We start from the raw sequence: 144,179 nt of genomic DNA on the forward strand, positions 1-144,179 counted from the left end.
CGAGTAGCTGGGACTACAGGCGCCCGCCACCACGCCCGGCTAATTGTTTTGTATTTTTAGTAGAGACAGGGTTTCACCGTGTTAGCCAGGATGGTCTCGATTTCCTGACCTCGTGATCTGCCCGCCTCGGCCTCCCAAAGTGCTGGGATTACAGGCGTGAGCCACCACGCCCGACCGCTAATAAATATTTGTTAAAAAGAAAAGAGTGTCCAGGGGGTTCCAAGAGAGCCACCTCGGATCCAGTGTGAATGGATTCTGTGATTCATTGCTCTCCACAGCAGTGGGATTAGCATGTGAAGGCTCTGAGTCCCAGTGTCTGGAGTGCCTATTTTTAAGCATTAATGTGGCCATCCTGATATTGCAGGTATAAAAAGATGCTGAGACTTGAATTAGGGTTGAGGACAAAGATAGAGGGAAGATGTACAAAGCTAGATCAGCTCCAGGGCAGGGCCAACAGCTACTTACTGAGACGCTGACAAGAGTTTGGAGCCTATTTAATGTTGTGTGTTCAAAGATTAGAGGGGAGGGAAATAAGACATTTGGATCAGAATTCTGAGAAATTGAATAGAAATTGTGTCAGGCAATTTCTAACAGACCTATGTGCAAATTAGGAGCAGGTGAGGAAGTACCAAAGCCAGCTTTGCTAGCGCATTAATATGGTTTCATTGAGGACTAAGCCAATCCAGCCTGGCTAGCTGGTTTCCTTAAGTTAAGCAGTATCACGAAGAGAAAAGCATATATGTAAATCATGCCAGCAGGTTCTGCGGGAAAGGGTACATACATCGTTTTCATTCTAATATGGTGTATTAGTCCAACTTTCACTGCTATAAAGGAATACCTGAAACTGGGTCATTTATGAAGAAACAGATTTATTTGGCTTACAGTTCCACAGAGTGTACGAGAAGAACAGGGCTGGCATCTGCTTCTGGTAAGGGCCCCAGGAAACTTTTACTCATGGCTGACGGTGAAGGGGAAGCAGGTATATCATAAAACACGAGAGGGAGCAAGAGAGCAATACTGTGCTCTTTATTAATTTATTTTTGAGATGGGGTTTTCCTCTGTCACCCAAGCCGGAGTACAGTGGCATAATCATAGCCCACTGCAGCCTCAAACCTCTGGGCTCAAGTGGTCCTCCTGCCTCAGCCTGCAGACTATAAGCATGTGTACCACCTCTCCAGCTAATGCTTTATGCTTATTTTATTTTATTTCATTTTATTTTATTTTTTAGAGGTGAGATCTCACTATGTTGCCAGGGCTGGTAACATTCCTGGGCTCAAGAGATCCTCCTACCTCAGCTTCCCAAACTGCTGGGAATTCTCTTCTCAATGCCTTATCAAACCATATGATATGGGTAGGTTTTCAAGTGCTTTCACATCTATTATCTCATGTGAAGCTCAGACTAACCCCGTTAAATAGCTGGAACACTTATTTCTGTTACAATTTCTTCGATGAGAAAACTGATACTTAAATAGGTAAAATGGCACATGCATGTTCACTTAACTAGAAGTAGGTTGTGCAAGGATCAAATAGAATTCTCATTCCTGCTCTGACTGGGTCATTAATTTGTTCATTTATCACTCATTATTGAGTGTCTAATAAGTCAGGAACTAGGCATCCAACTATTATAAGAAGCAATTTCTCCCCTGGAGCAGCTCACCATACCATGAAGGCCTCTTTCTGCTAATGTTGTATCCAAAAGGAATTCTCTTCTCCATGCCTTCTGCTATGCCACTGGCAAGAAGAAACATGCAATAAAGGTATGAAATTCATCTCCAAAGGTCTTCAAGATCTCCGTGGGAGGTCAGAAAGCCTATTTACTAAGGCTCTAATTATCTAGTTTTATGGTTTGATAGGATTCCCCACCCACCACACCGATACAGTCCTTAGGATATTAGGAGCACATCAAGGAGAGAATAGGGAAATTTTAAAAGGTGGAATTCAAATGCATCAATTTTTTATGCAATTTATGATTATTTTTATAGATTCGGGGGGTACAAGTGCGAGGTTTTGTTACATTGGATATATTACATGGTAGCAAAGTCTGGGTTTTTAGTGAACCCATTACTCGAACAGTGAACATCATGTCACTAGCCTTTGAATGTGAATGATGAGGAGGCAGTTGGGAAACTCACACAGTGAGGTACTTGGATTATTTCAAGATATAAATTACTCATCCGATGCCCTGCCCCCACTGCACCATGGATAGGAAAATTAAAGCTTTCTCACGGGCATACTGCAGTTTGCCCTGTTATCTTCTATATTTTTTCTTTTAAGTTAAAAACTATCAAAGGCCTTCCCAAATATATTGAATTATTTTCACTTTAAGAATCATTATTTGTTTGCTTGTTTGCTTGCTTTGCTTTAAGATGATGCGGGCAGTGAATAGTACAGATAAAGTAGAGGTCCTGGAAATGATAGAGGTGAAGCCAATTTGAGGACTGAGGTCTACTGACATATTTTTGCTTTAAAAATGACGGGAAAAAACACAGAAAATGTAATCAAGATTAAATGAGCAGTTTTTTTAAACCATAAATGAAGGAATCAAACAAAAATGATTTCAAGTACACACTGCTCATAACTGGCTTCCAATGGAACAGTGTAAGTTCATTCTCGGCCATAACTTTTATAATGAATTTGTTGCTAAAATAATTAATTCCCAGGGAGACCTACTAGGGGTGGAACAAATTTGTGGAATAGTATGTTTTTCTAGACCTGTTTGGGAATATCTGACACAAAGAATAGAAAATTGAATTTAGAGATGTCCATAGAAGCTATGTGAAAAATATTTCAGGTAGTACTTTTTTTGTCTCTGGCAACCAGACAATTGTCTGGAACCTACCATCAATACTCCACTAACAGTGATTTCAATGACAGTCATAAGCAATTACTGTTTTCAGAACCATTGGTTGATTTCAGACCAATTATTTCAGAATTATTGGTTTCTTTAAAAGAAGGCAACTGTTTGATAATGTTGAAAAGAAAATGTGGTTCTCTAGTATTCTTCTAACAGAAGTTTGTGCTGGCCAGGGAGAAAACTGTGGCAAGGTGTTTTAGAAGTAATTCCCTCATATAATTTTGATTGTCAGCTTCTATCTTTTTTCCAGCTCGCTCAGTTTTTCCTCTTCTCAACTCAATGTACTCAAAGACTAAAGGAATAAAGGAACAATGGAATGAAAACGGAAGCATCTCTCCTCTTTCACTTTTTTCCCCTCTCAAGTACAATCTTGGTTGAGCAAAATGTCATTACGTTTTCATGTAGTGGGCAAACATGACCGACCCATTAGAGTGGGGTGAACTAAGATAACCCATTAACCACAGACAGAAAGTTGAATATAGATGTGCACATAGTTAATACTCGAGTTCTATGAAGTATGTCACCCTGAAATATTAGGCAAATACTTAGAAGGAAGCTGCAGGTTAGAGAGAGATTTGAGGAAACAATAAAATTAAAGACTATTTAACAAATTAATCCAGAAGTAACCATATGTATGATAGAATTAGATTTCTTTCATTAATCTGATATAATAAAGTCCTGATCCAAGGAAATTGAAATGAAAGGTACTAGAATAAGAGAGAAATTAAAAACCTATAATAGCAACCCAAATGGTTTGCATCTCACCAAATGAGTTCTGCTTGACTTGAAATAGTTTTCATTCCTGATATGGGCCAATACAGGTTTGATATATAAAATATTTTGAATAGACTTAACTTAACATGTACATATGTTAGGATAAAGTATCTTTGCTTTTTTTTCCCCTCTCTTTTTCCTATCCTATTATTTCCATCATCATCACTCTACTTTTGCCAGTAAATTCTAAAATACAACCTTAGAATAAATGTCATTAGCCCTTAACATGTGGTTAGGGATACATGTTATTAGGATGTTTCTCAAAAATGTTCATTTCAGGCTCAGAAATTGATGTTGGTGTCTTCACCCCTAAGTGAAGACAACTGCCTTATTTTTATTTTTGATTCTAATAAAAGTAGATCGATGTTGACAAAATATTAACTAATGAGTCCTTTTGACTTCAGGACTCTGGAATATTGTTTCATAGTCACTCTCATATTTATTGGCTAGGTACTACCTACCAGGATATTTATTATAGGTATTTACTAACTACTTTTCGATTTCTGTAATTCCCAAATTAGCACATTTTAAATTTTGATTTTTTTATTTTTGATGAATAGCGACATTTTAATTTCACTCACATGGTTGAAGACTTATTTTCTGTCTATGTAATTCCCCCTTCCCTTCACTCCAACTCTCCATTTCCTTCCTTTCCTTTTTTCTCCTTCATATGCTCATTTCTCTATCTCTTCTCTTCTTTCTCTCCTTGCCAACTCCTACATCCTCCTATCTTTTTGGTTGTTTCTTTCTATAGATACTTGATGAGTTTCTACCATGTGCCCACCACTATGCTTCGTTCCAGTGATACAGGAAGAATTTCTGCCATTGAGCAGATCAAACTAAAACAGCATTAACATAAGGCAACAATAAAATATTTACAAGGTACTGTGGGGGAAAACTAGAGGAAGAAAGGGGTAGTTACTTGGAGGGTTAAGGGTAGAACGGAAGCATTGGAAACATTCTGATTGTTCATTTTTTAGGAGTCTACCAGAGAAATGAGGACATTTTAAGCAAAGGGAAAAATAAAACAAGTGAACAGAGACATGAAAATGCAAAGGGTTTTGGTGGAGGTGAGTAGCCAGCTCCAGCTCATTGATATGATTTGGCTGTGTCCATACCCAAATCTCACCTTGAATTGTAATAATCCCCATGTGCCAATGGCTGGCCCAGGCGGAGAGAATTGAATCACGGGGGCGGTTTCCCCCATGCTTTTCTCACGGTAGTGAATACCTCTCATGAGATCTGATGGTTTTATAAATGGGCAGTCCCGTGAACAAGCCCTTGCCAGCAGCCATGTAAGAGCCCGCCTTTACTCTTACTTTATCTTCTGCTGTGATTGTGAGGCTTCTCCAGCCATGTGAAACTGTGAGGCCATTAAATATCTTTCTTTTAAAAATTACCCGGTGTTGGATACGTCTTTATTAAAGCATGAGAATGACTAATACACTCATGCAGGAGCAAAAGCAGCACAGTTTGAGGCAGCAGAAGCATTAGGTATCAGGAAAGATTTGAAAGGGGTTTCCATTCTGTAGTAGGTATCATGTATTTTATCTCGTAGGCAACGCTCCCCTTCAAGGGTTTTCAAAATAGTAAATAGAGTGACCTGTTCTGCTTTAAAAATTGTTTCTAATATAAGTTGATTAGGGACTTTCTAAGGCAATGTATAAACAAATAAGAGAAAACTTTTTTATTTATGATCCCTTCCCAAATAATTTTATAAGCAAACAGCCTGACACTGTCTTCTCAGGAGCATCTCCTGCTTGGGAAGTGCTGAACCCATTATTTGCTTCAAACCTTACCAGTGAGGCTTTGTGTGGCCAGCACTGTTTAAAGAGGAGATGCAAGGTGTATGCAGATTCACTCACAGCTGTTCATGAGCCTCTGTCAATGAGTTTCTGGAAGCTCAAGCCTATTCCCTTCACTGTGTATTTTGAGTGCATCCAAGCTGTACTATAGCAATCTGAAAGACTGGTGGAGAAAGGACCCCAAATAATATCAGAATAAAGGCGTTTATTCAGTGCATTCTTCCTTTCACCCCAAATGCCTAATGGCAGCATATTATTTCTTGAGAAAGATTTCAGCTGCTTGTTGTGATTATGATCCATTATCAGGTAGATGTGGGGGCAGCACAAAATATTTGCCATTGAGTTTTAATCAGTGCCATGGAAAAATTATGGAACATCTCACTCAAAATTGCAGTGATCTTCCTTGATAGCTTCAGCAGAAAAAGTGGAAAACTGAAGCACATTTTTAAAAAAAGAAAGCAGTTAAAATGGTTTCCAGTTACTGACAACCTCTCCCTCAAGCCCTGCTATTTTATCATTTATTTAATGCAATCTATGATTTAGCTACAGCCTTAAATGTCACTTTCAGTTTTCTTTCTTATGTTAAGACTGTCTGGCCTTCTCCATCTGGCATCCCAGGAGCAAGCATTTATTCATTCTTGATTACCAAACACCTGGCCAGTTGCATATTGAGGTCTACAGCTCTAAGTGGTGATGAATGCTTATTAAAGACTGCCATTTCATGCACATATTTTGTGATTACTCCTGTCTTTAATTAAATTGCAAACATTTCAAACTTTCTGTGGCAGACATTTGAAATTCCGTTTCTTTTAAAAAAGAGATTTAGTTTTAATTGATAAAAATTTATATGTGTATTGCATAAAACATCATGTTTATAAATATGTATACATTATGAAATGGCTAAATCAAGCTAAATATATATACATTATGAAATGGCTAAATCAAGAGTATACGAAGTAATGATATGTTACCTCATATACTCATCATATTTTTGTGGTGAAAACACTTAAAATCTATTCTCCTAGCAATTCACAAGAATACAGTGTATTGTTATTAACTGTGATATACAATAAACCTCTTGAACTTTTTCCTTGTGCTTTCATATCCTTTGACCAACATCAGTGCAACCCACCCTCCCACACCCACTCCTGGTAAACACTGTTCTACTCTCTGCTTCTGTGAGTTCAACTTTAAAAAAAATCTACATAAAAGTGAGATCATGTCTCCCATTTCAAGCTCAAAGCTAATGCTTTCAAATGATAATAAAATGGATTACCCCTAGCCAGACTAAATCTGCCTTTTTAATTAACTAAGGATGTTTGGGTTTTTAATAATCAACAAGTTATTGGTTTCAAAAATCATATACAAAAAGTATAGAAAAATGTGCATTATTATTTAATAGAAATACATGTTAAAATAATAATACAATAGTATCAAGGCACTGATCTAAGTCACAAACTTCTTTCTCCTCTGATTTTAGAGATGTGATAGTTTGTTCCATTTATTCACCACTTAATCAACAGTGACCTTGTATTACCCCTTATTTTCTTGTACAACTATTTGTGTTGCAGGTTTTCTCACCATAAGTAAACTAAACTCCCAGAAGGCAGGAAGTGCACACCATTCTTTTCTAGTACCTAAAACCTCACCTCCAGAACCATACCTGCTACCTGGGATATCTGTATTAAAAAATATTCCCTTGGAATTAAATATTTTGATGAGAAACTTGCTTCTACTTCTTCAATATGTTTAACATACAAATCAGGAAAGTAGATTTGCCTAACATTTCTTATACTCTTATTTGTTCATTTCATTTTTTTCTTTCTCTTAAAGTTCACTTTATCACTTGCTACTAGCTTTTCTTCTCTCATTATTCCAAATTGTCACTTATCTGTACTCACATGTGTGGATCCCCAGAATTCTTAAATTCAGACTGTTGCCACCTTGTAAACTTTCCAACTTTGTGTGGTAGGGAAGGAGCCAAAGTACTTTCTCCAACAATGGAGAAGTGGGTTTGGAGATAAACTATATTTTCAAGTACATAAAAGGTGATGACCTGGCCCAGAGAGATGTCTACAACGTATATTTTAAATAATCACTGTAATGCAATATGGGAAGGTAGGCAGAGACATAGAGAAATGAGAAAAGGTAGGAATGATAGCATCAAAAACAGAGGAGAAGAGCCTAAAATGAAACAGGAGTCAGAAAAGAAAACAATTCATTCTGGCAAGAAATGTGAAAGAGTTCAAAAATTGACTTTTATAGGAAAGACTGAGGTTAGAAAAAATTACAGGAAATATAAAAGTGAGCTGTGATCATAGAAAAGGTAGACGACACTAAAAATGTTCTTTGTAAAGGAACTCATCATAGTAAGAAAAAATCACCTCCTTAACCCTAGAACTGAAAAACTACAATTTGTAAGTTAAAAATAAAACCTTATAAATCAAAGACACTAGAGAAATAAGAAAAGCATACTTAACACTCTAGAAAATAAACAGGTTAAAAAGTATATATATATTGGAAAGAAGCTGAAGTAACTCCTGAGATAAAATTCTTTTAAAAGACAAGATAATTCAAAATAATGGCAATATTTTTCAATTGTCTGAGTAAAGAAAACACATTTTCCAATATGAGAAGGAGGAAAGTGATTCAATACCATTGAAACCTGTCAGATGAACAACTCTTTCAATAGCCACTTTGGAGAAGAAGGTCATATTCTCAAACTTCACAGAATTTGCAGAATGTGGTTCAATGCTCTGGAATTTATTCCCAGCTAAAATAATAGCACACGTACAGGAAAGGAAAATGAAGTTTTTCAAGATTAAAATAGAGTTTAGGGAAGTAATAGGCTTTGAAAGTTTAAGAAACTGTCAGCAAAGTAAAGATACTCTGTTCCTAGACACCAATATATACTCACATAAATTGACGTTGTGTTAAAAATTGATTTCCAGAAATAATTCACATGCATGTTTTCTAATTTAATCGCAAAACATGTATCGAGTCCATCCTATGCACAAACCAATGTGCTAAGTAGACAAAGAGCTTTATAAGTTGGTAAGGCTGCCTAGAAATCAAATATTAGATGCCACCATTTTTTTTTTTTTTTTGCAGCTGGAGCACCAGCCACTAATTTCACTAATTTACTTAGATATCAAGGGACTGGGGCAATATAATGCTTTAAAAAGATGTCATTGAAACTGTGACTGTGACGTTTAATGTTATTCCCATGTAATGGGTAAGTATTGTTTTCTTGTAGTTAGAGATATTCACATAGAACCTGGTTAGCCCTGAGCTGTCAGGTGTGAGGACATGATAGGATCTTTGATATATTGTTGTTCTCAAGGAATTATTTGGCCAAAAATAATCTCTGATTATCATTATGGGATGGTACATGTGTGTGGGATGCCTATGTTATGCTAGACTTTTTTTTCTTTCATCAAATTTACAGAGAGTAATAATGGGTCAAATCAATGTAGTATAGGACAGCCAATTTCCACCCCCCTTTCCTAGTTTACACCTAATTATATCCTCTTTTATTAATATAGTTTTTTTGTACCATTATGAGTCCAAACTAATATTTCTTTTAATAGTCAATTTGCATAAGTTCATAGGAACCAAAAGTTCCCCATGCAGTGTTAGTGAGGAATATGCCTACACATTTTTCTCATTAAAAAGCCATGCCTGACCCCACTTTTTGCTTTTGGCCGAAGCTTGAGATGTGAGGCTGCTTCCCGATAACCAGAACTGTTAGGAGCATCTTCATCTAATGTAGGGGTTTGGAGTCAAACACTTTGGTGCTATGTGGAAAATGATTTGAGTATAAATCAATCAGTCAAGAATTCTGGCCAGTACTCATTTTAAATCAATAGGAAAACAGATGGGAAGGAAACGGTCTTCCTTATTATGAACTCTGGAAACGTGATACAGATTCTTTTAGGCTGTTTTCTCATAATTTTGAATGTTTGTACATTCACAAGATGTACCTCCGTATCCATTGTTGTCAGTAACCCAGGGCTTTTCTTGTCAAAGATGAAATAGCTGACATCATTGTGAATACTATTACAAAAATCTGATAAAAATATCAACAAGTGCTGAAATATCTTTAAAAACAATGCTTGCAAACAGAAGGATGATTAAAGTTATCCCAGCAGAGCAAGGGTGGAAATGAGCAATTAATTGATGAGAGCTCAGGGTAAAAGATATAATTTTGAAATTATACGTATGCTTTCGAATATTTCAACATGTGGGAAGAATCTTTTAATGGTACTCCTTCTTATAATTGGATACATTTGTACTCAGCTCTGCACTGCAATGAAATGAGAAGGACTATGATTTTTGTAGCATCTAAATTTCACAAAACATTTAAAAGTGCCATAAATAGGAACAAATTATCCTGGTCTTGCAAAAAATGTTTATAGAATAAAGGTACTCTGAAAGGAGGCAAAAAACAATATTTTTGTAAACATCGTAGCTGAAGTATTTATGCATTTTAATACAGAAAATAGAATTGAAAATGTATTCTATCTAGCAGATTTTGCACATGCAGAGAGAATAATTTCTCAATTAAAATATAATCTATAGAAAAGATTCAACTGAAAGCACTAATAATTTTAAAGTTTTTAACCATAACTTGCATCTTCGAAGAAAATTGCAAACATGGCAGCTTCAAATAGCTATTCTTTCTATACTGTCTATTAAGCAGGAGTAGTTCCTTCTCTCCAGCCTGGAGCACAGCTCTCTTAGTCATTTAGCAGGTACTTCCTTTTCCACTCTACCAACCAGAGTCAGTAATGTTTACAGTTCTCGAGTAGTCATTCCAGCAGAAACCAGGCCACTCAGCTTTCTTACTGAGGCTTGTGAGCACCTGGGAAGCAACTTAAGGGATTTATCACGTGTCCACCCATGAGACAGAGTCTGCAGAGAAGGCCCCTTCTCTGCCATGCTTTATACTTCCACATTTTTACAAAGCATAGTCTAGGCTTTGTACTGTATTTTTTTTTTTTTTTGAAACGGAGTCTCGCTCTGTCGCTGTCGCCCAGGCTGGAGTACAGTGGCCTGATCTAGGCTCACTGCAAGCTCCGCCTCCTGGGTTCACGCCATTCTCCTGCCTCAGCCTCCCGAGTAGCTGGGACTACAGGCACCCGCCACCGCACCGAGCTAATTTTTTGTATTTTAGTAGAGACGGGGTTTCACCATGTTAGCCAGAATGGTCTCCATCTCCTGACCTCGTGATCCGCCCGCCTCAGCCTCCCAAAGAGCTGGGATTACAGGCGTGAGCCACCGTGCCCGGCCTTTGTACTGTATTAAAAAGAAAAAAAAAATCCAATTCTGGAACTCAAAATCCTTCTTGTCCTACATTTGATTTTTGAATCACCTATTAAATTTTCTGTCAAATAGATAATTTTGTGCTAACATTTTCTTAGGAGTGACTCTAAAACAAAGACAGAAGCCTTCTACAAAGATATCATTCTTTCTCCTTTATCCTCCTACAAATTTTGACCTAGAGAAGAAACAGGTAACAGAAAAGCGTGGAGGAAGAGGGAAAGGAAGGCTTTCCGATTGCTCTTGGTTAACAGAAGATGAGTCCCTTTTTGGATTGCAGGCTGGAGCCAGCCGTTTTCTGATTTATGGGTAGATGAATGTTATCATGAGGCCTACTCAGGAAATACTGAGATAGAAGTGATCTGAGAGGCTGCTTTATCTTGGGTGGCCTGATTAAAGTTCTGTCCATTTATTAAAAGTAGCTATAGCAAATGAAATGACTGGTAGACACCTGGCCTATCAGTCCTGGTTATCAAAATATCCTTGCTTCCAAATCTCTTAGAGGAGTATTCCTACTCATCATCTCAGTACTATGAGCCCCACACCATGACAAATGGTTCTAACATAGTATTAAATATAAATTTGTCTCCTGTCACTGCTTCTGCCCTGATCTTATCTGTTACCATTTTATTTTATTCCTTTCCTTATCATCACCTTAGACATTTTACAGAGAGGAAATTATTCTATATATGTATATGGATCTATATATGTTTAACTTTTTACTTTATAATTTTCATTGGCAAAACTCTACACAGATACTTCAAGACTTAGAATGAGGTTATGTCCCAATAAACCCATCACACACTGAAAATATCATAAATTGAGAATGCATTTAATACTCCTAAAGTATCAAGCACCATAGCTTAGCCTAGCCTACCTTAAATGTGCTAAGAACACTTCCATTAGCCTACAGTTGGGCAGAATCATGTCACACAAAGGGTATTTTATAATAAAGTATCGAATATCTCATGTAATTTATTGAATACTTTATATTACGTCAAAATTGTGACAATTTAGTACCATTGTAAAGTCAAAAAACTAAGTCAAACCATCCTAAGTCAGGACTACCTGTACTTAAGAGTTTTATAGATCTTCTTAACTAGAGGGGAATGCGTTATGAATGGAATGCACAGAAAAAGGATGTGGAGGAAGATTTGGGAGTAAAATTCTTATAGAGCATGAGGGTCTTCTCTGGTTTGGACAAATGGAGTAAGAGAGAGGTCCTTGGAAAGAGATACATGGAAAAAACAGAATACATGTAAGCCAAGAGAAGAAAATGGCATTTCAATCATAGTTTAAGACAGCAGAAAGTGACAGAGAAGGACTGTGATTCTACTCAGGGAAGAAGACAGCCTGGGAGTGGGGACCTCTCTAGGCATCAGAATCATGTCAACAGGGGTAGGACAGGAACAATTGAGAGACATAGTTAATGGGATTTCTTCTCCTTTATTTTGGATCTGGATAACTTAAAGTTGATTTTAACTGATTACTCATGTGGGAACATCATCATAAAAACCAACAGAAACATTAATAAGCTAATTTCTAAAACTTTGTAGTATCTTAATCCTAATCTAGTTCTGAGGGGGCACCACTGTCATTAGCAACTTGTTTCACCATAAATGGGAATGAGAAAATGTGTCAAAACCAGTCAAGTAGTAAGATAATCAATAGGAAGATAAAGATGGATCAAAGACCTAGACAAGAAGTTAAGATAAAATACACTAGGCAACCACAACAACAAACAGAGACCAGGTCAGCTTCCTACCATGACCAGTCCCCAACAGGGTATGGGTCATGAAATCCTGAACTCAGTGAGGTGACTCTGCAACAATCAACCCTCTCAATTCGTAGACATGGATATAACTCATATCATGAACTGGGCCAGTGAAGCAATTATGCTTTTCTGATACCAATGCTTTCCCTGAAACTGTAGCATCAAGGAAAATTCTCTACAAGTAAGGCAGCTGGAAGTACCTGAATTCAGAGAGAAAGGAATCATGAGATCTATTAGAGGTAAGTTCAACACAAGCTCTGCATAAAATTGTACTTATCTTTAGGTCTGTGGATATAAGAAAAATCTATTTTCTTTAACAGCAGTGGGGGCCGGGCACGGTGGCTCACGTCTGTAACTCTAGCACTTTGGGAGGCCAAGGCGGGTGGATCACCTGAGGTCAGGAGTTCGAGACCCCAGCCTGGCCAAAATGGCACCCTGTCTCTACTAACAATACAAAAATTAGCCAGGCGTGGTGGTGGGCGCCTGTAATCATAGCTGCTCAGGAGGCTGAGGCAGGAGAATCACTTGAATCCAGGAGGTGGAGGGTGCAGTGAATTGAGATCATGCCACTGCACTCTAGCCTCAGTGACAAGAGCGAAACTCCATTCAGAACAAAACAAAACAACAATAAAAAATAGCAGTGGGATATAAGAAAACTTCATTTTTTCAAAATAGCAGTGTTAAATGGTATAACAGTTTAAAAAGCAGTGTGGTATTACACAGCAGCATAAAACTTGAACTGTGTTCAAGTTTTAGTTCTTCTGTATTCTATATGACTTAAACCCTTAGTTTTAATATTTTTATCTATAAAATTGGGATTATAACATTGGCTTTTACCCAATTGCGGGATTGAATGTCTCAGTTGTAATGTTTCAAAGTGTCTATTAATTAATATTTGTCATTTAAAATAATAAAAATTAATATAATTATGATTTCTCCCAACTATGAGAAAAAACAACATTCCCGAAACAAACAGAAGAACCTGCTAGATTAGAAAGGGCAAAGATTTCCCCCAAAGTTTATATTGTATAGTTGTCTCTCCTCTCCTCTCTCTACCAATATATTTTTTAAAAAATTATAAACTAATATGTTTCTTAAATTTATAATATATGTGCTGTCTAAAGAGATGATTCTTTAAAAATTTTTTCATTTGTTATTTTTGTTTCAAATTTATTGGCTTGTTATTACCTAGAATTTTGACTTTAGCTTCTCAGTAGCATGCAACGTATTTTCAGAATTTAGAAATCAGACAGAACAGGATTGCTTTTTTTCTTTCTTTCTGGTAGTTTTGCATGTGAGAAGATTATCCTGGTCTTTCCTGTTTGGTTCCTAAATCTAATGACATTTGCATGTCAGAGAGGTTTCACACAGAATGAAGAAGGAGGAGGCAATGCGACCTTGGAGGAAGAGATTGCAGTGATGCAGCTACAAGTCAAGAAGCTGCCTGAAGCTGGAAGAGTAAGAAATTAGGACAAATTTAGTGGTTTAACACAACACAAATACAGTCAGAAGTCTGGCGTAGATATTAACGGGCAAAAATCAAGATCTCAGCAGTTTGCTTTTTTCTTTTTGAAAGCTCTAGAGGAAAATCCATTTTCTTACCTTTTCCAGCTTCTAGGTGCTCCTGCATTGCTTGGTCCAAGGTTTTCTTCATCCATCTTCAGAGCCAGCAACGGTGGAGAGAGTCCTCCTCACATTTCTTCACCTCCTCTTCTGCCTCCCTCTTCTAGTTTTAAAACATTACATGGGGCTCACAAAGATAGTTTTTCTATTTTAAAGTCAGCTGATAAGCACCTTAATTCTATCTGTAACTTTAATCTTCCTTTGCCATACAGCAAAATATAATACTCATGGCTTCTGGGAATAAGGACGTGGGCATCTTTGACCATCTTTACTTCTATAATTCTACCTGTAAACTTAATTTTCTTTGTCATATAACATATTTATGGATTCAGGGAAGAAGGAAGTGAGTATCTTTGACCATCTTTACTCCTGTATAAACATTCCAAAATTCCTCTAAATTATCTTTAGGTTCTTAATCACTGAAGCAGGTGCAAACACTTCCTTCAGGAAGTCTCTCCTACTCCCTTGTTTCCATGGGTAGGTATTCATCTTGCATCCTCCTATAACAAACTTCAGTGCCCTCGACCCTTGCACATATTGTACTGAATTTAAGCCACCCTCTGTACTTTTCTATTACCTGTAAAATACTTCCTTCCAAAATTCCTAGCTGTTAAACTCCTTGAAATCTGTTCCAGGGTGCTTCCATTTCCTATTTTTACTTCAATAACTTCACTACCTCAAATAAATATTTCTATCTTTCTAGTTTTCCGTGATATTCAGCTATTGTGTAACTATAAATACAGATATATTAATTTAGTATTCTTGATGTCTGAGTTCATGTATGCCTATTTCTCTGGACCCTGACTTGCCTGTTAATTTTTAAGCTTCTTTGGGAACAGTGAAATTCTCAGTCGTTACACCCATAGTAGTTTATCATACATACTCATGACTTGTTAGCATCAAATGCAGGGTGGCCATGTCATCTTCTTACAAAATACAATGGTGAGATAGAGGTGGGATAAATACTCCCATCCAAAAAGGGAAAAATAAGAAAAGAAGGGAGTCTGGGCCCCAGGCAAGCCCAAAACCTGGCAGGGCAAACTCTATGAGAACTTAAGTCTTGTTAATAATCTTCTTTCGCTTGATGAGCTAACTTCTGGACCTACTAGGGTGACAACATCGACCCCATGACTCAGCAAGGCCCTGCCCAAATCACTGGTCCTTCGGGTTGAGATACTGCCCCAAAGGCTCTGCTGTGCATCCCCCTGCCCACAACTCCAGGTGGCCCATTCCCACGACTTCTGTTGGAGGCCATCTGCCATGCTGAAACCTAAGCAGTGGCGCAGATAGTCTTCAAATCACCTTTGGGGTTCTTCTTCCCCTTTCTTGAAGGACAGCGCACATTCACAGTCTTTCCTCATTCTGTCTCACTTTGTGTTTCCATTAGTCCCAGTTGTCAGGGTATCTGCTGGTAAGAGCTCATCTCTAGTCCTGGCTTCTGTTGAGATGGGTGATTGAATCTGTGGTTCTTATCCACCCTAATCTCTTTATCAAATGGCAAGTGTGTCATACCCTTTGTGTTCTCTTTCCAATGTACTTTCATATTTCTTCTAATGTGGACAGGCTGAGAATTTGCCAGATCTTTAGTTCTGATTCCTTTTGCTTAACAATTCCATTTTCAACTCATTTTTTTTTCTTCTCTTCTCACATTTTACCATAAGCAGTCAGGAAGAACGAAGCAGCTGCTCCAACACTTTGTTTAGAATTTTCCTCAGCTGAACATCCAACTTCCATCCTCTCAAGGTTGATTTGTCATAAAATATGAGAACACAAACACAATTCAGCCAAGCTCTTTGCCGCTTTGTGATCAGGATCTCCTTTTCTCCATTGCCCAATAACATGTTCCTCATTGCTGTCTGAGACTGCATCAGAGTCACCATTCACATTCATATTTCTACCCACATTCTATAGCTGATTCTTTGTGTATTCTCTAAGAATTTTCAGCTCTCCCCTTTTCTTTCTGAGCCCTCACCAGAATCACCTCTATAAGTCACTTAATGATAATAGCAGCCTTTTCTAGCATGCAGCTCAAAACCCTTCCAGCCTCTCTACTCATTACCTAGTAACAAAGCTCCTTCCACATCGTTAGGTATTTGTTGCACCAGCACACCACTTCTCAGTACCAGTTTCTGTTTTAGTCAGTGGGGACCGCTATAACTGAGTACCATAGACTGGGTGGCTTGAATAATATTTACTTCTCACAATTCTGAAGGCTGGAACTGGGTTCCAGATTAGGCTGCCACAATGGTCAATTCTTGGTGAAGTCTCTCTTCGTGGTTTACAGGTGGTCGTGTTTTTGTTGTATCCTCACATGGTCAAGAGAGAAATCATCCATCTTGTGTTTCTTCATAGAAGGGCACTAACCCCATTCATGAGGGCTCTGCACTATGATCTAGTTGTCTCTCAAAGGCTCCCCCTCCCACCTCCTAATGCCATTACACTGGGGATTAGGATTTCAGCACATGAATTTGGGGAGACACAAATATTCAGTTCATAATACTGGAAGAGATTCTGATTTCTATGATTTGGCTTCTTCGTTGATACATTTCAGGCTGAAAATGGAGGAAGAATGAGAGAGGGACAGAAAGATTCAGTGGGAAATGTTATGGATGATGCCTGTGAGTAGTTTATATTATTTGTTCCTACACTTCTTTAGTTAGAACTCAGTAGCATAGTCATACCTATCTGTACCTGCAAGAGAAAGGCAAGCAGATTTGGTGGTAGCTTTTTTGTTTTTGTTTTTTTTGGCCACAAAAGCAAAGAGATCCGATCTGAGATTCAAAGTTGAGTTCTAAATAATGCATCATATAAATGCTAACAGAGGTAGGAGTTTGCAAGAGAGTAGTTCTGAAGATCTAAGTTTTATAGATCCAGGGAGGTGACATGCCACTAAGAAAATTTCTTTCTCCATCCTCCTCTTATACATGTTATGAGAGCCAACATAAAGATATCAAGTAGCTGGGACAGGGGAAGAGGATGGCAAGATGAAAAATATGACTGGAAAAAGGCATAGGAAGGTTTCCTGACAACATTCTTTCTACTTTGCTATGTATTCACCTTTTTGTAGGGAAGGTGTAAGGAATCCTAAATGATAGTGAATGTCCATATAATAAGTGCTAATGCTTCCTAAATGGAAAAAAGAGTCAGATGTAAGATTCCCCACTGATAAGTGGTACCATGAACACTCAGAATCATCCGGGCATTAAAAGTGTTTTGCTTGCATTAGTATTTTTAACTTTCACAGTAGCCTTACAAAGCAGTTCTAATTAGATCAGTTTTACAAAAATAAAAATTGAGATACAGAGTTTAAGTGGCTTATACAATATCACACAGCAGAATTGACTGGAGCTAGGGCTAAGTCCCACGTTAGTTTGTACTTCTTTGGTGATATTGGGAATATACATCAATATAATAAATAATATGGCTGTACACTTTATTTGGAAAAGAATCAAATGTTATTTATCGTTAAAAAGCTATTTACCTTAAGAAGAACGCTTTAAAATGTTAATAGGTTACATTTAGCGAGAATCAAATTACAAATGTTTATTTCACGTCGATAATCTCAAGGGAAATAAAGATACAGATTTGAATACAACTGCAAAGCATGGAAAGTTTTTGTAAAATCCAATGTATTTTAACATCTTTTTCATATAACAAAGTAAAACTTAATGCATTTAAAATTTACTAAGAGAAATGCATTGCTCTTGGAATAAATCATTTTAATCCATTTTTATATTTGTATTTGGAGAGAGTATTAAGCAATGAAATCTACCTTAGGTTTGGAGGATTGATTTCCCTAAATGAATATCTTGACTCTCTTTTACTGCACAAAGAAGGGGGTTGATGGAAATCGGTATAGAGTTCCACGTGAGCCACATTTGCAAAAGTAATCCTTAATAACAGTCAGCCATGTCTATTTCCCAGAGTAGATTTCAGAATTCTTTTTTCAATGTTTTAAAAATTACTTGTTTCTGTGTTGGACGGAAAACTATTCATGACACTCATTAAAAACAGTAAGGAAGACTTCATTTGAGAGAGGCTACCATAATAAGGTTTTGTAATAGAGGAGAGAGATGGGGCTCAATTCTGAATATAATGAGGAAATGTGAAAATTTGTAGCTAAGTAGCAGGATCAGGGTAAAGGTGGGGAGCCAGTGGGGGAAAATGCAGGAGTGTGGGTGGATTCTGGCTAAGCTGACCTACCAGGATTCTTGCTGAAGGCCAGCCAGGATGATTAGACCTCACCCCTGGGATGGTAGAGGAGGAGAAACCTGATTAGATATCAAGGGTGACCAGAAATTGTGGATGGGGGATTATTGCTAAACTGACTTAGATTTCTTGCTAAAATTGGACAATGTACAGACAAACACGAAAGTTCAAATGTCAGGGCCTAATTGAGAAGACATTTAGGAGGAGCCTGACTAGAGTTCAGTCAAGGAGAGAATCTTTGTCATTTGTCAACATGATGCTAGCATTTCTTGCATCTGTATCAAAATGCATGGTAGTATAACCAAAGCGTTTTTCAACTGAGTTTACTGAAAAGCCAAAATTCAGAGATATAAAATTTAGAACTAGGTCTTCTGAACAAAATTAATTTTAAGGGGAAGTAGAATACTTATGAACTCTATTACCAGAATATGTCAAAGTGTGACTAGATAATTGAGAAAAGGTTCTAAGTAAAGCAATTAGTCTAAAACATAAGATCTCAGAGAACGGAAACTTCATTCTATTTGTTACTACTCTGAAAGATATACAATATTAAAAAAGGGAATATGACAGAAAAATTGAAAATGAAATTGAGTAAGAAACAGAAAGAAGGTTACTGTTTAACTCTGAAGATCAGTGAGAGCACCTGCAAAATCGAACTGTCAGGTAAAATATAGAGCACTCAGTTAAAACTCAGGTTCATATAAACAGCAAATTAAGGTTTTCAATGTAAGTCTGTTCTACATATTGCATGGAACATAATTATACTGTATAAATTATTTGTCATTTATTTTAAAATAAAATTTAACTGGTCATCCTGTCATCGTTGCTAAATCTGGCAACCCTATTAAGAACAGATCATTGACTATCTTTTATTTTGATTACTACTATTAAATTCTAATCTTCCACTTTTACATTTTAGAATGGTGTTCTGACTTAACCTCCATTTGCAACCATTTATTTCTGACTTTACTTGGTATACTAAATCTTCTGGTAGTTGTTGCCACAGGATTAACATTTTTGTAAGCATTTAGTTAAATACCTCAGCTTGGCTGCTTCAAGAAGAGAGCACATAGTTTTACAATGTGTTATACACAGATAATTCATTTTTAACTGTGAATTAATTTATTGAAGGCAAAGGAAGTATTAAACGTACTCTCAGGGGTCAAGAATTGCAAATTGAGGAAGGATTTTCCTAATCCTCATTTCTCATACTATTTTATTTCTCCTAGTCTCATTTGTCTCTTCCTGATTCTTGGATCTATTCCTCTCCATCTTTCATTTTCCTCCTAACTCCTTAAACTGAGTCAACAATTGGAAACTCCCCTTCCACCTCTAGTTCACTCCTACTTAAGGTAAATCTGCCGCAAATGTACCCATCCTGTTGAACTTTTATTGGATGCTTGTCATTTATATATAGTGGCCTAACGTCAAAGCAATCAAGGTCTCTAAAAATGCATATTGCATGACTATAAGCACTTGCTGCATCTTTACTGCTTCTCAGCAGAGAAACTGCTTACAATGTGTGTTGGTTTAAAGTGCAATGGGAATACACACAGAGAAAAACACATGTGATAAACCTCTTCAAGCTAGGTCTATTTTTGAACTGTGTCCAGGCCATCTTACAACAGAATTCTGTTGGAATAAATGTATCTTTCATATATGTTGTTGCTATTCCTTGTCTTTACCTCACAATTTCCTATCTCTTCTCAACCTCCATTCCTACTGCACCACTCAACTGCTAAGTCAACAAGAATATACTAGGTCCTTCAATCCAAAGGACTCTTGTTACTTCTTGCATTTGAACTCTCTGCAGCATTTGATACTGCCACCATTCCCTCTCTCTGCAAACAATCACCTTCAAATATACCCCTGTCAGAGGTGTTTGAACCAGAGTGGTTCTATCTTGAATAGGGACTGGGCAAAATAAGGCTGAGACCTACTGGGCTGCATTCCCAGGAGGTTAAGGCATTCTTAGTCACAGGATGAGAAGGGAGGTTGGCACAAGATACAGGTCACAAAGACCTTGCTGATAAAACAGGATGCAGTAAAGAAGCTGGACAAAATCCTATGACAACGAAGACGGTGAAGAGAGTGACCTCTGACCATCCTCACTGCTCATTATATGCTAATTATAACGCATTAGCATGCTAGAAGACACTCCCACCAGTGCCATGACAGTTTACAAATTCCATGCCAATGTCAAGAAGTTACCCCATATGATCTAAAAGGGGAGGAACTCTTACTTCCGGGAATGGTCCACCATTGCGGAAAACTCATGAATAATCCACCCCTTATTTAACATATAATTAAAAAGTAACAATAAGTATAAGCAGCTGAGTAGTCCATGCTGCTGCTCCTTCTGTTGAGTAGTCTTTCTTTTATTTCTTTACTTTCTTAATAAACTTGCTTTCACTTTACTCTATGGACTTGCCCCAAATTCATTCTTGCACAAGATCTAAGAAACCTCTCTTGGAGTCTGGATCGGGACCCCTTTCTAGTAACACCACAACAATACCTTTTCCTTTAAACATTGTAAGGAAATAATTAAAATTACAAAAAAGTTTGAATAATAATAGAATGAACACCTATGAGGCCACCATCTATCTTGAGAATTAAAACATTATAAATATTTAAAACTTCCTGTACATCTTGTTAAAAGAAAAACTTTAGAACAAATAGATTTAACAGAGTTTAATTGAGCAAAGAATAACTCACGAATAGGCAGCCCAATGAACTGCAATAGGTTCAGAGAGACTCTATACTACCTCATGGCTGCAGAGGATTTATGGACAGAAAAAGGAAAGTGACACACAGAAAATGGAATTGAGGTTCTGAAACAGCCAAATTCGTTACAATGTTTCCCTGACTGGAGCACAGTTTGAACAGCTGGCCACAACTCATGATTGGTACAGGAGTAAGTTACAGTCTGTTTACACATCCAATTAAGTTACAGTTCACTATGTATGGAGAAACCTCTAGCCGGAACTTAAAATACGTAAGGCGGCACAGTCCATCAAGTTAGAACTATTTTAAACCAGAAAGCAAGAAGATGGCTCACTGACTCAAGAATTTTAAAGTATGAAGCTATCCTATTAGGAAGAGATGACTTAACACTAACCACTGATAATTCACTGAACCCAGTAGGTTTTCTAACAGGGAATCCAAATCTAAAAGGACCTAAGCATCAGTGTTTATATTTAATTGATTATCACACAAAAGTCAGGCCTGATTTAACAGAGATCCCTTTCAAAATAGGGCAGCACTTATTGATAGATGGCTTTTCCCAGGTAGATGAAGGAAAAAGACAATGGGTATTCAGTAGTTGATGGGGAAGCTCTCGCAGGAATAGAGTCAGGAAGATTGCCTAATAATTGGTCTGCCCAAACTTGTGAATTTTTTGCATCAAATCAGGCTTCAAATCACTTGCAAAACCAGGAAGGGATTATTTATACTGATTACTTATTAGTGATAGTAGATCGCCTTACTCACTGGGTGGAAGCTATTCCCTTTTCAAGCGCAACTACGAATAATGTAGTTAAAGCATTGACTGAAAATATTATACCCAGGTTTGGCAGATAATGGGACTCAGTTCACTGCACATGTCATTAAGAAATTAACCCAAGCACTAGATATAACATGGGAATACCATACTCCCTGGCACCCACCTTCATCAGGAAGACTGGAGAAAATGAACCAAACTTTGAAGAGTCACTTAACCAAATTAGTCTTAGAGACTCGGTTGCCATGGTCTAAATGCCTTCCCATTGCCTTATTAAGAATCCAAACTGCCCCTCAGAAAGATGCTGGTTTATCTCCTTGTGAGATGCTATATGGGTTGCCCTTTTGACACTCCACTGCTGACATTCCTATGTTTGAAACAAAAGATCAGATCTTCCACTTGCTCTTCCCTCAAAACTAAAGGTCTTTTAGCACAGGCGCCACCCCTAGAGTTCCTAGCACACCAGCATTTAGCCTGGGGATTACATCCTCATCAAAAGTTGGAAGGAAAGGAAACTTGAACCTGCTTGGGAACGACCATTCCTAGCGTTTCTAACCACCAAGACCGCAGTCTGAACAGCAGAAAGAGGATGGACTCATCATACCCAAGTCAAGAAGGCATCACCACCTCGAGTCACGGGCCATTGTTCTGGGGGAGAGTCCTACCAAACTAAAGCTAAGATACCTCCTTTATTCATTCCAGCTGACAGGACATGAGCTCTATGGTAGCTCTCTTCCAAGACCCCACAACCTGGGGTAATGAATTCTGCCAAGCTCTCCCTCTCTCTATCTGCTATTCCCTGAAGTCCAACAACCCTGTGGGTCAGCCCCTGAGGGCCATCCAGCCTCCATCTCCCAATGCCAATTTTACCTTGTGTCTCTCACAACAGGGGGAAAATTTAGCATTCCTTGGAGACCTAATGGGATGCCGTGAGCTTAAGCCCTTCCAAGAGCTTAACAACCAGTCTGTCCTTATTCCATCCCTAATAACACAGCCCCCGATAGAACAATTACAAAACTATTTACAAGGCCTTACCTCTTACAGTTCTTATAGATGTACTTATTCCTCTAGGTAGTTTCTAAAAAGTTTGAAGAGGAAAAATTATGAAAATCAAGAGGGAGAAGTTGTTGGAAACAGTGAGTTCCTCTTCAGAGGTTACACTTGTCCTCTGTTTTCAAAGCCTAACTTCCTTGCCTCCTTGCCCCTAGTTAGGGTAAACAACTTCCAGCCATTTCCATTCTGTAACCCACATCCATTAACCCACATCTGTTCCCAATCTGTAACCCACATCCATTCCCAGTCTGTAACAACTCACATCTGTTCCTTATTTGGTACCCTTAGTTCCGAAATTGCTCTGTAGCCCCCACCCCTGCTCCATTTGAAGTAGTCAATCAGGAACAGCTTAGATTGTGTCGTCCGACCCCAACCTACAGAGACTGGACACAGCGGCAGGGACTGACTATGTTAGAGACGAAAATCCTTCCCTTCTTTGTTCTGTGTGCTCTCGCCCTTGCTCCCTCCATGAGGCCCACCCTTCTTTTTTTTTTTTTTTTTTTTTGAAATGGAGTCTCACTCTGTCGCCCAGGCTGGAGTGGAGTGCAGTGGCACTATCTCAGCTCACTGCAAGCTCTGCCTCCCGGGTTCATGCCATTCTCCTGCCTCAGACTCCCGAGTAGCTGGGACTACAGGCAACCCCCCACCACGCCCAGCTAATTTTTTGTATTTTTAGTAGAGACAGGGTTTCACCGTGTTAGCCAGGATGGTCTCGATCTCCTGACCTTGTAATCCTCCCGCCTCGGCGTCCCAAAGTGCTGGGATTACAGGCGTGAGCCACCGCGCCCGGCCGATTCTCTTTATTGTATTTTTATTCTCTATTTTATCATATTTTATCATATCTGCTCTAATTGCTATTATTTCTTTCCTTCTGCTAGCTTTAGGCTTACCTTCCTCTTCTTTTACTAGTTCCTCGTGTGTAAAGTTAGGTTTTTGATTTGAGATCTACGTAGGGAAGACTCTCTTTAACTGCATTTTTCCTCTGCTGTCACACCAAAACAATGATCATTGACACAGAAGAATTATGTGACCAAATATGTGGGGAGTTTTTCCTCATGCATTAACCAGCAGACACCAGCTGAGTGCCTTCTACTTCAGTTCTGACACTATCTACCAGGTTGGAGGCTCAGTCACTAAGATTGTCCCCCATACCCTCAAACACTAGTTGCAAGTTTCTGAACAAATGGCTTCAAGTTGGGGTTCCCACATCTCCTTCTTATAATTGGGTTCATTTAATTTTCTGGAGTAGCTCACAGAACTCAGGGAAACACGTGCATTTACGAGTTTAGTATGAAGAATATTGCGAAGGATACAGATAAAAAGATGCACACAATTAAGTATGGGGGAAGGGGTGCAGAGTGTCCATGCTCTCCCTGGGCATGCCACCCTCCAGGAACCTCCGAATGTTCAGCTATTTGGAAGCCCTTCAAACTCAGTCCTTTTTGGTTTTTATTGAAGCTTCATGATGTCAGCATTCCTTCCCCCAAAATATAGGTCATGACTCTTTCTGTTGGAAGGCCTGAAGACCCACAATAAGAAACCTGAGGGAAGGCTAGAGTCCTGCCAGGCGGCAGGTGAAAAGAAGGTAGGAAAAGGTCAGCAGCCTCCCGCTGTGGCATAACACACCCAACATTATAACAGAAGACTGTAACAAGGCCTATGGAAGTTATAAGCCAGCAGCCTTGGGTGAAAATTAACATATATATCATAACACCAAAAGATCATTCTTCTTTTTAATGTATGTATTTACAGCTATAAAATTTCCTTTGAGTACAACTTATGCTGCATTCCCTAAGTGTTGGTGTATCATGTTTTAATTTTCATTCATCTCCTCCAAGTATTTCTAATTTCCCATGTGAGTTATTTTTTAACCCATTGGTTAAGAGTGTGTTAATTTCCACAAATTTATACATTTTCCAGTTTTCCTTGTATAATAATGCAACAATTACGATAATTTCTAGCTTTATTCTACTGTAGCTAGAAAAGATACTTGTACAATTTCAGTCTTTTAAGATTTATTGAGATTTTATGGTGGCCATTCAATCACAAATAGGTTGCACGCCAGATAACATTTCATGTGCACTTGAGAAGAATGTGCATTTTACTGCTGTTGGGTGAAATGTTATGTGTATATATATATATATATGTATGCTTGTTAGGTCTAGTTGTTGTATAGGGTGGTTCAAGTCCTCTACCTCCTTACTGATGTTCTTTCTAGAAGTGTTAAGCATCATTGAACGTATTGTATTGAAGTCTTCAACTACTATTGTAGAACTGTTTATTTCTCACTTTATTCCCTCAATGTTTGCTTCATATATTTTGGGGCTCAGAGTTTTGGTGCATATATGTTTATAATTGTTTTATCTTTTTGATGAATTTGTGTCTTCTCTCTTTTATCAATATATAATGTCCTTTAATTGATATATAATGGTCTTTTCATTTTTTAACAGTTTGACTTAAATTATATTTTGTCTGATATTAAAATAACAACTTCATTTCTCTTTTGGTTACTATTGGCATGAAATACCTTTTTTCATCACTTCACTTTGAATGTGTTTGTATCTTTGAATCTAAAGTGAGTCTCATGCAGACAACATATAGTTATCATTTAAAAAAAATTTCATTCTGCCAATTGCTGCCTTAGAGAACCTAATCCATTTGAATTTAATGTAATTCTGACAAGAACTAACTTTTCACATTCCACCATTTTTCTATATGCATCATACCTTTATGGTTCTCATTTCTTCCATTACTGCCTTCTTTTGTATTTAGTTGACTTTTTTTTGTAGTAAATCATTTTGTTTTCTTCTTATTCCCTTTTGTGAATATATTTTTAGATGTTTTGTTAGTGACTACCATGGTGATTAACATCCTAAATTTATAACATCTGTCTTAAATTGATACCAACTTGACTTCAATAACATTTAAAATCTCTGCTTCTAAGTACTCCATATTTCTCATACTTTGTTGTTGGCCCATATTACATGTTTATATATTATGTGTATAATACAATAAACATATAGTTATTTTTAACACTTAGATCTTTTAAATCATGTAGGTAATTAAAAAATGAAATTATAAACACAAAATACAACAATACTAGCTTTTATATTTTCTCAGGTACTTACCATTACTGAAGATCTTTATTTCTTCATATGACTTCAGTTTAATGTCTAGTGTTCTTTCATTTCAACCTGAAGGAGTCCCTTTAGCATATCTCAGAGGACAGGACATACTGGCAATAAACTTCCTCAGCTTTTGTTTATCTGGGAAAGTCTTTTTTTTTTTTTTTGAGATGGAGTCTCGCTGTGTTGCCCAGGCTGGAGTGCAGTGGTACGATCTCGGCTCACTGCAAGCTCCGCCTCCCAGGTTCACGCCATTCTTCTGCCACAGCCTCCCAAGTAGCTGGGACTACAGGCGCCCGCCACCATGCCCAGCTAATTTTTTCTATTTTTTAGTAGAGACAGGGTTTCACCATGTTAGCCAGGATGGTCTTGATCTCCTTACCTCATGATTCACCCACCTTGGCCCCCCAAAGTACTGGGATTACAGGCGTGAGCCACCGCACCCAGCCTATCTCGGAAAGTCTTAATTTCTCTCTCATTTTTGAAGAACAGTTTTACCAGACATGGTATTCTTGGCTAACAGATTTGGGGGTTTTGTTTCTTCTTCTTTTTCTTTCAGTACTTTAAATATGTCATCCAAATGTCTTCTGGCCTTATGGTTTCTGTTGATGAGAAATCAGCTATTAATCTTTTTGAAGGTCCATTGTATATGACAAGTTGCTTCTCCCTTGCTACTTTCAAGACTCTCTTTGTGTTTTTCTTTCGGCAGTTTGACCGGTTTTTCTTGGTGTGGGAGTTTTTTGAGATTCTTGGACTTTTTGATTCATGCCTACCATCAAATTTGGGAGTTTTGTTTAGTATTTATTTACATATTCTTTCTTCTACTTTCTCTCTATCTCTGGGACTCTCAAAATGCATATTTTGGCCCACTTGATGGTGTCCCACATGTCCCTTAAGCTCTTTTTACTTTTCTTCATTATTTTTTTCTATCTACTTCTCAGACTCAATTTAAATTGTTCTATTTTCAGATGAACTGATTCTCTTGCTTGTTGAAATCTGCTGTTAAAGCCCTCTAATAACGTTTTCATTTTAGTAATTGTATTTTCAGATGCAGTTTCTGTTTGGCTCTATTTTTTGTAATTTGTGTATCTTTATTGATATACTAATATGGCTAATACAGTATTTTTCTTATTTCCTTTCATTCTTTGTCCATTACTTTTTAAAGCATATTTGAGACAGTTATTTTAATGTCTTTGTCAAATAGGTACAACATCTGTACTTCCTCAGTGACCGTTCTTTTAATTTCTTTTGCTTATTTTTGTTTTGTGACTATCCTGAATGATTTTTACCGAGACTGTGTTCCTTATTGTTGATGATCACTGGAGTCTCTGTTCCTTACTTTGTGTTAAGCTAGTGTTTTTGAATGCCAAGCACTAAAAACAGAAATAAAAGACAAAACACAAAATCTGCAACAACCAACACAACCAACAACAATCCATCTCCCTGAGTATTTGCAGATTGTTTCTGAGCCTGGGCACACCTTCAACACTTAGCCAGATTTGCACTAATCCTAGAGATCAGCCCAAGGTGAAAGCTTAGGTTCTTTTCAAGGCATGCATTTTGCCCTGGGCATGCATGGGGCTTTCTAAATTTCCCTACATTCATTTTTTTTAAACACCCTAATTTCCCAAAGAAACTGTCTTCAGCTTTTGCTACCAGGCTTTATGCTCTCTATTTCATGTTTCAACTATAATGTTGTGACCCATGCATTTGAGGGTTGTTATTTCAGCTTACAGTGTTTTTGAACAACGGCCACTGCTTTACCAACCTGAATTCAAAATTAAGCGAAACAGAGTTGAATGCTTTGCATCAGTCCTTCAAGGAATTTCTTAGACAGATTAAAACAGACAAACACAACCATTTGCGAAGAAGGTCATCTCTGCTTCCTATGGAACCAGGAACCAAGGGCCCAAGCTACGAATGTAGACTGCCTACCACTGCCACAAGACAAAAAAAAAAAAAACATTGCTGCATCCAGCAGGAGGTAGGGAGAAGGCAAGTAAAAATATCACAAACTTTACTGTTGTTTCAAAGTTGCCTTTTTCTTGACTCAACATTTGCTTAGTTGCTGTAAAATTTTGAATTTTTTCAGAGTCCTGACAAAGTTGATTCTGACAGTTTCTATTTATTTTTTGATATTTCTCTAAAAGAATGAATTCATGAAGCTGCCTACTCTACCATTTTGTTAATATTGCTCTTTGTTTTTGTTTGTTTAAGTAAATGTACTCAATAATAACATATACATAAAATAAGTTCTTGTTAAGATATTAACATTTTAAAAATATAAATTCTAAGAGTTTTAAATATAAATTACTCTGCAAAGGAAAATAGCTGATAAATAGCAGAAAGGAATACATATTTCACTATGTTATGTAACCAGAAGATTGGTGAGGTTAAAGAAAAAACATTTAAAAATGTATTACCTAACATTCAACAAAGAAAAAGTGCAAACAAAATGCATAGTTGAAAAAAATCAGGCTATATTATGGTTGTATGTGTGATTAAAAGCCAAAGCCACATCTAGGGCCAAACACATGTTCCTAAAATTCCTATATACTGTCTCAATGAATTAAAAAACTCAATATAATCATCTCCTAATTGTGCTTTTCTGAGGGAACATTGTTGATTGTCTACCTGACAAACATTGACTTTTTCCTCCTCTCTGCCATAATCTTGATTTTATTTAGTTAACATGAGATCTTGAGCTTCACCAGCCTTGAGCTTCTCCAACTCTGGAGAGTAAATAATGCTTACCATTGTAACCCAGTGATGGTAAATTCGTATCTGTTGAGTGTGATTGCTTTGGGCATACATATCACTGCCATACTGATCAAACAAATGACTGAGGGTACAAATATTTCATTTTACCCTTAATAGCAAATTTTATTATAGTCAACCCTTAAACAATATGGGTTTGAACTGTGCACTGTTCCACTTATATATGGATCCTCCACCTCTACGATTCCTGAGACAGCAAATCCAACTCCCCCTCTTTCTCCTTCTCAGACTACTCAATATGAAAACAACAATGAAGACATTTATGATGGTTCACTTCCACTTGATTAATAGTAAATATATTTCTCTTCCTTATGATTTTCTTAATATTTTCTTTCCTCTAGTTTATTGTTAAGAATACAGTATATCACGCATATAAAATGTGTTAATTGACATTATTACTAATACAAAAATGTGTTAATTGACTATTTTTGTTATTGGTAAGGGATTCTGGTCACCAATGGGCTCTTAATGGCTAAGTTTTGGGGGAGTCAAAAGTTATATATGGATTTTTCACTGTGAAGGGATCAGTGTTCCCAACCTCTGCATTGTTCAAGGGTCAACTGTATATTATTTGTAATAGGCACATTACAAATTAATGTAATACTTTACTTAAGTACAAACCACTATGGTCTATACATTTTGAAAAAATGGGAAGTTTTTATTTGAAACTATTTAGGTAATTTAGGTGGAATATGTTTGGCCCTTAGATATTAATGGTTATTCTTCATTTTCTACATCCCTTTGGTCTTTCTTTTTTCTTCTTTTATTTAAGTATACATTTTGCATTTAACGTGATGCTAGATGGCTCAACAAGTAGAATACATTCATTCTAGTCAGTTGAGCTATTTTTTCAAAAAAAAAAACAAATCGCAAATTTCTGGGTTTTTTTTAATGGAGCAAATGCAATTCAACATTCCAAAGTAAATTAAGTCCTCAATTTGTATTGGCGCTATTAGGTTCTTTTCTTGACTGGACTGAATTTAGTAGATTCTCTCAAATACAAAAAGGATTTTAGATTACTTATTAAAGATATATCTAAGCATAGGTGGTAAATCAGCATGCATATACCATACAGCAATATAGTATTAACAACCCATAAGCACTGATCTCAGACATCCCAAGTGCCTAATTAACTATTAGTATTAACTAATAGTTAATACTAATAGTTAACACTAATAGTTAATACTATTAACAACCCATAGGCACTGATCTCAGACATCCCAAGTGCCTATGGGTTGTTAATAGTATTATTAACACTATCAGTGTTAATAATACTAATAGTTAATACTAACAGTTAACACTAATAGTTAACACTATTAACAACCCATAGGCACTGATCTCAGACATCCCATGCATACCACTTATGCATAAGTGGTAAATCAGCATACATATACCATACAGCATATAGTATTAACAACCCAGAGGCACAGATCTCAGACATCCCAAACAGGCTGATAATGCAAATGATTCTTTCAGAAACCATTGTATTTACCTTTTGAAGAAAATACCTAGGTAGTGGAACTGAACACAAAGAATTATTAACTAGCTGAAAGTACAGCCAGGGTTTGAGACAGAAAGTGTACATTCAGAATTCATTTTCTTAACCACAAAATTATGCTGCCAGAGAAAATCAGCAATGTTAAACAAGTAAAAGAATATTACATGATAAAAATGCATTTTCAGTAGGCTGTTTACAGTAATTCCAATTCCAAGGTAAGATTTTTGCCTTTTTAAGTTGGAGGGTTGTGAACCTACCACATGGTCACTATGTGTGGTGAGACTTCAGAATATGAAAAAGTGTTTAAGCTTATGCTTTCATTTGCCACTATTAAAGAAAGAACAGCACAGTAATTCCATAATAGTACTAGTTTACACTTAAATTTTTTTGTGAATTGGTCATAGGAAACTTGAGAATTCTGTTATTTTCAGGGCTGAGGTTGAATTCATTTGGGCTTTAATATCAACTACCGGTCTTTCTGCAGAGTCCCTTTCAGGGTGGAAGTACTGGGTTTCAGCGTAGCTTTTCACACTCTACACTATGGCCCTGGGGATGGGTTGACTGCCAACAAAAGGTTGCTAAGCTAATTTTTTGGGGCATGCTCAGAGTTATTGGCCCTTCAGGATTAAAGACGCCCCCATCCCTCGCTTGTAAATGTTGACTGACTTCATAAAAGACTCCAAAAAGTTGAAACCTGTCTTCCTTCTGCACTGAAGATGTTTGCATTCTGTTTGTTAAAATGGATTAAATAGATTTAAATTTTAAACACCATGTCCTAGAATTGTAACAAGCTAATTATTCCATTTAAAACGCATAACAAACTAAGCTTCCTGTTAAGTGGCATTTTTGATCCACCAATTATCTGGACAAATATAATGATGGTCAGTTTTCTCATATGTCCTGCTTTCAATTTACTTCATGATTCAATTAAACAGTTGTCAGTACATGACAAGAAAAATAAGCTCCCTAGTCCATCATGGCCAAGACATATCATTAACATTGATATCTAATACACAAGTTATTGTACATTGAGATATCTTAATAGTTGGATAACATTCTTCTTTTAAAATAATATGTGTGGATTGGAGATGTTGCAATCTAGGCTCAAAAGGTATCTTCTGATCCCTTCCATTATTCAGAAAGTAATTAAAATCAACTAAATAGATTACAAAGACAAGACGAGCAAAAAATTGTAATCTTCTGGTGAACATATTATGAATTGGAGCCAATTACTAGTATGTATTTCTATTACCCTTGGCCTTTGTAATCTGGAAGCTATAAACTTCAATATGTTCAATTCAACATATAAGTCATTATATTAGAAAATTCCATTTCAAAACCTATAGAAGTTAAAATGATTTAAATATAGACATAAAATAGTAAGTATGAAGGTGTTCAATATATTAATCCTGTAATTTAAAATATTATTTGGGCAATATTCTTAATCTCTTAAATATTGATTAAATGGATTTTACAGGAACAAGGTAATAAAATCATTTTGAGCAGCGATTTCATAGTTGTGAATGAAAATATGATGCATTATAAAGTGCAAGTGACTCCAGCATCTTCAGAATGTGAACAAGCTCTTGTCCCCCACTGCCGAATTTTACATTCTTCAATGGATGATTCTCTCCCAAAACAAAACACTTCATTCAGCCATATTGGACCAGTACCTGCAATAACGAGGTGCAACTGCATTAGTAAGTTTAGAGTTTAGTGTTTCTGTTGGTGTGGGGCAAAGCCATTAATTCCTTCACTAATTAAATAAAAAAGTGTTGATTATTTTCTGTATGCAAGTTCTGTGCTCTCTAGTAGGAATCAAAAATTAATCTCCTGCTTCAGAACACTTTATACTCTGTTAACATGTAAACTACTAAAAGGCAAAGTAATAAGAGCTATAACAAAGTTACCTACACAGTTCTATAAAAGCAGAAATTAAGAATTTTTTAAGGATTTGACAAATTAGTTTTATTATTAATCTAAAAATAAAGAAGCAAGTTTCAGCCTTAATAATCATGGGTATATGTAATAACCTGATGATCCAAGCGTATCTGTATGTCAAAGGGTCTTGGGGTATATTTGCACGTAAAATAAACTGGAAAAAGGAAAACTTAATATCAGCATCTTCCTCCTTTTCTTATCTTCCCATGTATTTCAATTTATGTGTGCCTGGTTTATCAAATACATTATCTACTTTTAATTAAAGTAGAACTAATCTAATCAGCAAAGGGCCTACAAACCATCCTGTAAGGAAACCATGGATTAAGAATGTTACTAATTGCAAGCACAAACAAACAGCAAGAAAATGACAAAGCAAAGATTTTCCTGAGCTGATCAATTGTAGGACTGGTAATAGTAAGTTGGAGAGCCCAAGTATTTTTTCAGGTGCTTATAACAGTATTGAGGCTTTTTGACTTGAGATTTTAAGGCAGAAGAAGGAAAAGAATAAAGGAATATGATCTCAAAATCAGAAACCTTGCCATGGACACTTTTTAGTTCCCAAATTATCTTACTAGGCATGGCATGTTCCCTTTTGTGTTTGTGATTGTATGTGTGAGCATGTTTGTATGTGTATATGTGTTTGTATATCTGTTTCCTTTTAAGTATATAAAGCCTATAAAAACTTTTTGAAAGCCTCAAAGGGCTAATTAAAAACACAGGCAAATAAAAACAATTGCACAAATAGTAAGGCTATTCCCATATTAACACAGGAGGAAGCCGAAGTACTGAAACATTTATAAATTGTATCTATTATATTTATTGTCATTTATAAATTGTATAAACAAACAGAAATTAAACTTTCGGTGAAAGCCGTGGCTCTGTCATAATTTGGAGAGTGCGAGAATGGCTCCATGAATTCTGAACTCGGGCTACTGTGATGCTTTCACATTATATTTTGTAGGTCTACTCAGTGAATTTAGATTTCAGCAGTGCAGAATTTGTACAATCCAGGAAAAGGAAATTGAGAGTGGGAATTCTCCCAATGTCTGCAGCACCAGCAAGGCCATCCCAACATGAACAGCAAAGGAAAGAAATTATTTAGTTGATTAATGTGCTGACATGTAAGCACATGTTTTTAGAAACTGCAGTAAGGGAATTCACGAATGTTAGAATACCAAGGTTGTGGTCCTGATAATGAAAATTTAAGTCCACTCTTTTAAGAATTTATTATGTGGCAGGGAACACTTATACATTTGATGTATTATTCCATGGAATCCCCAAATAACTTTCAAAAATTGAATGCCATTATTGTGTCATTTTACTGTTGAGGAAACTGAAAATCAGCGAGGATAAGGAACTGTGCGTGCTCAAAGTCACATAGGATTCTCACCCTGTATCTACCCTGAGCCACTGCCTTTAATCAATGACTTACTGCAGCCTCCTTCATTATTAGACTTACTTATTTAGCAAATCTGCTTTGGGTGCCTACACGAGTGAACAAGACCAAACTCCATACTCTTGTGGACTGACTTCCTGGGAGGGCTTATGTTCTAGGTAGAGGAAGCAACTAAGATCACATATGCAATCATGCCAGAGCAAATACTGGCATCTAGAGCCTCTGATTCTTATTCTGGTTATTTTTCCTCTGAGGACACATGGATGTGACAAATGTATTGTGGAATTTGGTATCTCTGTCTTTTGCTATGTGGAAAAGTTTCAGACACAGTGAAAAATTTTTAAGTGCTTGTGTATAAGGTAATATCGTAGGTCTTTTCACATACATTTCTAAATCTACTTTTTATAATAACCTTGTTAAATAATGGTAATTATCTCCATTTCATAGATACATAAACTGAGACTGGGAGAGGGTGTATGACTTTCTCAAAATTACAAAGAATAGATCCAGGCAACAGTACATGATGACACTTAAAGCTTAGTGATATTCATTGGTTACATAGATGTCTACATAGAATTATAGAAGTAATTTCCAAAGATTTGTTTTATTTTTATATTAATATATTCAAGACTATTGATCCCAGGGGAAAAATTTATTTAATACATATTTTCCATCTCATTCCAAATTGTTTTCTGCATTAAAAAATTAATGCAGATAGTAAAAAATTCTAAAATGTTATCCTTGTGTAAACCAATGAGATAAAAAACAAATTTGTTTTTATTTCTTTAGATAATAACTGTTATTCAAGGATTTTTGTTGTTGGGGCTGTGACTGTTATTATTTTTTTGTGTCTCTGAACTATTCTTTCTATTCGGTGGAAAGCTATACAAAAATTACGTGTGTTTCTTAGATAAGTTTTTAATCTCTAATCCTCTTCCTCTCTTTCTCTCTCTCTCATCTTTCTACCTATATACCTAGCCATATATATATATATATCTATGATTTCCTTTATAATGTGAGGGTTGTAGGGATTGATATTGATTATATATTTTTTTTAATTTTTTTTTTTTTTTTTTTTGAGACAGAGACTCCCTCTATCACCCAGGCTGGAGTGCAATGGCATGATCTCGGCTCACTGCACTTCCGCTTCCCGGGTTCAAATGATTCTCCTGCCTCAGCCTCCTGAGTAGCTGCGATTACAGGTGTGCACCACCAAGCCCAGCTAATTTTTGTATTTTTAGTAGAGACGGGGTTTCACCATGTTGGCCAGAATGGTCTTGATCTCTTCACCTTGTTATCCGCCCACCTCAGCCTCCCAAAGTGCTGGGATTACAGGGGTGAGACACTGCACCTGACCTCCTCTTAACCTCTTTATAAAAAATGAAAGATACTGATATTTCTTTGGGGGATTTGGGTATCTTTAATCTTACCAGCATTTCCATGAAAAATAAAAGGTAATCAGTTTCATACATCATCCAGATATATTATAAAATGATGAGATTTGAGATCAGCTGCTGGATAAATGGGAGAGCAAATATCATTAATAGTTAAAAGTGTCCGAATGTGTATTTTCATTATATTTAGTAATGACTGAGTGACATAAATTTGTATCACTTTTAAGCCTAGTTGGGAAGTGTTTTGTGAACAGTGTCTCCATTGAGAAAAACATTGTAAATTAAAGTTGAAAACACCTTGGGAATCAAAGTAGAGAAGAATGGGTCAATATAGCCTATAGTTTGGATTCTAGTTTTGTGCTTATAGAGAAACCACTCATTTTTCCTCAATTTTATGATATGCAGAATAAAGGAGTAAGGCTAACATAGCTTTAAGACTTTGTCTACCTTTAATATTTCGTGATTCTAAGATTCTGAAGAAGCAAGCTCTTTAGAAATGAAGATCTTAAGTATAAAGGACTTGGAAGGATGTTCCATCTGGTGGAGAAAGCATAGTATGAGAGCCAGGTTAAGGCATGAATCTTGACCCTTCTTCCCACCGCCACCCACCCCGAACCACCATAATGACTACGTACATTTGTACAGCTTTGGTGACCTCTGCTAGCCCTACTTATTTTCTCTATGAAAAAAAATGCTATTTTTCTATGATTATCCAGCTCTATGGACTGGTCCTATATTACTTTCCATAATATTTAACATTCAAACGTTTACATTTTAAATGTAACATGCAAGGAGCAGTATGTAACATGCAAGGAGCAGTATGTAAAAATTTGAGTTGTGACCCTTTTATATATTTATTTATCTTTGAGATTATATTTACTCCCATTCATTAAAGGATAGTTCAGAGGTATAGAGGTGCATTTTTTGATTGTCTTCTGTTTACCCTTATGTTTTTTCTTGAAAATTTCACATAGAAAATTGATTATGGTATGTAAAAGTGGTAATAAAAAAGCAAAGAAAAGACAGCTAAGAATAACTTTTAAATGGCATTTATGTTTATATATTACTTTTGTTTCTGTTTCAGGTTTGGAGTTTCAGCACTATAAACTCAGGAGAAGATGCAATAGTTACTCCAGATCTTACTTCCCTCATCAGCATTCATACAGGCTCAGATATACCTGGAACAAATTCTTGGAGGTACCACTGTTGTCTGATGAAGCTCATCCAAGTTTGCTGCAGGGAGACCACAGGCACAAGAGCTGGGAAAGCCTGGGTACGGGGCAAAAAGTGACTCACTCTCCTTTCCCTGCCCTGTGCATTGATAAACAGTAGATGCCCCTCAGTGCTTCCTTAATTAAACTTGTTTTGTCTAGTCAGAAAAAAAGGTGCATCCAAATGAGAGAACCTATTTAAAGGAGCATGCTTGAGACTTTATTCCTCTAAGTCATTTTACCTGCAGCTGCAAAACTAATTGTTCTTAAAACTAACAAGGATTCTATCTGCTAAGCCAGGTTTGCTATTTAAAACCAGAAAAAAAATACGTGGAGACTGTCCAAAAATTATATTCTTTCTATAATGGTGGATTATAAAAAGAGGGTTCATTTAAATTGTTTTCTGGCTGGGCGCGGTGGCTCATGCCTGTAATCCCAGCACTTTGGGAGGCTGAGGTGGGTGGATCTCGTGAGGTCAGGAGTTCGAGACCAGCCTGACCACCATGGAGAAACCCCGTCTCTACTAAATATACAAAAAATTAGTTGGGTGTGGTGGTGCATGCCTGTAATCCCGGCTATTTGGGAGGCTGAGGTAGGAGAATCGCTTGAACCTGGGAGGCAGAGGTTGCGGTGAGCCGAGATTGTGCCATTGCACTCCAGCCTAGGCAACAAGAGCGAAACTCTATCTCGAAAAAAAAAATTGTTTTCTTTTTGTTTCAATTTTGGTAATGATGTACAATATGATATGAACCTGATTCTTCTCACTTTCCTAAGAGAACGATAAATAATTAAAACATTAATCCATGTTTCTCTTTTACTTCTTTACGCATCCACTCATTTTTCTAAGTTTCTTTTCTTGTCTCTACTCTGCATTTAAAATTGCTTTTTCTTTTCCTCTTGAGTGAAACTGTGAATTTAAGGTGGAGGAATGAAAAAATCAGGAATGTTTTAAACAGCTTTCCATAAACACCTTGTTTGCCATGTCTAATCCCCAATCAGTGAATAATGTAAGCCTGTCTCTTAAAATACAATATCCAGTAAAGTAGATCATAAAACTTACTTTTCAAATCATTTTCTTCAGAACAAATAATGTTGGTTCTATTTTTCTCTCTCAGCTCATTTTGCTTTATAATTTTAAAATTCTCATAATTATTCTTTAGTTGTTTGGTACTGAACTCTAGGCAGACAGTGGAAACAAGAGCTAAGTCAAACCAGGTGCAGTGGCTCACACCTGTCATTCCAGTACTTTGGGAGGCTGAGGCAGGAGGATTGCTTGAGGCTAGGAGTTTTAGATGAACCTGAGCAACACAGCAAGGCCCTGTCTCTATAAGAAATTAAGATTAAAAAAAAAATTAGCCAGGTATGTGGTGCAGGCCTGTGGTCCCAAGAAACTCTGCAGGCTAAGGTGGGAGGATCGCTTGAGAGCAGGAGTTTGAGGCTGCATTAAGCTGTGATTGTACAATTGTATTCCAGCCTAGGTGACAGAGTAAGACCCTGTTTATAAAACAAAAAATCTAAGTCATATTTGTGGGATAGCTACTTTGAATTATCCTTGGAATATCACTGATGTCAATGTGCAATGTAATAGTGATCTGACTCTTTCAAAGAGAATAGCAAATAAATGTGTGATTACAGTTTGTATTGCTGCTAGCAGTGATCTCCGTCAGTATTGAGCAACACAACATTGTGAGTCAGATTTTGTAGTGGGTGCTTTCCATATGCTAGTTAACTTAAGCTTCAAAACAAATCTGCCAGGTCAGTATTATTCTCATTTTATTGGAAAGGAAATTGAAATTCTGAAACACAATAACCACAGCTAAAGCTTAAACTTGCAATTTTTTAAGTTAGAAAACTCCTAATCTTTCCAGTTTGCTTCACTAGATGCTGAAAAATGTAAAAGGAAACCAAAATCTTGATCCATTTTATTGTTCGATGATAATAAAACTCTGGGACAATGTATAGAATCACCAACTACCATAAGCAAACAGCCTCCTGAAAATTTAGACAAATTACGTCAAGAAAACTTGACTTATCTCCACAGAGCCAAGTAAATAACTCCACATGAGACTAAACTCTGTCATTTTATTCCTTATTTAAGTTTAAAAAAAAACATTTTCTTCTTAGTATCTCAGTATACTTATTGTCTTCCTTTCTTACCAGTTCTTTAGACCAGAAATCCCTATCTTATAGAGATACAAGCAGGCATGAATAAAAGCTTCGAGGAAAATACTATTTTACTCGTGAGACTAAGCTTAAAGTTAATACGATTTTAGGACAATAGTCTTCAACTATGTGTTTCTCACCTGTGTTTGTAACTCCAGTGGAACAATATCTTTGAAGTACATGGCAAAGCTTCAGGCTCAGAGAAGAAATAAAGCTAGAGATGATGTCTTGTTCATTTTCATACTACAGGCTGTATTTTGCCAGCACTTACTAGTTTTCCTTGAATTAAAGTACATATACTACTACTGTTGCTCTCCATTTGATTTTCTATTTGTAATAGATGAAAAAGCCTCACCTCAACCACTGTACTACTGGGCTAGTTTCTTAAAGCAGGGGTCCCGAGCCCACAGACCATGGACCAATAATGTCCATGGCCTGTTAGAAACAAGGCTGCACAGCAGGAGGTGAGCAGCAGGCGAGTGAGCAAAGCTTCATCTGTATTTACTGCCGCTCCCTATCGCTCACATTACCGCCTGAGTGCCACCTCCTGTCAGATCAGTGGCAGCATTAGATTCTCATAGGAACAAAGACTGTATTGTGAATTACACATGTGAGGGATCTAGGTTGCATGCTCCTTATGAGAATCTAATGTCTGATGATCTGAGGTGGGTCTGCAGCCGTGATGCTAGAGCTGGGGATTGGCTGCAAATAAAGATTAACATTAGCAGAGAGATGAGATGGCACAGAGGCAATAATAAATCAATGGCTTACAGACTCATATCAAAACCCTGTCAGTGAGTGGCAAGTGACAAGCTGCATCTGAGGGCAGGCTTTATAGTGGAAAGTGAGTTGATGTACTTCAGTTGTACAGCTGCTTTTGGTGCCTTTAAATTTAAATTTGAGACAACTTCAAATTTCTATACATTCTGGATTAAAGTTTCAAAGCAGAATATCCTGAAATTGCCACAAAAGCACTGAAAAGCCTGCTTCCATTTCCAACATCCTATCTTAGTGAAGCAGGGTTTTCTGCAGTGACAGCAACCAAAGTGAGATTATGGAGTAGACTGGACATAAGTGACACACTTCAGGTGTCACTGTCTCCCCTCAGCCCCAGATGGGACTGTCTAGTTGCAGGAAAGCAAGCTCAGAGCTCCCACTGATTCCACATAGTGAGTGGTATAATCTACATCATAATAAGTTGTATAATCATTTCATTATATATTACAGTATAATAATAATACAAATAATGTGCACAATAAATGTCATGTGCTTGAATCATCCCCAAAGCTTCTCCTATCCCTGGTCCGCGGAAAAGTTGTCTTCCACAAAACTGGTCCCTGGTGCCAAAAAGGTTGGGAACCACTGTCTTAAAGAAACAATGCTAAATGCAGGCTTGTCAGATCTCTGCACAATGTAAGCATCAAAATAATTCATACAGACTACTGGTATTTTCAGATACTTTTCTTTTTTTTTTTTATGCTGAGCTTGTCTGCATTGATTATATTATCTAAATAACTGGCAAATTTTATACTTCATTTTGTCAACAAAAGCACATCTTGAGAATCCAAAACATCTTTTATTTCTAAAGCTGAAGAATCTTCAGTCATTTACCAGGTGACTAAGAGCATGCATAAGAATCGTTATGTCCTCTATTAGAACTGCGGGTGTCCCCTTCATAGATGGTAATAGTCACTTGAAATGTTTTAAACAATTATGTATTCAAAATAAATGGTCTTTCATTCTGTGGATGTTAGTTATCATAGAAATGGATTCTGTTCCCACAAAACAATTTGGAAACGTGGGCTGGGTGGCGTGGCTCACACCTGTAATCCAAGCACTTTGGGAAGCCAAAAATAAATACCAAATATACAAAAACTAGCCAGGTGTGGTGGTGCATGCTGGTTGTCGCAGCTTCTCAGGAGGCTGAGGAGGGAGAATCACTTGAACCCAGGAGGCAGAGGTTGCAGTAAGCCGAGATTACACCCCGCACTCCAGCCTGGGTGACAGAGGGAGATCTGTCTCCAAAACCAAAAAAAACAGAAACAAAAACAAAACAGAAAACCAATGTGGAAACTCAGATTGGGAGCTCAGTCTTGTTAAATAACTGATGGCATCATTCAATTCTCTAGGGATGAAGAATTGGGAAATTTTTCTTTTTCCTCTTCTCTAAAAAAACAAAAAGGAAAAACAAACAAAACAAAAGCAAAAATCTAGCTGTTGACCTTGAAAATATCTTACTGTTTTACTTTTGGAGATAAATTTTATAGGTGCAAGAATGATTTCAAACCCACACTTTTCAACCTGGGAAAAATGTTCTAAATATGGGACAGGGATGGAAAATTCGGAAACTCCAGAGATCTATCTGAAGCTATTTATTTCCTTTGTTTCTTCTATGTAAAACTTTAGGGTGCAAGTTAAAAAGTAGGGCCAGGGGCTGAACCTGGCTACAGAAGTTCTGCACATTACCACTCTATTTTCTGACATCTCCTCTCTTCATGAAATTAAATTATCCTTCTGCGATCTGAAGACTCTAGAACCTGAGACTTCTGCTTAAATCCATCTCTTAAACCTAATATGATAATTATTATTTTTTTTTTAGACAGAATCTCGCTCTGTCACCCAGGGTGCAGTGCAGCTCGGCTCACTGCAACTTCCACCTCCTGGGTCCAAGCAATTGTCCTGCCTCAGCCTCCAAATTAGCTGGGATTACAGGTGTGCACCACCATGCCTGGCTCATTTTTGTATTTTTAGTAGAGATGAGGTTTCACCATGTTGGCCAGGCTGATCTTGAACTCCTGACCTCAAGTGATCCACCCACCTCAGCATCCCAAAATGCTGGGATTACAGGTGTGAGCCACCATGCCCAGCCTAACACGAAAATTATTTTAGGTAAAATAGTAGAGGATGTAATTGTGACCTATTATGAATACTATGCAGGTATTTAACACAATGCCTGGCATATAGTCATCACTCAATAAATCATAGCATATTAGCACTTGGTAATATCTTCCAGGCATTTGAGAAGTTCATCTTACCTTTTTCTAGTTCTCTGTAAAAATTCATTTTTCAGAGACAGGCCTTGCTCTGTCACCCAGGCTGGAGTACAGCAGCCTGACCATAGCTTATGTAACCTGGAACTCCCAAGCCCAAGCGATACTCCCACCTCAGCCTCTGTAGCAGCTAGGACTTCAGGTGCATGCTATCACGCCTAGCTTTTTTTTTTTTTTTTTTAATTGGTAGAGAGAGGATCTTACTATGTTGTCCACGCTGGTCTTAAACTCATTTATTCCAGTGATCTTCCCACTTCAGCTTCCCAAAGTGCTGGGACTACAAGTGTGAGCCACTGTACCCAGCATAGACTATGTTCCTGTCACTACTTTATTCTCTGTCATTAGAGAATGCCTACATTTCATTTTTTTAAAAACAAAATTTTCTGGCCAAGCGCGGTGGCTCTCGCCTGTAATCCCAGCACTTTAGGTTGGCGAGGCAGGCAGATCACGAGGTCAGGAGATCGAGACCATCGTGGCAAACACGGTGAAACCCCGTCTCTACTAACAATAGAAAAAATGAGCCGGGCGTGGTGGCGCGCGGCTGTAGTCCCAGCTACTAGGCAGGCTAAGGGAGGAGAATCGCTTGAACCCTGGAGGCAGAGGTTGCAGTGAGCCGAGATAGCGCCACTGCACTCCAGCCTGGGCGACAAAATGAGACTCCGTCTCAAACAACAACAACAACAACAACAACCAACCCCACAAGATTTTCTTTAAATTACCTTGTCCAAAATGAGCTGCCTTGTGCACAGCTTGAACACCTGGGTATCCCAAACTCCTACAGACGACCTGTCCAACACGCACTTCCCAGCGATCATCACAAATTGTACCCCACTGGCCGCTGTGCAGTATCTCCACTCTCCCCTCGTGAGGGCCGCTCCCACCGACCAGTCGAACTTTCTTAAATGGAGCTGTAAAGTAAAAAAAAAAAAAAAAAAAAAAAGACAAGCAAGGACTAATTATGTACATATTGCTTTATCGCACTTTCTTTTAAACACAAAAAAATGTTTAGCACATTTTCCACGTAAGTTCAACTATTGGAATAAATATTAAACTTTCTAGCACCACCTATTGGTAAAGAGTTTAACTGCAAATATTGCAGCTTTAACAGCTGTTAAGAGCAAAATCCAATCTGTCTTACATGTAAGTTATATATACGAGGACACGTCCAAGATTATATTCCAAAGAGTTTGAATTTTAACAAATATAAGTTTATTGTCATTTAGATTTTTCATACCATTGAAAAATTATAACTAAATGGTTCATTATTTTCTTGACATACAAACATACAAACTTATGAACATATAATGCAGAGATTTTCAATGGTATAGGAGGGCGAGGAGCAGATATTTCAGAATATCATAAACACAAAAATAGGTGATCAAACTTCATGTCTTTTACCAAGGGAAACAAGGGAACTATAGTGACAACATTCATTTAGAAATAGCAAAGACTTTCCTTGTTGTGAGTTTCCTAGATTCTGTAACAAAGTTTTTGTGTTTTTCTTTTTTAGAAAAAAATATTAATGAGACAAAAAAACAGACAATTTTGTTTATTTTTAGAAATGATTCAAATAGTAAACTACAAAGAAACTTTGTTTATAATTATAAAAGTAATTTTGTTCTGTAATGTCTAATCAAAATGATCATATGTACAATAAACTTTTATAAAATCTTGATCATGCTACAGAAAGATTTACATAAATATGAAATGGCTCTTTTCTATTTTTAAAAACCAATATATATGCACTTTGACCTAGTGACAGATTAAATAAAACAGTGCAACAAATATTATAAGAGCAATTCACTTGGCGTATGAAAAATCTCTCAACAGCCTGTATTATTCTGCTAAGTATTTGTTTAGAAAATTATTTGGCTAAAGAACAGAATGAAAGGCAGAGATGAAAAATTATTTTTAAAAATTTAGTTAATATCAAATAAAAATAATATTTTCTAATAATCATAAAATAAATGTAATTCTATGTAAACAAAAGATATCTTTTCAAATATAAGTTTGAGGAATGCTATATTATAAAAAAAGATGTAAATTTCATAACACGGAGTTTTCGGGGATGGCTTTTTGGAGCTCAATTAATTGAAGAAATATTCAGTAACTTCTTTTTCTCCAATTTGAATTCATTTTGTTAGAACAGTAATCTAATAACATTTAAAGTTACTAGATTACTGTTTCAACAAATGTTTTTAACTTATGCTTATTACTGTTTTAACAGGAATTTAATAACATTTAGATTACTGACAATTTCCTGTAATGAAATTGAGTGACTTGAGCCATGCAGAAACATAAAAGGTGGCATGTTACTATATATATAATTATAATTATTCTCTTGATTCTTCCAAAATATAATTCAGTGCTAAATACTGATTTAGTGTAAGCATGCCTGAGTGGATAAGTCCTTCTTCACTTAATAAGCATAAGTTAAAAACATTTTTAGAAATGAAAATCATTTGTTATTATAGTATTTCAACTTTCGTTTACTAGTAAAATTCCTGAGTGGCCCAATCATTTCCTGTAATTGCCTAAAGAAAATGAGAAAGAAAAATCTAAGAATGGATTATGAGAAGCCTTTACATATTAGAGTCATGTTTTATTAACTAGTGTGATATCCAAATGTTTATTTTTATACAAGTCGAATACATCCAAACATATGTATCATGCATGCATGCTATGAAAAATCAGGCATATTCAAACATTTGATTATATGAGCATTGTTGTCCTGCTGTCCAAACAAGTGTATGTAAGCATTCTCACTGCCCATTGTTCACCTCTTACTCCTTCCAAAATGTCATGAACGAGTCTTGCTTGTCCTGGAGCAGTGGTTCTCAAATAATAATATGCAGCAGAACAAGCTCCCAACAGCTAATGCTGTTGGTCCAGGGACCACGATTTGAGAACCACTAACCTAGATGATTGCAGTACATATTTAGAAGAGGAGACATATTATATCAGAAACAGATGGTGCTGCTGATACAATCCTTTGATCTCATTTATTGCAAAGAGAATGGCTGACTGTAAATTTCTGCCAAATTCCCTATGCTCAAGGGATCCTGAGGGGGAGTAGGTACCTCTATTCAAATTCTTTTTTTTTTTTTTTTTTTTTTTGAGACGGAGTCTTGCTATCTCCCAGGCTGGAGTGCAGTGACTGCGATCTCGGCTCACTGCAAGCTCTGCCTCCCGGGTTCAGGCCATTCTCCTGCCTCAGCCTCCCCAGTAGCTGGGACTACAGGCGCCCGCCACCACGCCCGGCTAATTTTTTGTATTTTTTAGTACAGATGGGGTTTCACCGTGTTAGCCTGGATGGTCTTGATCTCCTGACCTCGTGATCCACCCACCTCAGCCTCCCCAAAGTGCTGGGATTACAGGCGTGAGCTACGGAGCCCGTCCCTCTATTCAAATTCTTTAGGGCCAAATATGTTTGGGTATGCTGATTCGTATCTGTCACCTGAAATATTTTTCAGTTATAAATAAACTATTGACAGGTGTCCACACATTGTTGATCCTTGACCATTTCTGACGTAATACAGAGGAAAGGCGTCTGAATAGGTCAGTAGACTCATTTGAGAGTTGGCTTCACCTACTATTCAACTGCTCTGTTTTGGTGATGTAGAAAAGTTCATTTGGTCATCAACCTTGATCATAGCATTTTCTCTGTAAGACTGAAGGATCAAAACTTCTCTGAAATTAGCTAATTCATTGTCATAAAGATGTAAAGAATGTCCATCGTTTCTTTGGCATCAAGCTAATACATTTAGTCAGATAGGGCTTTTTTTTCCATTTGGGTATTTTTACCTTGTATATAAAGATTTCAGAAGACATGTATATATGTGTGTGTGTGCGTGTGTGTGTGTGTGTTTCTGGATAGCTGTTTCCTCTTAACTTTATTTGTGTAGACATTTTCTAGATTCAAATCAAATAAACACAGATAAGCATTGACTATGTGCCTAAACAATGATTCCGTGTATTATTATTTTTTAATTGGTGAAAAAACAGAAACAGAAACTAAAGTAATTTAAACCAAAACCAAAATAATAATGTATTTTAAGAACACTGGATGTTTCATAGAACCCAAGGATAAGATTATAGTTAGGTATCTGGAATAGCTGACCCAAGACCCGAATCTGCTTAGGAGTCTCCAACTTGTACTCAAGCTTCTTTCTGTAGGTTGCTTTATTATTCTTTTTTTGTTGCAAGCTAGATATCTTTGCTCTCCTGTTCACGTGATAGAACACGTCTGTTAACAGCTCTTAAGTTTATATTTTATAGTTTCTTTCTCGATGACAGTTACTGTCTCTTTCTCAGTGACAGACTGACAGTTCTAACACTCACCTAACTTGATATTTTACAGCCTATTTCTTCGTGATAGATTCTAAAATATCCAGTGAAGTTCTCCTATGGCCTAGTTTGGGCCAAATGCCCATCTGTGGACTGGACAAACACGCAGAGTCGTTTGCATGAACATGGCATTCCCAGAACGAGAATGGGGAGGCATTTCCTTGTTGAAAGACTTTTGAGCAGACAAAAAACCTTAAGTCCATTCCATAAAAGATATTTTAATGATCTTGGTGCATTTATGCAAATATTTGCTGTTTCTTTACAGAAGAAGTTTGGGAATCCCTGGCAGAATTACAAACATAGTAGACTAGAATGATAGAGGATTTCATGGGAATATTCTTGCCGAGTGACTTGTGGAATAAATAAGGTCATGATTAATCTCTGCTTACCTTTCCAACCTAACCGTTGAGAAATTCTCCCCACCCGCATTGCTTTGTCTTTTTACTTTATATATAACTACTCACATTTTCCAAATAAGTCTCATTCTCCTATATTTCTGGGGCTTTGGTTCCTGTCTGGAATGTTCCTTCTTCCCTTCCCACTTCCCCTTTCATTTCTACACTCTCAGTCTCCAAATTTGGATTGGTTATTCCACAGCACTATTACAGATGCTATACCAAACCACAGTAAACTTGTTTGTTTTCCCCAGTAGACTGAAAGAAACCCCTTACAGTCATCTTTTCAGCATCTGACAAAATGCAAGTTGTCACTTAGTAGTCACTTGATGAAGAGTTATGGCATGAATGAGTAAATGAATGAATGGTAAGCTTCTCTTGATACACGAACTGCATTACCCAGTGAGATTAAATTGGCAAACGCTTAAAATATCAAATCATAGAAGAAACTGAATTTAATATTTCATAAGTCTTTAGAGGGAATAGAATATAGTTTCTATGAGTAGAAACAGAAAAATCATGAAGGAAAGATTGATTTAACTGGCATAAACATAAGTGTTTTTATGGAAAAAAACCCATTATGGCTGGCTACCGAGAGCCTCTCCAAATACGAGGGTTTGGTGGGAGGCTCTGATTAGAGAAGCCTGAGACATTAGAAAATCCGATTTTGTCAGCTCAGTGAGCAGACCTATCTCTTAGATGCAGACTAATGTTAAGCAGAATCTTGGGACTAAATGTCAATTCAATTTACAATGAGAAATGTAATTGCCTTAAAAACTGGAATATTTGAATCTGCTTGACAAGGCCATTTTCTCCCCTTGGGCAATCTGCATAGGAAGGCAAATCACAGTGAGTGAACTCTTAGTTTAATTAATTTATTAATTTACAATGAGACTTAGCAGTGAGATTTTGCTTCTGGGACAGGCCAATGATCTTTGGTTAACACATTTTTCTTTATATATGTTAATACATTCAGTCAGGTTAAATGATTTGACATATCTCTGCTGATTCACTGAATGTTCATTCTATAATTTAACTTTTTAAAGGCAATCTCACTATTCTTATGTCCCAGCTCTTTACATCTCTATGACAATGAGTTAGCTAGTTTCAGAGAAGTTTTAATCCTTTCTTTAGGAAAGAACTGGGACATAAGCATAGTACATACATATGTAGTAAATGCACAAAAACATGAACGGAAGGAAACAAACTCCAGGATAAAGGTTTACCCTGGAAAGGAAGACAGGTAGACATACTAGGACTTCAACTCTGTTCATAACATTGTATTTCTTTTAAAAATTTTTAAAAGTTTTTCTTTAGAGACAAGGTGTCCCTGTGTCTCCCAGATTGAAGTGCTGTGGTGCAATCATAGCTCACTGCAGCCTCAAACTCCTGGGCTCAAGTGATCCTCCTGCCTTGGCCTCCCAAGGTGATGCGATTACAGGTATTAGCCACTGCACCCAGCCAAAATTATATTTCTTGAAAAACAAATACTTGTAGTCAAGATGGTAAATGTGAACATTTCAAAGGTCCAAGTGGTACACATGACTATGTATTAGCTATTTATTATAAATATTATTTCTTTTCTTTATTTTTGAAATATATTTTAAAGAAGGAAAGAACACATTCACAGCAATGTTGACAGAGCCACACCTGAACCATGAACAAATTATTTAAAGTGTCCCATATACGAGTCCACCCTTAAAAGTTAGAGAAAAGATACTACGAATCTATTCATCGATGTTAGAAAGACAACATTTAAACTTGAAAAGTCAGGGAACATGTAAGGTCTTCTTTGCATGTGTCAATTACCATTACTCAGTGGAAAGAAATAACTGAAGTGAGAAATGACTTTTGAGGAGCATAACAGTTATTATCCTATTGTTTACTCACAGTCATGATTTCTTTTTTTGTATCATTTATTGGAATTAGGATTTAGGGTTAAATTTATTACAACGGTAGTTATGATATTTGAGATGCAAACATAATACAGAAATTAAAAAAAAATCTGGTTGCAGTTTGACCTGAAAGTTCTCACAACATGGCAAAATTCCTTTAAGAAGATAACGGATTCTTTATTTAAGATAATCACCTTAATGAGATACTTAGCAATGAAATGTGCAACCCAAATATCCGATACCTGAAGAAACTGAGTTAAATTTCTCTAGAAAAATAACATAACAGATTGTGTTACTCCTAAAGCCAGGGAGACAAGTATTTTGGAAATCCTGGGACAGAGTCGTGAGGAGATATTTTTGTAATTTTTGAAGAGACAGGATTTCACCATGTAGCCTAGGCTGGTCTCCAACTCCTGAGCTCAAGTGATTTGCTTACTTTGGCCTCCCAAAGTCCTGGGATTACAGACATGAGCCATTGCACCTGGCCATAGGTGTAATTTTGCACAGTTTACTTAACGGTTCTAAATCCTCATGGGGAGAACACCAGAGTGATAGATTCCTTGTAAGGATTAAGTAAAGGAGGTATACAAAGTGCTTTTCAGAGTGTCTGGTACAGAGGGTTCATTCTACACATTATAGGTATTATTGATACTATTATTTCTTAAAAATTCAAATTTCTGGCCTAATGATGGGGAATAGGTGATGGGAGAACAAAAGTATCATATATTAAATAACAGTTTCTCAACTACTTTGTGCTTCAGAATCCCAAGGAGAACTTTTGGAAATCACATGTATCAAGCCCACAGCACAAACTCCCTGAAATCAGAATATCTGTATGTCATGTCCAGGCATCTTTATATGATGAAAGTCTCAAGAGTCATTCTGATGTTCACCATATCCTGAGCCCAACTTCTAGAACAATACTAGAATACATATGATCACTTAGAGAGTTACAAATCATTCGCATTATGGAAGAATTAAACTAATACATTGCCACCCAATAAGCAATCAGCAAGACTATTTCTAAACATGATTGAACAAGATAGTGAGTTTGATCCACTTTTTAGTGCCCTGGACCCTGCATTCTGAGATTCTTAAAGGAAATCTTGTCTTATCCACCATTTGGTAATTATCTCTTCGGGTTAGGCAATAAGTATATCTTATCTTTACACACAATAGCTTGTCAAGGGGAAAGCTCAGGATCAAAAGTAGAGACAGCAAGAGTTATTTTGAAGGAAAAAACGTGGCATTCTTTCTTAGCCATGGCTAGATGTTAAGATAATGCCACACAAGAGATGACTTCACAATGAATATAACATATCTAAAGAGAAAGAGAGTGAGACTGAGCCCAAATGATTTACTCTGAACACCTGGATCCTGCTATGCCTGAAGCCATCTGTTGGAATTGAAATTCTTAATTATGTAAACCAATAGACTCTATTTTGTGATTAAAGATGTTTCTGTTACTTTCCACTTAACAGGTCTTACAAATACCTCAATGGTGATTATTTGTCATATTAGAAGTGATTGCTCAGGTCATCCTGTTTGTCATTAATCCCATCACCATTGGTTATTGTCTATTTAAAATGCATTATTCTGGTAATTTTTATTATCTCATGAGACAATGTAAAAGAACATCACTGAAATGTAAATACACAATAATGGCAATAAAAAAAGTGAAATTGTTCTCATAACTATAAAAACACCAGAATGCATCAAATGTGTTTATGGTGCGATTTAGGCCCTCTTTAAGAACAAAGTTACAGAAAGATAGACAAAGAAAACTGAATTCATTCTGAAACAGTTCCAGCCATGTGCTGCAGAGCTCCTGCCCACAGACACAGGATCAATTCTTGATGCCTTCCTATTATGTACTGAATTGTGTCGCTCCAATATTCGTATGCTGAAGTCCTAAACCCCAACGTGACTGTATTTAAAGACAGAGCCTGTATGGAGGTAATTCAGGTTCAATTAGGTCATAAGGGCAGAATCCTAACTTGATAGGACAGGTGCCCTATAGGAACAGATAGAGACACCAGGAGCTCAGTGCTCACACAGAAACTGCCTCATGAAGTCACAATAAGAAGGTGGCTGTCTGCAAGCCAAAGAGAAGCCTCAGGAGAAACCAATCCTGCCCCCAGCTTGATCATGGGCTTTTAATGTCAAGAACTCTGAGGAAATAAATATCTATAATTTAAGCTATGTTATCTGTGGTATTCTGTTATGACAACCCAAGCAGACTAATATGTTTTCTTTTTTCACTTACGTTGTGTGTTTTCACTTGCAAAGGAGAAATAGCATACTTCAGTGCATATAAACTTAAAAATACAAGCTTCTTCTTTAATTTATAGGTGGAGTTATGCTGCCATACTTGCTATGTTGTGATTTGAACACACTGAAAATCGCTTTTCTGAAAATAATCACTTTGTCCCTAAAACACCTACTTTAAAGGCTGATTTTTATTTAAAAATGACTTAAGTACTTACAAAGGACCTATTAGATGTTTTAATACATTAATAATAATAATATGTTTGTTAGCTTACACTCTGATAAAGTACATGTCCTTTTGGTGCAGAAATAGTATTTCTAGGTGCAGGTAATGTATTGAGTAACAGGATTAAGTGAGAATGCAACAGGAAAGAGTTTGAGGTGGAAGATGTTTTATAATAAAATGTAATCATTTTATAGGGGAAAATAAGTTTTGTTGTAAATCATATGAAGTTTTTATGAAAATATTGTACACAGAAACTGAATATTTGTATGCAGTTAAAGAGGTTTACTTGTCTTTTGAGCTTTCTAGGAAATAAAAATTCAGAATTATATAAAACATCATTATGAAATGGGTCATTTTGCTAAATAATTCACATTAGAATTCCTTTATATAGGTCCCTACAATACCTGAGGGTCCAATATTTTACTTTGGCATGGATTAAGCAGGATGTGAGTAAGAAGTAGAAAATGAAAATAACTACAGCATCCAGGAAAGGATTAAGAGTCTGTAGGCTAAGCCGTAATGGGGGAATTTCTTGAAGACTCCATGTGAAACAAGCCAACTGTGTCGTTCTAGCAAATCTGGTCTTAAGATTCACCTCAGGTAAGTTACATATGTATACTTACCTGAGGTGAATCTTAAGACCAGATTTGCTAGAACGACACAGTGCGCACATGTACCATAAAACCTAAAGTATAATAATAATAATAATAATAATAATAAAAGAAAAAAAAAAAAAAAAAGATTCACCTCAGGTTGGGTGCCGCGGCTTATATCTGTAACCCCAGCACTTTGGGAAGTCAAGGCAGGCAGATAATTTGAGTTTGGCAGTTAGAGACCAGCCTGGGCAAGACAGCAAAACCCCGTTCCCCACAAAAAATTTTAAAAAATAGCTGAGTGTGGTGACCTGTGCCTGTAGTTCCAGCTACCTGGGAGGCTGAGGTGGGAGGATCACTTGAGCCCAGGAGGCAGAGATTGCAGTGACCCAAGATCATGCCACTGCACTCCATCATGGGTCACAGAGAGAGACTATCCCCCCAACACCCCCCTAAAAAAGATTTACATCTTAAGGGCAGCACATTTCCAGAGACGATCGGCTGAGGGGGGGCAAATAATAGGCTGTGAGCCTATACAGGGAAAGTGCTTGAATTTGAGCAAAATAAATAATCTTGTGTGAGTATCAGGCTAAATTTCTTACTGCAGAATAGGAAGCCTGGAGTTGTTCCTTCAAAGGGCAGGAAAGGTACTTGCTACTCAGGCTATGGAGGAAAGGGAAGTGGTGTGTTGGGCCTCTGCTTCGTCTGCATTCCTGCACATAATTGCGTGAATTTCCACTTTTGCTGCTGTGAAAAACGGGGCTGATGTTTTTCCTTCTAATTGGTTCTGGTGAGAGTGAGGCTGTGAGAGTCAGCTGGGATAGGGACTAAGCAGGACAAGTGCTAACTGCTGGATCCACAATCGATTTAAATCTCTATTTCAAACGACAAAACATACAGGTATATCCTGTTTTATTGGTCTTCACTTTATTGCACTTCACAGATCCTGCATGTTTTACAAATTGAAAGTTTGTGGTAATTCTGTGTCCTGAAAGTCCGTCAGTGTCATTTTTCCAATAGCATGTGCTCGCTTTGTGTCTTTGTGTCACATTTTGCAAATTCTCACAGTATTTCAAACTTTTCCTTTGTTACAAATGCTTTCTTCTGCCCCCACTTAGATGATCACTGTATTTTATCTTTAAGTATATTAACATTGTGACAAATCGATTTATTTCATTTTTTTAAACTTTTATATTAGGTTCAGGCATACCTGTGAAGGTTGATTATATAGGTAAATTGCATGTCGTGGCAATTTGGTGGACACAGATTATTTTGTCATCCAGGTAATAAGCATAGCAGCTGATAGCTTTTCGATCCTCACCCTCCTCCCACCTTCCACCCTCGAGTAGAACCCATTGTCTGTTGTTCCCTTTTTTGTGTCCGTATCTACTCAAAGTTTAGTTCCCACTTACAAGTGAGAACATGAGAACTTACTGTGTGTGTTTGCTAAGGATAATGGCCTCCAGCTCCAACCATATTCCTTCAAAGAACATGACTCATTCTTTTGTATGGCTGCATGGTCTTCCACGGTGTATATGTACCACATTTTCTTTATCCAGCCTACCAATGATGGGCATTTAGGTTGATTCCATGTCTTTGCTATCGTGAATAGTGCTGTGATGAACATATGTGAGTATGTGTTTTTATGGTAGAACGATTTGTATTCTTCGGGTATATACTCAGTAATGGGATTGCTGGGTCAAATAGTAATTCTGTTTTAAGTTCTTTGAAAAACCACCAAAGTACTTTTCACAATGACCGAACTAATTTACATTTCCATAAGCAGACGATAAGCATTCTCTTTTCTCCACAAACTCGTCACCACAGCATCTGTAATTTTTTGACTTTTTAATAAACAGCCATTCTGACAGGTGTGAGGTGGTATCTCATTGCGCTTTTGGTTTGCATTTCTCTAACGATTAGTGATGTTGAATATTTTTGCATATGCTTGTTGGCCACGTGTATGTCTTCCTTTGAAAATTGTCTGTTCATGTCCTTTGCTCATTTTTTGTAGGGTTTATTTTTTGCTTGTTAAGTTCCTTACAGAGTCTGGATATTAGACATTTTTTGATACATAGTTTGCAAATATTTTCTCCCATTCTATGTATCTGTTTACTCTGTTATTAGTTTTTTTTTTGTTTTTTTTTTTTGTGGTGCAGAAGCTCTCTAATTAGGACCCATTTGTCAATTTTTATTTTTGATGCAATTGCTTTTGGCATCTTCATCGTGAAACCTTTACCAGGTCCTATGTTCAGAATGGTATTTCATAGGTTATCTTTCAGAGTTTTTATAGTTTTAGGCTTTACTTTTAAGTCTTTAAGCCATCTTGAGTTGATTTTTGTATATGGTGTAAGGAAAGAGTTCACTTTCAATCTTCTGCATATGGCTAATCAGTTATCCCAGCACCATTTATTGAAAAGGGAGTGCTTTTCCTATTGCTTGTTTTTATCGGCTTTGTCAAAGATCAGATAGTCGTAGATGGTTGGCAACGTTTCTGGGTTCTCTATTCTGTTCCATTGGTGTATGTGTCTGTTTTTGTACTAGTACCATGCTGTTTTTGTTCTGTACCCCTGTAGTATAGTTCGAAGTCAGGTACCATGATATCTCCAGTTTTGTTCTTTTTCTTAAAATTGGCTTGGCTCTTTGGGCTCTTGTTTGGTTCCGTATACACTTTAAAATAGATTTTTTTTTTTTCTAATTATGGAAGAATGTCATTGGTAGTTTGAGAAGAATAGCATTGAATGTATAAATTGCTTTGGGCGGTGTGGCCATTTTAATGATACTGATTCTTCCTATCCATGAGCTTGGAATATTTTTCTATTTGTTTGTGTCATCTAGGATTTCTTTGAGCAGTGGTTTATAGTTCTCCTTGTAGAAGTCCTTCACTCCCCTTTTTAGCTGTATTCCTAGGAATTTTATTCTTTTTGTGGCAATTGTGAATGGGATTGCATTCTTGATTTGGCTCTCAGCTTGACTGTTATTGGTGTACAGAAATGCTAGTGATTTTTGTACACTGATTTTGTATCCTGTAACTTTGTTGAAGTTGTTTATCAGCTGAAAGAGCTTTTGGGTCAAGACTATGGGGTTTTCTAGATATAGAATCATGTTGTCTGCAAACAGAGATGGTTTGACTTTTTCTCTTCCTATTTGGATGCCATATATTTCTTTTTTTGTTTGTTTTGTTTTTTTGAGACGGAGTCTCACTCTATCACCCAGGCTGGAGTGCAGTGGCATGATCTTGGCTCACTGCAACCCCTGCCTCCCAGGTTCAAGTGATTCTCCTGCCTCAGACCCCCGAGCAGCTGGGACTACAGGCACCCACCACCACACTGGCTGATTTTTGTATTTTTAGTAGAGACGGGGTTTTGCCATTTGGCCAGGCTGGTCTGGAACTCCTCACCTCAGGTGATCTCCCCACTGCAGCCTCCCAAAGTAGATGCCCTATATTTCCTTATCTTGCCTGATTGCTCTGGCCAGGACTTCCAATATCATGCTGAACAGGAGTAGTGGAGAGGACATCATTATCTTGTGTTGGTTTTCAAGGGGAATGTTTCCAGTTTTTGACCATTTAATATGATGTCGCCTGTGGGTTTTTCATAGATGGCTCTTATTATTTTGAGATATGTTCCTTCGACACCTACTGTATTGAGAGTTTTTAACATGAAGAGGTGTTGAATTTTATCAGAAGCGTTTGCAGTATCTATGGAGATCATCGTGTAGTTTTTGTGAGGTGAATCACATTTATTGATTTGCAGACTTTTCCATTATTAGTAAAATATGGGGAGATTAAAACAAAGTTTGTGGAAAAATGCAATTAAAAGGTAAAAATCACAAAATATAAACTTTATTTCTCAACATAAGCTCCACCAAGTTCAAGACACTTTTATAGGTGATGATACTAGCCATTTAGTCCATCCCTAAAAACCTGAGGATCTTAAGAATTTAACTACATCAATGTTGTAGTCTTCTCATTATTAAAAGAAGAAAAATTGGTGTCCTTTAAAAATATTTTGAGAGTGGGAAGCAAAAAGAAGTCAGAAGGAGCCAAATGAAGATTGTAAGATAGATGCGCAATGATTTCCCATTGAAACTCTCCCAAAAATTGTCCTAGTTTGATGAGAGAAATGAGCAAGAGCATTGTCATGATGGAGACTCCCTGGAGAAGCTTTCCTGGGAGTTTACTGTTAAAACTTTGGATAACTTTCTCAAAATACTCTCATAGTAAGCCTCGGTTATCATTCTTTGGCCCTCCAGGAAGTCAACAAGAAAAATCACTTGCACATCCTCAAAAACTGTTGTGAGAACCTTTGTTCTTGACTGCTCTGCTTTTGCTTTGACTGTAACACTTCTACATCTTGGTAGCCATTGCTTTGATTATGCATTGTCTTCAGTATTATACTGGTAAATCCATGTTTTATCTTCTCCTATAATTCTTCAAATAAATGCCTCAGGATCTTGACCCCACTTATTTAAGATTTCCATTGAAAGGTCTGCTCTTGTCTGCAGCTGATCTGGACAGAATAGTTTTGGCACCCGTCTAGAAAAAACTTTACTCAACCTTAATTTCTAAGTCACAGTTGTGAAAGCCAAACCAGCTGAGATGTCTGTGGTGTTGGCTGTTGTTCTGCTGTCTCAGTTATTTTCAATTAAGGCACAAACAAGATGAATTTTTTTCCTCACAAATTGATGTGGATAGTCAGCTGCTGCAGGCTTCATCTTCAACATTTTCTTATCCCTTTGTAAAATTGAGTTCTGTTTTTGTAAACTGCTGATTCCTTTGGGACATTGTGCCTATAAACTTCTCATAAAGTATCAGTGATTTCACCATTCTTCCAAACAAGTTTCATCATCAACTTTATGTGTGTTCTTGGTTCCATTTTAGCAATATTTATGTGGCTCTGATAGGGGCTCTTTTTAAATAGATACCTTATTTTTCTTAGTGCATCAAATTAGATTCTATTCAGACATGTTATAATAAGCTAGCTTGTTTTATGCAGAATTTTTGAAATCCATGTATAGTGTTTTCATAATACATATTTTCCATGATTTTTTGAAGACCCCTTGCATTTGTTATGGCAATCAGTGACCTTTGAGATTACCATTGTGATTAGTTTGGGGAACCACAAACCATGCCCATAAAAGATGGCAAACTGAGTCGATATATGTTGTGTGTATTCTGACTGCTCCACCAACTGGCTGTTCCCCCTTCTGTCTCTCTTTCTCTCCTCAGGCATCCCTATTCCCTGAGACACAACAATATTGAAATTAGACAAATTAGTAACCTTAACAACGACCTCTAAGTGTTCCAGTGAAAGGAAGAGTGGCACATCTCTCATTTAAATCAAAAGCTACACATGATAAACCTTAGTGAGAAAGGCATGTTGAAAGTCAAGATAGGCTGAAAGTATGAAAGTTATCTAAATTGTAAATGTGAGAAAAAGTTCTTGAAAGCAATTAAAAGTGCCACTCCAGTGAACACAAAAATAATAAGAGAACAAACCACCTTATTGCCGATATAAAGTTTTAGTTAGTGGCCTTCATATATGATCAAAACAACCATGACATTCACTTAAGACAAATCCAAGTCCAGAGCAAGGCTCTACCTCTGTTCAATTCTGTGGAGGCTGAGAAAGGTGAGGAAACTGCAGGAGAAAAGTTGGAAGCTAGCAGAGGTTGGTTCATAAGGTTTAAGGAAAGAAGCCATCTCCATAACATAAAAGTACAAGGTGAATTAGCAAGTGTGGATATAGAAGCTTCAGATAATTGTCCAGAGGATCTAGTTAGGATAACTGATGAAACTGACTACACTAAATAACGGGTTTTCAATGTAGATGAAACAGCTTCTGTTGAATAAGATGCCATCTATAACTTTCACACTTAGAGAGGAGTAGTTCATGCTTGACTTCAAAGCTTTGAAGTATAGGCTAATTCCCTTGTTAGGGGCTAATGCATCCGGTGACTTTAAGTTGAAGGAAATGCTCATTTGCTATTCTGAAAATTCTAGGGCCCTTAAGAGTTATGCTAAATGTCCTCTCCCTGTGCTCTAGAAATAGGACAACGAGGCCTGGGTAACAGCACGTCTGTTGACAGCATGGTTTACTAAATATTTTAATCTCACTGTTGAGATTTATTGCTCAGAAAAAAAATCCTTTTGAAATATTACTGCTCATTAACAGTGCACCTGGTCACCCAAGAACCCTGATGGAGATGGACAGAAAGACTGGTGGTGTTTTCATGCCTGCTAACACAATATCCATTGTGTAGCCCACGGATCAAGGATTAACTTTTACTTTCAAGTCTTATTATTTAAGAAACACATCTTGTAAGGCTATAACTGCCAAAGAGAGTGATTCCTCTGATGTGTCTGAGCAAAGTAAGTTGAAAACTTTTTGGAAAGGTTTCACAATCCTATATGGCGTTAAAAGAATTTATAATTCATGGGAGAAGGTCAAAGTATTGAGGTTAACTGGAATTTGGAAGAAGTTGATTCCAACCCTCATGAATGACTGTGAGGGGTTCAAGACTTTAATGGAGAAAGTCACTACAGATGTGGTATAAATAATAAGAGAAGTAGAGAACTAGAATTAGAAGTGGAGCCTAAGGATGTGGCTGAATTGCTGCAATCGATAAAACTTGAACGGATTAGGGGTTGCTTCTTACGGATGAGCAAAGAAAGTGGTTTATTGAGATAAAACCTACCCCTGAAGGGAAGATGCTGTGAACATTGTTGAGATGACAACAAAGGATTTAGAATATTATATAAATTTAGTTGACAAAGCAGCAGCAGAGTATGAGAGGACTGATTTTAATTTTGAAAGAAGTTCTAAAGTGGGTAAATGCTATCAAATAGCATCCATTGCATGCAGCAGAGAAATCTCTCATGAGGAGAAGACTCAATCAACGTGGCATATTTCATTGTTGTCTTAAGAAATTGCCACACCCACCCCAATCTTCAGCAACCATCACGCTGATTAGTAAGCAGCCATCAACACTGAGGCAAGACCCTCCACCAGAAAAAGATAACAACTTCCGGAAGGTTCAAACGATTGTTAGCATTTTTTAGCAATAAAAAGTATTTTAAAAATTAAAGAATGTACATTATTTTAAAGACATAATGCTATGCCACACTTAAAAGACTCCAGTGTAGTGTAAATATAACTATTATATGCACTGGGAAACCAAAAAATTTGTCTCGCATGTTTCATTGTGATAATTGCTTTTTTTTTTGCCTTGGTCTGGAACTAAAACCACAATATGTCCACAGTATGCCTGTATTAGCTATACACTCTATTAAGAAACACATCTATTGTGTAAATGGAATGCTGCATTGTTTTGAGAAGGAGTATTGCTCTGTCTCCAGGCTGGAGTGCAATGGCATGATCTCGGGTCACTGCAACCTCTGCCTCCTGGGTTCAAGCGATTCTCCTGCCTCAACCTCTCAAGTATTTGGGACTACAGGCATGCACAACCACACCCAGCTAAATTTTGTATTTTTAGTACAGACAGGGTTTCACCATGTTGGCCAGGATGGTCTCAATCTCTTGACCTTGTGATCCGCCCACCTTGGCCTCCCAAAGTGCTGGGATTACAGGTGTGAGCCACCGATAATTTGTGAACCCACAGAAAGCTCTAAACACCATGTAACTGTCAAGGATGAGCAGCATTTACCTAAGTTACCTGGAACCATCCCTACTCAGGTACACTCAGTTCTGCTAACTCATAACTAGTGCTACTAAGAAAGTACATTATGGAGTTAAAAAAAAAAAGACACAATAAAAAAAGACAGACATTGTAGCAGCCAAATAGTAGTGAAAAATGTTAAGGCTGAGCCCGTTAGCAAAATAAAGATAGAATATTAACAGGTAGTTCTTCCCCAGGCACACATAAGTAGCTCTCATTAGTGATAATGGAAGCTTTGTGAGCATTCCAGGAAGACTATGTTTCTGAGTAATATCCTTAGGAGGGAGACTAGAGGCAATAGCTCGAGTAGTTATGAAGGTGGAAACATAAACAAATAAAGAATAACTGAGAATGCTTATTTGGAATTTGATCTGCTGTAAGAATTTTTCTCTTTAGCTCTTCAAACTACTAGGCCCATTCTAGAAAACCAAACTGCTCATTACAAATTTCTTCCCTTTCTGCCTTTCTCTCTCTCTACCTATCTCTTTCTCTCTTTCCCTCTCTTTCTCTTTGCATACCCTCCAAATGACATATCTGTGATATTTATATATAAAAATACATAACACTAGTGTGGGAATATTGAATGGAGTCATAAGGACTTTGGAGATTTAAAGACCTGGCTTTGAGTTTCTGTTCTTCCACTTATTAGCAGTAAGCCTCAGTTTATAATTCTAGAAATTGGGATAATAGTCCTTCACCCAAATGCTCTTCTGAGGATTAATGTATAAAGCACCAAAAACCCTGTTGGGTTGGGTGTGGTGGCTCACACCTGTAATCCCAAGATTTTGGGAGGTTGAGGCAGAAGGATCTCTTGAGGTCAAGAGTTTGGACCAGCCTTGACAATATAGTGAGATCCCATCTTTTTTTTTTTTTTTTTTAAATAGCCAAGCATGGTGGTGTGTGCCTGAAGTCCTAGCTACTCAGGAGGCTGAGGTGGGAGGATCATTTAAGCCCAGGAGCTTAAACTGCAGTGAGCTATGGTCGTGTCACTGTAGTCCAGCCTGTGCAACAGAGCAAGACTCTGTCTCTTAAAAAAAGATAAAGAAAAGGAAAAAAAAAAAAAAAAAAGCCCGTCCTTGCCTCACGGGCTTTACTTTGATCAAAAATGCTTTGGAAAAAGACTAGTATTCATTTAAGATTGAGCTGAGTCCTCAGCGAAAATCAAATGAAAAACCAATGGATTTTTCCTATCATTGTCTGAGTTTTAGACAGGATACTCAAAATTCTCATCCTAGTTGTAGTCTCATTGCACATGAGCAAAGAATGATGAGAAATACTACCAAACCACATATTGGTAATTGAGATATTTAGGACAGAGCCTCACACAAGTGTTATATTGTATGGTAGGAATCATTTTGCTTGACTGAAACATCACTCTTCCAAGTTAAGGTGAGAACACAGCAGACAATTCACTATGACTAGCATCAGAGCTTAGTGCAGGCTTCTTTTCTCTTCATTACCCATTTTTAAAGCTGATAAAATTTGTGCCATTTGTACCAATAATTTGAACAGGGCATTCATTCAGCATCCATTTTTTGTCTAAAGAGAGAAGAGAAGCCTTTCTTCCCTAATTTGAAAAGTTTGGATTAGTTTTTCACACTGAAAAATCTATATTTAGTCTAGGATGTCAGACGACTTTTTAACTAAATCCCTGGAATTGTCTCCCAGCATCTCTGGGACCGAGGCCATCCTGTGGCTGATGTAGACCAAGGTCTGCTGAAGAAGGCTGCTCATACTCTACCTGACTTGCAGTGCAGAATGGGACAGGAGGTCTCATAAAATTAAACCAAGGAAAAAGAGATACGACTTATCTCTAGATATTTGTATAAACTGACTATTCAATGTTGCTAGCCTGCTAACAGTCAGGAGTATCTGAACAAGTGGCTAATTCTTCTCTCCCTTTTATTTCTGGAGATTTTAGTGTCACGTAGGCATAAAACCAGAGTACCATTGACAACTCTAACTTCTTTCAACCTTTCTTGGAATTTTCTCATCAGCAGTGTCTTGGGCCCATGCTTTGTCCTTCAGAGACTGGACTCTTGTTTTATTAGCCTGACATTTTGTTCTGACCTCTGTTGACAGCTTCTGGCCTCTGGCGTGCACTCTGTTTAGTAGCTTCTTTTATTTATAACTAATGCTCTTCTGCTCGACTCAGACAAACTCATTGATTTGCAATCTGGTCACACTTGCATTGCTCTATCTAATATAAAATCTTCTCTTTTTCTCTAGCATCTCTCTTTTTGCCATGACATGTATTCAGCTTCTTGCATTTTCATTTCACTTTCACTCCTATTCTGATTACAGATTAAAACTGTCTGCATTATACTAGCGGGGAAAAGCTATTCCAGTTCAGAGAGATCACTGCGAAGCATACCTTACATCTTTAAAGGACTTTATGATTTCACAGAGCATCTTCACACACACAATGTCTTACTTGATCCTCACAACAACCCTGTGAGGTAGGTGTTAACATGTTCATTATACAAGGGTGGAAATAAAAATGCTGAGATACACATAGGCATACTATCTAGAGTTCTACTAGAATCTTAATAGTATGAATCTTGGGTCTGTGTGTTAAAACGTAAAGGAAAGAAGAGTTGTGAAAATGTAGTCTGTTGATCAGTAGAGAGAAACCAAAAATATAACATGTAATCCCATAAGAGCTTTTTAGAACAAAATAATATTGGTATTCTTTTTCATGATCAAAATATTTTTGTTTGAAATGACCAGGTAATATACGAAAAGTTTTATTTTTGGCTTAAATGGGTTGGATAAATTGCCCAAGCTAGACTTCACTTCAAAACTTAAAAAAAAAAAAAAAAAATATATATATATATATATATACATATGCTATAATTTGGAAAATAAGAAGATGAGAAGGTAAACTAAGAATCAATTTTTAAAAAATATTCTAAGGAATTAAACATTTTTTATCTCCTCTGCATACCTATCCAGCCCTGTTCTTCCCCCAGTATAGCTTAGATGTATTGTAATTGCTTGTTCATTTGTCTACATCTCTCAGGGATAATTAGATCTGTAAAACCAGAGACAATTATCTCTTATTAGCTGTTATGTCCAGCTCATGGAGGTACACAATGGACATGTGAATTAATGAATTAATGATTGAATGAATGGATTTTCTTCTATGACATCCCTATCTCTGGTTGAGAATAATGTTTGAATATAAAGAACTCGCATATTATCAGTACACATGACAGTTCTCCTAGAACCCAATAAATTAAATTGTGTTCTAGACTCTAGGTGAATGAGTGTAGTCCAGCCTGTACAACAGAGCAAGACTCTGTCTCTTAAAACAAGAAAAAGAAAAAAAAAAAATAAAGCCCTTGACTCATTCTTTACTTTGATCAAAAATGCTTTGGAAAAAGACCAGTATTCATTTAAGATTGAGCTGATTCCTCAGTAAAAATCAAATGAAAAACAAATGGGTTTTTCCTATCATTGTATGAGTTTTAGACAGGATACTTAAGATTCACACCCTAGTTGTAGTCTCATTGCGCATGAGCAAAGCATGACGAGAAATACTACCAAACCACATATTGGTAATTGAGATATTTAGGACAGAGCCTCACACAAGTGTTATATTGTATGGTAGGAATCATTTTGCTTGACTGAAACATCATTCTTCCAAGTTAGGGTGAGAACACAGCAGTTCTCCTAGAACCCAATAAGTTAAATTGGGTTCAAGACTCTAGGTGAATGGGTGGCAGAGAACTGAGGACTGGTTGGAGCAGCCCTCCAGTCCATGCATGAGAGGTGTCCAGGCTGGGGGTGATAGGGGAAAGGGGTGATGGTGGAGTAACTGGAGTAAGAAGAGGTATGAGCATGGGAGCAGAGGCCCAAACAGCACCAGGGACCAGGAGAGGAGGCCACGTGGAAGTCAGCTACAACACGGGAACCAAAGTCATTTGGAGGAGTCACAAAAGGATCTTGGAAGTCAGTTGTGCAGATGACTTGTCCAGAGGTGAAGGGCCATTTAATGAGATGGTAGCAGAGGATGTCCCGCCCAACCCACCTGATCTTAAAAGGGCCCCGCCCTAATATGATCAGTGAGTTGTACTGGTCCTGACACATATATAAAAGAGGAAATTAATTATTTTTATCATATTTAAAGAAAGCCTTAAAAAATGTTAAAAATGCATATGAAAAAATTCAATATAAATTTTCACATACCAGAATTAACTAAAGATGTGGGGAATCAGGCACTTTCATACAGAATAAGTTGGTACAACCTTTTAGCAGCCATTTGCAAGAATTCATCAAATGGTAAAATGTATATAACTTTTGAACCATTGATTCTACTTCTAGCAAATTCCCTATTAAAAAGTATTCCCACAAGATTATATGTGAGAGTGTTGAATGTAGCATTGTTTATTAAAGTCTGACCAAAGCAAACAAAAATCATTTAGTGTTCAGGACTACAGGAGTGAATGGCTATATTATGGTAGTTATGGTATAGCTGAATAATAGAATAATGTGTAGCCATTGAGAGAAAAGAGGTAGAGTCATATATAATGATATGGACAGATGAATATACCACATGAGATGTTTATGTACATCATTCTTTCTTTTTAAAGCATTTTGCAGTTGTTATATACTCTACATGAGGAGGGAGGACATGGTGGAGAATGCAGAGGCTGTATACAAACATCCCTCTTACTCCTTCCTCAAAGAAAGCATGTGCATAAACTCCAAAATAGCCATGAAAATATCTGTAACTGAAAACATTTCTGAACATATCTGAAGAAAATGTTCAAAGCATTTGATAACCTTAGGTAATGGAAGACAGTGGGGTGCTGTTTGCACAGTAAATATTAAAAAAAAAAGTTTCTTATTTGCAAAACTTGACTAAAGTCAATGTTAAGAAGCTCAGAGAAAGCCTCAGGAGAAGGAGATAAAAACAAAAGATAAAATAAAGGGCAGAGATAAAGATAAACATAAGGATAAGAAGGAGAACTTTTTAAGAGGAGCTCAGCTGAAAGTAAATGGAGTGAAAAGGAGAAAGAAAGAAGTAAGTCGAGTAAAAAGTATACAGCAGGTGTGCCGGGCACGGTGGCTCATGCCTGTAATCCCAGCACTTTGGGAGGCTGAGGTGGGCAGATCATGAGGTCAGGAGATCAAGACCAGCCTGGTCAACATGGTGAAACCCCATCTCTACTAAATAACAAAAGTTAGCTGGGCGTGGCGGCATGTGCCTGTATTCCCAGCTACTCAGGAGGCTGAGGCAGGAGAAGAATCATTTGAAGCTGGGAGGCGGAGGTTGCAGTGAGCCGAGATGGTGCCACTACACTCCAGCCTGGCGACAGAGCGAGACTCCATCTCAAAAAAAAAAAAAAAAAAAAAACAACAAAACAAACAAACAAAAAAACAAAAAAGTATACAGCATTCAAAAGTGACCACATTAAAGAATGAATGGATAGAATGGAGAAAAGAAAGACAGATTAATGTTTCTATTGTTTTAATATAATAATAACAGTAATACTCATTAAGTAACACTAAACTACTCCAAAGACACACAATACTCTGTTGTACTTTGAAAGCATCATGATTACACTAATGGCTACTGTAACGGCTGGTATTCACAACCATGCCCTACTTTGTCTAAATATGGCATACCTGCACAATATTAGTTAAAATAATTAGGTTTTGTAAGGCAGATAAATTGGTACTGTATATTTCTAGATAATGATTGCAAATAAAAACTGCTAGATTTTGGTACACAGAAGGATTTGCCATTATCTGTCTAAAACAGACCCCTGATGATTAAATATGATCACCCTGTTTGTGTCACCTATCCCATGGACACACAGACACACACACACATCACATGTAGTTTCTACTGGGAATACAGAGGGAGGAGCTTTTTGATTCTGAGAAGTTAAGTGAGGATTCCACATTCCTCTTCATAATCCTTTCATTATATCAGTATACATTCAGCCTAGACACAACAATTGACTTACAGCATGGCAAATAGAAGACATCTCATCTAATATTTAGTTTTTAAGGTCCAATTAACAGGTTGTGTATATTGCAACATGAGGTCGGCATTAGATTGACAAATATTCTTGTTGTGAAATCTATTCTGTTGTAGGTTTAAAGGTTTAGAACATGGAATACCACATTTTAAGTTTTTAGTAAAATAAACAAAAAGCCCCAGCCATCAGATAGTTAATTTTTCAGGGTTCTTAAACTGTCCAAATTCTTATATTTAAGGTTTCATTTAGTAAGGAAGGAGGTTGTAATTTTTTCTCTTCATAAGCTTGATTTTCCCTCCGTGGATAGAAACTGACTTGAAAATTGAACAATTTTCTTTGTGGAACTTTTAGAAAATAGTATTCATCACAAAAACAAAAGACAAATGGATAATGAGATTGAAAGAGTTGTATAATATAATCTATTTGTTTTACCCCAATTAGCATGCTTATTTGTAGAAAATTATGTTTGGCTTCCATAGAGTCTGTATGAATCTGTGTCAAAGTTCCCAACATTTGCCTCAAGCCCAGATCTCTAGTATCACAGACTTACTTATTACAAGAATTCACACAGAAAACAAAATACTATATACTTACTTAATGTGTTTCCACTCCCCTTTTCCCCTTTCTGGCCTTTTGGTCCAGAATTTCCTTGAGAAAAGAAGAAAAATATTTGTTTTTAATCAGGGCAATTCACAATGTTTGCTTTAACTGGAGACAGATCATCACAAGGTAATTAAAAATGTATAAAAACTTACAGATATTGAAATGTATAATAACATTGATGTTAATAATAATAATAGTTATTACTTAGGAAGCTCCATTCTGAACCCAGTATTGTGATATTTCAAATTATTTACAAGGCCCTAAATGCCCCATTTTCCTAAATCAAGCAAAGCTGAAGAATAAGGAGTTTGTTTTGTACTTATTCATCCTCCTTTTCTCCTCTTCCTTTGACTGGGTCTTATTCACACCCCCAGGAAGTCCAATGCCTTCCGTGAGCTCCCACATCCTGTTCTTCTATTCACATTACAATTTATGGTTTTCATTTTTCATTTCTTTAGAGTGTACCATCCCCAAAAACTGGGCTGCCAATGAACTTCTGGGAGTGTTGAGATTCTTAGTCATTGGGAAGGTAGGAAGATACCTGGAGCATTCACATCTCTAGGATGATCACCTTTGGTTTTGAGAAACCTCACCCATTTATACAGGGGTGTGGTACAAATATTTCATACGAGGGTCAGGGCTTCAAATGGATGCGGAAACATTGCTGATCTTGGTTTTTGCCAAGGGATTGCTACTTCACCCACTGTCTCATTTTTAAAGGGATCTGCAGGAGATCTTTGTTTAGTACCAAGAAATCTCTTAAGACTGGTGCTGTTCCTGCTTATTGAGTTTTTTTTTCCAACAGCCATCAGATACAATAAGATCTTCAAGTAATTATTATCTTGACATAAATGTAGAACTGATCCTAGTGCTCTAGTGCTCTCTGTCTCGAAGTCAAAATCTTTGTTAATGTTTTTGATTCCCTCCAGCAAAATTCAGAACCTTCAACCTTTTCATCCTAGAGCTCAGAGGATGTAGTTTAACAACCATAGACTTCAAAATAATAATAGTAATAATTTAGAAAACCTTGTGTTGAATTATTTTGCTCTGCCACTTCCTGGGTATGTGACTTGGGACGAGTCTTTAAATCTTTCTGAGCTAAAGTTTATTCTTCTATAAAATAAAAAAATAACGCTTTCCATTGCAGAGTTGCCTGTTCATTAAGCACTTTGCCCATAAAAGATACACATAAAAGATCTAGTTCTTCCTATTTCTATTCCTAACCTCCTAAAGCTTAGCTGGAATCTTCTCTTTGTGATTTTATTCTCAGGGAATGAGAGAAAAACTTTTTCATCGCAGTTCATTTTATATGGCACAATTATATATAATTTTAGTGTTTATTTTTGATTTCTCTAGTTTACATTGTCTTCATCTGTGCTTTATTTTGAACATGTGTCATTATGTATTTCTTAGAGAAGATTTTTGGATCCTAATTTACCAGCTAAAAAAATACATATATATAATATAACATATATAATTACTAGCATGAGACTTGAGGCACTTATAGAGTAAACATTATTCCCAATTGAAATTCTATTTTGAAGATTTAATGAAATGCCAACCATTTTATATCAGGTCATAATATCAAATTTCTAATTCTCTAATTGCTTTGCATAATGTGATTATACTTTATATCATTAAATTCATTTCTTAATTGTAATTGAGTTGTTTCAGGTACTGCTAAATTGGCAAAAATCGTTGCTACCACAAAACCTTTCCTATATTTTGAGAGCATCATATCGTCCAAGAGGAAAAAGGTCTAAGAAATTGTTAAAAATGAGGGAAGGGAGGAGTTAAAACAAAGTGTAACTGATCAGTTCTAATTCTTTTCATAAAAGAGAACATAATAAGCAAGCTTAATTTCATTATTTCAACATTAACTTCACAATGAGAAAAGATAAAGAAACTATGCATTGTTCTTAGAAGACTTTTCACACAGCAACTTGTCTTAGATATTTCAGAATAGACATGCTTAAGCCAGAGCATCAACCCACGAAAGGTCCTTGTAGCTCTCAGATTCTATGATAAATAAAAAATTAGTTTCATGTTTTTATTTTGATTTTGTTCTTATACCACTGTGACTTTTCCTTTTAAAGATGATAAAATAAAATGCCTTATCTCCTTATAAAAAAAACAAACAAATGTTTTGTATCATTTTAACATGATTCAGAGATTTGCTTACTGATGATACTTGAAAATCTTTTCTCACACTTGAAAACAGCAAAAATATCCTTTCTAAAGGAGAGGAATGTAGTGGTCTTTCAGAATGATACCTTTGGTCAAAAATGAATGCAAGGGCTTGGTCCAAACCTAGAGTTAACTATCTCCTGTCTTATGTATTACTCTTTAATAAAAAGTAACTTATATTTCTAAAAGCCATTCAAAAGTAAGAACCAGGTCATATGTAAGAGGATATTCTAACTTGAAAGAATGTAAGAGGAGGTGTCTTCAATAACATCATCATGATTTCAAGCATTTTTTAGTGCCTCTTATACGAGCCGGATACTAGGTTAGATGTTTCTGCTTACATGCCTTAATTATACTAACCAAATTTCTGCAGCTGTAGCCCGCCTTTCCACCCCCCGTTTTTTTTTAAGCTGTTTTGAAATGTGATCATCCTCTCTCCTAAGCCTTGTGCTTCTTCCTGGTCCCTGAATTCCTCGCCTTATACCCACTCATTAACCTTACACTATCTTTTTGCTTTGCTTTCCTCTGTCTTCAGCCACTCCTCCTCTGTTTTATCTTCCATAAGCATTTAAATGGTACTCAGATCCTTCCTTCAAAGAAAAAAAAAATCAAATGAAACAAACAAAACTAACAAAAAATGCATCTCTTCCTCCTCCTCTGCATAGCGAGGCAGCTTGAGAGTTGAGTCTACCACATCTCCAACCCTTATCAACCATTCCCTTCTCTGCATACCCTAATCTGGTCATCACCCCCACCCCACAGAATCTGCTCTGAACAATGGCAACATCCCCACAGCATCAGGTGCAAAGAGCTTTTTGTAGACTTCACTTTACGTGACCACCTTTGAAACTCTGTCTTTTTTCATGCTCTGTTCTCTGGGTTTTCTTCTTCAGTTGGGCTACTTCTCTTTCATTTGCTACTTTGTTCATCTCAGCCTATACTTCTGGAACTATTTAAAGCTTTATGCTATGCCCTGTCTCTTTGTACCTTTCCACTCTCTACCCATGAAATATTATTAATATCAGTGGTTCTGAAGAATATTTATATAATCATAGCTAAACTTTGTCTTTTAATCTCTGGCCTCTCCTCGAAACTTCAGACTCATGTGTTCAACCATCTGTACATAGCTCCATGAATCACAGAAAGAAAATATTCAGTAAATGTGTTGAATAAATGAACTATGTATGGTCTAATATTTTAGATAATTCTGAAAATGACTATAACTTACCCTGAGGGAAACAATCAGGCTTTGAATGGACTTCAAGAGGCAAAACAGACAGAAGCACGTTATTTGCATGCTGAAAGTTCTACCACATTGAACAAGGTAGAACAGAACCTTCTACGGATTTTGAAGACGTGCAAGGTTTCACTTCAATTAAATCCTCCAAACTTTCTGAAGCAAATATGTCAGGTCTTATAAATGCACTACTCTATAGATCTGCTATGCATGGAGAAAGTATGAAGTCTTCTCTTTCTCTTCTCATGTTTGTGTATCTTTTCAGTTGTAGACTGTCTTATTCACCCTTCATTTCCCTGTTTCTAGCACTGTATCCTTATGAGCAGTGTGTACTTAATCCATGTAGAAGGAAAGGGCAAGGTGAGAAGAAAAAGAGTGTGGGAGGGAGAATAGACGAAAATAGATGGAGGATGTTCTTTTTGAACTTTTTGCTTCAGAATCTGGTAATGTTTTTGATATCATTCACATAGTCCAGGCTGTGAAAAAACTACAACTCAAGCAATGTAAAGTATCAAAGAGTGTTTATATCATAAATTGGGGTCTTAGCTCTGAAATATATTACTTTATCTATCATGGACCTGTTTTTACATATTTCATATTTGACAATTATTGGACTTATTTCTAATTTTACCACCTTTTTCTGACTCTCGTAGAGGAGTGACTGTATTGTTCCTTCTTTTAGTCGGCAGTATAACTAGAGCAGCATCTGGCACTGCTGCTGACATCTCTACCAGATTGGTGTCTTTTAATAAGAAGTGATGTCCTAAGGATATGTTTTGTCAAGGGACTTATTACCTCTGCCCTTGTTTTTCTTTGTGCTTGATTACTCTTTCTCCACTGTTTTTTTCCACCTAAACACGATGGCTTTCAAAATGTGGTCCCTGGACCAATAGCATCACCTTCACCTGGAAATTGGTGAGAATGCAAACCCAATCCCAGACCTACTGCATCAGAAACTCTGGGGTGGAGTCTCGTAAGCTGTTTTAACACATCCTCCTGGTGATTACAACGCCTGCTATAGTTTGACAAATACAAACCTAAAGAAATTCTAGGCCTGTTTTAGTCCAGCACTAACAAACACTACTTTCTATCTAACACATTTTCTTACGGCATGGAATTAATCACTCCTTACTCTCTACTTCCAAATAGCATTTTGTCCAACCTCACCAATGTTGTTTACTTACCACATGGCATAATAGCTAATTGCTTATGCATTTTTTTCTGTCTCCAGCTCCTTAAGAAAAGCAGCTGTGCTGTATTTATCTCCAGCACACAGTGACCCCTCATCAAGTTGTGTGAACTGGGTGAATGAATGAAATGATACTCTCCAAAGCTAAACATAGGTTTACCATTTGATCCAACAATCACACTCTGAGGTAAACTCCTGTCCACAAAAAAGCCAGCACATTAATATTTATGGCTGCTTTATGTATAATTTCTAAAACTTATTTTTTTGAGTCAGGGTCTCACTCTGTTACCCAGGCTGGAGTGCAGTGGCATGATCTTGGTTCACTGCAACCTCTGCCTCCTGGGTTCAAGTGATCCTCCCACCTCAGCCTCCTGAATAGCTAGGATTACAGGAGTGTGCCACCATGCCTGGCTAATTTTTGTATTTTTTAGTAGAGACAGGGTTTCACCAGGTTGGCCAGGCTGGTCTCAAACTGATGACCTCAAGTGATCCACCCACCTCAGTGATCTGCCTGCCTTAGCCTCCAAAAGTGCTAGGATTACAGGTGTGAGTCACCACGCCCAGCCTAAAACTTTGAAGCAACCAAAGTGTCCTTTAATAGATGAATGGATAAACAAATTGTGGTAAATCCATAAAATGGAATACTATTGAGTAATAAAAAGAAATGAGCAATCAGACCATGAAAAGATATAGAGAAACCTTACATTCATGTTGCTAAGTGAAAGAAGCCAGTCTGACAAGGCTACATACTGTCTGATTCCAACTATATGACATTCTGGAAAAGGCAAAACTATGGAGTCAGTAAAAAGATCAGCAGCTGCCAAGACATTGTGGTGGGGAGGAATAGAGTTGATGGAGCACAGGGGAAATTTAGGGCAGTGAAACTATTCTGTCTAATACTGTAATGATGGATACATGACCTTATACATCTGCTGAAACACATAAACTGTACAACACAAAGAGTGGCCACTAATATACATTATAGATTTTGGGTAATAATGATATGTCAATGTTGGTTTATTAATGGTTACATATGTACCACACTAATGCAAGATGTTAATAGTAGAGGAAACCATGTGTGCATGGGTGGTTTATGGGAACTTTCTATGCTTTCTGCGCAGTTTTTCTATAAATGTAAAACTGTTCTAAAAATAAAATGTATTTTTAAAATACCTCAATGATAGGGACGCTATTCCTTTTTTTACTTTTTTCTTATTTTTTAGAGACAGGGCCTCACTATGTTGCTCAGGCTCGTCTCAAACTCCTGAGCTAAGCAATCCTCCCCTCTCAGCATCTCAAATAGCTGGGACTACAGGTGCTCACCTCTGCATTTGGCCCGACTCTATTCTCTTGATGATAATTCACTTTGAAATTAGGAGACAGTAAACCTAGCTCTTTCTAAAATTGCTGTTCAAAGTTTGCAATTCAAACTTAGGCTACTGGCAGAGCTGATGGAAATAATATCATCATGTGTGTACATTTCAAAATGCTGAGCAACCTTGATTATTAAGCACTATTAGATAACAGCAGACAATTTATTTTGCAGAGGATAGGATTTCAGACTTCTCTGTATTTTGCTAACAGTAACTTCACAGAGTCTGGCCAGTTGTGGTTAAATGGGTATTTACACTTTACTTCTTTTTTTTTCTTTGCCAGTCTTTCAAATCTCTTTGTTCAAAGATGGATATCATTGTTCGTGATGATTTATGATTGTGAGGAGTTTATAACTCCTGTGTGTTTTTTTAAACGATTTTCCTCTGGGATATAGAGACTTTCCTCAGGTGAACAGAAATCAGTTTCAAAAATCTGATTTCAGCAATCATTTCTAGACCACAAAATAACTGCACATGAATACTAGTATTCACACAATGACCATTTTTATCATCCAAGAATTTAAAAATATATATACTACATATATAACATTATGTATATATATAATATAAATTATCTGGTGTTTCTTCTACATATTCTATAAAGAAAATACACATTATTGTAATACCTGGCCTTCCAGCATATCCTGGGAGTCCTCGACTTCCAGGAAAGCCAATTGCTCCCCGATCACCTTTAAGACCCGGAGGACCTACATTATTAATGAAGAAAAAAAGGAGGTAATAATTCATTTTCATACAGACTTAAGAGTATAATGAAAACATCTAGTTTTATAAGTGAATATGAAATTAGAGAATCTCCAAATGAAGGAGTAATATCTTTCCTAAAATTTAATGTTTGACAGTGAAAGATAATATAAGCAATAAATATAAACCTTAGTACATTCAGCACATTGCAGCTATTCAATAAATAATATATTGTTGGTAGAAATAAAAGCACATTAGAAAAAATAGATCTTGGAGTTTTAACCAGAAGACTTATGTAGTCAACCAGTAATCATCAAATGGCAGGATTTTGCTGTAGCTGAAATGAAAACTTTAAAATGCATAAGCTGAAAATTGAATTCTTAAGATTTGCCTTAGAAAAAAATGCAACTCAAGCAATGTAAACTATCAATGAGTGTTTTATAAAATAAATTGGTGTCTTGGCTCTGAAATATATTACTTTATCTATCATGGACCTGTTCTTACATATTTCACTGTAATCCCAGTGTAAATAAACATAAACACACACACACAGACACACACACACACACACGATACACAGATTTACTTATGAGTATGTACTATATACTTACACAAGCCCGGGGTTTTATATGCTTAAATGAAAACTGAAAATGGATTTTTTTAACCCAATATTACTATGGTGATCATAACAACTGCATATAAAAGAATATGTTATATTCCTATGAAATAAAATATTTTATCCTAGAGTTCAGTGGTCCTTGATAAACTATTTTAACAGTTTAGGCATCTTATTTTGTGTCATTATCAATTCAGAGAGATCTCATTCACCCAGTCTCACTTGATCCCTTGGGGAGGCACATTGTAAGAAATTGATTATACATCTTTTCCCAATACCAACATTTTGGAATATTACTTTTAGTTCATAAGTTCCAGAAGACAGGGCTTATATATATTAAATATATTTTAAAAATCTATTCTTGAGTTTTATTAATAGAGACACCTAAAATTGGGCTAACTGCCCTCTAAGAAGTGCTCAGTAAGAAGTATATGATTCTTAATAGTAAGAAATAGTATTTAACCCAGTGTAAAACTTTGATTCCAACAGAAATTAAGCAAACTTCCAAAGCAATAAAGTGATAAACTATGTCTAGAACGATTGCTCCCAAAGCAATAAAGTGATAAACTATGTATAGAAATATTAGTAAAGTCAGGACATTTCAACTCAATTTAATTACATAGTAGTATATATTGGCTGGACTTCATAGTATACAGCCTAACAAAGACCTAACATCTGTTCTCAGTACAAGCTGATTAATGTTTATACCTTCCTTCACTATATAAGCAATGCAGTGAGACTTCTGCACTTGTGGTTACTGAGACCTGTCATTCAAATTTACAAATAAAAACACTGACAGTAAATTCTGCCAATTTAAAAAATTTGAAAACATTCCCCTACTCTTTGTAGAGTGCCATTTACAAGTAACCTCTACTTTTACTATTTCCTTCATTAAGTCAAGAAATATATATTGTACCAGTCTTAGTACATTCCTGGAGTTAAAAATATCCTTATCCAAACAGATCTTCCAGAGTGGAGAAACGAGAGACAGATAATGAGAAAGGTAGCAAAGAAAGACAGTAATTTGGGGGTCATAATTTTAGAAAAACTGGGTAATGGAATAGAGAATGCCATGGTGCCTGCTTTAGACAGGAGCATCCTGGGGCCACAGGAGCATCAGATGCTGACTTCTGATCCAATGCTGACTTCTCAAGTACCTTACAGTGATGCTCAGAACACAGCTGTTCAACTAAAAATCAAGGTTGTTCAACTACAGATCAAGTACGTTTTCAACGAGTGAGCAAATACATCTGTAAATGAAGCATATGAGATACTTTTACAGAAATCAGGCAGTCATAGACCTCTGTTCTTGGAGATGGTTAAGCAGACTCTATATGGCCCATGGAGTTATGTGACTTGTTTGTTTAATGATGTTTCAAAATGTAGTCCCCAAAATATAAGCACAGCTGTTGAATGTATTCCATAAGATCAGATACCCTGAGGCTTTCAGGAGGCAATTAACTAATTTTCTACAATAATCTGTGGCAATGGGAAAGGGTCTGGCACCTGCTTCTAACTCATGGACAATATAAGTACAATTACATGGAATCTCAGCCATGGGATGTTCCAAGAGACGTTAGACATCATCCAGTCAGAATCCATCATTTTACAGAGACAGTTCCATGAGACCAGAGTGATCAAATCACTTACATAAAGCTGGTCTGATAATTATTCACATGTCCTAGGTATCTTGCTCCATTCAGGCTCCTTTCTGCAATGTAGCAGACTGGTTAAGGGCATGGACTCTGCACTCATGCCCATTGGGGTTCAAATACCAGCTTTGCCTCGAACAGGTCATTTAACCTTACTGTGCATTGCACCTGTAAAATGGGTGTATTATTTGTTTCTGCATCATCAGGCTGATGTGATAGTTAAAAGAGCTCATACATGTAAAACACTTAGAAAAGTGCCTGGCATGTAATGACCACTTTGTAAATGTTAGCTTTTCTTGTTTTCCTCCCCCTCTTCCTCATCCTCCTCCTCAGTAATACAATCATTATTTTCACCAGCCTGTTGTAAAGGCTTCTAAATTTAGTTTTACTAAATGATACGTACACAACAGTGATATTTTTTGATTCAATGGCACAATTTGTTACTTCCAGAAGAAACCCACTTTCAATACTCAGGCGTAGAGCGACAGCCTGCAGCCAGGCAATGTTCCTTACTCAGGTGTATATTTAGGGATCCTGTCCTTGTTGAAGCTTTAGGGAGGGGCCTTCTTGGGGCCATAGCCTATGGGAAGGAGTGGGCCAGGGTAAAGATATACGTGGATATAAACATTAATAAAATATGGTTCCTCTCTTCCAATCTCTATGGGTAAGATGAGCTTTATTTTCTCTTCTGGAAGCACGATTCCTATGGTGGAAAATTCAGTCTACGTAAGGAAGTAAATAGTACTGGTTGATGATGAAAAGTTTGCAGCCAGAGAAACCTTCAGTTCTCTCCCAGGGCATCTCATGTAGGTAGCCCCTCCCATGCCTACAGGTCAAACTACCTTGTTATTGATCACATTGGGGGCATAAACAGCTTCTTAGCTGGCCCACACAAAGATTCCTTTAGAAAATAAAGTTGCTTCTCCTTCAAAACATTGTTGTCATGGGTAAAATCAGCCCCTTAAAAGAAACTCACATGAGATAAAAAATCCTTGATCATGACATTTGCCTCCCTTATATTACTACTTATCATCCTGGAAGCTCTGTGAATTCAGAGATTCTGTATCTGTTTACACACACATACTCTACAGGGTATTGTAGAGCACCAGGCCTGGAGAAAGTGCTCAGCACATATTTTTTGAGTGAAAAGTGATAGGTCATTCTCCCTATCATGCTTTCAAGGAAATAGCCCTCTAAAATAAATTTGTTATTATTTAGGGAATAAAGCATATTTAAACATAATATCCACTCTAGTATATGAATAATAATTCTACTATATTTAATGTGTTAGTTATTTGAGGCTACTAGGACAACCACTTAGGTTTTGCAGATATTCGCATCATGATTGTGAGTCTAGGTGAGTTTGACTTGGTCAAGCTGATTTTAGTAGGCTCAAATGGATGTAGAGATGGGGACATAATAAACCTGCTCAAATGAGAAAGTAGAATTAGTATGAATGTCCATCATATACTCTTTGCTTCCTGATTTCGGTATCAAATATGAGGCAATTAGACAATCTGGTGAAGAAATGAACAGAATGTAGCAAGACATCCAGAAATAATTCATTAGGAAAGATGCCTGGTATTTTGAATAATTTTCTTGCAGTGCACCAAACTAAATGGTAACCTGATAACCTAGAAGAGTCATTGATTACCCCAGGAACTCAACCTGTCTTTTATGAGGAACTGGGTAATGACTATTTGTGTAAATGAGCAGTACCAAAAGCAACAGATTATGACATCACTTTTTACCCTGTAAATTTAAACCATGACAAATCGTTAATTTACAATAAAAAAAACCAAAATCAAAGATTCTTTGCAATGGTGTCTATTTATAACATTAACACAAGCCGAAATTTATAAATCCTTCTATTTCATACATTCATAGTTCAGAAACAGCTGCAGAAGATTCTCCCAAGATGAAGCATTGTATGGCAAGTTGTAGCCCAGACTGAACTTTTATGGTTGAGTTATAAAGCTCTGACAATTGCAGCTTTTATGGAGGAGCTGATAGACCCTTGACACAATAGTAGTTCTGGCAGCAGATTTAATACTGGTTATTTCCCCTGCTGATGACATTAATGCGGCATTGTTAATATCTGATTAGCATTAGTCAAGTGGAAAGACTTTCCTGAATAAAAATTCTTTCCTGGCAAGGCATTCAAAAGCACATCAATACTAATACCATCCGACTTGGCATATTATATATATGGGCAGGATTGCTATTTTATATATATAAAACATGTGTACCTGGATGTATATAATCTATCTTCACATATAATATGCCATATATATATATTTATATACATATATATACATATATGTGCTTAGGCAGGTATCAAGTTCATGCTTTCCATTTTCAAATATTTTTCTGATGTGACCAAGGCTAGTCAATACACTGATCAGAAAGAAGAACCTTTTATATAATCAAAAGACAGAAAAATAAGATGAAGTACATGGTATTTAGACATGTTTTAGTAACACAAACCATTCTAGTTATAATTAGACCTTGCAGTATTACTTCCTACCATCCAACGGCACGCAGGATATTTGATTTCAAGCCAAGGCTAACCTGACAATCATGTTATTATCTTTTTTATTTTTTCAAGCGAAGAAAGTTCATGTTCTGTCTTCTGTGTCTTCTATTGTCTTCTTTCAAAATATTTCTTTCAAGATTACAACTTAGAGGAAAATAATTTGAAACAATTTTGCTCTTAGTAAAGCACAGAGAGTGACCATCAGCAAAGGTAAGTGTCATCCATATTTTAGCCAATATTTACATTCAGATTTCATTAAACAGATATATTCCAAATACTATATAAGAAATATAGTCCAATTTGCTTGTGATTCATAACTCACTACTAGTGTGAGTTTTTATGTCTTAAAAATGAGATAGCTTGCAAATGTGAAGATGATTTATTCAGTGCAAAGATAATTGTTGTACTCCCCTTCACATATGATCTACGGTTAGGTCTGCCTTATACTGTTTTCTGTCTATTATATACGTGTCACTCTCTAGACTTATGAACAATTCCATTTGATTACTCTGGTTAAAGCATTTATTTTCTTCGAAAATCGTGAGTAATGCTTATCATTCAGTATATTATATGATTAGGCTACTAGAACATTTACTACCCACCCCCAACACACACACACACACACATACACATCCTCTGCAGGGTATAAATAAAACAGCAATCCTCCCCTACACATGTACCTGGATGTATATCATCTATCTTTACAGTATATGATTAAATAGCTATAATTACCATACCTATTGGACCTGGAAATCCTCGTGGACCACTTTCTCCAGTGGGACCTTGATCTCCTTTTTCACCTGGGGGTCCAGGAGGACCTTTAAAAAAATTACATTACTGATCATAGTTGTAAAGCATAGGAAAAATGGGTTAGTCATCTGTCAATATACTTTTATAAGGAAATCCAAAGTCTTCTATTTGTTGTGCAATAATACAGAATGTATAAGACTGAACTTCATGAATGGAGGAGTATTCTGCTATTCAGGAATATAATGCCCTATACTAGTAAGGATGACATTGCCTCAAAGTAAACAGCCTAACAGTATATTAAATATGAGTGTGCCTAACACTTTTCTATGTTCTGAGAACCTGTGGGCAGAGAAAAGACAGCAGGCTGGCACAAAGTCACATTAGTGTTGTATGCATCCTAGGCAGTTAGACATAGATATAATATGGAGTTAGCTACTATATGGAAAATCTATAAGTAAGAACTTAAAAGACATTTGTGATACCCTCAAGGGAAAGGAAAATTCACACACAGTAGACAACCAGAAAGCACTTTGCTGGAACTGACCATAAACTCAGATATTTGTCAGTGAGCTGTAGATCGGCGTGAATAGTAATGGTTGAAGTCTTCATTGAGAAAGTAGGATATGAAGGGTACTTTCAAGAATGAAGAGAAAGGGAAGGAAGACAATTCCTGGGGAGTGAGAAAGGCATGAGGAAAGGCAGGAAGGTGAAAATGAGTAGAGGAATTCTTTTTTCAAGTAAAATATTAAGTAGAATTTCTAAATTGCTATAAATACTGTAAACAAAATGGAGACATTGCAAGGAAAACTTTGGTCTCATCATTTTTTTTCAGGTGGCTCTCCTGACAGCTGTGATTAAATAACACTGATTTAGCCATTTATATTTTCTGTGTCCATCAAAACAGATATCCGCTCATCATGCCTTTAAAATGATTATACCTAGCATGTCTTTAGAACTCAAGAGGTAATCCTACCTACATACCATGTTCCATATGGAGTCCAGAGGACAAATAATCTCTTCTTTATTTAAAGAAGAACACTTAGTTTCCTTTTCAACACCAGAAGAAAGAAACAGAGAGAAACATCATTCAATAGATTCACCACAGAATAAGGAAACAGTGATATTTTAAAGGAAGCATTTTCAATTGCTAGTTTGGTCACATACATAGTCCAAGGAAAACATACAAATATATACAGCATCCCTGGTTAGAATGCATTTGTTTACAAATTTTAATCAGGTGGGAGACATAATAACTGAAGAAATCTAAGAGGGGGACACATAAATAAATAAAGATTATCTCATGAGTAAGTATATTTTGTACTTTTTTTGTTGCTTATTTTGACCTCCTTGACTCTACTTCTGTCTATTCCTCTGGTATGTCCCATTTTCAAGGTACAATTTGGGTTTTAGAGGCCCAAGATATCATTACTCTTCTCAATAGAATGTCCCTTTCTCTTCATATGCAACATTGGACACACATTTAATTGTATTTTTATTATAAAAGCAACTCTACTTATAGGAAACATAAAAGCCTAGAAAAAGAGTGAGGAAAAATATAATTCGTAGTTGTGTTATTTTAACTAACGATCTTTACCATTTCTTTCCTAAATGTGTATGTGTATTTTTTTTCACATAATCGTCATGCAAACAACATATTATAGGGCTTTTAGAAATTAACCAGTGTATTATATTCTAAGGTATAGCTTAATTGTTGCGAGACATATATTTAAGTGCTGCACAAGAAATGTCAGGTTTCTATATCAAAGGGAATCTCTATGTGTCCCCTATTCTCTGCAGAAGAATGTAGTACTTCCCAAGAAAAGGAGTTTAACTTCCATAACCATGAACACAGCTGCATCCATTCATCACTACATAGCAATGAATCCCAGGGGAGGGGGGCAGGTAGGACAGACACTCGATTTACAGCCTGAATTTTGTTGAACTAATTGAAGGGAAGCACAGGGATAGTACTCAAGGATGGTGTTTTGAAAAAAGTGCAAAAGCAAAGATTTCAGTTTAGTAACTCAGGATCCAAAGCAAGACGCAGACATTCCAGGAAAAACTAGAACATGAAACAAGAAGAAACAAGGGACACAGAGAATAGATCTAGACTCTTAGCCTCTGAGATGGACTTCTCACCATTTCTTTGGTAAGTAAGAGATGGAAGGAACTCTCCTAATTACTAACCATCCTTTCAATTATATTACATGTAATTATGGGAACTGTATACTTAATTTTGGAGTACTAGTTCAATCACAGCAAATACATCCGTGTTATCTTACAAAATTTGGAGTTAAAGATCCCTCTCTGTATTTTTATATAAAAATACTGATACCTGGTATTCGAATCCTACAATAAGAAAAACAGGTAAAGCTTTTTGTTAGAGTTCAAACTAGGCGTGTTGAACGTACATTTTTACTGTCATTCTATTCTTCATGTAACATTAATCTCACATTATGTTTCATTTTTGTACACTGTTATAGCTCTTTTACTGTTTCTAACAAAATGTTGGAAGGATCTCAATAAATGTTTTAAGTGTCTTTTAGATTCATCGGGGGAATAAAATAACAAATTATATACCACTTTACTCTTAGTTTCTGATGCAGAACTTTTAAGAACACTATCCACTACATTGCCACCTTCCAAAACTAGCCTCCTCTCCATTCCCATCGTAGCTCACATCTTCACCACCACACAGCTGGACTATTGCTAGAGATTTTTAATCTGGTCTGAATGTGTTTTATCTATTTCACCTCCTAGTTCCCTCAGTGTTGGCCTTCTTCTTCTTTTTGATAAGAATCCGTTTTGCAATGTCTCTATCAAATTAAGGAAATGCAGTAACCTATTCTGCCCTAGTATGGAAAAAAGAATAAAGACTTAGAGTCTCTTGTAGTCACCTTTTGTTCATAATTTCCATTTAGTCTTTTCAAAATTTTGTTCCATATTGACATAATAACTGCCTCGTTGCATCAATAAATGGACAAAATGCTACCTGTCAGCTCCCTTGCTGATACATGTCAAAAAAAAAAAACTGGGTTAATATTGGGCAAAATATATGATTTACTCTAGTTCAAGAAGCCATAGAATTTACATTATTTTTCATCTTTAATATTTCCAATTACAGTTATAGGAATAATTCATAAATACTATCACAATAATCTGCCATGAAGAATTACCTTTATAAAACACATACACAAAATCTACTATTCAGCTTCCTCCATGATTACTTCTTAAAAAGGAAAAGTAAGATTTCTATATAACCACAAAAAGTACTGATATATAACATTTGATAATCATCAATATCATAGAACAGAATTACACAATTTACTAGAAAAGCAAACCCAGGCGTATCATATCATTTAAAATCCTCAGATGATAACATAGCACTAATAATATCTAAGTTTCCAGAGCTATGCTTCTCTAGTTTTTATTCATTATGAGCATTAATTTTCTACTTTGTTTTCAATCTTATCTCATATTCAGATCATCATAAAAATCTGCCACATCTTCTAGTCTATTGCTGCCTAAACCTGCTTCTTTTTTTTTTTCTAGATTTCATGCTCATTGATTTAGATATGTTTAATCTGGAAGACACTTTAAATATTGTTTAACTAAACATATTCATAGAGGGTCAGAGAGTGAGTTGCTCAAGCTCTTAAAGCTAGTTGGGTAAAATCAGAACTAGAACATTTCATTTCTTTCCTGATCCTATGCTACCATGTTCTAAATTTAATTGACTTCATTTTCCATATCTGTTCTTCCATTATTCCTCAGCTGAATTTTTCCTTTACATAGTGGTTAGATAAACTCACAATTCAGTTTTTTTTCCTTTGGTTAAGTGTTTTTTTTGTTTTTTGTTTTTTGTTTTTTTTTTTTCAGAGATAGGGTCTTGCTACTTTGCCTAGGCTGGTCTTGAACTCCTGGGCTCAAAAGGCCCTCTTGTCTCAGTCTCCCAAAGTGCTGGAATTATATTGTCTCAGACTCCCAAAGTGCTGGGATTACAGGCATGAACCGCCACTTCTAGCCTACAGTCCAGCTGTTACAATCTCAGTAATTAATTGTACAAAACTCCAAATTCAAATATCCTCAGTTGTTTTTTCATTTTCTCTACTATAAAAATCAATATTTCTTTTTTGGTGCTCTTATATCCTAGGAAGCCAATATATCTAAAATTTTTCCAAATAAACAAAATGTTAGCTATTCTCACCACGGAGCCATATTATATTTTATTTCTCTTAAATACCTTTCTCTAGAGTTCATCTTTGCTTCTTTAAATCATGTTATCCCCAACTCTCCACCAAACTCTACTTCACCATTTCCACAATGAAATTTTATGTAGTTCTTTAAGGCTCTAATTATTATAACTACTTGAGAAATGTATTAAAAAATCTTTGTCTCTTTTAACTGTATAATTATTAAGTGATTATTAATATAAAGGAAAAGAGAACACAAAGTAATTACACTAACCCTGCAATCAACACATGTTAAAGGATAAAGCACTCATTAATTTCTAAAATATGCTTCTTAAGTTATAATTTAATTAATATATATTTTATGGCTAGGTGCTATAAGAGATATAAAGAATAGTTTCTAATTGAAGTAACTTGTGTCCACGAAGAGTTAACACGGTTCTCGAAGAGAATATGAGATACTTTTAAACATAACTATCACATTAGTGATTCTGTCTTGTGAGAGAATGCTTAATGTTCTGTATTAAGACAGAAATAAATGTCAGCTGGGTCTTACTGTTGGTAGAACCAGCAAAGGCTTCATGCAAGAGGTGGCATCTTAGATGGACTTTGAATGATAAATAAGATATTTTTGAATACAAATCAAAGAGAAAATACTTCAAATAAAGGAAAAGACCTGAGACGGGATGCACAAAGTACTGGGTACATTAAAATAACAGTCAAATTAGTTGGAATATTTCATATACAAAAAAGACAAGGGAGGGAATGAAGCATTCAAGACTAGTTAAGAGACACACTGAAGAAGACCTTGAGTGCTACAGGCAAAACTGTATGTCTAATGAAGGGGCAACAGAGAGTCTTTATGCTTCCTAAAGCAAGGCTGTATTTTACAAGGGTGCAAAAAAGGATTACAGTCTGGGCAGGAAACAATTGCAACTCTGGCAAAGAAGTGATAAGAATAATTTATATGAGGATATAAAGAAATGACAAGGGAATAGCGAATACAGAACGTTGAGAACTAATGGTGGTCTTGGGAGATATAAAATAATTAAAATCGATAGCTTGGAAACCAGGAAGAATGACTCTGCTATTATAGAGTGTAACTTGCTAAGAAGAAAGTGTTAGTTTCACTTATTCACTCAACACATATATAATTGCTCACCCACTATTTTCCAGGCACTCTAACAGGCATTGGGAATGCAGAGGTAGACAAGAAGGAGAAGACTTAACCTCACAGAGCTCACATTCTACTGGAGAAGATACAAGCTAAACAAGTAAGCAAATGTAGAGATGACATAATTTCATATAGTGGTAAATACTATGAGGAAATTAAAGCAAATCATGGTAGAGAGAGATGGGGGAGTTTGGAATAAGAATGGTGGAAGGTGGAGGAGGTAACTTCAAGTGCAGCCAAGAAGGAGTAGAGATGTAGAGAAGAACATTTCAAGAGAAAGAGAAAATGTCTAGTGTTCATTATGGACAGCACGAAATGAAACAAGCACTTTTTCTTTATTAACTTTTACTTGTTCGTGGCACTTCCTTCTTCCACATTTCCAAGCTAGGCAGAAGGATGACAGAGGGAAGATTTAGAAAATTAGGGTAGAGAAGTAGACAGGTGACAGACCAAGTAGAAGTTTAGATTTTATCCCAAGTCTAATGAGAAGATATTGGAGGATTTAAGCAAGAGAGACAAAAGACACATCTAGTGTAAAGAGAGAAACCACACGCATCCAGTAGTTTGTGTGGGTTTTCTTAAATAGCATTTTTTTTTCTCTATTTAGAATGGACTAAGAGCAGAGCCAGGGATACCAACTGAGAAGTGGATGTAATACACCAGACTGGGATATGGTTGCCTGAATTAGAGTAGTAATAGAGAGTAAGAAGAAGTTTGATTTGACATATTGTATGAAATAAGAATTAGTCGGACTTACAAATGGATTATGTAGAGAATGACAGCAAGGAAGTCAAAGACAGCTTCCAAGATCATGGAGTGAGCAGGTAGTTGGAAAATGACAAAACCAACAAAAAGACTGAAAATGCAACAGATTTGGGGAGGCAGATGGGGGTGGCTATTTAAGAAGCGAGGATTTGGTTTTGAATTTGTAAAGCTTTGGACATTTATTTGAAATCCAAAGTGGAGGTATCTAATTGTTAGAGAAAAATCTGATTAATTCAAATTTTTCTTTATCATCTATTTTACTGTGATAAATACTATATGTGATATGTGTTCTGTATAAGCAAGCTATAAAGTACAATAATGAGAATACCCTTGCAACACCACAATCCAAGAAATTGGTATCTACCTAGATGTTCCCCCATCTCATTCATCTAGTTCCTTTTCATAGATAAACATTACCCTGAATTTTGTGTTTATCATTTTCTTAAATTTTAAAACAACCATTATGTTACATATTTATGTGTCTGTAAGTTTACATAATTTTACTAACTATAAGCATTAGAAGTAAAAATTGTCTATATATAGTTTTCTGGGACTTGTTTTTATTTTTTTTTTCATTGTCTTCCCTTGATTATTAGGCTTCTTAATTTTCTCAGACTAGTGTATTCGAAATGAAATCACATGAAGTTCTTAGTTCTATTTTTCTAGTTGCTGATATAAAATGAGACAAAATATTAAAATCATGAAATAGAGCTTAACAGACATGGAAGCTGGAATGAGAACATCCAATATGAATTTTTTGTGAGTTACAGAGGAAAGGAGAGAAAGAATTGTGAAGAAGCAATAGTCAAAGTGAATGAAGCTGGTTATATTCCCAAACTGATAGACATAAATCCACTAATATAAGAAGTACAACAAATGTTAAATGGATAAATTATCAATACAAAACCACAGATAAGTACACTGCAGATATGAAGACAAAGAGAATGACCAACAGATTGGTGGCAGTCATTTTAAGAGCCATAAGAAAACCTTGAAGCCAGGGGACCAATTTTTTCAGCACACTGATAGAAGGAATCAAAATAACTGTCAACCTAAGAAGTGCGTATATAGTAAAACAATTTCAAAGATCAAGACAAAATAGAGAAAATGAAATCAGAAGGTTTCATTATCAATTTACTTTCACTAAATGAACTTCCAAAAGATAAACTTCAGGCAGAAGGAAAATAATCCCAGAAGAAATGACTGAGGTGCATTTAGAAGGGAGAACAATTGGTAAATTCATGGGCAAATTTACATAAATATTTGTTGTGGGTGAGTGATGACTATCTGAGCCAGTGGTGCAGAGTTAAATAATTTACCAAGATGGTTGTAGATAAAGAAAGGCAGATTTATTAGAAAAAGCAGGAAAATACCTTGCAAGGGGGCAATGAGCAGGCCAGCAGAAGAGAAAATTATTGCCAGGAAACAAAGGTTTGCTGAAGATTTTATAGAATAGTGTTTATAACGTATGCTGAAGAGACCTTGTGCAGTACTGGTAAGCCAAGGTTACAGTGGGTTAACTTGCAGGTATCTGGTGATAAGTTTCATGCAGGAGGGACCTACATGTTCTGGACAAAGAAGAAAGGCAGATTTATAGCTTATCTTCTTTCTCTTTGCTTTCCCTGGTCCTACCAGCCTGACTACTTTTCCCTAATTAGGGCTCCACAATATTGTCTGCATAAAAAAAGAAAAATAATATTGACTAAGTTCTTGATAAAAAAAAATAAAGTAGAATAAACTATACTAAAAATATTAGCAGGAAATTAGGGAAGAGGATCATCAAACCACTTTCAGTTCCTTGTATATTTTAGGATGAATGTTAAGATACTGATCAACTTTAGACTTCAAAATAAATGTTAAGGTCAACAATCAATAAGAAATAGAAATATACTACAAAGTTTCTAAAACCTGTTTGGTAACTTTGGTAGAGAGAAAAATTCAGCAAGAGAAAAATCTTAATCAATCCAAAGGTGGCAATAAAGGAAAGCAAAAGAAACATTAAATAAACTGGAGAAAACCAGAGCACATGATAAGATAGTGGAAATAAATACAATGAAAAGAGATGGTCATATTGTATATTTTTTAAAAAGAAAAGGTAAGTGTTCATTACAAGAGACAAACCTAAAACAAAGGATACCAAAAGGCAAAAGGTTGCAATCAAAATATAGAAAAATACATGCAAATGGTTGAAATCAAAATATAGAAAATCAAAATCAAAATATAGAAAAAATGTATAATGTAAAGCTAAAACTAAAATATCTAAAATGTAAAGCTAAAACTGAGAGCCTACATACATAGTAAGAAAGCATATATATATATATATATAAAATAAATATATATAAGTAAGATTAAATTCACCTTATTTCACTAACAGGCGCTGCAGAAGAAATGGACAAATCCATCATTATTTTGGAGAGTTCAAAAGATTCCTTTAATTAATAATACAGTCAAGTAAGAAATAAAAAAGACTGGAAGTTTTGAAAAAACAATACTAACAAGCTTGGTTTGTGAACATGTGAAGAAACTTGTAATTACAGAAAACTTGTATTCAATACTTATGAGGTAGTTTTTAAAAATGAGAAAATCATTAGACCTTAAGATATATTTTGCTTATCCCTTTCTATTGAAATGACACCAGGTTACTGGTTATCGTACCCTGTCTTGATCTGATTTTAATATTCTTTCCTTTGGGTATCTACAGTAAATGTAAGCTCAAAAACTATATATTTCAAACCATAGGATTTCAAATATCAAATCTCTGCATGTATCAGTATATTTTAATATATATATCATTTTCTGGAGGAATGACAAGACATTTTACCTTGAATTAAAGTGATATTTCTCAAGGTCTGAGAATGTTCCCAATCTTTCAGTCTGAGATCATTAGTGATGTTATTCAGTATTTTCACTTCTCCTTTTATTTCCTGTTCCAAATGCACTTGTTCTTCTTTCATAGCCATAATTTCTGCTGATACATTGTAAACACGATCCTCTAATTTACTGATTTCCTGTAAAACATAAGTGAGCATTCACAGCCTTTGTTACATACATAATTATCATATATGAAAGTTCAAGAAACCCTCGGAGTTCAGGTTTTTAAAAACATATTACAGGAGTTTTATGGAATAAGAATATAGAAATTAGAAAACTGTTTTGAAAGTAGTAATTCTTTAATTGTGAAACATTTCCTCTTGACTGAATGGCTGAATGTTTACAATCACAACACACTTCAAAAATCAATTTAATATATCTAGGATATGTTTCTATTCCTATATATATAGATGTCAAAATGCTAACAATAAAATTCAATAAACATCATAAGGTCTTAATTTATCTGAAGTAAAATGTCTTCATACTGTACTTACAGTGGCAACATATTCAAATTCTGTAAATTTGATAGATTTATACGAGAAATTGTTTTATAGTAATAAGCAAAGTTTAATGTCATAATCCTCAGTGGTGATGAACATTGACAATAGAGTTTCATACTCAATAAAACCTCAAACTCGCATATTAACAGTGCTTTACCTTCAATTTGCATTGCCTCTGTATTTGAGGCATTAGTATTTTGTGTTTTCAAACACATGTATATTTTGTGCATATTTATACATACACATTCATATAATTAGAGTGTGAAAAAGAGAGAGGATCTACCAATATCCTGGACTATGCTTTTATATTTTACTCAATAATATATTAAGGATATTTATCTATTAAAATACTTTAGAGACTGATATTTTCAGTAATTTAGTGGAATTAAATATATTTCTCAAAATTTATTTAGGATTCCTATTCATAGTGTTTTGAGCTGTGCACTTTCCTACAACTTTAAACAATGTTGCCATGAACATCATTTTAAATATATTCATATATTGATGTAAGTACTTCTATAGAACATCTTCCTGGAAGTGGATTTGACCAAAGAAACTAAATATTAAACAGCTCTCCAAATATATGCTACCATTTTTCTTCCTCTTACTGCGTATCAGCGTCCACTTTTTGCCGCTAAATACTGGGTACCATTAATATATTTAAGTTTGCATAGTAAGAGTAGGTACATAGCAAATCATTATTATTTAACTTGTTTTTCAAATTATAGTGAGGTTGAAGTATCCAGTCATTAAATTTCTGACGATTAATATTTATTAATTTTTCTTTTAGATCCTTTGCTTGGTTTTCTCTTTCAGCATTGGGCTTTTTCTTTTTGATGAACCAAATCTTCTCATCTATTCTGGTAATAATTTTTGTCTTTCTGTTCTACTTTTATCCCATTTTCTGTCTTCATTGTATACTTTATTATTGTATTAAGTACTCCTATGTTCTAAAGTTGATAGATACTCATTTCCCATTTGCACATGGAAATAAGCCAGTGGTTTATTTTTCTTTAATATAGATGTAGAAAGAATATCACACTCTCTTGAGTTGGACTGGACTAGACAAGCTTAGGTGAGAGGATCAAGATGGTCAGAGTGTAAGACCTTTGAAAATAAATGAATGTGCATCTAGAATTGCCTCTTCAATGACACTATACTTAAGCAGAGAGACTTATCACCTTTCATTGCTCTAACTGTGCCTTCTCCCAAACAAAACCTTATTCTAGATTAGAATTTTTATATCCTGCACCTCCTCCTTCCCCGACCATTTGACATTTTCTGTACAATACCATCATTACAATAAAGGTGAAATAGTGAGCATGGATGTTTTTAGAGCACACCACCATGATAAATACACTTGACTTAATTTAGGTGGCTAAAAATTGCTGCAAGTATGTCAGGTAGTTCCAGACACGCAGCATAAAGTGTTAAGTGGCTGGACAGTGATTTTGCTTCCTAGAAACCAGGAATCATCCAGCTTTTTCATCATACCTAAAAGCTGAGGCTACTTTTTCTTTTTTTTTTTTTTTTTTTTTTTTTTTTGAGACGGAGTCTCGCACTGTCACCCGGGCTGGAGTGCAATGGCATGATCTCGGCTCACTGCAACCTCCACATCCTGGGTTCAAGTGGTTCTCCCGAGTAGCTGGGATTACAGGTGCACACTACCACACCTGGCTAATTTTTTTTTTTTTTATTTTGTACAGATGGGGTTTCACTATGTTGGCCAGACTGGTCTCGAACTCCTGACCTCGTGGTCCGCCCACCTCGGCCTCCCAAAGTGCTGGGATTACAGGCGTGAGGCTCTGCGCCTGGCCGCTAAGGCTACCTTCTTATTCCCTTCTTTGAAAACTGCATATGGTGTTTACATTTGTCAAATTTCATTGGAAATTATTTTTACTGGGAGGAGGAAAAGTGTATTTAATTTAAAAAAATCCTATACAGCATCCACGCACTCCCTCCACATGCTACCACCAGTGACCCTCCTAGAAACAGGCATTTAATTTTGTAGTCATACAGTCCCTTTCACCTCTGTCGATGGAGATGATAAATGCCACCCCTGTCTCTCATTTGGTGCCAATGTTCTTCCTCCTTCTTTTAAATTAATGTTTGGTGTGTCCTTGATAAGTGTTATGCTGGTGTCACTTATAAGCCATTTCCTCAAATGCCATTTACAAATTCAGGCATTCATTTAATTTATTTATTCCTACATTGAGCTAAAGATTCAAAGATCAATAAAATTATTCAAGCAACGGAGATGAGAGTCCGAATGTTGTTTTTCAGTGTACACAGGAGTACACACACACACACACACACACGTACTGGCACTGACCTAGTTTCTAAGTCTCTGTGAGTGACTACTGTTTTTAAAGATGTATATAGCTTTCAAACTTTCACCATTCCCTTGTATTTCCTTTTCTAATGCTGGAGTTCCCTCCAAAATGTAAGTGTAATCTATCCCAACTCAAACAGCTCACTGATCACCAGATTTTGATTTTTTCCATTAATTATCACTTCAAACAGGTTCAAAATCTCTACCATCTTTCAAATAGTTTCCAATTTGCTTTCAATTCCTCACATGTGGGTTCAAAAGCATTCCATGGCCAGCCAGGCACAGTGGTTCACGCCTGTGATCCCAGCACCTTGGGAGGCCAAGATGGGCGGATCACCTGAGGCCAGGAGTTCAAGACCAGCCTGGCCAACATAGTGCAAACCCTGTCTCTACTAAAAATACAAAAATTAGCCGGGTAGGGTGGCACGTGCCTTTGATCTCAGCTACATGGGAGGCTGAGGCACGAGAATCACTTGAAACTGGGAGGCAGAGGGTGCAGTGAGCCAAGATCTCGCCATTGCACTCCAGCCTGGGCAACAGAGTGAGACTCCATCTCAAAAACAAACAAACAAACAAACAAACAAAAACATTCCACGGTCTCTGCAGGATTTAATGCACTGCCAGAATCAAATGTATCCTTCTTCTTCCATCTCATCCACCTTCCCTCTGTCATTACCTCATCTCAGTGCTCTTCTGACCCTATTTCTACATAAATAGTATTTTTTCTCCATTCTTCTTTCCCCCAACTTAACCAATGTCTATCCTGATAACTAACATTTTAGCTTCCTCTCTTTCTTATATTATTCAAAACTATGGACAGTCTCTTCTTCGTACACTTTCTCTAATCTTTCTATAGCCCAAGGCTTTGATATCCCAATACCTTTGACATGCTTACTTATTAACAATGTAGGAAACACTGATAGATTTTAGACATGACATGGAATAGAAACGAAATATCAACATGTTGGGATGAGGTTCACCAATAGACTCCCCATACACAAACTGTAATACCATTGTCTTCTGACACCTTAAGGTGAGGACCATGTATAAGTTCAAAAGTTCTGAGTGAAACTTACAAATAAAAAAAAATCTAAGCATATCAAATGGGTCTTTTGCAAAATTCACACATACAGAGTGTTCACTTCTCAAGATCTGCTAAGATAATCTAAAAATTATGATTGGTTTAGGCAGTCTAAAAAGACATTTTAACAGTATTTATAAAATATGTAAAGGGAGTCTATATTCAATGGGAAAAATTTCCCCTTTTTCTAAGAGTTTGGAGAAGGCGAATCCGTTTTAAATCCCTTAACATTCATTTAAAATCAGGATAAGTCAGCCATAGAAATTAGGGTAAACAGGATGATGAAACAGGGTTTGCAACTTTTGCTTTCCTGTACTGCCTAAGGAGAAGAGACTTGGATGGGTTCAGTTCCAGCACGTGACCTTGCAGTCCCCAAACTCTTACCTCTTCTTGTTTGAAGGTATTCTCTTGGATTTTGCCATTCAGATTTTCTAGGTTGAGCTGCAAACCAAGCAATGTGGTATTCAAACTCATTAAGGACTTGGAGATTTCATCTATTGCATTCCCGTGTCCCTGGACCGAGGAAAACAAAGTACTTAGCTGGAGAAGAATGTCATTAAATCTTTGATCAGTTGTCATGCTGAAATTTTGGAAATGCTCTGTGTCTATGAGGTTGGCTTCCATGTCTGAAATATGCTGGATTCTCTTCTCCATGTTGCTCATGTGTTCCATAAAGACTTCTTGAAATCTCATTTCCTCTTCACTGTCATTTCCTTTTCCCGCGAGACTTTGAGTTATATCGTTTGCATTAGTTGAACCAACTGAGCAATTCTTCGTTTCCCACTTCAGGAGTTGAGCTGTATATTTAAGTAAAAATAAACCAGTCATGGCCTGATCCTTAAATGCATACACTATCCCATCCCATATCATTCCATTCCGTTCATTTTATTCCATTCCATTCTAACATTTTGAATGCTAGGCTAAATCGAGTATTTATTTTTAATCTACAATGTGTGAACTATGCTATGTATATTGCTGAGAAGCATACATTCTCCCTTTCCTATTTTATGTTAAGATGACTCCAGGATTATATTACGCTTTCTGAATTGCTGCTTGTATGAATCTTCTTGGCCATTGATTTTCGCTTTGCCAATTCAAAAAAATACTATAGATTATGAAAGGCTATGTGTCTACGGAACTGTTGTTAGAATAAAGTGGACTAATGCTTAATACAGTTTCTGAACTAAGCATGTTGAATATGTTAGCAATGACAATGATGATCATGATGATGACAAAAGCAATAAGTGGTAAAATAGTGATGTCATGCATCATATGGATAAATTGTTGGTTTATCTTCTTCATTCTTTCACTTGAGCTGCCAGAAAAGTGTCATTTTCAGTTAACACAGACCTAATTCACAGTTGGTGGAGCAGGAAATTGGGCAAATACATTTTTTCTCTTTATAAAGGTACAATTCTCATAAGACTCCTTTTTAACTATTATAAAATATATACTCACAGCAGAAAATTTAGAAAATATAGATAACATGGAAAAATAATTTACCATGAATCTCACCATCCTAGTTTAAACTCTAGGATTTTGGTGTATGTGTCTCAACCCTTATATTATTATCTTAAAATATGACATTTTTAAACAATCTGGAAACAACTTTTTAATGTAATGCTCTATAAGTACTTTTTCATATTATTAATATTGTTCTACAAAACTAATTTAACAAACTCCGTTGTATTATATGTATGGATCTGCCAGATTTATTTTAAAAAACAGCTGCATTTAGTTTGCCTCTTTTCAGTAATATAGTCAATATTTTGATGAACAATCTTGTGATTAATTATTTCCCAAATTAAAAAAAATTCTATTCTAAAATAGTATTTTAGGAACATACTGAGCTGCTGATAGATATCCCCCAATGGCATATGTTCTCTAAACAAGCTAATTATCATTCTGAAACAATCTAAAGCAATACGTTTTATAGTTTCAAAAAAATAAAAGGCTTAAACAGTAACTTTTTATGCAAAAATAGGCCAGGTGCGTTGGCTCATGACTGTAATCCCAGCACTTTGGGAGGCCGAGGCAGGTGAATCACGAGGTCAGGAGATCAAGACCATCCTGGCCAACATGATGAAACCCTGTCTCTACTAAAAATACAAAAATTACCCGGGCGTGGTGTCGGGCACCTGCAGGCCCATCTACTCAGGAGCCTGAGGCAGGAGAATCGCTTGAACCTGGGAGGCAGAGGTTGCAGTGAGCTGAGATCACGCCATTGCACTTTAGCCTGGGCAACAGAGCGAGATTCCGTCTCAAAAAAAAAAAAACATGAATAATTACAGACAATGAGGAAAATGTTAAACACAATCTTATCACTATTCAGTGACAGCTGAGGTTTTCTGTTTTCCTATATCTCTCTATATGTATCTATTTATACCTTTTATCTACATGTATGTTAGTCATATTCATATTAGATTGGATGTATAAGATTTTCCACATTTGACAATTATGGAACAATAAAAGGAATAATTTCATATTGCTCAAAAATATAAGCAGCTCCACCTGAGTCTATCAATTTTCTAATAAAAGTGATATGGTGATAGTACCATTTTTACAGATTTTTGTGAATTAAACAACACACGAAAAACATTTAGTTCTACTCCTAACTCAAGGATTTTGTTCAATAAATAACAGCTTGGTGTTTACATAGGATCAATTTCCCTGATTCTAGAATCTTCCTACACTCCTCCATTACCAACTAGGCTACTCTGAACAAGTTACTTATCCCTCTCCTTGCTTTGGTTTTCTCAATTTGTAAAAGTAACAATTACCTCAACAGTGGTGGTGAGCACAAATTAAATAGGCATATCTATTCCTCTAAAGTGCCTTGTACATGAGAGATATTATCTCAGTTATAGAGTCCACCGTATTTACTACCTTTACTTAAAGAGGCTGTGTGTGGATCACTTGAGGTCAGGAGTTCGAGATCAGCCTGGCGAACATGGTGAAACCCTGTCTCTACTAAAAATACAAAAATTAGCCAGGCGTGGTGGTGGGTGCCTGCAGTCCCAGCTACTCAGGAGGCTGAGGCAGGAGAATTGCTTGAGCCCAGGAGGCGGAGGTTGCAGTGCGCCGAGATTGTGCCACTGCACTGCACTCCAGCCCAGCTGACAGAGCAAGACTCTGTCTCAAAAAAAAAAAAAAAAAAAAAAGAAGCTATTTGATGAGCATTACTACTGTAGCTATTATTACATTAAGAGTGTCATCCTAAATATGTAGTTAAATTCTAATTTCAAAAAATATATGATACCATATTTTTCCTTGTTTTATTAATTTAATATTAGCTTATTTGAAATAAGAAAATATGACAATATTTTGATGTGATCTACAATAGAGTTTGTAGTGAGTATGTTACTCTATACGTCTTAACGTATCAATAACTTGGAAATAAAAGTATATTTCTTAACTGTATCTCATCACATTTATTAAATTCATTGTGGGGACCAAGTTTTGGGTTGACAGCCTCATCCATGCATTCATTAATTCTATGATTTAATTCTTATATACTATGTGGAAAGTATTGCTTGAGTTACTCTGGGAATAAAAGAACAATTGGGAATGGAATTTGACTGTAACAATCAGAAGCCCATATAAACAACTTTATCAAAATTACTTCAAAATTTTCCTCTAACATTGTCCTTTTTTGATTATTATTTCTTTTGAAGTAGCAGTTAAGAATTTAGATTCTAGAATAGAACTGCCTGGGTTAGCAATTCTGGCTCTGCCCTTTATAAACTATGGCATTGGACAAGTTACTTAATCTGTCATTGCCTCTATTTCACCATCTGTATTAATGGGGTACTAATAGTCAGTGTCCAAATAATTAAATGAACTATATGTAAAATACTTAGACCACTTCCTGGTATGTAATAAGCATTTAATAAGTTTCAGGTTTTTGCTATTATTAATATTTGGATTCAAGATATGTGATTCAAGTACCTATATGCCCAATATTGATTAACTATGGGGAAGTAGCATTGTGTGATAAAAATCTTTTTCTGGAGTTGGACGTTCCCATGAACACAGTCATCTCTCTGCTTTATTTTACTATGCACGTTGCGCTGATTGCTCAACTGTATAGTTTTACTTTCACTGGAAATAAGATTTATTTTGTATCAGTAAAGCTAATATTTTTCACAATATGGAAAGAGAAGCCCCAATGTGACTAAGGTCACGTGACCAACTACTTTTAATTTGACGACAACTTAAACATGAGTTGACAGTAAATGCTACATTTTGTTAATAGATCTAAAAACACAAATTGCCTGTTTCATCGAACCCTGAGTGAAAACTAATTTTTCTATAAAATGTTAACTTTTTATCATATATCTAGGTAAAGAATGCCGGGGTTTATATTTTCAAAAGTTCACTTATTTTTATTGGAGAGATGGCATTTTGTGACTTTTCTGTTTCACACATGAAAGGAGACAGAATTTTATGGTCTGTGCAACAACCTATGGACAGATTTCATTCTACAGATCATACCTACTCTTTCATATTGGAATTATCTTTTCCTACCCCAAATGGATATTGTTTTCAGCTAAAGAATTTTTAGTATTTCAGTAACAATTTATATATATATACATAAATTCTTGATTTTTATCTTATTGTTCTGACACAGTATTATGTTGTTACACTCTGATAGCGTTTCAGCAGCTTCTTTAAGAAAAGGTGGTAAATGGAATAAACCTTATAATTAAGAAAACACACCTCAATATATAATTCACTTCATAGAGTTTTATATATAATATTCTATTTCACCCATCAATTCATATTTGCCAAACTTCTACCATTTTAGGGATATATTCTGTCTACATTTGTAATTTTTTATGCCAAGTAGAGATATGTATTGCTTTTTAGTTTCTTTTTGAAAAATATACTGATCTACAACTTAAGTTGTAAGTGGATTGTCAATTGTTTATTATTAATACATAATAAATATAGTGAGGCCTTTTCCAAATTCTGGTGAATCTGATACTGATGTGAACTTATAAAATTTGAACATTCTTAGTGTCTAGTCAATTTTAGTAGGTACCTACTGTAGTTTTAGTAAACAAACTACTTCAAATCAATCATTGTAAACTCCAGAACAAATGTGTTGACTTGGTAGTATTTTCTAATAGCTCAGGGACTTTGAACTTGGTTAGAACCGTGAATTATTTTCCGGCTCTTGTCTGCAATCTGCATGAGCCTATCAGAAGCTGCGGTCCCTGGTGTTGGCTCTGCAGGCAGTGATTTGCATAAAAGTGAAATCTACTCAAATTCTAATTGGCTTATAGTTAATAATCCCAACAATGAAGCATCATTTAGTTATGCATTTCAAATTACTGATAAGCAAAGACATAAACAAACATACAGATAACCTTGATTTATGAGGAAATTGATTGTTTAATGCCAAACATGTCAGGTCCTTTTACTCAGACAACAATAGTTTGGTTGGTTGGTTGGTTGTTATGGTTGGATTTTTGTTTTAGTTTATTTTTAATAGCCAAAAAGAAGTTGTTACCTCTGGAAAATATTTTCCTGTGGTGACTTTTTTGATTTTTCTTTTTTTTTGAGAAGCAGTCTCGCTCTGTCCCCCAGGCTGGAGTGCAGTGGTGCGATCTTGGCTCACTGCAAGTTCCACCCCCTGGGTTCATGCCATTCTCCTGCCTCAGCCTCCCTAGTAGCTGGGACTACAGGCGCCCGCCACCACAGCCAGCTAATTTTTTTGTATTTTTAGTAGAGACGGGGTTTCACCTTGTTAGCCAGGATGGCCTCGATCTCCTGACCTCGTGATCTGCCCACCTTAGCCTCCCAAAGTGCTGGGATTACAGGTGTGAGCCACTGCACCCAGCCGACTTTTTTGTTTTTTATTGGCCAACCACATTGTTTTATAAAGACTTAATTAAGCTGGGAGACAAAAGACCAGAGTAACTAGAGTTCAGAAGTCTTGGATGGGAACTCCAGCTACAATACTGAGCTGTCTGAATTTTCTTATGTGGATAATGAGAATAATTACAGTGTCTGTACAGAGGTTAATTGTAAGGGTGTATTATTGTTTTTATTATATCTATCTTAGTGGAATTTTTGCTCTGTCTTGGAATACTTCCTTAGACTGCCCTGTAGCAGAGGAAGTTTGGCCTGGTCTTTAGGAACTTTTTTGTTGCTGTTGTTAAACTGCTTAGTATGCACATAAAAATGTATCTTATTCCCAGCCTATCTCTTATTAGAGCATATGGGCAGACATTTTATCAGTCATATAGAGAAGAGGAGAGCTATAAGGCATATAAATTCAAATGCCAATCGAAATACATCAAATCCATCCAAAATGCTACGAGGGGAATAATATTTACATACGTGCTTAAGGTGTACACAAGCTATCTACCCTTGCAGAAACAGTCAAATCTATCTCCGGTTCAAGTCAGACTCTCCAAGGAAATATATACCTCAAGAACATCATTTTGAGCCCAAGTATCACGTTGTATATTTTTTCTTTGAGAAGATACTATCAGGTTATTTTCAGAGATATTTTAAATAATATCCCTATGAAAAATGTGGTCATATAAACTGGATTTTACTAAGTTGTAGGCCATTATTCTTCAAAGTCTCCTCTCTTTAAAAACTGACAAATATTTTTTCTGCTCTCAGTACTAAGAATAGAAGAGCTTCTCCTGGACACCAGGCTTGTTTTTTTATATTATAGCCATTGTTAATGTAAATGATCATGTTATTTCTTCACATTGGCAAAATGAATACTTTTGAAATTTGTCACCCACATTAGAAGGAGAGGACTCTAGAGGATAATATATTTTTGAAAGAGTTTAGTCCTGTTCATTTTACTTTTACAAATCTGTATTTTTATCTTGCACTTCTTTTTTCCATTCTATTTTGTTTTTTCTAATTTAAAAACTATTTTTTTCTACTTAACTTTGCGGAATCTGTTTTTTAACTTAACGAATTTGAAGGACACTTTGTAATACAGTATCTTCTTTATGAATGTACCATACACAAACGACTGAATGCTTCTTTTTTGCTTTGGCAATGAACAATTCACGGGACGAGTTACTAAATTTCAAAACTCGGGGTTACGTTACCTGCCACTATTCCAATGAGAGGGATGAGAACTGCAAACACAAGGAGGTAAAGGGCAATCAGTGCAGCTCTGAAGGACTTCAGTTTCTCTTGAAGGGAAGGGCTGTTTTTAGGATCTAATAAAACAAAAAAGCCCAGCCTACTGTTAGAAAGTGTTATCTTCTTCCATAATTAAAATTGTTTTAATCTCCAGTTATATTGTTACTACCAAGCCTATTGGAATAAAAAAGAAGAAAAAAGGTTCCACATTTTTGCAGTAGAAAGCAAAGGGACAGTCACAGGAAAAGCCAATCCAGGTATCATTATAGACACTTGATTGACTTATCCACTCACTAAACATCCACAAGAAAGTTACCATGCTCTACGAGTTGTGCTTGTCTGATTTTTTGGAATCAGCTGGTAAATTTTAATATCAACACTTACATATGCAAACAAATTTTATTCAGTGTTCATATGGGAATATATTCTGGGTGAGAATAAAATTTTCTAAAGTAACTATGCAATTTTTTAAATATTTTAAAATCAGATAGGGCAAATATTTATTTTCAATGACTACGATGTTAAAATAATTTTCTTGTCCAATTCCTTCTCAGTAGTTTTGTATCTGGATACCTCTTATGATTTGAATACAGTGTAAACAATATTTAAGAAAAATGAAATAAACAAAGTGATTCACATTTTTACTAATCTTTAGAATGGATCAATGAAGCCCACTCTCTCTATATTTCAGAACATATTAATAACAGTAACCTTTTATTCATATGCATTTATATGGCACTGTGATTTATATAATGGGATATTAATTGCAGTAGAGACAAATCAATATGGGGGGAAAGAGTAGATGAAGAAGTCATTTCTCTGATTAGGTGAATACAATGGTCATTAAAAATTTATTTTCTATGGTCATTGCTTTCATTGATCAATTAAAAAAAGTAAATGTTGCTTTCAGGTTGCAAATTGTTAAATTAAAAACAAAGTTTTTAAATTAAATTAAAACTAATTTAATTTAAGGTATTGAAAAGAAAAGAAGAGAAAGTTTTTAAAAAGCAAAGAAAAGAAAAGAGCTGGATGCAGTGGCTCACACCTGTAATCCCAGCACTTTGGAAGGCCAAGGCGGGAGGAAGGCTTGAGCCTAGGAGTTTGAGACCAGCCTGGGCAACATGGAGAAACACCATCTCTACAAAAAATACAAAAATTAGCCAGTCATGGTAGCATGCCCCTGTAATCCAAGATACTTAGGAGGCTGAGGTAGGAGAATTGCTTGAGCCCAAGAGGTTGAGGCTGTAATGGGCTATGATCGCACCACTGCACTCCAGCCTAGGTGAAAAAGTGAGACCCTGTCTCAAAAAGAAAAAAAAAAAAGGGAAAAGAGAGAAAAGGAAAGGAAAGAAAAGATGGAAGGAAAAAAGAAAAAGAACCCATAATAGAAGCAAGTTGAGATATAGTCCACCTGCCAGGCTGATTAAGCCTGAAAAGTAGGAGTCATCTTCTTCATCTCTAATTTATCATCGCAAATGTAAATTCCACCTTTTAAATAGTTCTCAAACATTTTGATTGCTTTTTCTCTGCTCCCAATGTCTCTCTCCTCCTTCTTCAAACTCTCATCATTTCTGTATGTAACAGCACTCACTATTATCTTTTCTTATATGTGTCTTACTTGTGCCACATCCTCCCATCCGTCCTTTACACAGAGCACAAGATCCACTGTGCCCTGGAGTTGAGGTCTGTATTTCAGGTTTGCTAAGTAAGAACTCATATATGAGCCTTTAACTTTGTATATGCTGCTTCTTCACACTGAAATGTCTTCTCTTTCTTTTCCACCTCCACCCATCCCCTTAGCAATATGTATTTATACTTTGAGGTTTAGCAGAATTTTAAGTAACTCTCTCCTGACATCTTAAATGATCCTGTTGAGATACAGCTGAGTATTGCTACTTTTGAGCTGTTGTCGTAACCTGTGCAAACATGTTTCACCACTGCTATATGGGTTGAATTGTGTGCCCCCAAGAGATATGTTGAAGTTTTAACCATAGGTACCTGTGAAAGTGAGTTTATTTGGAAATAGGGTCTTTGGAGATGTAATCAAGTTAAAATGAAGTGATATTGGATTAGGGTGAACCCTAATTTAATGACTGATGTCTTTGTAAGGAAAGAACAAATAGCTACACAGAGAAGACCATATGAAGAAGGCAGGAGAGATAAGAGTGGTGCAGCTAGAGAGGCAACGAACACTAAGGACTGCCAGGAGCCCCCAGAAGCTGGGAGGAGGCACGGGAAGATTCTTCTCTAGAGCCTTCGAAAGGGCACATGGTCTTTCTGACACCTGCATTTTAGACTTCTGCATCTCAGAACTGTGAGCGAATAAATTTCTGTTGTTTCAAGCCTCCCATTTGTTGCAACAACTCTAGAAAACTAATACAGGCACCTACCACCCATGATTTTCAAATATTAGCTCACGGTGCTAGGATCATATTTATCTCCAGGACCTAATATTGTAGCTGGGAAGCCAGAAGGCTCAATCAGTGTTGTAGATTAATTTAATTTCATATAATACTGCCTTACTTTTATTTAAGCTTATTTTTATTCTGTCTCAAGAATACCCCTATTTGTCAAATAAGTATTATTTTAACATCCATATACACTTAAGGTAAGTCTCAAGACGATACTTTTATATTTTGTCAAGAACTCTAAGAACGACCTCCATGGGCAGCCCATCCCCCTCTACTTACTTGGAGGAAGCAAAGCTGTCATTGAGCGAGCATCAAATTTCACAGATTCGGAGCAGCTATCAGTGTCCTCCTGTTGATTGTGAAAGTGATCCCACTGCTCCATACTTCTATGAAACAAATGGAAAAATACATTAATATCACATGAAATGGCTAGGGCTCTTTTGCATAATGTTTTAAACTGAAATTTCAGTTTGAAATGGAATCTATTCAGTTTTTCTTTTTTTTTTTAATTATACTTTGAGCTCTACGGTACATGTGCACAACGTGCAGGTCTGTCACATATGTATACATGTGCCATGTTGGTGTACTGCACCCACCAACTCGTCATCTAACACTAGGTGTATCTCCTAATAGCTATCCCTCCCCCCTCCCCCTACCCCACAAAGGCCCCAGCGTGTGATGTTCCCCTTCTTGTGACCATGCGTTCTCATTGTTCAGTTCCCACCTATGAGTGAAAACATGTGGTGTTTGGTTTTTTGTCCTTGCGATAGTTTGCTGAGAATGATGGTTTCCAGCTTCATCCATGTCCCTACAAAGGACATGAACTCATCATTTTTTATGGCTGCATAGTACTCCATGGTGTACATGTGCCACATTTTCTTAATCCAGGCTATCATTGTTGGACATTTGGGTTGGTTCCAAGTCTTTGCTATTGTGACTAGTGCCACAATAAACATATGTGTACATGTGACTTTATACCAGCATGATTTATAGTCCTTTGGGTATATACCCAGTAATGGGATGGCTGGGTCAAATGGTATTTCTAGCTCTAGATTCCTGAGAAATCGCCACACTGACTTACACAATGGTTGAACTAGTTTACAGTCCCAGCAACAGTGTAAAATTGTTCCTGTTTCTCCACATCCTCTCCAGCACCTGTTGTTTCCTGACTTTTTAATGATTGCCATTCTAACTGGTGTGAGATGGTATCTCATTGTGGTTGTGATTTGCATTTCTCTGATGGCCAGTGATGATGAGCATTTAAAAAAAAAAAGAAATGGAATCTATATTCTATGACACAATCTATAATAAATAACATTTAATTTTAGCAAAAAAACCAAAATTAGTTAAATGTGTATATCTGTCATATACAGCAATGTATTAAACCTACCCATAAGTTTTAACTTTCACGTAAAAAGACAGATGTATGTGGAACCCTCTCATGTATCTTTCTATTTACAAATGTGTATCTCTATTTTTAGAGGTGTGCTTTTTGAGTGTGGAAAAAGAGGTAGCTCTTCTTTCTTAGTTGAAAAATTTTTTACATGTGACAGAAAATAACTTGTAAAATGATTTAATCAGTAATTTAATAGAGTAAAAGGAAGGAAGTAAAGAAAGGTCTGGATCTGAATGATCTGATTTGACTTCTTACAAAAGTCAATTTTCCCAGATAACTGTTTTAATTTGCCTCTACCTGAGAAAAGAGAGGATTTGGGAACTATGCCTGCCTTCCTCCATCCTCTTCCTCCACAGTGTTTAAATCCATTAGAGAACATAGTCCTTGTCCATATCAACACAGGATTCAGAAAAACCAATTCTCAGAAATGATGCACATACAAATTGTCATTGCAAACTGCCAAATAAGGAATTTCTTTAGTATTATTTTAATTACTCTATTCGCTGAAAAGACAGTAATTTCCCTTAGAACAAATAGTTTTGTGTATTTGGACTAAATAAATATTTCCTGGATCTTTTAAGAAAATTATTTATTGGCCGGGCACAGTGGCTCACGCCTGTAATCTCAGCACTTTGGGAGGCTGAGGTGGGTGAATCACTTGAGGTCAGGAGTTCGAGATGAGCCTGGCCAACATGGTGAAACACGTGCCCACTAAAAATACAAAATAATTAGCCAGGTGTGGTGACAGGCACCTGTAATCCCAGCTATTTGGGAGGCTGAGGCAGGAAAATTGCTTGTACCAGGGAGGCAGAGCTTGCAGTGAGCGGACATTGCACCATTGAACTCCAGCCTGGGCAAGAAGAGTGAAACTCTGTCTCAAAAAAAAAAAAAAAAAATCAAGTATTTATTTATTTATTTACTTATTTTGAGATGGAGTCTCACTGACTCTGTCGCCCAGGCTGGAGTGCAGTGGTGCAATCTCAGCTCACTGCTACCATGTTGGCCAGGCTGATCTTGAACTCCTGACCTCAAGTCTGCCTCCCAAAGTGCTGTGATTACAGGTGTGAGCCATTGCACCCGGTTTCTTTCTCTCTGTCTCTCTCTCTCTCTCCTTCTTCCTCTCTCTCTTCTCTCCCTTCTCTCTCTCTTCTCTCTCTCTCTCCCTTCTCTCTCTTCTCTCTCTCCCTTCTCTCTCTCCTCTCTCTCTCTCCCTTCTCTCTCTCTTCTCTTTCTCTCTTCCTTCTCTCTCTTCTCTCTCTCTCTCTCCCTTCTCTCTTTCTTCTCTCTCTCTCATTCACTCTTTCACTTTCCAGGGCTTTTCTCATTTTACATTGGCAGCCATACAAATACGTCCTTGTACATTTTTCAGCATAATCTCTATTCTATGTGCATACTAAGCAGCTTTAAAAAATGTTCCTGTGTCTCTTTAACATGTATCAGAAACATTGGAAAGGTTTGATAAAAAGAAACTGATGGGCCTCACCCCCAGACTTTCTGGTATTTGGGGTGGGGGCTCAAGAATTTGCAATTCCAACAAATTCTCAAGAGGTGATGCAATTGGTCTGAGGACCACATTTTAAGAACCTTTTCCATAAAAGGTGATTATATGCCTTCTTTTGTTGGACACAGTTCCATTCATGTGATTGACAAATTTAGCATAAAGCCAACATCTTCTGATCATTTCTGATTTTCTTGAATGCTGTGTAATGGACTTAACACAGCACAGTTCTAACTGAGCGCACTGGCATCTTCAGGACAGCAAACTCAAATCCAGCCCAGGAAATGAAGGGCGATCATTCAGATGCAAATGTTCATCCCACTGTGGGGAGAGGCAGTGACATGTAAGGATATGACTCAACTCCTGTCAAAATATTTTGAAAATATCACTAAGAAGCTTCTTTATTTGGCAGTTTGCAATGACAATCTTTGCATATTCCTCCTTTCTGAGAGTTGGTTTTTATGAATCCTACGTTGATCTGACCAAGGACTGTGTTCTTTAATGGATCTGACCACTGTGGAGGAAGGGAATGAAGGGAGGTAGGCATAGAACCCAAATCTTCTCCTTTCTCGGGTAGAGGCAAAGCAAAATAAATAAACGATTATCCGGGAAAATGAACTATTGTAAGAAGCTAAACTGGATTATTTAGATCCACCCTCTTCTCTATTTCCTCCCTTTAAATTTACCCTATTCGATTTAAAGAGCAGTTTTACTCCCCAAGCAAAACAAATGAACAAAAAAAATCCAGATAATTAAAAAAAACTGAGATGACAATAAAACTTAGCAAAATTCACTTTAAAATATAGTTGAATAATTTATAATCCTTTGGGAATATACCCAGTAATGTGATTGCTGGGTCATATGGTACTTCTGGTTCAAAATCCTTGAGGAACTGCCACACTGTCTTCCACAATGGTTGAACTAATTTACACTCCCAACAGTGTAAAAGCATTCCTATTTCTCCATATCCTCTCCAGCATCTGTTGTTTCTTGACTTTTTAATGATTGCCATTCTTGGAACCGATCCAAATGCCCATCAATGATAGACTGGATTAAAAAAATGTGGCACATATACACCATGGAATATTGTGCAGCCATAAAAAAACAGTGAGTTCATGTCCTTTGCAGGGACATGGATGAAGCTGGAAACCACAATTCTCCGCAAACTAACACAGGAACAGAAAACAAAACACTGCACGTTCTCATGTATAAGTGGGAGCTGAACAATGAGAACACATGGACCCAGGGAGGGGAACATCACACACTAGGGCCTGTCAGGGGGTGGGAGGCAAGGGGAGGGATAGCATTAAAAGAAATACCTAATGTAAATGATGGGTTGATGGGTGCAGCAAACCACCATGGCATATGTATACCTATGTAACAAACCTGAACATTTTGCACATGTATCCCAGAACTTAAAGTATAATTAAAAAAAAAAAAAAGAAAGAAAAACGAAAACCCTATAGTTTAAGGCAGTTGGAACTATGTACTAACGCTTTTTAACTTTGAACTCAGTTTGTAAAAGATGGATTCACAAAAATTGTGTTCATGTATACCTGGTATGTATAGACATGTGTCAATTAAGGACAAAGATATGTTCTGAGAAATGCATTGCTAGTCAATTTCATTGCAGTGTGAACATCATAGAGTGCACTTACAAAAACCTAGACGGTCTAGCCTACTGCTCCTAGGCTACAAACCCCCCCGTCCCCAAGGCTGTGTGGTGTAGCCTGTTGCTCCTAGGCTACACACCTATATAGCACGTTATACTGTGCTGAATCCTGTAGGCAGTTGGAACACAATGGCAAGTATGTGTGTTTCTAACATATCTACACATAGAGAAATGCAGTAAAAATATGCTATAAAAGATACAAAGTTGTGCACCTGTACAGGGCAATTAGGATAAATGAAACTTGCAGGACTGGAAGTTGCTCTAGGTGAGTGAGTGAGTGAGTGGTGAGTGAATGTGAAAAGCTGTAGACTTTATAAACATTGCACTTAAGCTACACTAAATGTATAAAAAATTTTATTTGTTCAATAATAAATTAGCCCTAGTTTACAGTACCTTTAATACTTTAGAAACCTTTTTAAACAACTTTTTTACTCTTTTGTAATAACACTTGGCTTAAACCATAAATTGTGTAGCTGTACAAAAATAATTTCTTTCCAAACAGCTTTATCCTATAAGCTATTTTAACCTTTTTTTTTTTTTAATGTTTCTACTTCTTTAACTTTTTTGTTGATAACTATGACACAAACACACACATTAGCCTAGGCCGACACAGGGTCAGGCTCATCAATGCCACTGTCTTCCCCTCCATATCTTCTCCCACTGAAAGGTCTTCAGAAACAGTAACAGGCACGGAGCTGTCATCTCCTGTGATAACAATGCCTTCCTCCAGAATACCTCCTAAAGGACATGCCTGAGGCTGCTTTATGGTTGAATATTTTTTTCTAAATAGGAGGAGTGCACACTAAAATAACGATTAAAAAGTATAATATGGTAAATACATAAACCATTAACATTTATTATCAAGTATTACATACTTATGTAACTGTATATGCTATACTTTGAAATGACTGGCAGAGCAGTAGGCTCGTTTACACCAGCATCACCGCAAATATGTGAGTAATGCAATGTGCTATTCCCTTACAACAGCTATGAGGTCAATAGGTGATCGAACTTTTCAGCTCCATTATAATCTTCTGGGACCACCATCATATATATGGTCCTGTGTTGACTGAAACATTTTTAACTAGTGCATGTCTATAACTAGAAAAGTTTCCTTTCAGGCTACCTACTGGCCCCTTCTCCGTATGTTTGATTATGGCTTTGATCCTCACATTTGAGATATTCTGGCTCCATTTTCACTGAAATGCAAAATAAACATCTCAGATTATTCTATCTACCAGGTAAGAACGTTCATGAAAAAAGCTGAAGCCTTCCAAATCTTATAAATATCTTTACACTGTGAACTCGGAACGAGTAGGGACCATGTCTGCTTTTGTCCACATTATGTCACTAGAGACTAAAGCAACCTGGAACATAGAATATATTGAATAAATATTGAATATACTGAATAGAATATGCTGAATATTCATATATAAATATATGAGTAACTATAAGTATAAATATTCATTATATATAATTACATATATAACATGTAATACATATTTATATATAAATTATATAATATATAATTTATACATGTTAACATATTATATATTATATAATTGGCAAATATATAGTATATAAATATAATTCTAATATATAATATAATATTATATTAATATAACATATATATTATAAATATATATATTTCCCAACTATATTATATATATCATATATATTTGCCAATTATATATTATATAATATAAATATATGTATAATTATATGTAATTTATATTATGTTAATATATTATATATTATATTATATATTGGCAAATATATATTATATATTTTATATATCATATAATTGGCAATATATAATATTAAATATATAATTATATAATATATAATTATATTTAATATAATACAATATATTATATATAATATAATTGTATAATATATATTATATATTATATAATTGTATATAATATGTTATAATTGTATATAATATATATAATATAATTGTATATATTATATATTATATAATTGTATATAACATATATTATATAATTGTATATAACATATATTATATAATTGTATATAACATATATTATATAATTGTATATAATATATAATTGTATATAATATATATTATATATTATATAATTGTATATTATATATTATATATTATATAATTGTATATTATATATATTATGTATTATATAATTGTATATAATATACAACATATAATATATAATTGTATATAATATATAACATATAATATATAATTGTATATAATATATAACATATAATATATAATTGTATATAATATATAACATATAATATATAATTGTATATAATATATATTACATATAATATACAATTGTATATAATATATAACATATAATATATAATTGTATATAATATATAACATATAATATATAATTGTATATAATATATATTACATATTACATAATTGTATATAATATATATTATATATTATATAATTGTATATAATATATATTATATATTATATAATTGTATATAATATATATTATATATTATATAATTGTATATTATATATTATATATTCTTTAATTGTATATTATATATATTATATAATTGTATAATATATATTATATAATATATAATATAATATATAATTGTATATAATATATAATATAATTATATAATATATATTATATACAAATATATATTATTATACAATTATTATATATATATAAAGCACAGGCATAGTACAAAAAGGAGTGATTAACTCTTTTGGGGAAGTGAGTAATCAAGGTAGCAATACAGAGAAGATGACAATGAATCAGGGTTTTGAAAATGAGCAGAATCTGGGGTAAGGTCGTTCCAGGATGCAAAATATCATGTTAAAAAGCATGAAGGTATGAACAACATGGAAGTGAGAGCAGTTTTAACTTTTCATAAAGACAACAACATTTATCTTTTACCTTAACATATTTATTTTTAATATGCCTTACCTAGGTTAAGAGAAAACAAAGATTTAAAAAGCCAAATGTCCCTTTTATTATACTTTCTTTTCAGATAACCTTTTCAGCCTAGATTCAGGTAACTTCCTGTCTCTTGCATGAAAGGGGAGGGGTCCTGCACACTACAACAGGCAAAAAAGGCTTTCAGGAAATAAAATGTTTTAATTTGATCTATTACATCTGTTCAATTTTCTTGAGTACCTTGGAGAGTGGGAAAAAGACAAAAGGAGAAAAAAATGGTATTTTAAACAACCAGACTATAATAACCTTAGTTAGGTTGGTAGTACACTGTTTATACTTTTTCTCCAAACAGGTATAAAGGAGGTTCAAAAAGAAGAGGCTGGAGAGGCATGTAGCTGGTAGCATCTGACTCATCAATTTCTTCCTTTATTTTTCTGATCACATAAATTGATCTGGCTTTCACAACCTACCCAAAATATAACATTGAATTACTATCTATACAAATGAAGTAACAATTTATTGTTTGCTTTGGCAGTAGTGACCTGGATTAATATTATTAGTGACACAATATATATTGCTTATTAAACATTTTGCTTTTCTCCCTTTCACTTTGAACTAGAGATGAAGCTTGATTTTGTTTTTAAGTTTCTAACCTTTGGTTTATTTTTTTTTAGCATATAGAAGTGATAATGTGGTTACCTGGGGAAGATTTATTTAATCTCCGAAAAAGGAAAACCATCTAGTACATGTCTACGAGTGGTTTAGACTAACTGACAATATTTGGTCTATAAAATGCCCCTGACAGGTGTAGTGGGCCAGAAGGGAGGTGAACACTAAAGCATACTCAGTGGAATGAGGAATGAACGATTGTCCCTATGGCTACATTTGTGCACCATGGGAAGTCTGTTTGCTTTCTGGGCAATGTTCAAAAGGGATTGGTTTATCACGAAGGATTGGTTTATCATGAACTGCATGAAACGTTGGTATATATATTTTCCAGAAGAAAAAAAGATCACGTTCATCAGAGACAATGCAGCCACAGGATTTGTGGCATTTTCTGATGTTACTGTCTTTTTTCTTAGTCTGCACAGTCTCTCTGAGAATATCATCTACTTTCATGGCTTGAACTACTGCCTGTGTCCTGATCGAGCCAATATAGCCAATCCAGATCTCAATCTCAGAATCAGCTTTTGTTTTACATAACACAACTAGCTACAAAGGTGGATTTTCTACAGTGACCTAACTTTTCTTTTTCCAGGATTTTCACTGTGGGTATATCATCCATTTACATCATCTTTTTATTATCATATCCACTTATTATTATCATCTACTTACTGTATAGTGGAGAATACGTGATACAGTTAGGCATATGCCGGCAAAGCACAGTCACACAATCTGAAGCCAGAGCTTCTTTTCTAGACCACTCTCATCTATAAGACCCATATCCGATTGCACAAAAACTCCTGATTTCCTTTGATCCATTCCTTCCATTCCATCCAATTTTTGGACTTCGGCTTATTTTTATCTACTCCAGCCAGGCATCTTGGGTAGCAGCAATGGTGCAGAAAATTAAGAGGAGAATCCAAGGGCATTAAGAGAGAGGACAAATTAATAGCACCTGAAACACAGCATTTTAACAAAACAGTAGGGAAAAAGTCAAACAGTAGAAGATAACTTTTTTCAGGAAAAAAGACACCAAAGACATAAACTTGAAAAACATGATATTCATTGGGTGAGTAGAGGAAGAAGACTCAGTACAAAAGACAAGGAAGAACTTTTTGACACTGCAGGAGAAAAACAAGAAGCAGTCACGGTCATGGAAAAGAACAAAGAAGTTCGTGGCCTGCAAGAAATCCATAACCTGCCACATAGAATTTAAGTTGTTTTTCCTGTGTGGTAGAAGCAGAAATAAAACCTTGCAAGATTGGCAGCAATAAATGTATAAAAATGAAAGTCCCTCAGTGCATAAATGAAAGTTGTTCATGCTCATGGTTTTCTGTTGAGAAGAGAGATACTGATGATTGCACTGAGACAGCACATCCAGGAGAGTTTTATTTATTTCTGGGTATTCCTCCTCATCTCCCCAACGTCTCAACAGCAGAGTGAGCCAGGGCCCAGTTTCTGTTCTGTTTTCTCTCCTTCTATTTTCACTCCCTTGGTGATCTCACTAGCCTCATTGCTTTAAATATAATCTAGAAGGCTGATGACTCTTAAGTCTTTATCTCTTGCCCATAGCTCACCTCTCAACTCCAGATCCATATATGCACTGCCTAACAACACCCCTGCTTAGAATTCTAATATGGTGCAAACCTAGAGGTCTTCCTTTTTCCTTGCCTTTTCTCATCCACTACATCCAGTCTCTCATCCGATCCTGTTGTTTTGTTTTCAAACGCTATGTAGAAACTGAGGGCTTCTTGTCACTTCCTTGCTAGCATCCTGTCCAAGCCCCATTATCCTTTTCACTGTGACATTTCTTTTTTTTTTTTTTTTTTGAGACAAGGTCTTGCTCTCTTGCCCAGGCTGGAGTGCAGCCATGTGATCCCATCACTGCAACCTTGACCTTCTGGGTTCAAGTGATTCTCCCACCGCAGCCTCCTGAGTAGCTGGGTCTACAGGTACATGCAATCATGCCCAGTTACTTGTTTATTATTATTTTTTTTTCTAGAGATGCAGTCTTCCTATGTTGCCCAGGCTGATCTCAAACTCTTTAGCCTCAAGCAACTTCCCACCTCAGCCTCCCAAATTTTTGGGATTACACACATGAGCTATTGAGCATAGCCTCACCTTGTTGATTTTAATAGCTCCTTGACTTGACTTTCACTGTTACATTCTTGAATTAATTCTCCACACAGTTTCCAGAAGAATCCTCTTAAAAAGTAAGGCAGATTGAGTCACTCCCATGCTCAAAGCCCCTGAATGCCTGCTCGTCTCACTCAGGCCCTCACTAAAGTCTGACTCAATAAAGCAGACCACCTGTAATCCCTGCACTTTGGGAGGCGGGTGGATCACCTAAGGTCAGGAGTTCGAGACCATCCTGGCCCACATGATGAAACCCCATCTCTACTAAAAATACAAAAAATTAGCTGAGTGTGGTGGCGGGTACCTGTAATCCCAGCTACTCAGGAGGCTGAGACAGGAGAATTGCTTGAACCTGGGAGGCAGAGGTAGCAGTGAGCCAAGATCAGGCCACTGCACTCTAGCCTGGGCAACAAGAATAAAACTCTGTCTCAAAAAAAAAAAAAAAAGAAAGAAAGAAAGAAAGAAAAAGCAAGCAAGCAAGCAAGCTGACTGTTTCCGAACATCCATTTTCAAGCTACAACCCCTTGGGGCTTTGACTTCCCCATCCTGGCTTCATTTTCTTTCCCCCAGAAACATATTTTCCTTATCTGTCTTGTCTATCATCTGTCTTCTCTCATCCAAGCCAGATCCATGATGTGGAGTTTTGATCTCTTTGGTTCAGGGATCAGAGAGTTCCTGAAGGTGCTCATTACATACATAATGCAGTATTTAAAATTACATAAATAAATGAAAGGCAAGATATTTTTCAAGATGACTGGATTTTATATCTTAGGTTATGCCTCGAGAAAACTTTGTGGTTCACTAAAGTAGGGATTTTAAAAATTCTTCTGTTACACACTGGAAAATAAAATATTTCTCTTTGCACTGCACGTAACTAGCAAACTGAAACAAAAATATTACCCTCAGTGAACCCACTTTGCTTCAAAAGCATTTATTATTAAAATTACCAGATTATTTCAGCTCCTTACTCTGGTTATAATCATTGCAATTTTTTAGTAACGTGAACATACATACATGCATGAGCCTTCATTTAGCAGGCAGTGAAGAACTCACACTGTTCAAGTGTGCCTTTTAATATCAGTTCCAAAGTCAGGGAAAAAAGTAACTTCACATAAAGTTACTCTTCCTATTAAATGTCAACGTGCTGATAAAGGATTGTGAAATCCTTGGAGTTTGTGTAGTCTATTAAAAGCACGTGCTCATGAGAAGTGAAACACATTTCTGTAATATCAGCTTTTTATCAAGTGGATGAAAAGTTTACAGGAAATTCATAATGAAAGAATTTCAAGGTTAATTTGTTTGGAACCATATACCTTACTTTTCTCTGTTTTTATTATAAAACATTTTATAATATTATAGATATGTTAGGATAAAATTTCTGTCATCTCATCACCCTAATAAAGGAAAAAAAACCCTTAATTTTTAAAATGAAACTCGAGTCTTTGGAAATATGTATACACGTAACATAGTTCATGTCGTCATGCACATATCATTTGGTATTATGCATTTTCCTTAACATCATCTCATTATTTTAATAATTCAAATGAATTTTTCAAACTTGAAATTTCTTTTATTATTCTTTAGGTTCTGGGATACACGTGCAGAATGTGCAGGTTTGCTATATTGGTATACATGTGCCATGGTGGTTTTCTGCACCCATCAGCCCATCATCTAGGTTTTAAGCCCTGCATGCATTAGGTATTTCTCCTAATGCTATCCCTCCCCTTGCCTCCCGCCCACTGACAGGCCCCGGAGTGTGATGTTCCCCTCCCTGTGTCCATGTGTTCTCATTGTTCAACTGCCACTTATGAGTGAGAACATGCAGTGTTTGTTTTTCTGTTCCTGTGTTAGTTTGCTGAGAATGATGGTTTCCGGCTTCATCTATGTCCCTGCAAAGGAGAGGAACTCATCCTTTTTAATGGCTGCATAGTATTCCATGGTGTATACATGCCACATTTTCTTTATCCAGACTATCACTGAGGGACATTTGAGTTAGTTCCAAGTCTTTGTTACATAATAATTCATCATATATATGATTTTATATATATATAAAATCTTATTTATATAGCCATTTTTCTAAAACATGATTTTTCCTTTTAAACTTTTTTTCCTTTTGTCAGGGGGCAATGCTTCACTGATGTAAATAATGATGTTATAAATATTTCCTTTTTTTTTTTTTTTTGAGGTGGAGTCTTGCTTTGTCACCCAGGCTGGAGTGTAATGGTGTGATCTCAGGTCACTGAAACCTCTGCCTACTGGGTTCAAGTGATTCTCCTGCCTCAGCCTCCCGAGGAGCTGGGATTATAGGCATTTGCCACTATGCCCAGCTCATTTTTGTATTTTTCACCATGTTCATCAGACTGTTCTCAAACTCCTGACCTCAGGTGATCCACCCACCTTGGCCTCCCAAAGTGCTGGGATTACAGGTGTGAGCCACTGCACCTGGCCATTATTTTCATAATTTAGCTTTCTTCTTTCAAAATGTTTCTTTAGGATAATTCACCATATGTGAAACTAAAAGGTGAAAGGAAAACTATTTTGAACTTCTTGGGCTCTACTTAGTGATCTTTAAAAAGATAACATAAATTTATTAATATTCCAGACTTATATATGATATGGCAGTTTCAAGCAAAATTCACTACCATTGAATAATAAAGCTTATTTTAGAATCATTCAGATTTTAATAAAAGTTAAATAATACCTGAAAGTGGTTTTCAGTTTTATTTTTTATTATTAATGTAAAAGAGAGATTTCCATGTAATTGTTTGACATATATTGTTCTTCTTGGGTTATTATCTATTCATATTCATTGTTTATACATCCCCACAGGTTTCTTTTACCTGTGCACATGAATAAGCTCTTTATATTTAATATATTTAATACATATTTACCATCTGTCTTTTCATATTTGACATGTATTTGTTTTTCTAAGATTTTTATTTCATCATATTCTTTTTTTTTTTTTTTGAGATGGAGTTTCCCACTTATTGCCCAGGCTGGAGTGCAATGGCGTGATCTCGGCCCACCACAACCTCCGCCTCCTGGGTTCACATGATTCTCCTGCCTCAGCCTCCCGAGTAGCTGGGATTACAGGCATGCGCCACCACCCCCAGCTAATTTTCTATTTTCAGTAGAGACAGGGTTTCTCCATGTTGGTCAGGCTAGTCTCGAACTCCTGACCTCAGGTGATCCGTCCACCTCAGCCTCCCAAAGTGCTGGGATTACAGGTGTGAGCCACTGTGCCCAGCCCATCATATTCTTAAGGTCAACTTTATCTTCAAGATTTGGAATAAATAATAACTTTGTGATCCTCCTTATTATATAAAAGAATAACTTTGATTTTTGTAACAGCGGTTGAATGTGTATATAAAATGAAAATTAAATTAAGATTATTTGTGAAACTAACAGCTTTATGCTTAAGGAACCCATCTGTAAGAAAGATTTTAGTAAGAAATGGAAATATTTATTTTGTGCCTAATGTCACTGATATTCATCCTTGGTAGCAAAGAAGAAAGAGCATCAACTTTTGAATCTGAAGTCTAGATTTGAGTATTGACTGTGACATCATTTAGCTGTGTGACCTTAGGCAAATATTTTAACTTATTTGAATTGAAGTTTCTTTAGATATGTAAAATATGATCACAATATAAATTTAAAGAATTATTGTGAGAAATAAAAATAATTTTTGTAAATTGCCTGGTACACAGAAAATCATCAATATATGAATCCCTGTTATTTTAAAATACCATTTTTTAAAAAATATCAGCTTTTCTTATTTTGTTCTCACGGTATCTTCATGAGGTACACAGTAGTATTTTCTCCATTTTACAGGTTAGGGAACTGAAATGTGTAAGTAACTAGTCAAGTCACTCAGCAAAGGAGCAGGGGAGCTGGAATTTGAACACAGGCAGTCTGCTCCCAGAAGATCAGCTCTTACCCACTGCATAAAACTGCTAATCACTGCACAAAACATTCGTAATCTCAGTTCCATGGTTTTACTGTAAGTATTTTTACCTGGTCAATGCAAATGCCAACCTCCCATTATATGTTGTGTGAATCTTACTTGGTCTTCAAGATTAATGAGATTTCTAGTATCTCCATGAAGATTTATTTTTGATAGACTTTTTTCCCATAGAAGTAATTTTGGCCTCGCCTATATTTTCATAGTAATTATCTATAGCACTTTCATACTACTTAAGGTGCTAGTAATTATCTATAGCACTTTCATACTACTTAAGGTGCTAGTAATTATCTATAGCACTTTCATACTACTTAAGGTGCTCAAATTACATTATGCCTATTTGGAGATATGTTTTAAATCATAAGATTCCTGAACACAGAAAGAACTATATTTTATTTTTTGTATCCTTTCCCCACATCTAGTTCAATGAAGTGCATATAGTAGATACCCAGCCAATATTTGCTATAAATCAAGGAAAGATAATAAAAGGCATTAGATTAAAGCCAAAAATGTTCCATGAAAAGTTATGAAAGGAGAATAACTGAAATATATCAAGTTATACTTTGAATAAAGCCAGTATTTTAAACAAAATATGCTTAATTATATGAAAAAACCAAATTGCTAGTTCAAACTACAAAGCATTTAGTGTATTTCATATGTACTTGTGAACATATATGTTTTTCACTCATGGAAAATTTAGCAGAAATCCCTATTTTTGATTATCGAAAAAAACCAAACCAAATTATTGCTGATAGAATAAAGCATTCTACTATAAATCATTCATCTCATCATACACACACACAGACACACAAATATATATCACACACGCATGCACACACACACACAGAGTACACACATAACAATTAATAGAAACAATTCTGGAAAAAACATTAAAATAAGCCTTTTTTTTCTTTACCTTTGGTCCTAAAGAAAGCAGCACTGATTTATCCACTTCTCTCTCTTTACAATTGAAACCTAAAATCTTTATCTCATAGTATTTCAGCATCTGGTACACGAAGAAAGGAAATGACACATTCCTGCGTTGAAAATCTTTCTTAATGTGTTCCAATAGCACTCTCATCAATGCACAGGTTTGCAAAATCTAAATTTGTCAGATAACTCACTCTTCACCCCATTTAGGCCGCTTTAAAAAAAAAAAAAAGAGAAGTGAAAAGGAAAAGAAACAAGGGTTGTTGAAACAAGCACATAATTTACAGCAGATTGAGCTTTCCTTTTTTTTTGGAGACGGAGTCTCGCTGTCTCACCAGGGTGGAGCGCAGTGGTGTGATCTCGGCTCACTGCAACCTCTGCCTCCAGGGTTCTACAGGCGCGCACCACCACACCCGGCTAATTTTTTGTATTTTAGTAGAGACAGGGTTTTGCCATGTTGGTCAGGATGGTCTTGATCCCCTGACCTCATGATCCACCCGCCTTGGCCTCCCAAAGTGCGGGGATTACAGGCGTGAGCCAGCGTGCCCGGCCTGATCTTTCCTTTTTTATAAGTAATCTATGCCTTCTAAAACATACATGGATTCTCATGATCTCCTCTTTCATGTTACTATAATGTTGAGTAAAGACTCCATGTTTGGCCAGGTGTGGTGGCTCATGCCTGTAATCCCAGCACTTTGGGTGGCTGAGGTGGCTGGATCACTTGAGGTCAGGAGTTCTAGACCAGCCTGGCCAACATGGTGAAACCCGTCTCTACTAAAAATACAAAAATTAGCCAGGCGTGCACCTGTAATCCCAGCTACTCGGGAGGCTGAGGCCGAAGAATTGCTTGAACCCAGGAGGCGAAGGTTGCAGTGAGCAGAGATCATGCGACTGCACTCCAGCCTGGGCAACAGAGTGAGACTCCATCTCAAAAAAAAAAAAGAAAGACTCCTTGTTTAGTGATTCAGGTTTTTTTCTGAAATCCTTTTTCCTGTACCTTTATCCCTAGCCTCAAACACAAAACACATGAAGAAAGAATATGATGCCTTAGTAAGTACAAGTAATAAGTAATAATCTAAAAGCACTCACTCCTGTTCTCTCTATAATGATAATAGCATTAGTTTTTAGAGCACCAGACAAGTTGTTTATTTCCAGTAGTATAGTAGAGGGAAGGAATCTCAGGCATGGGATCAGATAAAAGGGATGTTCTTTCCCTTCTGTCATCCATCAGGGTTTTATACAATTCAACTCAGTTATTTACTCACATTCAAGAAGTTCAAGTACGACTCACATAAAAACGTTCAACATTACATTAATGAGCTAATTTTTACAACTGATATTTCTGGAAGAAGGTGTTTAGTTTATATTCCACAGTCACCTCTTTGTGCCTAAACAGGAGAAATAATGCTTCCTACCAAAAGGTGCCCCAAATTGTTGTGCCCATGGGCACCATCCTTCAGAAGTCAATACGTCTGGAAAAAAGAATGCAGGAACAGGGCACGGCCTTTGAGAGATGCAAAATAACAGTATTATTCAGTCATTCTTAAGGTAACCACTAAAAGGCTAATAGCAGTAGTAGGACAGGCATCAAAGTAAGCTGCATAATTTCTAACCACGCAGCTTTAAGACTAGAAGTACGATCACAATCTGATCCAGCCTGGACCAGCATAAATACTATTGGCTATCCCTCATCAAATTCTTACTGACGCGGAACTGGAGACTACAAAACTCACATTCTTTCCTTTACAATTATTTGTATATGCTTCTTATTTTAAAATATAGACCTTTTAGGTTTTTTTGTACAAAATCTGAAGTTTAAAATTTAGATATCCCTGACAATACTACGTGATTAGAAAAGTCAGACTCTGGGAATAACAAGCAAAGACACCAACCTCCCAAAATTCTATCCTAATGAGGTTTCTTTCTGTCAGTGTGCTTTATTTTCAGTATGTCTCTCTAATATTGTTTGGTGTATATCCACGGTGCTAACCACTTCCCTGTGTGATGATTTCCACACTCTTCAGCCAATCTAATTTTTCATTAAAAAACTTCCCTTTTTATGTGTCTAAATAGGTACTATATAATTTTATATAGTTTTATATATAATAATTATAGATTATATAACATAATATTATCTATTAGATCTTACTATATGTAAAAACACCTTTAGCAGGGAACCATGTAAAAAATGTTCAGTTCAAGCCAATGTTTAATTGAGAACAGAGGTAATGTCTAAAGGGTTGGGACTTTGCATTCATTCTTTCATTTGATTTCACAGCAACTTTGTCATATCACTTCCCTAATTGAGAAATTAATGTTTAGAGAGTTAAGTAAATTTCTCAAGATCATAGAGTTATGAGTCATCAGAGCTGTTGTTTAAACCCAGTCTGATTACCAAATTTAGCAAAATACAGTTTTTTCTTAAGCTGAAGTAGGTATATGTGTTATTAGGGGACTATAATATCTCCATCAAAAACGGTATACAGAAAACAAACCACAAATATGGGCAAATTCCAGATCATGTGGATAGTTACTTTGTTCATAGTTATTGTGACGGATCCCAATTACTTCATTTTTGTTGCTTATGGATATATGTGTCTAGAATGAGGTCTATGTAAGACTATGTCCAGTGACCAAATAGAGATTCATAATCAAATAGACAAATGGCTTGAAAGAATTGATTCAAATGTCCTAGGGCTCATTGTGTACAGGTATACTGAACTCAAAAGAAGATTTAACATTTTACACTTATTAAGAGGTATTTTTGTATGTCTAAAGTTACAACAGGTTGTTAGTCATAATATATAGTTAATACATTATGACTTATTTATTGTGTGACATATATGATAAAGTTTCAAGATAAAATTTTTTATGTTCTTAATTCAAAGCAATAAGTAAATAATGATTTAAATGCAGATTTTAATAATGCTGCAATGGACACATATTGCTGTGGGATTATAAAGCATTTACAGAATTATCAAAACATTCTTTATTAAAATTGACATTGAAAAATTGCATATTGGCAGAGCTTTTTGTTTGATAATCACAAGAAGAAAACTGTGAAGTTACCAGTAACATTTTATATAGCCTTATTAAACAGAACTTTCCTAAATGAGAATTATTGAAGTCAAAAAACAGAAACAGACCAAGGATAATATCAGAATTAAATAGTATCTTCCTTCTATTGAACCTATAATAATATTTTGGCTCACCCACACAATCTTACATCGGTGGTGCTAGTTAAAATTTTAATATTTTTGTGAGATTTTAAAATTTAATTAATGTATGCATTATATTTCAAAAACTTGGTTAAGAACTGTAGGCTTATGGTGTTTAGGTCTAAATTTGTGTTTCTTTATTTTAACATAAAATTATAATACAATAATATATCAACAATAAGGTATAGAGATGAATATATTTATTTTCTTTTGAGAAACAATGCACTATGCCATACTGTCTGTTTTTAAAAGAAAGTGCATGGAAGACTTCTAGTTGCAGCTTCAACATCTAAAGAGCTTGGAAGTCATCACTCATATCTCGACACCACGAAAAAAGCTGGAGAAACCAAAAAATCAATGATGTCTTGGACCCATCAGAGAATTGAGGTCTCAAGGAAACCACCAGCCTGAAACCGGGAGTGAGAGGAGATTACACAGCATCACAGCAGAGATCAGATCACCTGCAGCTGATGCCAGTGGAACCACAAACTGGCAGGAACACCTAAGCAGGAATTTGGCAAGAGGCTGAGTATGGACCAGCGTGAACACTGGAGCCTCCTGGGGGCTACAGGTCTTCGAGGCGCCCCCTAAACATTTACAGGCTTTACTTCCAGGAATACAACTTGGTTCTCACAGTATACACCAAAAAATATCACCTGATGTCCCTGGCAGAGAGAGGGGAAATCTAATGATTTTAAAATATACATAGAGCATTTCCTGTAATAAAGGCTTACTCCCCAGCGAAAAGAGTTTATCAGAGCGTTATCTTAGCTAGGCAGCTGAAAGGCAACTATTCAATGCTCGCTCCCTCTAGTCTTCCAGCTACACTTCAACTTGACAGAGAAAAAGGAAAAAAAAAAAAGTTTAGAAACACTCATGAAGGTCATAGTCCAGGGAAAAGGGCCCATTAAAAGACTGAGATTTAATCACAAGACTATAGAACACCTCCCCCCGCCCCCACATCTCACCCCTCCATCAACAGAGCTCCAGTATGATAACAGTGGATGACAGCTGAAAGAGATGCAAGGTTTTTTTTTGAAACGGAAGTTTGTAGGGGAACCTAAATACAGTAGAGGCAACAAAGAGACACTACAGGTAATTTTAACTTCTGACAGCTGTATCTACAGGAAATGTTAGACGTAACCCATCTCCTAGCTAGATGAATATACAACCTCACACTAAAAGGCAAGTAAGCATATCCAAGACCCTAAAAGTCACATTGTCCTTAGCCAGTTAGGGAAGTAGAATGGATAACATATGCCCAAAATACAAATGACTAATTTCCTTGCAAGATCAGCTGTCTCCTGCAAGCAACATTTGACAATTCACCATTTCCTCGTGATGATGTCTTAACTAAGACTATAGAAAAATGCAAGGAAATGAAAGTGAATATGAGATCACTTTTATGTGCTATTTTAAAAACATTAATGCACATTGCACTGTGTTTAGGGAAGTATGGCTTCAGAATTGTAGGAAAGACCCATGTAGTTTAAATGAGTTTCAAAGTTGTAAAAGTGTCAATTAATTTAAGCCAGAGCAAAATGCATTAAGCAAATTCTTACCCAGAAGTCTGTGAAATCATGATGGAATGTCAGCCTAGGGGCCCAAATGAGAGAAAAGAATTTATGCTATAGCCAAAAGGATTGTTGCAAGGTGGATACCATTGACTTTATAGCAATTTCACATGCTCGATTGCCTTTTATTCTCATAGCAAACCCTCTTTATTTTGCAATGAGAAAACTTAAAGATTCTTGAATAAATTATCTAGGGCCACCTGGCTAGTGACAGAGCATGAACTAGAAAGTATGTTCTGTGATGTTCTAAGCCACATGGCTCACGTCGCCTTCATAAACATACATAATTGCTTATTCTATACATCTTCAGTTCCCCTCCAAATATCTCCATAAACTACTGCTTAAAGCTCCAGGACGGCCTTTGTGAAAGGGAAATAGGAACTCAGGAACCCAATTAACTTTGCCAAAAGAAAAAAGAAATTAAGTTGAAAGCTGAAACTGCCTTTCATTTTGTTCCTAAGCAGATAGCTACAGATAAAATGTTAAATATCTCCACAGGTAGCTATTTCATATTCACCTTATCTTATGCAAAGTGTAGATTTACTGAGCAAGAGAGGAATATATGATTGATTATCCCCCTACCTGCTCCATTTCTCTTGCAAGATGTGGATTGCCATACCCTCCTCCAGCCATCTTTTCCCCTTTAAATATGGAAGCCCTCAATATCATCTATGGAGAATGTCACAAACCAGAGATGGTTTCTGTGACTCTGTGTTCTTTTTTTCCAGGAATGTCCTTAACCTTGGCAAAATAAACATCTAAATTGAGACCTGTCTCAGATACTTTTTGGTTTGCACTTCCAAAGCTCAAACCTGTCATTTGCTGTTTGATCTTCCTGCGTTCAGAGAATACATGTCTTTTTCTCTTTTGCTCCCCAAATCACTTGGGAGCACCACTCATTGGCAAATTCTAATGTGGTAATGAGAACTGTAAAAATGATTGATAGGGACACTCCACTTAAACACCTGCACTGAAAGACTTCACCAAACTTGTTTTGTTTTCTATTATCTACTCTTCAAGAAGCAATCGCCAAACTTTAACATGGCTTCTAGCAGCTCAAGACCGTATCTCTGAGATCACTGAACCTCCTTTTGGGTTCCTGCCTAGGATAGCTCAGGACTGTCAGTGAATTTACTGTTTGTTCTAACCAATACCTGACAATAAGTCCCTGGCCTCCTTTAATAGAACATTTACTAAAAAAGGGCTTACAACATTGAATTATTTATCTGTCCTTCTGAGATGTGTGTATGTTTCCTATCACCTAGGGGTGTCTTCTTCAATGACCTGGTAGTATTTTTTTTCAAGGACCTGAAAGCCATCCCTTTGAAAAGTAGTCATTAGGAAGAATAAGACTTCTGCCTCCTGGTCTCTGTTGGGGGATAGAACCTTTCTCATTTATCACTCCAGATCCACTCTTCACCATTCTGTTTTCTCCAAAAGGATGATCTTTTTGGACAGAATCAAATGGCTCCCCTGACCTCTGTTTCCTGATTAGGTTTGGCAGACTGGCAGGCTAGCAGGAGATTTGTGAGACTGAGGAGAGTGAATCCTCCATATTAATTACCTAAAAATGAAATAAATATTTATGGTCTAGGAATGTTGGGTGGCCTCTTAATGAGTTACTTGGCTTATATAATCCAAAAATGTTCAAGTCTGCTGAGTAGAAACCTAATTGTCATTATTGTGGAGATTCATAACATCTTAGTTCGAAAACTATACCAGTTCAAAAATCTACTACTTCTTCAATGATCGGCCCCTAGAGAAGCAACCCAGCATCTTAGCTATTAGGACTGGGGTAGGCAGACTAATGCCCTCCTCACAAAGGTGTCCATATCTGAATTCCCAGAACAATATTACATTATAGGGCAAAGGAAAATTAAGACTACACATGGAATTATGGTTACAATGGGCTCATTCAGATGACATTAAAATAGGGAAGTTACTCTGGATTATATGAGTGAGTCCAATTCAATCACAAGGATCTTTAAAAGCAGCAGAGGGAGGCAGAAGAGATTCAGAGAAAATAATGTGATGAGGGAAGAATGGCCAGAAAGATGCAAGGTTGCTGACTTTGATGATGAAAGAAAGAAGACCACAGAACAAAGGATCTGGGTGGCCTCTAAAAGCTGGAAAGGGCAGAGAAATAGATTTTCTCCTAGAGTATCCAGAAAGGAATGCAGCCACGCTGACAGCTTGATTTTAGCCCAGGGTGACACATTTGGACATCTAACCTGTAGAAATGTAAGATAACTCATTTGTGTTATTTTAAGCCACTTAAGTTAGTGCTGCTTTGTTATAGCAGCAGAATTGTATTAATTTGCTTGGGTGCCACAACAAAATACCTCAGGCTGAGTGGCTTAAAAATCAGAAATTTATATCTTACAATTCTGGAGTCTCAAAGACCGAGAGCAAGGTGTCAGCAGCTCTGGCTTTCCCTGAGACCCCTGTCCTTGGCCTGCAGATTCCTGCATTCTTTCTGTTTCTTCATGTGGTTGTCACTCCGTGCATGAGTGCCCCTGGTGTGTGTTTTTTAATGTGTTCAAATTTCCTCCTCTTATAAGGACACTAGTCAGATTGGACTATGACTTACCCTAATGGCCTCATTTTAGCTTAATTACCTCTATAAAGGTCTCATCTCCAAATACAGTCAGTCACATCCTGAGGTGTTCAGGGCTAGGATTTGGGGGCCAGATTTCAGTTCATAACAAGGGCTATATTATAAAACCTTCCTTGAAGCTATGTCTAGAGGGCCCCTCGGTGAAAAAACAAAGCTACATACTGGGGCTTATTAATAGAGGCTCAGAACTCTGACCATCCTGAGCACTATGGAAAGTCTTGACCCAATTGCATCTCATAGTAAGTCCTATGGAACTATAGACCCAACTGGCAGTTATTTCTAACTACAAAATGTGAACTAAGAAGATATATATTTAATTATTGGCAGAATCCATATTCGTTTCCTGAACTATGGAGTGAAAACTCTTATGGTAGAAGCACCAAACGGAAGCCACTGACACGACCCCTCCCCGCCAGGATGGTAATCCAAAACAATATTGCATCTCTGGGAGAACTGGTGACATCAGGGTCACCATCAAATGTTAATGTTGCAAGACTGTGATTCTGGGGTAATGATATGTGGCTGAAACTCTCAAAATGGGCAACAATGTGAAAACATCCATTTTCTGTGCAAATATCCACTAGACAGCATCCACTATGTAGAGTCAATAATCTGGCTGACAAGATGACCATAGCATATAGGAAATGGCCATGCAGAGGAGACTAAAGTGGTTCACGGGCTGAAGGATGTAGGCTTTTCTCAACAAGTCGATCTGGATACCAGTGCTCCTGAGTTTCCAATATGCAAATAGCAGAGGCTGAAAACTCAACAAGCTCGTCTGGATACTAGTACTCCTGAGTTTCTAATATGCAAAGAGCAGACACAAATGCTGAAAACTCCTGAGATGGCCCAACCAGTTATCTGGCAGCACAATGATTATACCTGATCTCTTCCAGGAAGAGATGTTTAATCCTCTATTAAAGAATTTTTAATCCTCTATGGAAAGGAAGGAGTGTTTAATCCTCTATGGAAAAAGCACTTGCTAAAGATGTGGACTTTCCTTTCCTGCGTCACTGATTACCCTAGCACCACAATGAGCAGACACACTGAATATATATATATTCAACAATGATGCATACCACACAGTACTGCTTCTGACCAGGAGCACATTTTATAGATGGTTCCAAGTTTAAAAGCTTTAGGAATTAGTTCTGATGGGTCATGTTCGGTGAAAGATCCATAATTAGACCAGTCACTTCTTTCTACAGTTGGGGTTTTATAAGAATGTCAACTCCCTCACACAAAAAAATGGATGGTTGGATTGGGAAAAAGATCCCCAGTGCAGGGGAATACCTCAACGTTAATTTTCTGCTCTCTTAATTGTTTCATATTTATCACAGCACTGTTTTTTTTGATCCATTTGTCTTAATTTTCAAACAATGAAAAATAAATATGTATCTTTTCAATATATTTGTAAATAAAAATATTGCTGATAATACCTCATACCTCACATTTATATATTTCTTAGCAAATAAATGATTACTATTAACTTCTTTCTTCCTTTTTTTTTTTTTGTATTTTGCTCACACAGGTAGACCATTACTACCTGTAATTTTTTTTGAATGAAAAGAAATGGAAAGAAACCTTGCATAAATTATCTCATTTCACTCCTTACAATGGAATGAGATATTTTGGGCAAAATAATATTATCCCAGTTTAAAACTGAGGATGCCCAGGCTTAGAGAAGGTCACACAACGCTAAGAAGTGAATTTGAATAGAACCCAGGTTGTTTCTCAGTTAGCTTCTTTCCAACACTCTGTTATCTGTGGATATGACAGTAAGGACTGACATGGCCATGGTCTTTCGACTAAACAACACTTGAGATCCTTCCAGTTTCAAATCCCTCCTTGAAAATGCCTTTTGGGGAAGCAGGGTCCATTTCCCCATCACAAGGCTGACAGCACCAAGGGCTCTCTGTCTGTTCCTTGATAACTGCAGTGTAGGCTGTGACCTAGGTCAAGCCAATTACTTAATCCTGCCTGGATTTTGAGTCTTGAAAAAATAATACGAAGATGTTAAAAGACGTAATAAACAACTCATAGCAATGTCCAGAATGAGAGTCCAGCGGAAGACTGATTATCTCGCATCCTGTGCTGGTCATGCTATTAGCAACCTCCTTAACTGGGGGAGGCTGCGGGCTTGTGTGCTTAGCATTCTTTGCTTCCTGCATGCCCTTTTCTCTAGCTGGGCTCTTCAGCCTCCCCAGTGATTTTCTAAGGGATCAGATATTCTTCCAGCACATTTCTTTGCTGCTTACATTAGCCAGAGTTCTTACAACTATAATACTAATGATACTTGAAGTAACCAAAGAGAAGCCGACATAGAGAAACCAGAGGATCAAAAGAATACCAATCACTCTTCTTTAATTTCCATTGTCCAGGACTGTTTCTGTCTTTGTTTTTTTCTTTTTCAGTTCAGTTGTTATAGTTTACAACGTAGCAGTTTATGCTATTCCAGCTGTAACTGTATAAATGGCATGCAATCTCTACCGCATCATGGGCACTATGAATAAACAGATTCTTACATGAAAGTATGTCATGTTCTATTTCTCTTTATTAGATATGTAATGTGGATATGTTATATGCTTTATGATCTTTAGCACTGATCCATCTTAAAGTATTCACTCAATCCTAAGAGACTTAGCTGCAAACATCCTCATTTACCAAATCTAGGATAAAAAGAGAAGTTAGAACTTCCTTAATTAGGCTCAGGTGCCTGAACAGATCTGATGGAATCCTGCAGCTCTCTGCAGGACAAGGATGACATCCAAAAAGCACCCAACTAAAGAGAACAATGAGTATGCTAATGAGGATGAAAGGAAATGGCAGGTTTTTAATCATCAGCCAAAGTGCAGGATACCCCACAAAAGACAAAAAGAAAACACTATCTTTTGAATAATTGTTCAAAGAAGATGATGATTCAGAAAAGTGAAAAAAAATGGAACTAACATAAATGGCTCAAGATTGCATTTTTCTTTACACTATAAATGGCAATTGCAGTGCTTAATCTTGAGCCTTTTATTATTTAGATATGAATACAAATCATCTTAAGAAAATTTCTTTGCAAGGCAGAAGCTTTCTCAAAATATAAATTAGTTCTTTCCCGTCTGTCATAATGCTTACAGCGAATTTACACAGCACTTCACATGAAACTATCTTAACCAAAGAGTTTTCTCTGGCTGTTTTTACATCATATGGAAGAGATTTTTGTTTATTTGTTCATTTTATTTTGTTTTACAGTAGTGGAGACTAGTGTATCAAATGTTCCAGGCTGACTTTAAAATCTATAACAAAAACACTGCATTTCTTAAATTTGTAAAATAACTACTAGCTAAGGCAGATTAAGGAGAATTGTTAGAAAACTGGTTACTGACATGATTATATTTACATCTTGAAATAAACTCCTTGCATCCAAATCCCTTGCTATATTCATACAACATGAAAAATGAGCAAGGTAGGGCCTCTAAAATCAGCTAGTAAAAAACTATTTCAATAAAGAAACAGTGTTATTTACATAAGAAATGCATTGTAGAATCTCAATGTTTTCCAGGAACCAAACATTTTTATATTTTATAATTCATTCATTTTTATACACAAAATTTTTGTATGAATAACAATGAAGAATCCTGCCTCTGGAATTCACTAACTGTGTGACATCTGAAAAGTAAAATCAGGATTAGAAAAGAACCTCTTCGAGTTAAGTTCATTAAAAATAGATATATAATCATGCCTGACCTTTAGTATTCCATCTATAAATATATTGTAAAATTGTAAACAGTAAATTAAGGTATTAAAATTTGAAATTATAAAACCAACATTAACTCCTCTTCAGTAATATTAAAATAAATAAATAAAATGAGTTTTAAGGAACTCTCAGAAATGTTTTGAAATATCTTTAAAATGAAATAAACTTTATGAAATTCATACATTCTGTGAAAAAGAATACCCTTTTGTTCTAAATCACAGGCACTCAAGTCATTGTTTTTATTATTTACTAAAACAAAATTGTGGAAATGTTATTGTTGTATCTATCATTGGATTGAATAAAATAATTTTCTTCTAAAAATACATTTAAGCTTCTCAAAACACCTGAATCAAATGGTGTTAAGTCCAAGATGGCAGAATAGGAACAGCTCCAGTCTACAGCTCCCAGCATGAGCGACACAGAAGACAGGTGATTTCTGTATTTCCAACTAAGGTACTGCGTTCATCTCACTGGCGCTTGTCAGACAGTGGGTGCAGGACAGTGGATGCAATGCACCCAGCGTGAGCAGAATCAGGGCGAGGCATTGCCTCACCTGGGAAGCGCAAGGGGTCAGGAATTCCCTTTCCTAGCCAAGCAAAGCTGTGACAGACGGCACCTGGAAAATCGGGTCACTCCCACACTAATACTGTGCTTTTCCGACGGTCTTAGCAAACAGTACACCAGGAGATTATAGCCCGCGCCTGGCTCAGAGGGTCCCGCACCCACAGAGCCTCGCTCATTGCTAGCACAACAGTCTGAGATCGAACTGCAAGGCGGCAGTGAGGCTGGAGGAGGGGCGCCTGCCATTGCTGAGGCTTGAGTAGGTAAACAAAGCAGCCAGGAAGCTCGAACTGGGTGGAGACAACTGCAGCTCAAGGAGGCCTGTCTGCCTCTGTAGACTCCACTTCTCGGGGCAGGGCATAGCCGAACAAAAGGCAGCAGAAACCTCTGCAGACTTAAATGTCCCTGTCTGACAGTTTTGAAGAGAGTAGTGGTTCTCCCAGCATGGAGTTTGAGATCTGAGAACGGACAGACCGCCTCCTCAAGTGGGTCCCTGACCCCTGAGTAGCCTATCTGGGAGGCACACCCCAGTAGGAGCAGACTGACACCTCACACGGCTGGGTACCCCTCTGAGATGAAACCTCCAGAGGAACGATCAGACAGCAATATTTGCTCTTCAGCAATATTCACTGTTCTGCAGCCTCCGCTACTGATACCCAGGCAAACAGGGACTGGAGTGGACCTCCAGCAAACTCCAACAGACCTGCAGCTGAGGGTCCTGCTTGTTAAAAGGAAAATTAACAAACAGAAAGGACATCCACACCAAAACCCCTCTGTACCTCACCATCACCAAAGACCAAAGGCAGATAAAACCACAAAGATGGGGAAAAAAACAGAACAGAAAAACTGAAAATTCTAAAAATCAGAGCACCTCTCCTCCTCCAAAGGAACGCAGCTCCTCACCAGCAATGGAACAAAGCTGGACAGAGAATGATTCTGATGAGTTGAGAGAAGAAGGCTTCAGACAAACTTCTCTGAGCTAAAGGAGGAAGTTCGAACCCATTGCAAAGAAGTTATAAACCATGAAAAAAGATTAGATGAATGGCTAACTAGAATAACCAATGCAGAGAAGTCCTTAAAGGACCTGATGGAGCTGAAAACCATGGCACGAGAACTACGTGACAAATGCACAAGCTTCAGTAATCAATGTGATCAACTGGAAGAAAGGGTATCAGTGATGGAAGATCAAATGAATGAAATGAAGTGAGAAGAGAAGTTTAGAGAAAAAAGAATAAAAAGAAATGAACAAAGCCTCCAAGAAATATGGGACTATGTGAAAAAATCAAATCTACGTCTGATTGGTGTACCTCAAAGTGACAGGGAGAATGGAACCAAGTTGGAAAACACTCTGCAGGATATTATCCAGGAGAACTTCCCCAACCTAGCAAGGCAGGCCAACATTCAAATTCAGGAAATACAGAGAATGACACAAAGACACTCCTAGAGAAGAGCAACTCCAAGACACATAATTGTCAGAGTCACTGAAGTTCAAACGAAGGAAAAAATGTTAAGGGCAGCCAGAGAGAAAGGTCGGGTTACCCACAAAGGGAAGCCCATCAGACTAACAGCTGATCTCTCGGCAGAAACCCTACAAGCCAGAAGAGAGTGGGGGCCAATATTCAACATTCTTAAAGCAAAGAATTTTCAACCCAGAATTTCATATCCAGCCAAACTAAGCTTCATAAGTGAAGGAGAAATAAAATACTTTACAGACAAGCAAATGCTGAGAGATTTTGTCACCACCAGGCCTACCCTACAAGAGCTCCTGAAAGAAGCACTAAACATGGAAAGGAATAACCAGTACCAGCCACTGCAAAAACATGCCAAATTGTAAAGACCATCGAGGCTAGGAAGAAACTGCATCAACTAATGAGCAAAATAACCAGCTAACAGCATAATGACAGGATCAAATTCACACATAACAATATTAACCTTAAAAGTAAATGGGCTAAATGCACCAATTAAAAGACACAGACTGGCAAATTGGATAAAGAGTCAAGACCCATCAGTGTACTGTATTCAGGAAACCCATCTCACGTGCAGAGACACACACAGGCTCAAAATAAAAGGACGGAGGAAGATCTACCAAGCAAATGGAAAACAAAAAAAGGCAGCGGTTGCAATCCTAGTCTCTGATAAAATAGACTTTAAACCAACAAAGATCAAAAGAGACAAAGAAGGCCATTACATAATGGTAAAGGGATCAATTCAACAAGAAGAGCTAACTATCCTAAATATATATGCACCCAATACAGGAGCACCCAGATTCATAAAGCAAGCCCTTAGAGACCTACAAAGAGACTTAGACTCCCACACAATAATAATGGGAGACTTTAACACCCTACTGTCAACATTAGACAGATCAACGAGACACAAAATTAACAAGGCTATCCAGGAATTGTATTCAGCTCTGCACCAAGCAGACCTAATAGACATCTACAGAACTCTCCACCCCAAATCAACAGAATATACATTCTTCTCAGCACCACACCACACCTATTCCAAAATTGACCACATACTTGGAAGTAAAGCACTCCTCAGCAAACGTAAAAGAACAGAAATTATAACAAACTGTTTCTCAGACCACAGTGCAATCAAACTAGAACTCAGGATTAAGAAACTCACTCAAAACTGCTCAACTACATGGAAACTGAACAACCTGCTCCTGAATGACTACTGGGTACATAATGAAATGAAAGCAGAAATAAAGATGATCTTTGAAACCAATGAGAACAAAGACACAACATACCAGAATCTACACACATTTAAAGCAGTGTGTAGAGGGAAATTTATAGAACTTAATGCCCACAAGAGAAAGCAGGAAAGATCTAAAATTCACACCCTAACATCACAATTAAAAGAACTAGAGAAGCAAGAGAAAACATTCAAAAGCTAGCAGAAGGCAAGAAATAACTAAGATCAGAGCAGAACTGAAGGACACAGAGACACAAAAAACCCTTCAAAAAATCAATGAATCCAGGAGCTGGTTTTCTGAAAAGAGCAACAAAATTAATAGACCACTAGCAAGACTAATAAAGAAGAAAAGAGAGAAGAATCAAATAGACGCAATGAAAAATGATAAAGGGGATATCACCACCAATCCCACAGAAATACAAACTACCATCAGAGAATACTATAAACACCTCTAAGCAAATAAACTAGAAAATCTAGAGGAAATGGATAAATTCCTTGACACATACACCTTCCGAAGACTATGTCTATTGTGGTATTTTAATAATATGATTTTTTAAAAAATCCTTGTACTCAGATTTATCAATCTTCTATGGTTTTATTTCCTGCCTTTTTTTTTTTTTTGGAAAGGATCTTTCCTAACTCAGTATCATATAAACAATGTTTTAGTAAGAAAAATTGACAGAAAAAAAAAGAGTGAGAGAAAATACTTGTAATATGCCTAATGTGAAAAGGTCTAGTATTCAGACTATATAAAATATTTCTAAAAATAATTACCTAGTAATAGAAGATATGGTAATTCAGTAATTTTGCTTCTAGGTAAATAGAGAAATTTTTGCACATGTGTACCAAACATGTACCATAATCTTCAAAGAAATGTTCATTACAACCCTATTGGAAACAACACAAGTATCACTTAAGAATAAAATTAAAATATATTGTAGTGCACTGATTCACATAATTATTGATCTCATTAGAAATTATATATATTATATATATGATATATATGGTGGTTTAGACTCCAGAATGTATGTGTGTGTGTATCTATCTATGTATCCATCTATGTATCTATGTATCCATCTTTGTATCTCTCTATGTAGTTATGTATCTATGTATTTATGTATCTATGTATCTATGTATCTATGTATCTATCTATCTATCTATCTATCTATCTATCTATCTATCTATCGTTTTTGTTTTGTTTGAGTTGCTGTCTTACTCTCTCTCCCAGACTGGAGTGCAGTGGCACGACCATGCTCACTGCAGCCTAGACCTCCCTGGACTCAGGTGATCCTTCTGCCACGGCCTCTCAAGTAGCTGGAACCACGGGTATGCACCACCGTGCCTGGGTAATTTTTGTTTTGTTTGTTTGTAGAGACAGGGTTTTGCCATGTTGCCTCAACTGGTCTTGAACTCCTGGGCTTAAGTGATCCAACTGACTTGACCTCCCAAAGTGTTGGGATTACAGGCAACTGTCAGTAATTATTTTAGTAAAAATAGTGTTTCAGAAAAAGTCATGAGTTTAGTTCACAATTTAAACTATTGCATGGTGGCTACTGTGACAGTTTGTTGCCACTGCATTGATTCATGTTAAGTCACAAGCTGTGTTACCTGCTTGTTACTTTGCAACATTCATGCAAATGAAACAATAAAAAAGTCAAATAGCATTATAGTATTATAAAAAAATAGTTCTGACCTTGTGGACCCCCCGAAAAAGATTTGAGAACACAAGAGATCAGTCGACTACACTTTGAGGATTACTGTTTTAGTGTATTGTTTTAACGGGATATTACTCAGCAATGAAAATGTGCAAAATAAAGATGTAGAAAACAGTATAACTCAATCTCCTGGCTATAATTTTGAAAAAAAAATTGAAGCAATGCTTACAAAACACATAAAGTTGAAAATAGAACTGTTTAGGGATGCATAGAGGTGATAAAGCCAAAGAAACACCGAAGTACATGCTTACCACAAAAGTCATACCGGTAGTTATCTCCTGCGAAGGGATGGCGTCATAACTGGGGAGGAGCAGATGATGGGCTTCTGGGAGCCTATCTACTTCCGCTGATCTATTTGTGGATCTGCGTGGTTTCACAGTTATTTATTTTATAATAATTTCTTAAACTGTATATTTCATTTACCTTTCTGTATTGATATCACATGTCAAAATTAGGTAATAAAATTGATGAATTAACATTTATTCTAGTGCATTTGTATTTCTTTTCTAATCTTGGTTAGTGCAGAGGAAGGGTCTAGTTTTTCTACCACAAATGATAGTCAAATTCTCCCCCATCGCTCATGAAATGGTTTATTTTTTCCCTAGAGATTTGAAAAGCCACATGAGAAGAGAATGTTTATGTTTTTTGTAACTCTTCTCTTTTCTACATCCATGGGCAACCCTCACTGTGTATGGAGTAAAATTTCTTCTACTTAATGATGCTCACTTTATTTGACTTTTTTTTTTTGCCTGGCAAGTTATTGCTTAATTTGTTTCACCTATTATTAATTCGATGGGTCACCATTCTCCTCGTCTTTTCCAAAGATAGCATAATGAGGTGCCCTTAACCATCTGCCCTGTAATTTGCATGCCTGAGAAAGAAGCTTACTTTTAAACACTTCTCTAGTGACAGAATCCAAAGATCATGAGAAGGCACATCAGCTGAAGAAAAGGTACTACAGACTGTTGGTATTTGAGGCTTGACTACTTGAAAAAATGACCTGAAGTTTGAGAATACGTACTAATTTGCAATTTAGCTGAGAAAGAAATTTGGATGACAGATGCTATAAGGTTGGTGTATAGGAGCATCACTTAGCTAGAGAGAACCTAATGGATCACACACCATCATCACTGCACCAACATCAATGAGACTCTATTATTCAGCTATATACAGAGAAACTTCTAAATATTTTCTCCATTTTATCGAACAGGACCTCTGAAAAGAATGTAATCTTCAGGTGCTGATAAGGAAAATGGACTCAGGACACATACAATTAAAAACTCAGATAATAGCGCAAAAATTATGTTAACAAATGTTAAATTACAAATGTTAATTAAAGACAAAAGATAGTACACACTTTGGGAGGCCAAGGCGGGTAGATCACCTGAGGTCAGGAGTTCAAGACCAGCCTGGCCGACATGGTGAAACCCCAACTCTACTTAAAATACAAAAATTACCCAGTAATCCCACTTACTTGGGAGGCTGAGGCAGGAGAATCGTGGAGGTTGCAGTGAGCTGAGATTGAGCCGTTGCACTCTAGCCTGGGCGACAAGAATCAAACTCCATCTTAAAAAAAAAAAAAGATAGTACAGCCTGTTTTTGGTACAGATTTTTCAATCATTAATTTTTGGTAAAATCCATGTGTGCATTACTGCTAGAAAGGGAAATTTTATTTCAGAGAAGAAAAACAATCTATTTCCCTAATTATGAGAGTTCCTAGGTGACCTTGGTAGGTTTAAATCCAAGTCTAACTCTATGACTTTTACTCTCATTTACAAATTGAGGGTAGAGACTGGACCTTATAATTTTCCTAACACTGTTTTACTTTTGAACAGTAATAGATTCAAAATGTATTAGGTTAACTAAACATTATCAGAGCTTATGTTAAAAGAAGTTTTCTAAACAATTAGCATATATTTATTGCTTTCCAGATATTAATGACATCCATTAATTTGTTCATGCATGCAGTCATGACTGTATTCATTCATTTGTGACAATCAAATTAGAAAACATATAAAGGCCCTTAGCAAACTAAAATAGTACACAAATATGTATGTTATTATTATACCTATTTCTACATAATTAATACCTATATGGTTAATGCCAGGTTAGTTGACACAGGAAATGCTACGAAGAGGTCACTGATAATTTGGTCAGAGCAAAACATGGCTAGTTATTGACTCTTACATCATGGGTAGAATTGCTCTAGCTGAGAAGGACAGAATGAAAGCAGGGAAGTAAGGATACAAAGACAGCGAGTTGGAGAACATTTGATTTAGAAATAAGACAGTGAAAAGAATGCAATAATTAAATTTGAGATGGCTACTATGAGAATTCAGGAAAGGAATCATTAAAATATTAGGAAGAAAATAAAAGTTTTCAGAGATACGGTGTTTGCTGTGAAAAAGTCACATATTGTGGTTCTGGAGTCAGCTAGGTAAATGTGGGTCTCTGATATTCATGAAAAACATTTTCTTCAAGAAAAAAAGCCAATATTTTCTGGATATATAAAAAAGTCACTAAATTATTTAATATTTCATCACCATAGGATCTACAGTACATGTGAAAAAATACATTCTAAACAAAAAAAAGTGAATTAGATATCTTGTTTAAAATTACACAATTTTGAAACAGATTCTGAGTAAATAATCATTTGGTAATCTTTTGGCACTAAAATTTTAGATGATCCTGAGAATAAGCTCAGCTAGAACTACTGAGTCTTCAAATTAGAAAATGTCATGTTAATAAATCAGAAAGTCAGAAAAAATGGTTATAATTACTATGAGGTAACATCTGTATCAGGGTTGAAGCTAGTAAACTCTTATTCTAAAATAGAATATTCTCAATATTTCAAGTTTCTGTTGAACTATCAGATACATATTTTTTGAAAACTTTTCTGAGTTGACCACAAATAGAATCAAACTGTATCCAATTTTAAGTCCTATCATAAGCCATGAATGTAGCTTGGAAGCATGAGAATATACTTTGTATTCTTGTTAGATTTTAAAATAAAGAAATAAGATGTTTAAGGGAAGTATTTTAATGATTAACCCAACCTCTGTTCTAGAGTTGAATTTTTTTTCCTGCCATCCATTTTTTAGTAATATTGATTCCTTCTGCTTGTGGTCTGATGAATGTAGTAATCTCAAGTCTTACAAGGATGGGTTGTAAATCCAACAAATTGAAAAAGTGCTGACTTTGATCTGGGGAGCAATAAAGTTAATAGCTGTGTATTCTAAATTTGACATAATGATGTGCATCACTATCAGAAATAAATATAAAGTTTCTTAAATCAGAGTGTGAGAAGTAACCAGATTTGGCCTGCACACCAATCTAAGCGGAGTCATAGATAGGGGAAGAACACAATTGTAGCATCCATAAATAAAAAATATATATATATACTGACATTATAATCTACACATTTTATGGTCTTTCCAGATGGGATAAGAACTGTTTAACAACGATTCTAAATACAGTAGCATGATTATCAGCATTGTTTAAGATATAGAAACTTCAAATTTGGAATAATGAAAAAAGTGAAAACTTTTCATTATTTGACATAAAATAAACGATCCTTCTCATGATTAGTTATCTTTAATCTCAACTATTCTTTTTCTTTTTTTTTTTAACATAATCTTGCTGTGTTTCAGGCTGGAGTGCAGTAGTGCTATCTCTGCTCGCTGCAGCCTCAACCTCCTGGGCTCAACTGATTCTCCTGCCTCAGCCTCCTAAATAGCTGGGACCACAGGCGTGTTCCACCTAGTCCAGCTAATTTTTGTATTTTTTGTAGAGATAGGTTCTCCGTATGTTGCCCAGCATGGCCTCAAATCCCTGGGCTCAAGTGATCTACCCACCTTGGCCTCCCAAACTGCTGGGATTAGAAGTGTGAGCCACTGCACCTGGCTCAACTACTCTTAAACCTAAGTAATCCAGCTATCCTTTTGTTTCAATATCACATTTCAAGTACTCATTTTAGTCTTAAAGGGTTGGAAACTTCTAAATTGCTTCTTTCACATTTCACTGATGCCTTTCAAAAATGTGGGACACCAATGTGCAACTTAACTATATTTGCATGTGAATTCCTCTGATTTGGAAATACTATTCATAAATAATCGTCATGCTGTGATTTTATAAAACCACCACTCAAATGTACACATTCTAGACATAAATGCATAAAGTTTTAAAATATGGTCCTATAATATTTCAGAGGATATATCTTCATTTAAAAATGTTTGACAGACAATATGGGACATAGATTAATATTCAGTAGTTGAAATTGAGAATGAAAGAATTTGTCAGAAGTTTGCCTAAGACCAATTACAAATTATTTTACCTTTGTAGGCAATCCTGCACTTGGTCTTTAAATTTTCTCCAAGTTTTCGTTCCTATTCTTCCTGACTATCCAGGAGACAAAGTTTAACAATTAGAACTACTATGATCACTCACAGGTTCACCAAACTTGCCATTATCTTTTGCGTGGGCTGTCCTTCAAATCTCCAATTTTCATCAAACCTGTGACGTAAACTTTTGGTTTCTACTCCCTGCCTGCTAGGGTCAGTGAAAGACACGTGAGATGCTACAGGGTCTGCACTACAAATTTATTATTTCCAACTTAAATTGGAAATTTAAATTGGCCTCTTAACAGGCCAATCTCTTTACTTGTTATTTATCCCTTCAGTATCTAATCTAACCTTTTTGGTAATCTCTTCAAGCTCCAATCAAACTTCACTTTTCCTTTACACTCAGCAAAATATCAAATTTCATGCCTTCCTGAGAAAAATGAGATTAAGAAACTTGACCTTCCTCCAGATACGGACTCAAACATACACACTTCCCTAGATATGCTTTCGTAAGCCTTGCCACTAATGCCAGAGGGTGACTTTATCCCTACAACCCCTGCTGTTCAGAGATAAATAACATATTCCCTTCTGTCCTGAATTCTACCGCTTTCTGTAGCCTCATAAGTCTTTCCAATCAACTGTGCTCTTTTTTGATTTTTTTTTCAATTTTCTACTTCTTCCAGCACCTTCTCCTTGGTTTATGAAAATGTCTTAATAAAAGTAAGCAAATAAATATTTTAAAATTAAAATTTCTTTAGTTGACATTCTCCTCACTCTATTTCACTCTTTTTTTCTTTCCATTCTTGCCACCACATGATTTCTCAATCAACTGCAATGTGCCTTCATCCTCATCATGAGAGAAAATGTTCTAAAGTCACCACTGAGCCTAAAATCACTCATTAAAAATTTCTCCTCCTTTAACTTCTGTTTCTGCTCCCATATCATTGAACTCTCTTTCTCAGCCAATTTCACTATCTATTTTTTGGTTTATGTTTTGCTTTACTTTTCACAAAATGTTCTCTGCCTATGCAAGTTCAGGGATTTCATGATTCTTAGAAGCACTTCTATAAAAGAGGCCCCAATTCAGGTCTCTAGATCCAGAGTCCACACGCTACTTCCACAGTATGAGTCGAAATTCACAGATACATTTTTTCTGGATATTTTTACCTTTCAATTTCCTGAAAGTATTTTAAATTTAACATTTACAAAACTTAGTTTAAGTAGTTGAAATATAAAATGGTGGAAAAAGTAATCTTCCTAAAATCAATGGAAAACAATTTCATGAAAAGATGACTGCGCCTTTGACAAGAAAGCAATTGTAATTCCTAATTACAATCTCTAAAGATAGAATTGTCAATTTTAGTAAAATTTTTCCTTGGAGAGAAGGCACACACAAATATTAACTCAGAAAGTTACCCTAAAATAGACATCGTATCATGAGCTCCATCAGAATTCCCTCACTTGGAAAAAAGAATCTGGCTCAGTAGTTGTGCCACTTGCCACACATTAGATCTTTATTTTGTATTACTAACTTGAAACGTGAGAAACAAAGAAGAATAATTTTTATGTAAAGCAGCCTGCTGGAATAGTATAGTGGAGACTATGGGACCAAAACTGTAATATGAACAACACAGTCTCCTCGATCTTGCAAGGAATAAAAATAATAAACAATAACCTGAGCAACATAGCGAGTCCTGAATTCTACTGAAGATAAAAAAAATTGCCAGGTGTGGTGATGTACACCTACAGTTCCACCTACTTGGGAGCCTGAGGCAGGAGGATTGCTTGAGCCCAGGAGTGGAAGGCTGCAGTGAGTCACGATCATGCCACCGCACTCCAGCCTAGGTGACAGAGAAAGACTTTCTCAATTAAAAAAAATAAATAAATAAAAAATAAAATAAGTAAAAAATAATGTGAGGGATCAGTTAGAGTGTTGGGAAAAACTACAGGGAAAGGATGCAAACCTGCTGAAAGGTGGGAAGGTTCTGCAGAGCCCCAGGGTTGAATAGCTGAAGGCAGCTGTTCTGTAACCCTGAAGCAGAGGGCAAGGATTAGGTACAAGGCAGTATGGGGGGATTTATCTTAAACAGACTTGTTTACTTATGTTGACCGGGAACTGACCTTTGATCATCCCGCGTGCACATGACAATCCCTGAAAGGGGAACAATAAATGTTAATTACCTACAGGTTGTGTGGGCTCCAGGTTTTCAGCACTGTGCCTGCACTGAATAAAAGCAAGCTCTCGGGACTGCTGCTCTCTGGCCACTGGAGCCAGGCAGTTACCTAGTTGCTCTTACACTGCATACCTATGGCTGAGTACTCATTTCATCTCTTGGCCAGGGTCTGTGGCACAGACCTGGCAAAACAAAAAGAATAATTATAGGGCTGTGATTTGAATGTCTCCTCCAGAACTCACATTGAAATTTAATTGCCATTGTACCATTGTTAACAGGTGGAGCCTTTAAGAGATGATTAGATCATGAAGGCTCTATCCCCATGAATGAATGAATGCTCTTATCATGGAAGTTTAGCGCCCCTTTTCTCTTTGTCTCTCACATGTTCTCTTGCCATGTGATACTTCTGCTGTGGAATGACCCTTGCCAGATGTCAGCACCATGGTCTTGGACTTCCCAGCTCCAGAACTGGGACCCAAATAAACTTCTATTGTTTATAAATTACCCAGTTTGTGATATTCTCTTATAGCCAAAAAAAAAAAAGTACTAAGATACATGGAAAGACAGAGCTTTAGTTAAAGCCAAGGAGGTTTAGAAAAACTAGACTATTGCAAAGTGATACCTAAAGCTGATTGTTGTTAAATTTAGAGAACACAGAAGGAAGCGTATGAGATATAAAGGGCACTTCACTCTCCTGATCCCTTCTTCATTTCATCTTTTAAAAAATATTTAATATAAAAATCCCCCATTCAATGATAAGTTATATCTGGAAGGGGTTCAACGTGGGATGCATGTAAGGACTACAAGAAAAAGCACTGATAGAACCATGGAAACAAATGGCAGATGAATATGAAAAAAATTCATGAGAAAATGGGTGAATATTATGAATAAGCATTACTCCAACAAATCAAATAAATTAAAGAAAACCTGTTATCTGAAACAAAAGCTCAAACAAGAGACACAAAACCTCAAAGAAGAGAGTTATTTTAAACAACAAATAGTAATCTGCCATCAATCAGTGAGAAAATGATTTAAAAATCAAGCCTATTCTAGAAAAGAGGAGAAATATGAACACATTCTACAGATAGCACAGTTAATCACAGGGAGAAGAATCTGGTCAAAATAAATGAGTGAAGAGCAGGGAGTTAAAACTACATACAACATAGAGATAATTAGTATCCCTAAGAAGTAAAACAATAGAACAAATCAAATGGCCAAAACATTCAGTCTTTTGAAACTAAAAATAGAAATCTATAGTTTGTAATGGTCATTTTCCAGAGGAAGTATTGAATAAAAATGAATGTCAATGGAGATCAATATAGTTAATTACTGGTCATGGTAATTAACTATAAAAGTAGCAATTCTATAGGATACCCAGTTGAAAAAGCAAGTCACGTATTAAAGAGGGAAAAAGCAAATTTTACACTTCCCCTTTAATGCTGAAATAACAGTAAAGCAATGTCTTCAGAGTCCTCAGTGAAATTACTGTGACTCAATGATTTTTTTAATTTAATTTTATTATTATTATACTTTCCGTTTTAGGGGGCATGTGCAATGATTTTTATACTCTTCCCCATTGTTACTGGTTGTAAAGGAGATAGATATTTTCACAAACGCAGAAATTCAAGAACCCTGAGGTATATGTATAATTAGAAAAATACCTGTGCCCCCACAAAATGCCCTAAATGAAGGGGACACAAGGTAAAAGTTGTAAAATTTCTTATCAGTAAATAAAACAAATAAAAAAAACTATATCACTGACAACATAAATTCTACAAATCACTTATTTCTCTATTTGCCTTTACAACCATGATAATTCTTTTTATTTTTTTAAATTTTTTTTTTGAGACGGAGTCTCGCTCTGTCGCCCAGGTTGAAGTGCAGTGGCGTGATCTTGGCTCGCTGCAAGCTCCGCCTCCCAGGTTCACGCCATTCTCCTGCCTCAGCCTCCCAACTAGCTGGGACTACAGGTGCCCGCCACCACACCTGGCTAATTTTTTGTGTTTTTAGTAGAGACGGGGTTTCACCGTGTTAGCCAGGATGGTCTCGATCTCCTGACCTTGTGATCCACCCACCTCGGCCTCCCAAAGTGCTGGGATTACAGGCGTGAGCCACCGTGCCCAACCTGAAACCATAATACTTCTTTAAAAGCAGTCTTCATAGTCACACTCTAGTTTCTCTTATCATATACTTTTAAAAAACCCAGACTTATTAGATATAAATTACATACTAGAAAATTCCCATTTTAAATATTTATCTGATTTTTAATAAATTTACTGTATTGCGCAACTATCACCACAATCTAATTTTAGAACATTTCTGTTACCTCTCTGTAACTCTAACTGCTGGTTTACAGTTAATTCTCATTCCTACTCAGTCCCAGCAACCAATAATCAATTTTCTGTCTCTATAAATTTGTCTTTTCTGGGTATTTTTTTAACTTTTAAGTTCAGGGATACATGTGCAAGTTTGTTACATAGGTAAACTTGTGTCCTGGGGGTCTGTTGTACAGATCATTTCATCATCCATGTATGAAGCCTAATACCCCCTAGTTATTTTTCATGATCCTCTCCTCTTATGCTCCACCCTCCAATGGTCCCCAGAGTGTGTCGTTTCCCTCTATGTGTCCATGTGTTCTCATCGTTTAGCTCCCACTTATAACTGAGAACATGCGGTATTTGGTTTTCTGTTCCTGCATTAGTTTGCTAAGGATAATGTCCTCCAGCTCCATCCATGTGCTTGCAAAGGACATGATCTTGTTCTTTTCTTAAGGCTGCATAGTATTCCATGATGTATATGTACCACATTTCCTTTATCCGGTCTATCATTAATGGGCATTTAGGTTGATTCCATGTCTTTGCTACTGGGAATAGTGTTGCAATGAACATACATGTGTGTATGTCTTTATAACTGAACAATTTATATTCCTTTCAGCATATACTCAGTAATGGAATCTTTGGGTTGAATGGTATTTCTGTCTCTAGGTCTTTCAGGAATTGCCACAGTGTCTTCTACAATGGTTTAACTAATTTATACTCCCACCAACAGTGTAAAAGCATTCATTTCTCTCCAAAACCTTGCCAGGATCTGTTATTTTTTTACTTTCTAGTAATAGCCATTCTGACTGGTGCAAGATGGTATCTCATTGTGGTTTTGATTTGTATTTCAAAAGATCAGTTTTTGATTTTGTATTTCAAAAGATCAGTTTTTGATTTTGTATTTCAAAAAATCAGTGATGTTGATCTTTTTTTTTGTATGATGTTGGCTACACATATGTCTTCTTTTGAGAAGTGTCTGTTCATGTCCTTTGTGCACTCCTTAATGGGGTTGTTTGGTTTTTTTCTTGCTTTTTTTTTTCCTGTTTAAATTCTTCATAGATGCTGGATATTAGACCTTTGTCAGATGCATAGTTTGCCAAATTTTTTCCCATTCTGTAGGTTGTCTGTTCACTCTGATGATAGTTTATTTTGATGTGCAGAGGCTTCTTAGTTTAATTAGATCCCATTTGTCAATTTTTGCTTTTTTCACAATTGGTTTTGGAATCTTCCTCATGAAATCTTTAACCATATCTCTGTCGTAAATGGTATTGCCTAGGTTTGTTTCTAGGTTTTTTATAGTTTTGAATTTTACATTTAAGTCTTTTATCCATCTTGAGTTAATTTTTGTACATAATGTAAGAAAGGGGTCCAGTTTCAATTTTCTGCATATGGCTTGCCATTTATCACAGCACCATTTATTTCCGCATTGCTTATTTTTGCCAGGTTTCTTGAAGACCAGATAGTTGTAGGTGTGTGGTCGTATTTCTGTGTTCTCTGTTCTGTTCCATTGGTCTATGTGTCTGTTCTTATACCAGTACCATGCTGTTTTAGTTACTGTAGCCGTGTAGAATAGTTTAGGGTAGGTATTGTGATGTCTACATCTTTGTTTTTTTGCTTAGAATTGCCTTGACTATTTGAGCTCTTTTTTGGTTCTATATAAATTTTAAAATGATTTTTTCTACTTCTGTGAAGAATGTCCATGGTAGTTTAAAGGGAATAACTTGAATGTATAAATTGCTTTGGGCAATATGGCCATTTTCACAATATTGATTTTTCCTATACATGAGCATGGAATGTTTTTCTATTTGTTTGTGTCATGTATCATTTATTTGAGCAGTGGTTTGTAGTTCTCCTTGTAGAAGTCCTTTATGTCCCTTGTTAGCTATGTTCCTAGGTATTGTATTCTTTTTGTGGCAATTGCGAATGGGAGTTAATTCATGATTTGGATCTGAGCTTGACTGTTGTTGCTTTATAGGAATGCTAGTGAGTTTCTTACATTGATTTTGTGTTCTGAGACTTTGCTGAAGTTGTTTATCAGCTTAAGAAGCTTTGGGGCTGAGATGATGGGGTTTTCTAGATATAGGATCATGTCATCTGCAAACAAGGATAGTTTGACTTCCTCTCTCTTCCTATTTGAATACCTTTATTTCTTTCTCTTGCTTGATTGCCCCAGCCAGAACTTCCGATACTGTGTTGAAAGGAGTGGTGAGAAATGGCATCTTTGAATCATGCCTGTTTTCAAGGGGAATGCTTCCAGCTTTTGCCTATTCAGTATGACATTGGCTGTTGGTTTTTCATATATGGCTCTTTTCATTTTGAGGTATGTTCCTTCGATACCTAGTTTATTGAAAGTTTTTAACATGAAGGGATGTTGAATTTTATCAAAAGCCTTTTTTTGCATCCATTGAGATGATCAAGTGGTTTTTGTCATTACTTCTGCAATGTAATGGATCACTTTTATTGATTTCTGTATGTTGAACCAACCTTGCATCTCAGAGATGAAGCCTACTTGTTCATGGTGGATAAGCTTTTTAGTGTGCTTTTGGATTGGGTTGCCAGTACTTGGCTGAGGATTTTTGCATTAATGTTCAGTAAGGATATTGGCCTGAAGTTGTCTTTTTTTGCTGGATCTCTGAAGCTGACTTTTTTTGCTGGATCTCTGAAGTTGTCTTTTTTGTAGTATCTCTACCAGGTTTTGGCATTTAAGATGATGCTGGCCTCATAGAATGAGTTAGGAAGGAATCCCTCCATTTCAACATTTTGGAATAGTTTTAGTAGGAATGGTACCAGCTCTTCTTTGTACCTATGGTAGAATTCAGCTGGGAATCCATCTGGCCATGGGCTTTTTTTGGCTGTTCAGGGTTTCCATTTCTTCCTGGTTCTGCCTTGGGAGGGTATATGTGTCCAGGAATTTATCCATTTCTTTTAGGTTTTCTAGTTTATGTGTATAAGTGTTTATAGTATTTTCTGACTGTTGGTTTGTATTTCTGTGGGGTAAGTGGTAATATCCCCTTTATCATTTCTGATTGTGTTTATTTGAATCTTCTCTCTTTTTATTAGGCTAGCTAGCAATCTGTTTTGTTATTATTTTCTTTAAAAAAAAAATCAGCTCCTGAATTTGTTGATCTTTGGAATCGTTTTTCATGCCTCCATCTCCTTCAGTTAAGCTCTGATTTTGGTTATTTGTTGTCTTCTGAAAGCTTTGGGTTTTGTTTGCTCTTGTTTCTCTAGTTCTTTTAGTTGTGATGTTAGATTGTTAACTTGACATCTTTCTAGCTTTTTGACGTTGGCATTTAGTACTGTAAATTTTCCTCTTAACCCTGCCCTAGCTGTGTCCCAGAGATTCTGGTACATGCCAGCATCCAGGCATCAGAGAACCCAAGCTGACCAGGAGTGGAATGGTACCCAGCACAGCACAGCTGCTCTATGAAATTGTAGCTAGATTGCTTCTTTCAGCAGGCCCCCAATCCCATTCCTCCTGGCTGTGTGAGACCTCCCAACTTGGGTCTCCAGCCACTTCCTACAGGTATGTTCAGGCTGGCAACAGGTCCATACCCTGCTAAGATGGAGTTCCCAGAAGAAACGGCAGGCTGCCATGTTTGCTGTTTCACAGGCTTCACTGGTGATGCTTCTAGATACTGAAAAATCCAAGGCAACAAGGGTTCTTTGTTTTCATTAGTTTCAAATAATTTATTGATTTCTGCCTTAATTTCATTATTTACTCAAAAGTCATTTAGGAGTGGGTTGTTCAATTTCCATGTAGTTTTATGGTTTTGAGTGAATTTCTTATTCTTGAGTTCTAATTTGATTGTGCTGTGGTCTGAGAGACTGTTATGATTTCAGTTCTTTTGCATTTGCTTAGGTCTGTTTTACTTCCAATTACGTGATCAGTTTTAGAGTA

The 144,179-nt window shown here is 36.3% G+C and overlaps 1 protein-coding gene across 4 annotated transcripts; it reads right to left on the minus strand.

The window, feature by feature from the left end:
• Window positions 1–28,913: 28,913 nt before the first annotated feature.
• Window positions 28,914–115,413, minus strand: MSR1 (macrophage scavenger receptor 1). Of its 4 annotated transcripts, XM_054499459.2 has the most exons (11): window positions 115,309–115,406; window positions 108,968–109,174; window positions 100,437–100,543; window positions 97,710–97,823; window positions 91,009–91,421; window positions 86,662–86,848; window positions 77,699–77,779; window positions 72,082–72,162; window positions 65,461–65,514; window positions 42,189–42,377; window positions 28,914–31,987 (listed from the first exon to the last, which is right to left on the minus strand). In XM_054499459.2, exons 3-11 carry the CDS (start codon window positions 100,537–100,539, stop codon window positions 31,854–31,856), a joined length of 1,356 nt encoding a protein of 451 aa, XP_054355434.1. In that variant the 5' UTR covers window positions 100,540–100,543; window positions 108,968–109,174; window positions 115,309–115,406; the 3' UTR covers window positions 28,914–31,853. The 4 variants fall into 4 exon arrangements, with proteins under 4 accessions (XP_054355434.1, XP_054355433.1, XP_054355435.1 ...); XM_054499458.2 differs by lacking the exon at window positions 108,968–109,174 and having other exon boundaries at window positions 115,309–115,413; XM_054499460.2 differs by lacking the exons at window positions 97,710–97,823; window positions 108,968–109,174 and having other exon boundaries at window positions 115,309–115,413.
• Window positions 115,414–144,179: the final 28,766 nt, after the last annotated feature.

The sequence above is a fragment of the Pongo pygmaeus genome, chromosome 7 (genome assembly GCF_028885625.2).
Source record: "Pongo pygmaeus isolate AG05252 chromosome 7, NHGRI_mPonPyg2-v2.0_pri, whole genome shotgun sequence".
Lineage (NCBI taxonomy): Eukaryota > Metazoa > Chordata > Mammalia > Primates > Hominidae > Pongo > Pongo pygmaeus.

Coding starts and splice junctions, on each gene's coding strand:
- MSR1 (XM_054499458.2), bottom strand. CDS start 100,539: ATGGAGCAGTGGGATCACTTTCACAATCAACAGGAGGACACTGATAGC. Junction 86,849..91,008: donor ATACCTTCAAACAAGAAGAG/GTAAGAGTTTGG, acceptor TATGTTTTACAG/GAAATCAGTAAATTAGAGGA. Junction 31,988..42,188: donor GGCAGCTCATTTTGGACAAG/GTAATTTAAAGA, acceptor TCGTTATTGCAG/GTACTGGTCCAATATGGCTG.